This window comes from Ursus maritimus, unplaced genomic scaffold, assembly GCF_017311325.1.
Source record: "Ursus maritimus isolate PB19 unplaced genomic scaffold, ASM1731132v1 scaffold_6, whole genome shotgun sequence".
Lineage (NCBI taxonomy): Eukaryota > Metazoa > Chordata > Mammalia > Carnivora > Ursidae > Ursus > Ursus maritimus.
The window spans coordinates 32,998,102-33,142,280 of NW_024426774.1; the positions used below are offsets into that span (position 1 = coordinate 32,998,102).

A 144,179-nucleotide genomic window follows, 5' to 3' on the forward strand; every position below is an offset into this window, starting at 1 on the left:
GTATTAACATACAGATTCCTGGCCCATCCCAGAAACACTGAGTCAGAATTTTTATAGGTAAGCCTCACAAATCTGCATTTTGACAAGTTTCTCAGGAGTTCTTACATCCGATGCTAACTTATGTCTCCCAAATAACAGTACCACTTTGTTAGGATTGGGGACTGTTTATTCTCATCTCAATTCACTGATCACTATAAATATGCCTGATACTTTTAATATCTTTATTAACAGTCATGATGAGTTATTTTATTCCTGAAAAAGACAGTAACCAAATTTCTTCGAGGAGGTTCCTGTCACAATTTGTCACCACAAACAAAAATTCAACCCCATCAAGAAATCTCAGGAAAGGTAGCCCTTTTGAAAATCAACTTCCTTGATTTTTGAAAATCAACTTCTTTGATTTTCTTAGCAAGTCTTTCCTGACCATCCAACCTAGTAATGAAAATAACTGTAATTACAACCAATATTCACTGATCACTCACTCTATGCCATTCATTAAACCTAGAGTAATGATAATACAGATGGCCTCCAACTCACGATGCTTCAACTTAAAATTTTTCAACTTTATGATGGTGCGAGAGCTATATGCATCCAGTAGAAACCTCATGTCGGATTTTGAATTTTTATCTTTTCTTGGCCTAGTGATAGGCAGTACGGGTCTCAAGATGCTGAGCAACGGCAGCTAGCTGCAGCCACACAACCACAAAGTAAACAACTGATACACTTACAACCATCCTGGCTTTCACTGTCAGCACAGTAGTCAACAAATTACATAAGATATTCAACACTGTATTATACAATAGGCTTTGTGTTAGATGATCTTGCCCAACTGTAGGTGACTGTAAATGTTCTGAACACACTTAAGGTAAGGTAGGTTAAATGATGACATTCCGTAGATTAGATATATTAAACTTATGTGCGACCTGTGATATTTTCAGCTTATGATGGGTTTATCAGAACCTCATCCCATCATAAGTTGAGGAAGATCTGTAGTAGTCAAAACAAACAAACAAAATAGCATTCACTACATGCCCAGGATTGTTCAAAGTTCCTCACATGATTGCCTCATGTAATCCTTACAATATATGTACTTATGATCCCAAAGAAAGCAGGAAAAATTGTACCCTGTGTTACGTAAAGTGTTGGTACCTGCTTATATGCCTTGTCATACAAATATATGATACTAAAGCTAATGCTTTGATATTATTTTTAAAAACATGTGTAAGTGGGGGAGAATAGAAATGCCCTTTATTGACCGCTTGTGATATTCCACGCACCTTAACATGTTCTTCTTCATTAAAAATCACAACTATTTAAGAACAGGTTTCACTATCCCCATCTTAACAGGTTTATTGAGGTACTGATGTACAATTACCTGCACATATTTAAAGTGTGCAATGTAATAGGTTTTGATAGATGAACACACTTGTGAAACTGTCACTTCCAAAAGTTTCCTTGTGCCCTCCTTCCTAACCCTCTCCAGTTGCTTGTTTCCAGATAACCACTGGTCTGCTTTCTGATGCTATAGACTAGTGTGTATTTTCTAGAATTCTATACACGTAAAATCAGAGTGTGTACTCTTACACTCAGCATGATTATTTTAAAATTTATCCATGTGACTGCATTTATCAATATCTCATTCCTTTTTACTGCTGAGAAGTATTCCAATTATTGCCATTTTATAGCTAAAAAAACTGAAAATAAGCAACTTGTCTAAGATCATGGTAAAGGGCTCGATTCAAATGTAATGCCCAACACAAAAGCCCCAGGTTTTCCCCTTAAAAATTCTATCTCTACTTTTAACTGAGAAATAGCTGTATACATATATCTTTCAGAATGGAAGAGATATAGCCCCCAGAGTGAGCAGCACGTAGTAATCATGCAAAAAAAAACAGCTGGATAACTGGAGAGGATGTCATCTGCCCTCCCCTTACCTGTTCTTTTCAGTACCACCTCAACCCTTAGGCTTCCCATTATAAGTCACTCGCCCTAAGAAGAACCCCAAGATCCTGGGGCTGCCAAGGTACAAGCACATCACTGGGCACAGGGCCTAAGCTGTAGCTGGAATCTCATCTTACAGGCCAAAAGGGAAGGGAGTGTGTGGGGCAAATGATGGCAGGGGAGCAAATGTATAGTATGGTATGGAGGTATCCAAGGAATTATAAAGATCTCATTAAACTGGGTCACTTGTGTGACTTCCCCTGCTGGATTGACCAGGGACAGAAGAGGAGATAAGTAGAAAGCAAAAAGGAAAGGTGAACTACCCTTGCCAAACTCCCAGCTGCTCACTTGGTGATCTCAGACATTCACGACTCTTAGAGCATAAAAAGGTAATAAACAGCATTCCCTGACCCCAATCCTCCACATACTTTAGAGGAGGAATTTAAAACAATAATCACAATAACTAGTATTTATAGAGTGTATACTATGTGCCAGGCACATAAGAGAATCTTATTTCATTTCCATTTTACTAACAAGGAAACTAATTCTCAGAAAATATAAGTGACTTGCCCAAAGTCAAACAGCCAGAGAGTGATTAAATCATACCCAGAATTCCAATCTCTGAGTCTTAGTCCAGCACTCTTCCCATGCCTCACAAGGATTCCCAAGTGCCTGGCACCCAACCACCACTATACACTTCACCATCACCGGTCCCATCCCAGGCTCACCTTAGAATGTATGTTGACATAGATCCTTCACTTTCAAAATCCAGACACCTTATCTTACCCCCTCGGAATATATCATTCTGTGTGCCCTTCCCTCAAAATACTGTTAAACACTACAATCAATATAAAAGATACTGATAAACTAACGCAGCACCAAAATGTTAACGATTGTTATGTTCTTCTCAGGTACCCACTGGTACTTAAGAAGACAGTGCCTAAAAGAATGATGCAAACGGTAGGCAGCACTGTGATGTAAAGATTTTCCAAGCCTGGTCTTCACACAACTGAATGTGGTTGATTTACATACTTTAATTCCAGGCAAAGTAAACTACTATTCATCTTTTGGAGGGGCCAACTTGTTTGGGGGAAGAAGAATGGAAATAGTAATGTAACAGTTAAATGATAATAATAATAATAATAGGAGCCAAGATTAACCGAGTGTTATATATTGGGTATTTTTACCAGTAGTATCTCAGTTAATCCACAATTCCATGAAGTAAGTGCTAGGTTAGTCTTATTTACAGGTAAGGAAACAGAGAAAGAGTAAGGAATCTGGGAGTCAATGGCTGGTCTTTCAAACTCCAGAACATTCATTCCTAACCAGTTCACACAGCTCCACCAATTATCATTTATTATGCACCTACTGTGTGCCTGACACTGTGCAAACCTTAAGCGTACTAATTCATTGAAACTTCACAGCAACGCTTTGAGGTAGATATTATTATCCCCATTTTACAGATGAGGCTTCGCAGGAAAGAAAGGAAACTGAGATAAGGGAAAAGGTGGAACCTACCCCAGGCTGTCAAAAGGCTTCCGGTTCTGGGAGCCAAGCAAGCCAAGCGCGGAGCCCGCGTGGCAATAGCGCCAGGCGTTAGTTACCCCTGCACACCACCAGGAGGCGCCGTCCGCCCAGGGCTGGAGGAACGGCGGGAAGCCGGGCTCCCTCCCCACGCAGCGCGAGCAGCTCTCTAGCCCGCCCCATCCATAGCAGCCAATCAGAAACTTCGCTGACGGCGCCGCGCTCCCCACGGGAACTGCCGTGGAGGATGACTAGATAATTCTCTTAAGGGACATTTGTTTTTTTACAAAAAGATGTAACGTGACGCACACGTGACGAGAAGTCTCCACAGGAGTTTGTATCAGGAAGACAGAGATCCAGACATTTTTACCTGAAAAATGCTCTAGCTGAGGAGTCTCTGCCCGGCCCTCCTACGACGGAGAAGGCGGCAACCAATCCCGATAGTCCCCTTACGCGTTTGTGGCTTCCACCAATCATCGCTCTGCTTTCCTGGGCGGTCCCTTACCATCTCAGCCTATCAGGAGCGCAGTTTGCCGCTTGCCCGTCATGCGGGGTGGAGCCCGGCTCCTGGCTGCAGCAGCTGGGCAGCCTGGAGCCAGTACCGAACCCTCCCGCGCTCTGCGGGGGTGTGAGGGCTGTGGAGGTGCGGGGTCTCCAGAAAGCCCGCGCCTCAGATGGCGGTCGCCACCTCTCTTTGGCTAGCGCTGCGGTGTCGTGGGTCTCGGTTGTTACCCACAAGTTTAGGTTGCGTCTGCACCCATCCCAGGCCCTACACGGGCAGTTCCCCCTTGCCTTAATGGCGCGCACCTCCGCCTCTCAGGATTCCACAGAAAATGTCACATCACCCCTTGCAGGGATTGGTCCTCTCTGAGCACCTTCGGAACTTTGTAAATATTACACTACCCATTTACTTCATTGTTTTATTTATTACTCTGTTACACGCTGACCTGAGGGCAGAGACCACATCTTTGCTTCGGGCATGCAAACTTTACATTGCATTTAACTCCATGCAGCATTTTTCTCAGCTGTAAAGTGGGGATAATGGTTATCTCCTGCATAAAATGTGTGCATTAAATTAATACTTGCAAAGCACTCAGAAGACTGTCTTGCATACAGCAGGTGCTCTGAAAAGGTTAGCCACGGTTATTCCTGTGCCTGGCAAAAGCGTGTAATAAGCACTCAATAGTGTTTTGAATCAGTTTCACATAGTCATTGGACTTTAAATCTCCACATCCTCAGCCAGAAGGTGATGGCCAAAGGCTTTATACATAGGTAAGACTAGGAACGCGTCCAGGGAGCTTTAACATGTTACTACAATTAAGAACAGCACGCTGGTGTCAGAACCCGGGTTCAAGTTCTGACTGCAGCTTGCTAGCTGAATGACCATGGAAATTACCTTAAAAGTGCTTTAGTTCCAGATCTAAAAAAAGGAGGGGCGGTGTACCTGGGTGGCTCAGTTGGTTAAGCATGGGGCTCTTGATTTGTGCTCAGGTCATGATCTCAGAGTGGTGGGATTGAGTCAATCCCGCTCTGCTGTCAGCAGGGAGTCTGAGATTCTCCCTCCCTCTCCCACTGCCCCTCCCACTGCTAGTTCTCTCTCTCTCTCATTTAAATAAATAAATCTTTTCTTTAAAAAGTGCTTTAGTTCATCAACTATGAAATGGGGATGATATTAATAACACCTACTGAACAGGATTGTAGGGTATGCAAGTAATGCATGAGAAGTGCTTAGAACAGCGTCTGTCCTGTAATAAGCTCTCAATTTTTTCCTTCCTTTCTTATCCCAATTTCACTTTGGGAGCAAGGACAAGAATATAATGGCACGGTATAGTTTCATACCCTCTATCTTACACTTGTCTCCCACTTTAACTTTTACAAAGCATATTCATATACTATTTCATTCAAGACTCACAGCAACCCTGTGAGGCTCAGAGAAGTTACTGGTTTGCTGGAATCCTAAAACATCCTTTGGTACAGTTTCATACATGTGCATTTGGAACAAAGTTGGTTTTATTATATTTTTAAATTTATTCTGTAAGTTGCTTTCTTCACTTAACAATACATGTCAGAGACCTTTCTATGTCTGTATCCCCATTTCTTTTAAATTACTGCACAGTCCTTCATACCTGAATTTATTTAACCATTTCCCTATTGTCAAACATTCAAATGTTTAAAGCCAAATCCTGTTGAGTCTTCCTCACGGCTTTGATTGTTCAGACAGACGCTGAGCCATCTCCAGGCCCAAAGACACAAGTCACCAGGAAATGAAATCTTGATGGTCAAGAGTTTCCACTTGGCTCCAGATTTCTCCAAACTGCAAGTCCTAGTCTCCAGCAAGCTGTGGAGGGACCCTCCTCCCTCTGAGGAAAGTGCTGGGAGAATGCCCGCATGGGGCTGGAAAGGGCTGTGGATAACACTACCCTTCAGTGGCATTGGACTTAGGGAGCCTCTCTCAGACAGCTCCTCCCCAAAGCTAGGGGTATCTCAGCACTTCTGCCCTTGTGTCTACCCCCAACGAGGTCCCTCACACACTTTGCATCCTAAGAACTTATTTAACTGTAACCTCCTCCCTCCAAAAAGACACACTGTAGTATTGTCAAACACACCCCTATTTCATTAAAACACCCAAGAAACCCTAGCAAAGTTCCCAGCCCAGCTCCCTCAGGCTCAGATCGGAGACAGAGGGAGTGCAAGGAGATCATGGGCACCCCATCGTGACATAGGGATCCTCAGACATCCAATTCTAAAATGTAGCTCTGCAGTCAGGAAAGTTGCTTACCTCCCCTGAACCTCAGTTTCTTTATTCGTCAAATGAAAACAGAAGAAGGGGAATGAGGGTCAGGATCTATAAATGGATGAAGGGGGCACACGAACATTGTGTGCACAGCTCTCAGGGAACGAGGAGAGGTAGAGGGGAGCCAGGGAAAAGCCCTGCCTTCTCCTCCTTGGGATGGATGGAGCTGCTCCTGGAGCAAAGTGCGGCATGGGACATCCTCTCTCTGCTGGAAGAAGCCGAGAAACAAACAAGATTGTGTCTCCAGACATCATCTTGATGCTATTGTTCAAGGCTGTTACCACATCTCAGCCCTTACCAAGTGCTCTTTCCCCAACCCCTGAAGATCTTGTACATCCCCAGAATCAGTCTCACATAGGTTATTATCTGCTTACCCCACTATATAGGCCTCTTCCTTCATAACAGAACTCTGATTTTCAGCTGGGATCATTGGCTTTCGGAATGAGACTACATCTTCCAGACTTCTTTTTTGCTAGTTTTCTGGCCAAAGAGATGTAAGAAACCATTCTGGATGAGGCTTCCAGGGAGACACAGTGAAGGCAGTCCCAGCCCCTTTTTTCCTTCTCCCCTTTTCCCCTTCCTCAGTCCTGCTTTCTGGGAATGAGGTGACCCTCGCTGAGGATGGCAGTCACAAGCTAGGACAATGAGACAGAATTATAAAAAGAGCCTGAATCTTGATAACCATTGTCCATGAACTGCCTACCTGCAGACTTCTTTGCTTTGAGAAAATAAAACCCTTACATGTATAAGTCACTGCCATTTTAGGTTTCCTGTTGTATGTAGCCTGACCTCATCCTTAAATGACCAGTCTCTCTTCTCCAAGGTTTAGAAGTTGCTGGAAGGAAAACTGCTTAAATCCCAACTGTTTTCTTTTTCTTTTAAGAGCCAAGCAGAGGAATTAAAGTCTATTATTAGTTCATCTACCTTAACTTTAGAGAGATACATTTATAAGTTACTAGAACATTCTTCTGACTGGATCAGGTTGACTAACACAAAATTAACCTTGGACTCCTAAGACATTTGGGGACATAACATACAATCTCCTCTCTAACTAAATCACAGGTTGGCATGACCTTGACCTTCTGTTTTCATATAGAAAGAAAACATAGTATTTGATGGAGGAAGTCCTCAGCACACAGGCAAACTCCTGAATACTTTTGTTGGTGGTTGGGTTCACCTCAGGCTCCAAACTGACCTCTAAGTAACAGCTTCTTTGGAACAGAATCCAGCCACATTAGAGGTCTCTAAGATATTTACAGTTGACTTCTGGCTCAAACCTTCTAACCTTCCAACCCTCACTTCTTCTCAGGAGGGGATTCAGCTGACCCCTCTCTTAGCAAACCTGTTGCCATCCTGCCCTCCTCAGGACATTGTGAGAGGGAACACTTGTCCCAGAGCAATGGTTCTCAAACATGAAAGTGCCTCAGAATCCCCTGGAGATCTTGTAAAAATACAAATCACTGGACTCCAACCCCAGAGTTTCTGATTCAACAGATCTGGGGTGAAGTCTAAATGTTTGCAGCTTTAACAAATTCTCAAGTGATGCTAATGCGCCTGGTTCAGGGAACGCCTTTTGAGAACCACTGTCCTAGAGGGAGGTAAGTCCTTCAGGCTACTTCTTTCAGATCTCTGGGGGATTTCCTCCAGTGTGTTCCGAGGTAGCCGGACACCGGTGGTGGCCTCGGCATAGCTGCCCTGAGAACTGTCCTTTCAGGACCTCTGTCTGCTTCCCCATCCCCAGGGCTCCCATCAGGCCCCTCAGGGACAGCTCCTTCTCACGGGGCCACTAAGTAGGCACCTCCGTAGGCTTTTCCCTCCTAGGGGGTCTCCCTTATAGTGTTGGGGATTGGGTCTAGAGAGGAAGGGAGGGTGGAGTTAGAAACTTATTTTTTCTTTAATGTTAAATATGTTAAAACATGTTATGTGTTGTTCTTACAATAAAATAATAAAAATGTTAAGAAATACAGACTATTTTGGAAATGTTTGTGAATAACATCGATTGAGCAGTTACTATGTTCCAGGCACTGTAGTAAATGCTCATTTAATGACTGTCACCATATTTCAGCCTAAAATAGGTTTAGAGAGGCTAAATAGCCAGTGTGACACAGATAGTCAGTGACAGGGCAGGGATTCCATCCCGGGGCTACCCAGTCTCAAAGCTTGATCCTAGGCAAAGCTGTGGTTTGAAAATGCTGCTAATTGTCTAATGCCACTGGGGCATGCATTCTCAGAGAGGGTGGTATGGCCCCGAAGGGAGGAAAAATTAGTTCTTGGGGTAGGGAGACAAATAATCTTTACTCTTTTTGTGAATAAAACATAGACATACATACAGTACATAACAGATACACAATATATCTGTAGCATTAAATTTTACAGGGGGAGAGTAATTAGAAAAATATATCTAAGAAGTTCTCTTCATAGAGACATAATGAAAACAAGATTGAGAAACACTGGGCTAGGACATTTTGGCAAAGAGCCTGCTTGTTGAAAAAGTTAGTGCTGCCTTACACAACTTCCGAAGTTTTCTGTGAAGCAGAGGACAAACAAAACATTTGACATTTACTGTTCAAAGCTTTTAGTTGTTAAGCCATATGGTCCTCCCAAGAACTTCCTGATGAAGTCATTAAGGAAGATATTTAATATCCATCTCTAATAGATGAAGGAATTGAACTTTAGAGATAATAACCATCCACCTAGATTTAGTGCCAAACAAAACTATCCCTCAAGAATAAAGTGAAATAAAGAAACTAGTAAACAAAGCAAAGCAGAGCTTGTTATAAACAGACCCTCAGTGGGAAAACTCTAATATCCGATATGCAAGAGGGAATGAAGCAAGCAAGATTGTTAACATGCAAACAAATCTATACAAACATTGATGTATAAAATAATAGTCTATAGTAATGTATACAGCATATAGTAATAGTAATGTCTAATTTGGGGGCTTCCAGACATAAGACAGAACTGAAATGTTGGGCAACAACGGAATATAAGTAAGGAGAGATGTTAGAGTTAAAGCACACTCGCGTCTTTCGGTTAGTTTGGGAGAAGAATAAAGACTCTGACTTGAGCATTTAAGTTAAATATGCATGTTAAATTTCCAAGTTAACAAATAAAAGCATGTAGCTGTCCAATCAGAAGAATGAAAAGTGGAAGGAGCAAATCCCATGCTGTCTCACCACAAATGTTGTGAATCATTGAAAAAAAATTGGAGTGAGTCTTCAAATTTACTTAAAATCATCATCTTTGAAGGTAGTCTTTTTAAATGTTCCTTCAAATCAATTGCATGAGTAAAGTTTTTTCATGCTAAACACAAAGAAGTCTTTTTTCTTTATCTTTATGACTTAATAAGTGTCTAGAACAGTGTTTCCGAAAGTGTGGTCCGTACGATTTTGCCTTCCCAAGACACTAAGCCCTGACGGAAAGGACCCGCGATCCAGTGGTTTGAACGATGCCGCACCCCACACCCTCGCCTGGTGACTCACAAAGCCCTAAAGCCCTACGAAGACTTGCACGTAGTAAAGAAGCCTCCTTGCTTTGGTCAAACCCAGTCTTTTCCAAACATTTTCTCCCACTATGTGCAATACAGTAACACTCCATTGAACAAACTCCGGACAACACTAGATTCAGCCTTCTTATTTAAGTTCAAGGCTCAGATTGAAAACACACCAAAACACAAAATGTGGCCTCAATTCTTCTAAGGTTGACAAAACCATTTTAAAAGTTTGAAACTGTAACCTTAAATAAGTCAAAACATAGGAATATCAGCCACTTGCACAACCTCACAATTACACTCCTTGGTGCCCATGCATGACAAACACATGTCCCAACACATACAGGCTCACGGAGCTTCTCCCCTGTACACTCCTACTGCACAGACAGCACTCCCACACTCAGCCCGCCCCCAAAATGACCTCTGTTGGTTTTCTCACCTTATGTGCTCTCATTTCTTCATTGCTTACTCACCATCTTCTTCCCCTTCAGTTTGGTTTTGGAAGTCTGAAAAGGGATGAGACTAAAAAAGACTTCTGAGGAGATAGTCTCCTGGCTCCTTGGGGGAAACCCCGGGAATAAAAGTGCCCCAGGACAAGTCACTTCCTTTCTCAAGCTGGGTCTCAGTTTTCCCACTGGTCTAAAGAAGGGACAGTGACATAGTGTCTGAGCTCCTTCTAATCTGATCATGCAATGATCAGCATGGTATTACTACCTCCATGTTTTAACCCTTGGTGCATCAGCTTGATCTTTAGACCGAAAGGACAGTGCCGAACTTGCTGGACTTAAGGGCAGGTCAAGCTGCCTCTGTCTTCATCCCCCTGCAGCTCCTCCTCAGCCACTGCACTTGGCACGTCCTGATCCAGGCTCTCCTCCCACGGTCCATGGGAACACATTTCCCTCAGTGGCAGCTCCTACCAGTCTTCCGACTTGGATGGAATCTCCGTGCCTCCTGACCACCTTTTCTTAACTGTTTTGAACCTGATCCTAGTTTCCAGCTCAAAAGACCTAGTTTCCATCCATGCTGACATCCACATCTCTAAAGCTCACTTACAGTTCTATTGTCTTCTCCACTGAAGTCAAGATTGAAAGTTAATACATGTCTTAAATGCAGTGTGGGGGATATATGGAGGCAGTGGATAGAAAGAGAGAGAACATGAATGTTGGGATAGTGGGAATTGTCACCAGCTGATCTGTTCCAATATAAAGAAGGAATGTTGAGTATCTTCAAATTCTTATTTTCAAAGTCAGTCTGATCTTTCCAGGAATGTCACTCGAAGCCATAGGAAGAAGGTTCAGGGTCACAGGTTACATTAGCTCCCTCCTTCTTGGTTGTGCCAGTTGCACCTCCCACCCCCAAGAAGAGTTCCTTCCAGGTTCTATAGCACCAGCACCGTGCCCATAATCAGATTTGCCACCATCCATACCCAACCAGAAAATGCAACTTAGCCCCCGAGTCTGTGATGCAGGGCAAAGGGGCTGGAGTAATCATCTTCTCAGGATCCCACGGGAGAGGGGAGGAGGTTGGGTTGAGGAGGTCCTTTGGGTGATGAAGAAGCAGGGGGGCTCGGTAGCACTGCTCTGGTTCTGTTTGGAAGGGAGGCTTTACAGCATATGGATGCACAGTGTAAAATCATAAAAAGGAGAGGCTGGAAGACTGTGCTCCTATGCGTTTCAACCCCGGCCTCCCGACAGAATCCGTGTGAGGCTTCTGAATAATTCATACACGCTGAGCGCAGACCAATGAAATTTAAGCAGCAGATGTGAAGTCCAAGGATCTGTATTGCAAAACAAGCTCCCCGGGTGATTTGGATGCACAGCGGTGTTAAAAGGCACTGATTTAACCTGACATCAGGAGCCTCCTGATGCGATACAAGAAGGATGCAGTGTCACCGATGAAGAATTCTTGCCACAAATGTCTACCCCGAGTCATCATGAGCAAACAATCTGACAAATCCAGGTGCAGAAACTTCTGTAACACAACTGACCCAAACTCTTCAAAAAATCCAATACGAAAATAATTTTTAAAGGCAAGGAAGGTGCGGTATTTTAAATTGAAAGACACTAAAAAGACATAACAATACAATACAATATACCTTGATTAGCGTTCAAATTTAACACACACACACACACACACACACAAATATAGAAGGCATTTGGGGGACGATTGGAGAAGCTAGGAATTTTGACTATAGAATGTAGGTTAGATGTATTATAAAATTGTTAAATGTTTTTATTGTGATGAGACTGTTGTGGCTGTGTTGGAACTCCTTACTTCTACAAAATGCCTTCTAAATATTTGAGAGTAAAGTCTATGATTTCTGTAGCTTTCTTTCACATGGTTCAGCGTACAAAAAAATGTAGGAGCGGGATTTGAAGAGAGTGTGGCAGAATGGTAACAACTGGTAAAATCTAGTGAAGAATACATGGGTATTCATTCTATCACTCTTTCAAATTTTCCAGTTTTAACATTTTTTAAATAACACAAAAAAATGTTAATGTTGACATTGGTTATCTATAAGTGAGGAGATTAGAGTTGGTTTTGAGTTTCTTGACCCCACCTTCCCCCCTCAGCTTTTCCAAAATTTTGGCAATAAAACATAAGGCGCTTTCATAATTGGGACGAGGACTAGTAAATGTTCATCTGTGGGGTAAAAAAATAAATTGCACAGGGGCAGAAAGCCTGAATGTTCCCCCCACACACACTCGAGGCCTAGAAGGAGCTCAGTAGTGTGGGAGCTCCTGGCTTCCAAGACAGCAGCTACCAGACGTCCCTCCTTCCAGCAGAAGAATACTGGCGCCGTGAGATGTTTGGAGGGCAGCAGCTGGACCTTCAGCACTCATTCAGCTGCAGGTCGCCCAGCAGTGTGGACATAAGACTCCCAGCTGCCCGACAGGCCACAGGCTCTTCCATAGCAAGACTTCTCCTCACTGGGCGCAAGAGAAGCCTGTCTTCTCCTTGCCCCAAATGTGCTGTGGCTTCCAGCACAATTTCAGAGACCTGGGGCAGGGGATACGTTTTCCTTAGACGTCCCCTGGCCAAAACATCTCATCTTCTCCAGGAAAATGTGTTGCAATGTGGTGATAATCCCCACCAGGGGGCAGCAGACTCTCATGAAAAGATACTTCCCGGCCAGGAAAAAGAATTGACTGAACCCTCAAAGCCCCTTACTGGGGTCTGACATCCTGCAGAGGACTCGAGTGGATGAGGAAACAGGAGTTCAAGGTATAATCATTCTTTATATTCTGTTAGTGCTTCATGGATGTCAAACTTTCCCATATGTCACGTCATCGGAACTATCCAACAGTCCTCAGGCCACGGAGCATGACCACCTCTACATGACAGATGAGAAAACAGGGCTCGAAAAGGTTAAATTTAGGTGGCCTGTCCAAGATCAGAGGGCTGGGAATGTATCAGATCCGGGACGTGGGCGCAGGCGACCTAGCTCCACATTCAGTGCTCTCTCTATCTCTCGTGTCTACCTGTAGTCATCACAGCGGTGACTTCTCAATCATTCACCACACGTGCAAATTTCCTCCCTTAATCTTCACAACAACCTATGAGACATGCTGCCTCCCTGGGACAGGGAAAGGGAGATGGAGGAAATGAAGTAACTCGCCCAATTAATAAATAGTGAAGCTAGGATTGGAACTTCGGTTTGCCGGCCCACTCACAGCTACCGCTTCCCCACTGCCACTGACAGCAACCATTTGTAAGTTCAGTTCTATGCCAGTCACTGGTGATGCAAAGTCCTAGACCTCAAGCAGCAGCCGGTCTGGGAGAACCCAAGATGCAGGTGCCAAGGGAAACCCACCAAGGGGAGTCCTGCCGTCCCCATTGTACAGATTAGGCAGCAGGGCTTAGAGATGTTAATGAGCTTGCCCCAGGCTACAAGGGTAAGCGATGCATCAGGGATTTGGCTCCTGGCCATTTGCTCCACCTGCTGCTTTCTTATACCTCTCAGCACCAAATATTCTGGGCCAAAATATCAGCAATAAGAAATGTCCCAAAACATGTAGGAAATTCTGCTGCACTGGTCATCCCATCAGATCTCTGTGACTTGGCCTCCAGCCCAGATTCCTACCAGGCAAGGCCTTTCTCACCCACAGAGCCCCTACCCCCTGCCCATCACCATTTGGTTTTTCTCCTTCTGGAACTGTCCAGGAAAAATAAAGGCAGATCCTTTTGCATACTGAGGACCCTTGATGAATAGCTGCTGTGGGGGATCAAATGAGCTTCTCCACGAATCTCTCCTCTCTGCACCTCTACCACCAAGAGTAAGGGGCAGCACCTGGCATCAGATAGGGGGCCAAGGGCAAACAGGTGTTTTCCTATATATGCCTGGGAGTTCCGTTACCTAAGCAAAGCCCACTCTCTAGGTACCCCTTTTGTTCTCCCAGCAGATTCCAGTCATCAATCTGCTAGAAAGCTCCCCCATCCCCATGGCCGCCATTTCCTACTGAGCACACATGGGGATTCTCTACTTATGTCCTCTCAAGGTTCTCACTAGAATATGCCCCCTTCTGTACCACACCCTAAAGCAAGTCCGTATGCCTGCTACAAGAGCAGAGGTGTAGTGTTTAAAAAGGATACTGGATTTGGGAATCTGAGTTTAAAGATATGGATTTAAACTGAGTTTTAGCCCTCACTAATGGAGGACGAGGATGGACAAATCCTGTACTTTCTCCAGGCTGGGCATCGTCTTTCTGTCCTTGCCATGGGGTGATGGCTTTAGGGGTAGAGTGGCATTAAACATATTAACGCATCTTAGAAGGCACTTTGCCAACTCTGAGTTGCTGCACAAACATTAGCTCTGCTCACTGCTTATTAATATAGAAAAGAAAGAGAAGGATTTAAAATGTGGATAAAGGTATAAATATTCAGGAACTCACCAAGGATGCACTGCTGATAACAAATGAAATAATAATGCAGCTAAATTGAGTCTGCACCCTCACCTTCTTTATCTCATTCATTCTTTGGTTGAAATTCACCTATCTTTCCCTCTGTGTCCCTCCTCACCTTAAGTATTTGGAAACGATGCAATTTATACATAGTAACTCGTGGGTCAAAAATGAAGTTATAAGGAAAATTAGGAAATATCTTCAGTTGAATGAAAATGAAAAGCCAGCTTATCAGAATTTGCAGGTTGCAGCTAATGTAAACTGTAGAGGGAAAGTTAATACTTGTATGAGAAAATCATAAAGTCTCAAATCAATGATCTAAGCTTCCACCTTATGAAACTAGAAATTAAAGAGAAAGTTTAAATCCAAAGCAAGAAGGAAGTAGCAAAAATAATTCAGAATTCAATGAAACTGAAAATAGACAGATAAAAATCAATGAGCAAAAACTGATTCTTTGTAAAGATCAACAAAATCAATGAATGTCTAGCCAGACCAAGATAAAAAGACAGAAGACAGAAACGACCATCATTAAAGATGAAAAAGGAAACATCATTACAGATACTACATTAAAAGGATAATAAGGAAATACTATGAATAATTTTATGCCCATAAATTCAACAACTTAGATGAAACAGATCAATGCCTTGAAAAACACAAACAACCAAAGCTTTCTCAAAAAGAAATGGATAATCTGAAAAATCCTATTTCTAGTAAAGAAATTGAATTCATAGTTTAAAAGCTTCTATCAAAGAATTCTCTGGGATCAGATAGTTTTACTGGCTGATGCCACCAAACAGTTGGAAAAAATACTGCTAGTTCTACACAAGCTCTTTAAGAGAAAGCAAGAAAATGGAATAATTCCCAACTATCCCTGGTTTTAACAGTCGTAGAACAATGGGGCCCCTGGCTGGTTCAGTCAGAAGAGCATGCAACTCTAGATCTCAGGGTCGTGATTTCAAGTTCCATCTTGGGTGTAGAGATTACTTAAATAAATAAAAATAAATAAATAAATAAATAAATAAAGTCAAAAAAAATTTTTTAATGAAAGTTGTAGAAAAAGATAATTAATCAATGTGTTGTTTCTGTTTCCTTAATTTGTAATAACAGAAAATAACAAGTAGCAAAAATTGTAAGTTTTTTATGAAGAAGTATGATCAAAATAATAATATCCCTTCAGCATGTGTATGTGTTCCCAAGTTCTGGTGGTTTGGGGGAAAAAATAAAATTCCACATTTAAAAATCAGAAATAATTTCTTGAACATTGTAATCAAACTTTTCCTATCCATTCAATGACAGAGAAAGGTATATACGGCTTTAAAAAAAAAACAAACTAATCAGTTCATCATATAACTTTGTATTTTTATTAGTAAGTAATAGAAAATATTAAATAATAAGATAAAAATAAGCAGTAGGTATAATCAATGCATGATTTGATATGATTTGATAATACACATTTTAAGTATTTTATTGACTCCGAACAATTGAAAATAAATCACACAAGTTTTATCCATTTATTTGTTAAATGTATCTTGAATAACTTGGTAATACCAGAAAAGAAGAAAAGAGCTAGCATCACTAATTGCTTCCACTGGTTAAATGTGCGTTTTTTTCTAGCTAATGAGGCACCCTAGAATGAGTGTGAGAATAGCTGAAAGGAATTGCTTATGTTAAACATTCAAAAAGAGCCATTTTAGCATTCAGTATTTCTTTCATGCTCTCTTTGCTTCTTTCTTCTGGAATTTTCCTCCAAGAGGGATTCATTAGTGTGGGGTTGGAAGAAGCAAGATCGATGATTAAAGTAATTTTGCCTTCACTCCAGCTTCCTCATTGTACAATAAATTAGGATTCAAAACATCACAAAATGGGCCAAAATAACCCTTGCCTAACGCTGTGTTTTGCCTTTAAGAGAAATGTGTTTAAGATACAAAACCAGAAGGCAGGTTTATGGTTCTTTGATTAATCATTAAAGGAGGTCCCTGGAACTGATGTTTCAAAGAATCCCTTTATTTGGTGCCTGTGAGGGGACACCCTGGGGCAGCCCATCACAGGGAGATTTGAAAGGGCAAGGAGTCACTGCTTGCTTGTGCAAAGCACGGAAGGTGATTGTGGGAAAGGAGAGAGAGCTTGAGGTGGCTGGGAGCGTGGGTCAGTCACCTGCTTTTCAGCAGGGCAGTCAGGGAGACGGTGTATGGAAGTTAAGGATCTGACCTGGATTCCCTTCCCACGCCATCAGAGCTCTTGGAAAACTCTCCAAAAACCTCAGTTGGAAGATGCTCTAAGATACTGCTCAGAAAACACATCCAGGGCCTGTGAAAAGTGGTTCTAGAACAAAAAGGAATCAGCTGATCATCCTCTCAAAGCCTTCTCACATTCCTGTTTCCCCTACTGGTCTGTTCCCAAAGGCCTATTCCTGCTCTCAGTACACCTGGGACTCCCATCCAGCCCAACTCAAGAAGGTCGTAGGGATACCAACCTCTACAGCCCCCGGAAGCCCCCATGTCTTTCAAGACACAATTTAGACCCTCTTCTTCTATCCTTCCTTCCTGTATGGAAGTGTTCCCCTCCTGCACCCCATATATACTTTTGCCATAATGTTTATAATACTTTGATTTTGTTTACATATCTGTTCCCCTTATTCCTATATCCTTATTCCTTAAGCTTAGTTCCTAAAATATCATAGAAACACAATAAATGTCAGTCGAATGAATGAGCCCGAGGCTCACTTGCTGTTTCTTCGTTAATGACAGCCTCTTGTTCCAGCCCTGTCCAACCTGAGCATGACTCAGGCCTGACATAATGTAACCAAAATATGGCCATAGTATGATCTGGCTGCAAAGCTCAGTCACCTCTGTCGGGATGTCGTTTGCTAGCTAAGATACTGATAGCTGTTCTCAGCCCTGACTGCACATTACAATCACCTGGAGAGCTTTTTTTGAAAATGCGGATACTTAAGCCTCAACCAAGACCACTAAATCAGAAGCTCTTGACAGCAGAGCCTGGGCATAGGCATTTCTAATGCTACCCAGATTATTCTAATGGGCAACCAAGGTGGAGAACTGCTATGTTAGCAGGAAGGAGCACTGGGTTTACACTGCCTTCAGATGTAGAAGAATTCAGTTCAACCCCAAATTCATTTCCTAATCTTCTCTCCAGGTGTGGGCTCCCAAACCTTTTCCTCCAAGCCACGTGTACGTCCATCTGGAAGTCAGCCAGCATTTGAGCCCACCCAAGATACCATATGTCTAAATATTTAAAAGTCATAAATCAAGCTAAAAACGATTAAATATAGTATGTCCTTTCCTCCTTCCTTGACAAATACCACATTTATAACATCAAAATTGAAAAATGTGTGCAAAGCTATGGTTTCTGTATGACTAAAAGTTGGCAAAATATCACAGACGGCTGAAGTACGTGTCTGGTTGTGCTCCTTGATGAGCTGATCATGTTCAGGTGGGTCAGACAATAGAGCCACACCATAATTAATTACTGTAAATTTAATCCATAAAATCTAGATTTCTTGTCCTTCATTTCAACAAATCATTAATTGTGTAGCTATAATCAAAGTGTTTCATAATGATGCCAAATTTGGCAATTTCAAATTTAGGGAAACATTCTGCAAAGATAGTAACCATTAGAATTGTCAAGAAAATTCTTAAAGCAATACTTGGATTGGAAATGAACCACGAATGTTACATACCAAGCTCTAACAAGGTAATGAGGTCACATATGGCAAATTAGCTAGAAATACAAAATACTTTCATTTCATTACAGAACTTGCTATCACTTATACAGTGATTTTTAGCTTCTCTTAAAACAATATCTAGATCTGTGCACTTTTTCGAAGTTCGTCTAAATTTTTCTGGAGTGGTTATTATAAAGAAAACTGAAAACAGCAATATTTTGATTTATTCAAATTTCTCCCTGATCGAGATGATACGTTAGAATACAGTGGCCAGAAAACAGTCTTTAGAAACCAGTTGTCAGATCCTATGTATGCAAATCTTCTTCATCATCAATGCAGACATTTTTGTTTCATTATTTAAATTTCCTCGTATTTTACTGGAATTATACTTTAGTTGCATATTTATCACACAGCCTTTTTCTGCTTATGGTGAAAATGTGCTCTAAGTTTTTCAATACATTTTTAGAATCCCTTCAAAGTGAAATAACCAAGCTTAAAAGAGTTCAGGGATTTGGTCACTTTGTTTCTGTTTCTGTAAACCTTTGCTAACTTCATTTATAGCAAGCAATAAAGATCAAGATGTGCTCTTTATTTGAGGATCTTCTGGGTTTTTTCTTAGCTCTACTAATATTGCATAACTTGCCTCAATTAAATCTAATTGCCTTAACAGCATTTCATTGGAATTCCCATTCTATAGCTCAGTGATGGTAAAATCAGATTTGGTATGTTTTTCATCAAGACGGTCCACCTTCAGGCAACAGCAATATAATATATTGAAAACAATGTATATAATCTTTGGGTTATTCCACGGAATGGCACAGCTATCACCACAGCTGAAGCTATATGTGTCCTTGTTAAAATTCAAACTACTGATCACTGGATGCTTCTGTATTTTCAGCTAACCTTCCGAATTATATACCTTTTCCTTTAACATTATGTTAGGATCATTATCGCAGACTTATTACCCTCAACAATCTTTTAAATCAATGGCTAGAATTTAAAACTGTGCCTTTAGTTAAGGCAAAACCTTTATTTTTTACAACTGCTATAAAACCAATAAAATACTCAATTTCAAGTTTCTTGTTTTCATCTAATAGTTTAACAATGAGTATCATAAATGTGAGTCACGCAACGTGACTCTTGACTGCTGCTACAATCTAGTTGAACTGAGTACTATTTGCTTTTTATAAAAATTATGTATTTTTATCATTTTATTATTCATTAATTTATAATCTCTTTTTTACCCTCCACCCTCATAAATCATCACTTGGGTTCAAATCTGTCTCTCATGTTTGAACATTCTAGCAGCAAATTTTTAGATTATTTATATAAAACCAGACAACTTTCCACTGTTTTCTATAAAGACTATGTTATTTCATTTTGTTTGGCCAAATTTGGGGCATATAATACTTTTCTTTTTTCTTTTTTTTTTTTAAGATTTATTTATTTATTTGAGAGAGAGAGAGAGCCCATGAGCAGTGGAGAGAGGCAGAGGAAGGAGAGGGGAAGCAGACTTCCTGCTGAGTATGGAGCTGGATGCAGGGCTGGATCCCAGGACCCTGAGATCATGACCTGAGCTGAAACCAAGAGTTGGATGCTCAACCGACTGAAACAACCAGGCGTCCCATAATATTTTTCTTTTAAGAATATCAGCCAATATTCTGATTGTTGTTTACTTGTTTTTGTTGATTATTCTTGTTTGCTGCTTATTCACCTTTTTCCCCTTCCCTTAAACAATTGTGTGCTTTTTTGTGTGCATAAGTGGCCCCAAATACCTTCTTTAGCTCAAGATGACCTTCAAGATTGGTTGTAACTGGTACAGAATTAACCTAATACTGTCTTAGAACCTAGGATGTAAAAGCCAGTTTCTACAATTGCTTTCCCCAACTGAAAGGATTTGGGTGTAAAATGAAGTATTACATTTTCTGCCATGTTCATCCAAGATTTGCAATCATTCATTTGGTTGGGACATGAGTTTTAAGGAAACATTCTTCTGCTGTGAGAGGGGACATTTTCCAGAATCAGTCTCCCACATAGCAAAGGCCCTACAATTTCCAATTTCTGTATCATCATCCTTCTCCCATTGGGGAAATTTCTCGAATGTAATTTTCTTTGTGTCTCCTAGGCAGGCACAGCTTACATCTATAGCTTCTGAGTTGTGAATTTGATATGAATGATTCCCTTTTACATTCTCATTGCTTTAATCACTAATTAAATCTTCAGCAAGTAAATAATTTGTAAGGTCCTGTGTAAAAATATTGCATGGAATGTCCAACCAAAATCCACTCACTTTTATCATTTCTGCAGTTTTTAAAGATTTAAGCAGATCACTTCTTTGGTAATTCTTTTCAGCTTCTGACTTTCACCCTCCTGTTTTATGACAACATTGTCTATATTTATTCTCAGTGATAAAAAGATTAATATAAAGTGTAATTCCACACCCACAGTAAGCACTCCACAGCGATTCTTTTCATTATTTGCCTGACATTTGGTTATATATTTAGGGACAACATTGTTTTACATTAATAAAAGCATACCTCTTTCTTCAGGCTTAAGATATGATGTATATTGATAACAGGTAATTCCAAACCAAACAATTTATTGGGGGGGAGCATATTAAAGCATTTTAAATTTGCATAATAAAGTCAATCATTTATATCTAGCAAATGTATTGGGCCAACTTGTCTCAGAATTGTAGCAGCTGTAAACGTCAAGCAGCTGTTCATGCTGGACTCAAGGTTTAAAAAATACCATAAAAATAAAATGTTGCATTTGCATGTATAGGAACCTAAGCACCCTATTGTGATGTAAAATAAGAAATATACATTTGTTCTTTGTCCTAGTCCCAGAGATCTTAAAACCCTTGGAATTTCCTAAGTGATAAGTGCAATAAAAGTGTCTAGATATTCATATGACAAGCCCCTTTCAACCACACCAGAGTTTATACTAATGAGATGACTTTTAAAAACCACCTAAAGGAACCAGCCATGTGATTGGAGAGTTGGACTTTCAGTCCCACCCCCTGACTTCTGGGGATGGGGACAGGGAGGGGGGCTGGAGATGAGTCCAATTACCAATGGCTAATGATAATCAACTTTACCTGTGTAATGAAGCCACCATAAAAACCCAAAAGGACAGGATTGGGAGAGCTTCGGGTTGGTGAACACTTCGCACCCAGTGGCATTCTTGAAGAGGATGTGGAAGCTCTGTCCCCGTTCCCACATACTTTATCCTATGCATCTCTTCCATCTGCCTGTTCCTGAATTATATCCTTTTATAATAAGCCATACATCTAGTAAGCAAAATGCTTCTTTGAGTTATATGAGCCACTCCAGCAAATTAATCAAACCCAAAGAGTGGGTCATTAGAATCTATATCTATAGCCAATAGGTCAGACAGGTGACAACCTGTCACAACCTGCGACTGGTGTCGAAGTGGGGGACAGGGACAGTCTGTAGGACTGAGCCCTTAACTTGTGGGATCTGACCGTCTCCAGGTAGATAGTGTCAGGAGGGAGTTGAACTGTAGAAACACCCAACAGGCATTAGAGAATTGGCGGTGTGGGTAAAAAAAAAAAACCACACATTAGCGTTGGAAACAGAATTACACTGGGTAACATGGCACCATATTTCTGATGTGGCCCACCAGTGTCTGGATGCCCCCTATAGACTGACACTCAAGCTGGCCCAGATGCCAGCCCCTCACCCCGCCCTTGCACCTGGTTTGTCTTATGGCCCCTACCATCTGCAGCCACCATCCATAACCCTGTGGTGGGCATGGATCACGTCAGCACCCTTCAACAGTCCATGCCCTTCTGGGACCCATCACAAAACCGCTGTTTCTAGTGCCTCCCATCTGGGTGTGGTGTGGTGGGTTGTTGGTTTTTCCAGACCTACTCTGAAACCACTGAAAACATATGCTTCCAGCTCTGTCATATCAAAATACCTCAAACTCGCCTTCATGAAAAGGGAGCCTTGTTCCCTCAGCCATCCACGTGTCCCAGAGCTGAAATCTGCCTCCACAAGACACCAAATAGATCAGTCTCATCCATTCAGTGAAACAAAAACCGGTCAAACCAGTTGTTTGGCATCATGTGGACCAAGCACAAACACGCTAGAAAACAGATGGTGGGCAAAAGCAAGGGAGTCTGCGTGTTTGCATAAGCTGTGGGTCCTGGTCTATGCTTATCGTCTGTGGGAAGCCCAGGGCAGGTGAAAGTTCTGGGTAGTCTGACCATCAAAGTTATCATGGTTTTCAACCAAAGAAGACCTTCAGAATTGTGAGAATGCTCCTACAGTAAGAAAAGTTTCTCTCTTTGTGATCACCTAAGAAACAAGGGTCAATTCCTTCATTTTTGTCCAAGAGTTAGTCTATAAGGAGACTTTTGTTTGATATTTTATGACGAAAGGATACTAGATAAAAACATGCTTTCTGATATGCTAGTATGCAAACGCTGAACAGCCAGGAGCATTATCTTAGACAAAATTTTCCCCTACCTTCTAACTACTGAAAGGGAGTCCTAATTCCTGTGGTCGCTTTTTTAAAAAAGATTTACTTATTTATTTGAGAGAGAGAGAGAGGCGTGAGCAGGGGAAGGGGCAGGGGGAGAAGGAGAGAGAATCTCAAGCAGACTCCTCACTGAGTGTGGAGCCCCATGCAGGGCTCAATCCCACAACCCTGAGATCATGACCTGAGTCAAAATTGAGTCGGATGCTTAACTGACTGAACCACCCAGGCACCTTTAATTCCTATGGTCTCACTGTTCTTCAGTGGCGTTTGTCCTTTGTCCTTCTCTCTGCTTCCCTGACTTGGTACTAGACATCACTCCTCCAAAGGATAGATCTGGTTGAGAAATTTTCATGTTGTTTCCTTGAAAAGTAATTACATTTCCCCTTATTGTGCGTGTGTGCGTGCCTGTGTGTGTGTGTGTGTGTACAGATTTGAGTACAACTTGTCAATATTTCCTACTGCATACTGGGTTGTTTTTTTAATAGTGTTTTTTCATAGTTATTATATTCCAAGAGGAAATACTATCCCTGATCATAAATTTACCTTACACCCAATTTATTCCTCCCATTTTTGTATTACAGGGTTTTGAACAAGTGACTATTAATTTTCTTCTTTAAAAAAAATTGTATCTAGCTTCAGTATTGTCTTCCAAATTTCTATATTCTAAACCACATCCGAATGCCTACAATGCACATTGCATATGCTCCCTTTCTGGTTTGTGACTGCCCCTTTGATAAAGAAAACCTTACCAGAAATACGAAGTAATATGACCACAATGTTTAAATCTGCTGATTTGGAACTAGCATGAAATTGCTGTCTAAGCAGACTGTACGGATTGGGCCTCAATCTTCTCATATTTAAAGCAGTCAGGTTCATTATAATTTAGAGATAGTCTCTCGGGTCCTCTCTGGATCAAACTTCCATTTATTCTTAGTCACTCTCACCGGGCAAAGGCAGCAGGAATCTGCCTGCTAAGTGGGAAGACATGGAGACCGGAGAGGTCCTTGAACTAAGAGAAGGAATTACAAACGTAGCAGGAAGGAAGCTGTCCGGCCCAGGGCGATGACCGGCTGGGGGAAAGGAGGTGCCCCCCTCCATCGATCCGCTCCTCACAGCCACAAATACCACCACATGTGCACAAACCACACACACAGAGTACACCCTACCTCTGCACACCACACTCACCATGCACACGCAACCCACACACACTATCTACAGACAACACAAACGCCCCATAAGCGCTCGCACAAAGAGCCGCCTGTGAACCCCTCCTTCGTTTCCATTCTCAATTCTGCATTTGGAAATTGCTGAACGAATAAGAAAACAGAAATGGGCTTTGTGTGGGGGCGGGGGGGGTCCCTCGGGATCTCACAAGATGTCTTTTTAGGCCTGGGCTGGTTTTCTGCTGTGCGTGGGGAGGAAGGGCTGGGTGGCACCTGGGGATGGAGGCCTCACAGAGGAAGGTCCTGGAGAAGACAGAAACCGAGGAGGGGGAGTCCAGGTGGGGAGGGCAGCAGAGGGTGAGAGCTGGCGAGTACACCCAGGACCGCGGGCTCAGAAGGGTCTGCTGGGTTTTGCTCTAGACTGGGATGCCCTTCACCCAAACTCAGAGAGCCACCCTGAACCCAAAGAGATGGTGCTGCCTGGACCGGCCGGAGCTGCCCATGGCTGTGTGGGTGGGCAAGGGCAAGGGCGGAGGGAGCTAGCTCAGCCCCGGCCCTGCGGCCACAGCCACAAACATCCCACAAATGACCGTTTCAATGAGAGCTTTTTAACACTTGGGCTCTCAAACCTTCAGAAATTCTCCACCCTACAATTTCTAAAAGTAGATCTCATTTGGGTGTTTTATAGGTCGAGAAGTCCTGCCACCTACAGCAGAGACGTGCAGCTTTTCTTCTCTCCTCTTCCTTTTGAAACGATATCCAAACCCCAGTGGTTTCCTTGCCTGGGAGAATGCAGTGCCACACGCAACATCTGCAAGCAGTTAATTTTCCAAATGAGAGACGGTCACCACAGATGCAGACCTTTTCAAAATAAACACTAGAAAAAATATGACGCTGGCAAAAATGAGAGCCCAGAATCTGTGTGAGTGGGTGGGAGGTGGCTGGTGCCGGGACAGGACCCAGTTTGTGCAGATCAAAGTCAAATCCTCGCCTGCCTGGATGCGAAAACGCAAAAGAATTGGAGGTAGAGAACTGCAGGGCGGAGAGGGGCTTTGGGGAAGGGGGGAGTATTCCAGCCCTCCTACGTATTGGGAAATTAAAGCCTGGGGCAGGAAGTGAGTGCTTATCTGTGTTGAGACTGGAACCCAGGCCAAGAGCTTTTTGCTCCATGATAAGCCTTGTTTTTATTTGAATATTTCAGCTTTTTCTGTTTGGGGAAAATAAAAGGCCTCTAACTTTGAATGATTGCTTTTAACCCCTCCTCGGGGCCCATTTGGGATGCTGGGGGATTCTCATCCTGGCCTCTAAGAGTGGGTGCTTCCTTCCCACCACACACACACACACACACACACACACACACACACACACGCCTCGCTGTGCCCTGCAGCTAGACTGCCAAGCGGTGAGAAGCCAGCACCCCGCAAAGGCCAAGACGGGGCCTAAGAACTCCACGGTGGGCAGCTGCTTCCTATCCGCCTTATGGAAGGAAGCACCCAAGCTTGTGGATCTGGTGCTCAAGACAAAAAAGCCTGGTTGCTCTGACTAGCAACTAGTCAGGAGGAATCTGGGGCAGGACAGGCTGGAGACCCACCTGCACTCACATCCTACCAAAGCCACCCCTCCCTTCCCGCAACAGGAAGGAGGAGGCACAGAGGAGATCCGCAACACGGGGACTGGCACAGACGAGGCATTCAGGACATCGCTGTTGTTTAGGATTGGAGTTAAACGTAGGAAATTGAGAGGCCAATGGCACACTGAAGGAAATGTACTGCTCCAGCCCAGGTGACCTGCACCATGCTAACTTGTCGCGCTCTATCTGTGGTTAAAGCCTTATTGCTAGCTTATCCATCTTGTCCCTACAGGATGGTTTTTTGCAGCGAGGTTTCAAAAGACAAAAGTTGAGTTCGAAAGAAAAAGCATAGGGAATAGATAAAAAGAAAGGGATAGAAGAAAAGAATTGTAGACAGTGGGGGCCCTGGGAGAAGAGTTCTGGACCTGGGGGGAAAATGGGGAGCCGAGAAAGTGGGGACTGGGGAGGAGAGTCCAGACACAGTGGCCACAAGGAGGCACTGCTGTCCCGTCAAAGGCCCCGGGCAGGCAGCGACTCAAGGGGAGGTTTTTCAAAAATTCAAGTGGGCTTCGCTCCCTCTCAGACTTCACTCTAACCCCCCAGACTCTTCCTTAAGGTTTTGAGGTCTCCCCTCCCTCCCCTGGGAGTTGTCTCAGAGGACTCTGGAGGGACCCCTTCCTGTGAGCCTTCTAGAGTGAGCAACAATAGCCTGGCCAGGCCACCATGGGACTGATGGAGGCACTGGCGGGGTGGGGAGGGCGGGAGTGAAGAGACCTCCTGGATTTGCACCCCAGTTTTGTTCCCCGTATTTAAGGCCAGGCTCCCGTGTGGTAGGAGTAGGAAGGCGCCTCCGCCCACCCTTGCTGATGGGGTTAGCATGGGCGGAAGACCTGGCTGGCAGCGGAGGTCCATGCTCTGGAGCTCTGTTCTCCCAGCATATCCAGGAAGGAGGCGCTCACCCTGGATCTCCTTGTCAAACAGCAAATTCAGAAGGGACTGAAAAGGTCAGCCAGAGTGTCAGGAGTCCACCTGCGGGGAACCCCAGAGGAGAGGCTGAGGGACACCCTGGGCCTTGAGCCAAAGAGCACGGAATCAAGCCTGGGCATTGCATGTTCCTAGGGCCATTTGCAGCAACCCCTGCTCCCCTCTGTCTGAAGCCCAGCAGCTGTTGTCTAGCATCAGCCCTTACTCGCCTCTGGGCAGACACCCTGACAAATTCTATAGCCCCCTTGGCTTCTCCATTTTCAGTCCAGCTCCTCAAACACCAAAAGCTTCCATCACTACGACCTTCCTCATATTACCTTTTCCAAGATTCTGGCTTAGCAGATATTAGTTACAGTTCAGGCCCAATGGTGTCTCTCAAGACGATTTTAGGGAAACCTGTGTCTTCCAAAACCAAATCGCCTCTCAGGATGATTTTTCCACAAACGCAGACATTCTTTCAAAAGGCATTTATTGGTCTGCTCTTGCTTTTCCAGGGCATGAAAGAAGCAGGCTTAAGGAGCCAAGCGTGTTGGGACTCTGGGCTGCTTGTTCAGCCTTGGAGGACACTCTAGGGAGGGCACTAAGCCATGCAAGGCAAGCTCAGGGGTGATTCCTGTGGGTGAGGACTAAGGGCCTGAGGAAAGGAGACACCGGCAGAGTCCAGGCGCCAGTGGGATCCCCAGGCTGTCCATCCCCAACAGGACCCTGCCCAGCATGCTGCCGAGCCCTGTGGCGGCCCCAAGCCTCAAGGAAGAGGAAGTAGGGTCTGGATATTAGACAAGACTTCGGTCAGATTGTGGATTTGGGAATCTGCTGCTGACGCCACTGGGGGATGGGGATGCATAGGAAATTCTGAAAGTTGCAGGCTGCCCGGCTGCCTCGGACACACCCAGTCCTCATTCGGATTTGAGCAAAGGAGACCGAGAGCAGGAGGAAGGCCCCCAGGAGCCTGCAAATCGTGCCTAAGCGTCTGGATCCCACATCTGAAGAACGCTACTTACTATCAGCTTTGAGCGGTGGTAGCACCGTCGCCTCTGAGGTTTACCCAAGGCACGATTGTTACTGATTGAAACCATGAGACCGAATTCCAGCCCCCTCATCCCTCCAGTGGCAGGCTGAGGCTCCACATCCATTTCCTGCCTTGGTCAGAACTGGCTGCAGAATGGGACATGCCTGTCGGTGGCTCCTGCGGGAGAGGCTGAGGAGGATCAAGGCAGAGACAGAGGGGGAGGCCAAGGGGAATGAAGCACGGACCTGAGGAGCTGACGCCCCTCCCGCCCCACCCAGGCACACGGCAAGGGAGGGCTAGGAGCGCACTGGCATGAGCCCATCCTGTGGCTGAGAGGCTCTGTGGACTCGCCAGCCACCATTCCCCACAGGAAGAGGGGCTGTCCTTTCACAGCCATTGCCCTGACTCCTGAAGGTGGCTGGCTCCGAAGCTCACAGAAAATCAAAGATACACAGGGTATAATTAGAGGGATCCTAGCAAATGTCAGGTTTCACCACGGCCGTCATATTTTGTAATCAGGGCTCAGAGAGGTTAAGCAACCTCACAGAGCTGGATCGAGACAGCAATTCTTGACTCCCGACTTATTTTCTGACAGCAGAATCTTCCAGAAGGTCTCTAAAAGAGATCAAGAAATAAGTGGCTCTGGTCAAAATATTAAAATATCAGCTTCAAAATTATGATAGGTGAGTAGTCAATGAGTAGCCAATTTGCCATTTGCAAATCAACACACCACCTTACCATTTCATTTAGCGGGTCCTGAGGGCCAGGCCTCGTGCACAGTCCTTACGCATACCTTTCTGTTTCCTCCTCTGTCCCCTCCTCTGGGAGATAAAGCCACGTCCCTGCCGCAGAGGACTGCCATGAGGTCCGCATGGTAGGAGACACGTGCGGTAATGTACCAATCCTGAAACCACTTCTTCAGCTTACGACCAAGAACAAGGAAGTAGACGAGGCCCCCAAACAGCCAGTGTAGACACCATGAAGTCCAGGTTCCAAAGTTCATACCATGGGCTCACTGACAGTCCCCTCAGACTCATTCAGATCCTTTTCACTCTTACTTTTTAAATTGTTCTAATGAGCTTGCCTGCCAGGATTTTGTTTGTTTGGGATTGGTTTTGTCACTATTATCACTTTAATAAAAAAAAAAAATCCATGGGATCTTAGAAACAGCCAACAAATTAGAAGGAAGGTGCTGACCTGCTAGCAAGAAGCATACTGAGAATCGCAGAAGTATTTTTGATCTGGGAGACGGAGGGTAGCAAAAACGCACACATAGGAGGCCCCAAAGCATAATTCATTTGAGCGTAGGACTAAATCGCCACATAAATTTCAGAAGACTTGAAGGTATTACTGTCTGCCTGAATCATTAAAAAAAGAAGCTCTTCCACCCATCTTTTGATTCTAAGAATAATGGCCCAGCCTCACCAGTTCAAAGGATTTTTACTCCAAGAAGTCCATACATAGTGTCAACATCAAGAATGAGACCCCGTTTCTTGGGAACCAAGCCCCCGTGTTAGTATTTCCTCTTCAGCCGCACTCCCACACCCCCGACAGATGCACTCAGCATTTCCACCCTTGCAGCAGATAAGAATATGACTGTAAATCAGCACAAGGATTCTTCAGAGACGGTGCACAGAAACCGTGCATGCAGGATATTGGAGGAATGTCTAAAACACTTGAGAACAAACTGTTTCCAAGCTCCCATAAGCAGTTTGGAAGCTTCTATTTATCTACAAATAACTGACATGCTCCAGATAATCTTTCTTCCCTGTTTATGAAAAGAGGCTCTAAGAGCCCCTTTAGGCCACTGTTGAATGATTGAACGAATGGATGGATGAGTGGTAAATAAATAAACCTGGCCACATAGCTCAAGTTATTTGAAAATAGCAAATCCTCTTTTTTAAATATAGCCCAATGAAGACTTCCACTGGTTCACACATTTCTCCCAACAATTCTGCATCAGTTAAGACCTGACTGTATTCATATTTATACATTGTGGATCATTTTGCTGCTTATATTCTAGAATAACACCCAACATTCAGATGAAAAGTCAAGAATCCATCCATTTAGGTTTCTAAGCATCCAGATGGCCGGCATCAGTGGATGTAAGCATTGTGTATCCATTCATTCAACAAATATTTATTAAGTGTCTGCTCCATGCCTGGCTTTCTGCTAGGCCCTGAAAACCTCAAACTGAGCAAGATTGATCATTCAGTCAACTTCACAAAACCACATCATCTCAAAGCAGAAGGAAGCAGGAACCGTGCATATAAGTTGCTCCATGCCTAGCACTGTTTTGGGACCTTCATATGATACCACCTTTTGTTTCATGACAACCCTTGAAAGGAGGTATAACCATAAATAGGTGAAGAAACTGAAACTCAGAGAGGTCATGCAAGTTGTTCAAGCCACACAGCTACTAAGTGTCAGAGCAAGAATGGCAGCCCATTGTTCTGCACAACCCAATGAAGGGGTCTGTGGTGGGAGGCAGACAGCAGAGTGGACTGATTCTGCCTCCCTTTGTTGCATGCCTTCAGGAAAGTGACAAGCTCAGTTTTCTCATCTCTCTAATGGGACCACAATGCGTCTCTCAGAACTCAGCTGTGGGTATCAAAGGACATAATAGATGTGGGGTCTCCTGGCTTGGGATCTGACACACATAGGTACTCAGCAAATGTTTCTTACATGGGCCGATCTAGTCTCCAAACCCTCTGGCACACTCACCTCCCACCCTCTACACCAACATCCACCGAGAGCAAGCTCCCCAGTCACTTCCAGAAGCAGGCAGTTCACAACTTCCTGAAGCACTGTGTCCTGGAGTCAGAGGGCTCACTAACCTGCATCCCCATGTGCATGGACCACAGCAAGTGTGGAGAAGACAGCAGAAGACACAGGCCTCCCCCAGGAGAAGACAAGGTCTGTCTACAGGAAGCATTAGAGAAGGCTCAAGGTGTATCATCTTCAAGAGCAGGAATAGGAGGTGGTGGAGATGAGGCAGGCTCTCTCTTCCTTCCTAGTCTCCACCCTGTCCACCCCAAGGAGGAGCTGATCTGACCCCCAGGCCAACTTCCTGGATGAGGATGGCCAGGCCTTCCCCTTTATCCTGATGCTCCCAGAACTGACGCTTTGTTTTCTCCATTTCCATTCCCCTGCCTGCCCGGTCCCAGTCCCCTTTTGAGCAATTTTCTCATGTGAGTCCTAACCCAACCAGGTATTTCCTGGCCTTGTGAGAAACCAGTCTTACTCTAATGTTTTGAATCTGAAACACCATGAAAAAAAATAATAATAATAATTTCAAAAGACAATTTTGTAACCACGTTAAATCAGACTCAGAGAGAGCAACATCCCACACACTACACATCCCACCACTCTATTTATCCTGGAAGTGTAAGGTGTTAAAAGGTCAAGTTCTTGAATTTGGCCTTTCAGATTATATTCCAGTTCAACTGCTTATAATTCGTAAACTTGTGCAAGTTAGCTAACCTCTTCAAGGCTTGACTTTCTCATCTGTAAAATAGATCCCCCCATAAAGTGTTGTAGTAAAGAACAGAAGTCAGTAAACTATGGCCTATAGGCCAAATCTGGTTCACTGACTGTTTTTATGAAGGCCTATGAGCTAAGAATGGTTTTTACATTTTAAATGGTTGAAAAAAATCAAAAGAAGAATATTTTGTGATACATGAAAATTACATGAAATTCAAATTTCAGGGTCCATAAATAAAGTTTTATTGGAACATAGCCATGAACAGTTGTTTACATATTGCCTACGGTTGCTTTTCTGCTACAACGGCCAAGTTGAATAGTTGCAACAGAGACATGATAGCCCATCAGCATAAAATATTTACTATCTGGCTCTTCTAGAAAATGTCTGCCAATCCCTGGTAAAGAGAAAACAAAGAAATGCCTGGAAATGCCTGTAATAGTAAATACCAAAAAAATGTCAGCTATCGTTTTCTTGTATTACCGTCCAGCTCCCATTTGCCTTTGGAGATACATTCCCATGTGATTCCAAAGGTTTTCTGCATTATTTTTTAAACGCTGCATAATATACATTTCCCTGTAGAAGACATATGGTGGTATCTAGTTCTAACTGGCATTATCAACACAGAAGGCATCGTCCTGACCTCACAGAAAGACAATGGGAGAGAGGTCCCATCCTCCTAAATGTCATCCTCTGGACTTATCCTTATTGGAATACAAAGTGGAAGGGCTTAAAATAGAAGCAAATAATAGCAGTCTCCAGATTTCCTTGTATCAGAGAACATTGAACGGAGAAAGGAACTTAGAAATTCTCTGATCCAATTGCCCCTGCTTTATAAATAAGGAATCTGAGGCTGGACAAAGTTAAGGGACTTAGCCTAGAGCAATCAACTCTCTTTGGCCACCCCCACCCCCATCTTGGTGCCTTTCCTATGTTTTGCTGTTCTCTGCCCTTCTTCCTGTTGTATGTGCTTCCTTTCCCTTTGATTTTATATTCTACATCATATGATGTGACCTTGAGAAACAGTTTATGTGCAGGTCCTAGTTTATTAGATGTTAATAATCTTAAAAGCAAATCAAATCCATTTTTTTTAAAAATTTAATCGAGGTAGGTATAATTGCTATATAACATTATATTAGTTTCAGGTGTACAACATAATGATTTGATACTTGTATGTATTGTGAAATGAGCATCACAATAAGTCTAGTTAACAGCCATCATCATACACGGTTACACATTTGTTTTTTCTTGTGAGGAGAATTTTAATGATTAACTCTCTTATCAACTCTCAAACATGCAATACAGTGTTATTAACTAAAGTCACCATGTTGTACATTATATCCCCAGGACTTATTCATTTTATTACAGGAAGTTTGTATCTTTTGACCCTCTTCACCCATTTTACCCATCCCCTAGCCCCCCTCAAATCCATTATTTTAAAAGATTTTATTTTGACAGAGAGAGAACACAAGCAGGGGGAGAGGCAGGCAGAAGGAGAGGGAGAAGCAGCTCCCTCCAGAGCAGAACCCTGGGACCATGACCCAAGCCAAAGGCAGTCGCCCAAACAACTGAGCCACCCAGGCGCCCCAAATCCATTTTTAAAACAAAGGAACATCTACCCCGCCTAGGCTTGACATCCATTTCCGAGCAAATAGAGGCTCCTTAATGCCCCTAATCAAGATCTGTCTATGTTTAACCAACCTCCTCACAGGGTCCTGGCATCAGCTTCACTCCACCGGCCTTCCAGGGCTCCAGAACAGGTGAGAAAAATGAGAAGGCCCTTCCCCAGGGCGGGCGGCAGGATTTGGCCCTCACAGCCTGCCATTCACACAGCAGGACAGAAAAGGCATTCACTTTCCTCCTCCGTGTCATGATACCAACAGAAATTACCTTTAAATGAGGAAGAAAGTCATTATTTAATCAATAGGATTGCGTCAATTGAGGAAAATTTGTCTCCAGTGTAAACAAGTGGACCGTCTTTGCGCTCTATGAATACAAGGTTAAATTACTTGCAGATCCGGCGATGAGAGACATGTAGGAAGTGAACCTGAAGCCTGACACATTCAAGGTCTGGGAACCGAAAATAATAGGAATTGTTCTGATTTTTCCAGTGGAATTGAGCAAGAGATGGACCCGCCTCTTTGCAGAACCAAGGATTCCTCTGCCTTACCCTTTCTTTTGAGGAGGAGGGGGAGGAGGGGAAAGATAATGACAAAGAGAGATGAGAACAAAGGTTCAATGAAAGGTGGGCAGCCTACCCCTCCAGAGCTGGCCACTGTCACTGGCCCGGAGGGGGCTGGGGTTGGGGGGTGGCATTAAAAGGAGGTGTGATCATGTCTGTCCACTGCCTCCTGCTCACAGCCGTTCCTTCGCTCCACAAATTCCATTCAGCAGATCCTCTTGAGAATGAATCATTGTAATGGTGGCTAATGTGTATTGAGCATCTGTGCCAAGCATGCCGAGCCCTAGATGTGCCTCACACTCTTCAGTATTCTCAACAGCCTTAGAAGGTAGCTACCGTGATCACGCCCATTTCACAGATGAGGAAGAGGGCAGTAACAGCTGGAGAATGGTGGGGGGCAGTTCTGCTTGGTTCTGGAGCCTACCATACTAACTGCCCAGTCTCGGGGTGCCCATCCCTGTGCTGTCACGGGGGTCCATACAAACCGGACCTGCTTTCCGAAAGTCCCCACAGCCACAGAGGAAGGGAAACAGAGCATTTACTCTTGTTCGGGGAGGGGCTCAGCTTGTTCTCAGAGTCTCTGGTTGAGCAGCCTCCTGCCTGCTTCTCCTCCAGTCCTTCCCCCGTGCCTGTTGCCTCCTTTGACCACCTCAGAAGGAGCCTCTCAGTGGTCGAAGTGATTTCTGTCAAGGCTAAAGGCAGATGGTGAGGGCTAAGTTCCCTGCTCCCTGACAGAACTTCTTAGTGAGAATTTGACCTTCAGGTATCTCTCACTGACTCAGGAGGCTGTTCCAGCTGCAGAGTGAAAGTCACTGGCATGCTCCCTTCAGAACATGAGCCATAACCAAATAAACGTTAGCTCTGGGCTTTTCGAAAGCCAGATTCCATCACCTTTGTGGTGACATCTGGCTAATGGTTATTCCCTGCGTCTCCTCCTGTTCTCCTCCCCACCCCTCACTCAGCTCCAATTCTGAAGAGTCCCAATGTGTGGTTCACAACCGACCTTCCTTCCGTGACTGTATCCCTTAGGTGTCCATCAGGAAAACACAGTCACCCCATGCCTAGGCCCTGGGTCACCCTAACAGGGATCTGACGAGGCCTAGGCTAAGGGGCCTCTTGGCCTCCTCTGGTGAGACTGTGGCGTGCTGGCTCTCTTGTCAAGACAGCAAGAGGCTGGCTTGCTGAGAAGAAGAGTTTCACATTAAGAAAGAAAAAGAAAAAGAAAAAGAAAAGAAAAGAGAAATGAAACATATTTGACCCGGGAAGAAATAGAAGACCTCTCAAGTTGCCAAAGTGACGGATTAGACAGGGAGGCAGAGCAAATGTGAACTCCTGGGGAGGCGGTCAGAAGGAGCCCAGATGGACTAGACTAGGCTGAGGTGGTGGGAGGAATGGAGACAGGATGATTTATCCAGGTTGGGTCGGGAGACCAGTTGGAGCGCTCGGCAGAGCTAGACACAGTCCACCCTTTGTACCCCATTTATCTAACTCATCAATTTTATAGCCACATTACCTTCCTATGGGCAGGAAAGCAGATATTGGTGCCATCGCAGGCCTGGCTGTGGTTTGCACAGCATAATGACAGATGCCAAAAACAAAGGGGAGGGGAAAGGGCCCTTTGGAGACCACAAAAGAGCCTTTATAATTATGCCTCTTCCTCTCTCGGGAGCCTGCCTCTCGCTGTCGCTCTCGCTCTCCCTCCCTGCAGAGGTGCCAGGCTGGCTGCAGGGGTGCCGTCCTCCCGGATGCACGGGGCAGCTGCCTAGCACGCGTCTATTAATAGCCGTGCATGGACTTGAAGGCAGCTATGCCGGCCCGCCTCTCTTCTCCAGGCTAAATAGCGGCAATCCCTTTAACCTTTCTTCATGGGCCCGATTTTCCATCCCTTTAATCATCCCTGTCACTTTCTGCTGGATGGCCTCCACTCTCACCACATCCCTCCCCCAGGGTGGAGACTCGGAGCCAGCTGGAATAATGGGCGTCCCGCCTCAAGAGCTGCTCCTTCCCCTCCGCACGCACGCCCCCCTGCCCCAGGCTGAGTTACTGCCACTCAGGACACAACTGGAGAACTTCTCTCCCCATGGATGTCCCCCTTGACCAGAACATCACTAACATCCAAGAGTCTCCTCTGAGGGGTCCCCACAGTTCTCTTCCCCTCCGTTCCACTGCCCCGCCCCCACCCCATCTAGACAACAGCCTGTCCTGTGGACCCTGAGAGCAGTCCCCCAGCCAGCTTCCCTGCCTCCATCTGGCCCCCTCCCTGCCAAAACAGTTAAAAGCCCCCGTTAGAAATAATTATTTTAAATCAAACGTCATTTTTATCGTGTCCCTCCCCTATTCTAGAGCCCTCAGTAGCTAGCTCCCTGCTGCTTTTTGATACAGCAAATGCAAACATTTGCCAGACTCTGGGTCCAGAGTTCTCTCCCCACCCCCTTTCTGCGTATGTACAGATCCTCATTCAAAAAGCTTTTCCTAGTTAGTCTTCTCACTCTGGCTACACCTTTACCAGCCACCCACCCCCACAACATCTTGTTAGATACTGTTTTGGGTGTATTGATATATGTATCTATGGGCTAGGGCTCTTTGACAGAAAACAACAGAAACCACCTCTGACTGGTTTAAGGAACAGAAAAGGCTTGTTTGGGAATGAAGGCAGAGTCGACAGAATGAAAGACAGGGCTGAACCTAGGCCTAGGAAACGACAGAACAGGGGAGCTCTGAGGTCTTTCTAAAACACTGTCATCAGGTAATCAGCTCCAACTGTCTTCCATCCTTGTTTATCTTTGCTTAACATTCAGAGTTTCAGGACCTAGGATCTAGACAAGCTTTGTGACCAGGGTGGGGAGCCCCTGTGATTGGCCACCCCCCCAGAACCACACAGGGTGGGGAGAGTTGCCAGATTTCACAAATAAGAATATAAAATGCCCAGCTAGGTTTGCATTTCAGATAAACAATACATAATTGTCGTTATAAATGCAGTATTTCCTGAATTTGTCTTCCCATTCTTGCCCTCCGCCAGCCCCCCTCTGAGGCTCGCAGGTGGGTAGGCATCCTCTCAGACCTGGGCCTGCCACAATACCCGGCTGTACCTCGCCCCTCACACATTTCTTCAGTCCATCCTCAAGGTGGCTGTGGCTTTTACTTCTTTCCCCTCAGTCTTATAAACCAGCTTACACCACCTCCAAACTATATGTTAACTGACACAAATAAAAAGGCTAATGTACCCTTTGGCAACCATTATTATTTATTTCCTCTTTACCTTTATTGCGGAAAGAACAGCTTTCTTGGCCGTCTCTCTTTTGCCAAATACTTTGAAAACGGCCCTAATGATATTGAGCATTCCGTATAACTTTTTATAGCTTCACGCACATTTTCACGTTCATGATTTTGTTCAATGTCATAAATTATTGTAATTAGTGAGCTAAGTGGTCAGGTGGCCCCAGGAATACAGTCTCCCATTTCTCAGATGAGAAATGAAGGCTTTGAAAGGTAGATGATAAAAACGAGTGTGGGTTCCAAGCTGTTTGATCCAAGGCTTAGAACGACATGTTCTTTCCTCGACATTAGGGGTTAGCAAACTTTTTCTGTAAAGGAGCAGATGGTAAATATGTCAGGCTTTGTACACCATGCGATCTCTGTCACAACCACTCAGCTCTGCCACTGAAACACGAAAGCAGCCATAGTCGATACAGAAATGAATGGATGGATGTTCCAGTAAACTGTGTTTACAGAAAAGGTCACCAGCCATATTTAGCCCACAAGCTGCAGTTGGCTAACTAACGTCTCCTCTACACAACACAGTAAGCACTCTTTAATCTTTGAGTCTATCAAAGCTTGCCTCCAATTGCGATGCCATGACTTTGACCTGTTTTAGTATTAGATCACTCTCCTAATTTTCTCTCTCCTGACCTCTTTATTTTTTTTAAAGATTTTATTTATTTATTCGACAGAGATAGAGACAGCCAGCGAGAGAGGGAACACAAGCAGGGGGAGTGGGAGAGAGCCTGATGTGGGGCTCAATCCCATAACGCTAGGATCACGCCCTGAGCCGAAGGCAGATGCTTAACCGCTGTGCCACCCAGGCGCCCCTCTCTCCTGACCTCTTATGTGTCAGTATTGTTTAGATGATAACTGACTTGGCTCCCCACTAGCCCCTTGATCCCTCCTACACTGTGGCAAAGCTTTGGACCCTTGTGCTGTGAACATGCCCAGCTAAGCCCATCCTTCCTCCCCTGGATCCTTCTTTACCTGCATGTGAGATCAGTTCTGACAAGCCTTGTGAGGAGCCACCTTTCTGGGACAGAGCTTTCCCTGAGGCCCCCAGGATTAACCAGGATAAACCATCCTTCCAGCTTCCCCTCACTGTGGGTTTCATGTGCCTCCTCCTTTGGTCCTTTTCCAAGTTTGTCCCCAGGAAACTCATGTACTGGAATGGTAACTCCATGACAGGTCTTCCTACAGCCCTCTTCAGCCCTGGTCCACGGAAGACAGAGACTAATTAGTCCATCTTCTGCCTTCAGAGTGGGAAGACTGGCTTGAATGCTCCTCCCACAGAGAACAGGAACTCCCTAGAGCAAACCAGCTAGTTTGGTTTATACCCTTCACTGTTATGGATCTGGGACAGTGAGGGGTGGGGACAGTGTGTAAACAGCATTCTCCTGGGCTTAGACGACTGGGGTCGAAAATCCTCAGGTGTGGTGATTGCCCACCTGGAACCAGATTCTGCGTTGTAGGAGCCAGTGGGAAGTGACTGATACGTCACTAAAGAGTTTGAGGTTTTTAAGTGGGCTTCTGGGCGCATGTGTGAGCACACACCAGCCACAATGTCAAAAAAGATTCTAGAGATCATGTTACCCAAACCCCTCATTTACAAATAAGGAAACTAAAGCCCTGAGAAATCACCTTAGTTTATCATGATGCCAGGGGATAAGGACCCACATTGTCTTTGTAAACCATTATCCGTAAAGATGATGATGAACTTGATCAGTGAAACTGAAATTTATAACTATAAAGCTTTCCTTGAATATCAATATATTTTATTTTAAATAGGAAGCAGAGAATGTGCTCAGCCCATCATGGCCCAAAGCCGTGATCAGATCGACTTTATCAGAAATAATTCGGATTTGGCCTTCTCAAAGCTTCCATGTGTTCCAGAGGTAGAGTTCTCCTGGGAACATCAACAATCCCCTCCACCTTTCTTCATAAAGTCTTCAAAAGGGTCAAGAGAAGCAAAGGGTAGAGAGTACAAGAAACACTTGGGATCTGAATGCCCTGGCTCGACCATTTAGAAGCTGTGTGACCTTGAGCAAATAATTTATTTTTCTAAGCTTCGTTACTCATCTGTAAAAGTATAACAATAGTATTTATCTCAAAGAGATGATGTAATAATTAAATGAGATAATGTATACAGAGTGTCTGGCATAGGCTGACCTAATAGTTAACTATTCAATAAATATTCACTATTGTTGCAATGTTGACACCTCAGGCTTTTTGCCTAAAGCCCAACTCTGATTTTGAGTTGACCACTCTGCCTACCTTTCCGACTGTGAAACAGGCATAATAATTTAGTAGGAGAGATGGCTAATTAGAAGTTAGTTATGACCTGGGGACACAGATCTGGCTCCTCGCCCAGACCACAAACCAGCCCAAATGACCTCCAGGCCAAGAGACAAGGTGCCTTTCTGAGCTGAGTCCCCTCTGAAGGGGTGGCCTCCAAGCCAGAACTCAGGATCCCCGGAAGAAGAAGTAAGGCAGAGAAGTTCAGAGAAACAGGGAAACGTGGAAAGGGCTAATGCACAGTTTGTGGACAATCTTTCTGGCATGATTTTTGAGTCAAATTGTGTCACCTCATCCTTTGAAATCCCCACAGGATGAGGGCAAAGAAAACCAGGGAATTCCTACAACTCAAAGACGAAGGGTCAGGATAGATCCTGGGTAACAGTCATGCTTCAGGAATATCTCAATAGACCCAGACTGTAGTATTTGCAGCATCTCCAAAACCATTAAAAAAAAAAAAAAGAAAAAGAAAAAAAAGCAGACCGCCTAGAACTTCATTTTCCTGGTGATAGAAGAAATGCGCTAGACAAAACAATGCTTTCTCCTTTTCCCCGGGTTACTTGGCAGGAGCAGAAAACTCTTGACAAGAAGTTCCAGAAAGGCTTGATATTGGGTTTGAAAAGTACAAATTCCCACAACAATCAGTGACTAAAGTAGCAATATTTTAGCCTTTCACAGGAATCTGGTTATTATTACCATTAATGCCAAATATCTTGTTTCTATTCTTTTTGATTTAAGGTAATTTTCTTTGTAAAAGGCCTGCTTTGTTAAGCCCTACACAGTTACGTTGGCTTTGGGAGAAAGAGAAGTGGGCATGGTGGGAAAGTATCATGTTATACTGAAACTTTAGAGGGCCTGGTTGTGAAGACCCCCTTTGTTTTTGCTCTGAACCTGATGCAGTTCTCCAGTCTTCGTGTTCTAGCCCAGGGCACTAATTTCGGCATTGTCCGTTCTGATGATGGTATCTCTACTTGAACATGATCGTTTCCAAGGAAGGTCTCCAGAAGGCTGTACTTACCTGGTCAGGTCTGGCTATGACCTGGCCAAAGGAGACCCAGGTCAATGTTCACATCTAGAAAGTGACCCCATGACTCTGGGTCCACCTTGTAGACAATGAAGAAGAACAGATATCAAAAAGTGAAATATCTAGCTCAGTGGCAATTTTGCCCCCCAGGGAACATTCAAGAAAGTCTGGAGACATCTGTGATTATCATAACTTTGGGGGATGGGGGGGTCCTCCTGGTATCTAGGAGATGGAGGCCAGAGATGCTACTAAACATCCTACAAAACACAGGACAAGACCCACAACAAAGACTTATGCAGCCCCAAGTGTCAATAGGCTGACGTTGAGAAATGCTGAGACAAGAGACACAGAGAGCCCTGCATGGGCTGGGCCCCGCCTACCTCCCTCTCCATATTTTGCCCCATTCCCACTCATTCTCTGAACTCCAGGCAAACAACTTCCAGTCTTTCACTGCACTGTGTTCCCTCAGCATATTCTTTTTTTTTTTTTTAAGATTTTATTTATTTATTTGACAGAGAGAGAGACAGCCAGCGAGAGAGGGAACACAGGCAGGGAGAGTGGGAGAGGAAGAAGCAGGCTCCCAGCGGAGGAGCCTGTTGTGGGGCTCGATCCCAGGACTCTGGGATCACGCCCTGAGCCGAAGGCAGACGCTTAACGACTGAGCCACCCAGGCACCCCTCCCTCAGCATATTCTGATCCCTCTGCCTGCCAGGCTGTACCCTCTCATTCTATTCTAGTTCATGCCTTCTCACCCCCAGATCTCATTCAGTAGATACTTTCTTGGGAAGCCTTTTGAGCAAGACTAAGTCAAGTCCCCCATTACATGCTGTCTCCCCTTTATTCTTTCTTTTTCCAAGGGTTTTCAAAGTGTCTTTGTGGCTTTTTCGGAACTCCCCAAGCTCCTTGCCTCTTGGCTCTCAAATGTCTGGGCTACCAGCACTAACTGCAGCCAACTGGCTAGTGTTTGAGTCCCCACTCTGGCATGTTCTAATTGTAGGACCTTGGACAAGTCACCTACCACTTAAATCATGCTTACTTCCAACATGAAGCCAATAACTGTACCTAGCTTCTAGGAATGCTGTGAGGATTAAATGAAAGATTAGAACAGTGTCAGACCCATCATGAGTACCATATAGAAGTTTGCTGTAATTATTACTTTAAGAATTAAAAACTGCTTTTCTGAGACATTGCGCTCCATGATAAGAGAGAGATGCAGTATTTTTCTATCCCCAGCAGCATGACCCTCACAGTATCTTTTCTCTACCAGAGGAATCAGAGCTCAAATCATTTAAGGCAGGGGGGTCAAAGTCAATGCTTTGTGTTTACAGGTAAAGAAACTGAGACCCAGAGGGTTTAAGGGATTTGGAAAAAATCACACGGCAGGTTTCTTTCTACCTGATCAATCTCTCAGTATCTCTCCCTCTCCTTCTTTCGCTCCCTCCCTCCCCCCACCAACCATCCCTCCTCCCCAGACCGCTTGGAGGTGATAACTGGTATGATTCCTGATCCACACTAAATGAATATCCCATAGCAACTATCTCCATCTGACTACAGGTCCCTGCTCCCCAGCCTTTCTACAAAAGACCTGGGGGTTATAAAATCCAAGCTTATCAGAGCAAAGCACACCAAACAGAACACAGCAAGGTTTCTAATCAGAGATTTAAGGTGCTTACGCAACAGCCGAAAAAAGAAAATCTAGACCTGACCAAAAAAAAAAGTAGACCGAAGGCAAATAATAACCTAAATAAATTAAGAAAACACCAAGGAGGTCTCCTGAAGTTTTCTGCCATTACATCATTGATCCTGAGACTGGGCTGGGGAATGTCTCCCCAGGGCTTCAGAGCAGGGCCATATCTCATTTGTTTTAACTCCTTCAAATCCTATTTGACTCTTTGACACTCTCCCAGCCTCTCATGGCTGTTCTTTTTCTTCTTCCAGCCCCTAACTCTCTCTTTGCCAATACTGCAGTGTTTTTTAGCCCAAATTGTTACTGGGGCCTTCGACCTCACAGAGAGCAGTGTGGCATTCGGACTGTGGAGTGACAATGGCCTCTGACGTCTTGGTCTGGCCACACTTGGGGAACCCAGCTCTGTCAGGGGTCCTACTCTTTAGGAAGGACACCAACAAACTAGAACAGCGTGAGAGAAGAACAATTAGGATAAGACACTTCGTTGTGTGAGGGACAAGAGGGCAGAGAAGACCTAGGAAGGGGCACAAGAGTTTCAACAAACTGAAGGGCCTTTCAGAATGAGCTAATGTGAACTTCTAATGCCTCTAAAAACCCATACTGGTAAAATATAGCAAAAAAAAATTATAAATATAGTTAAGCTCATAAATATAAAGCAAAATCTCCAGGTACCAGGAAAGAAGGAAGGAAGAAAGGAAAGAAGGAAAGGAGGAAAGAAGGAAGGGAGGGAGGAAGGGAGGAAGGAAAAGGGAAGAAAAGAAAAGAAAAGAAAAAAGAAAAGAAAAGAAACTTGTAATCAGAGTGGCAAGCTTCAGCTGACACCTTGGTGGTCCAGGGAAATACCCAAATACAGGCTCTAATGGCTAAAGGCTGGAGTTTAAATGTACACAAAAGAGCAAAGATGGAGTTTGGAGGCCCTGCGATGGAGAATCCAGAAGAATGAAGTGGAGACCCCAGGAGCATAGTTGCTTCCCTTAAGCCTTACCCCCAGGCCCAGGGAAACCCCAGTGATGTGTGCCTCTTTCCACGGTTGCAGGTAGGGGGAAACAAAACTACCCCCGAGAAACAAATCCTCAAATCAGCACCAAACACAAATGTGTTCTCAAAATTTATGCTCCTTTCCTGGTAGATTAGTCCGGGTTCTCCAGAGAAACAAAAATAATAGGATGTGTATAGACAGAGAGAGATCAGTTTGTTTTAAGGAATTGGCTCAGTTAATTGTAAGGACGGGCAAGCCTGCAATTCGCAGGGCAGGCCAACAGGCTAGAGGCCCAGGGAAATGTTTATGTGGAAGCTTGAGCCAAAGGCAGTCTGGAAGCAGAATTTCTTCTTCCTCAGAGGACATTAGGTTTTTCCTCTTAAGGCCTTCAACTGATTGGGCGAGGCCCACTCCCATTATGGAGAGTAATTGGCTTTACTCAAAGTCTACTGATGTAAATGTTAATCTCATCTTAAACTCACAGCAACATCTAGACTGCTGTTTGAGGAAAAACTGGGTACCATGGCCTAACCAAGTTGACACATAAAATTTGTTTTGTCAATTGCAAACCAAAAAGTTAATAAAAGAATTGGTCCTGGATTGCCCCCTGGAGCGGAAAAATGGAAAACTCTGCAGAGAACCCTCACTATCCCAAAGGGAAAGAAACAGCCGAAGATGTCCTCACAACCAAAAATTACAAACCACCATAAGGAAGACTGGAAGATAAGTAAAGGGATTATCACCCCAAAAATTTAAAATAAAAGAACAATTGGAAAGAAACCATAACATGCTTAAAATGTTAAATAAAAGCATGACTAGAAACCATAGGGAATAATAAAATACTGTTTTTAAAAAGGAATTTGAAAAAAACTTCTAGAACTTCAAGAAATGAAAGATACAAAGGATAAACAGCAAATTAGACAAAACTGAAGAGAGGCTCAGTTAATCAAGAAATGGATCTTAGAAAATTATCCAAATCGCCTAATTAACATAATACAAGACCTTTCTCCATCCTCATTACTTACGAAATTCCAAGGGTTTTAGTAGCTCTGTGCCGGGGGATGAAAATCAAATATATATTTCTTATTATAAATCGCAATATCACAGCCACCAAATGCAATCCTAAATCCCACAGCATGTTAAAAGTTTAAGGATAACCACTAAAATAAGAGAATCTAAATATACATAACTTTTAAAACAGTAAAAGAATAAGAATACTCAGTCACTATAATTAAAGGCAGGAAAGAAGTGGTAAAAACAACAACAACAACAAAAAAAAAAAAACAAAAAAACCCAGGACAACAGGCCCAAAACGGAGATGCTTATGCTAAGTCCTACATCACCAAACCAAGACACAATTATAGCTTCAGCTCTCCCAGAAATGGAATCTTAAACTGGTCAGTGAGGAATCATCTGATCAGCACCAATTAAGTAATCTGCCTGATAGATCCCTGCCATCCCCTAAAGGAAAGTAACCTGGGAATAACCAACCCACTTTCTTGCCTGGTATAGCGTCCTTGTTCCCGCTCCCTTCTGACTGTGAGAGTCTTTCATTTTGTACAGCTCCTTGGAGCTCCTTTGTATCAGCCAGGCTGGATGCTGCCTGATTCGAACAGATTTTTGTTTAAATAAATTCTTAAAATTTGGGGGGCACCCGAGTAGCTCAGTTGATTAAGCATCTGACTTCAGCTCAGGTCATGATCTCAGGGTCCTGGGATCAAGCCCAAATGGAGCCCCATGTGGAGCCCTGGGTTGTGTTGAACCCCTCATTGGCCTCTGCGATCAGCGGGGAGTCTGCTTGTCCCTCTGCCCCTTTCCTCTGCTTGTGCTCTCTCTCTCTCTCTCAAATAAATAAAATCTTTTTTAAAAACTCTTAAAATTTTTAATATGTCTCAGTTTACCTTTTAACTTAATGAAACAAAGAAGCTAAGAGGTTAAAAAAAAACATTAATATATCAATATATAGAAGTAATAACTGGATTCCAATAATAAATATAAATGAAAAGGATTAAAACCACTGATGAAAATATCAAAATGATTAGATTAAATACGAAATTCAGTTTTTTGCTTTATGTGATAGACACAGATTTTTTAAAAAGATTTTATTTATTTATTTGAGAGAGAGAGAGAGAGCGCAGAGGCAGAGGGAGAAGCAGACTCCATGCTGAGCAGGGAGCCCGATGCAGAGCTCAATCCCAGGACCCTGGGATCATGACCTCAGCCAAGGCCAACGCTTAACTGACTGAGCCACCCAGGCGCCCCTTGACACACAGCCTTTTGCTTTTTCTGCATTACTTCTAGAACACAGAAATATTGAAAACAATGAGATTAGAAAGAGTCCACCAAGGAATCATTATCCAAAAGAACAAGTGATGAAGCAATATTAAAGTCAGAAAAATAAAGGAAATGTTTACAAAATAAGAAAAAGAATTCTCCAGGAAAATACAACAATTTTAAACTTGGTTATATCTGACAACATAGTGAAAGAAAAGAAAAGAAAAGAAAAGAAAAGAAAAGAAAAGAAAAGAAAAGAAAAGAAAAAAAGAAAGAAAGAAAAAAAGAAAGAAAGAAAGAAAGAAAGAAAGAAAGAAAGAAAGAAAGAAAGAAAGAGGAGGAGGGAGGGAGGGAGGGAGGGAGGAAGGAAGGAAGGAAGGAAGGAAGGAAGGAAGGAAGGAAGGAAAGAAGGAAGGAAGGAAGGAAGGAAGGAAGGAAGGAAGGAAGGAAAAGAAAAAAGAAAGAAGAGGGAGGGAAGGAGGGAGGGAGGAGAGAAAGAATTGCCACATCCACCACCAGAGTGAGAGATTTTCCCTGAAAGCAGGCTGAGGCAAACAAGTGGAAATTACAGAAAGGAAGGACATTGACTCAACCTACACAGGACCTTTTAGAGATGTCCAAAATTGAAATGGGTTGCCCTGGGAGGGAGAGCTCCAAAAACATGGAGGTTTTGCAGAATCTGTATGACGCTGAATGAGGCTATGGCTGGAATTTGCAAGCATCAGACACATCGCTCCATGAGGGTAGAGACTGTCTGTTTTGTTCCCTGCTGTATACCCAATGTCTAGAGCAGAGCTTGGCATAGAACTGGCATCTGTAGGGGTCTATTGAGTGAATGAATGAATGAATGAATGGTCCAGATAAGACAATGGATAAAATAACCTCTAGAGTGGCTTCCAGTCCTAAGACTCAGTGATTCTTACATACCCATTGCTCTGTTCTTTGCCCTCACTTCATTCTGAGGTCCAGCACACCCCAACCCAGGAAACTTGAGGCTGGCACTGAGAGGCAAGGGCAGGGTGAGGAATGGACAGAAGAGTAACACAGGAGCCCAGAGGGTAGAAGCCAGCTCTGCAAAGAGCTTCCAAGAATCTTCCTGCCACAGAAATTCCACTTGGCCACAGCAATTACCCTGGCCCTGGGCCTGGAGGAAGACGGCGGCTGGCCTGCCCAGGGCAGGGCCTTTCGTCAGCACATCTTGTCTGTGCTGCTTACAAGGGTAGAGAAGCAAGACTGGGAGTAGGTCACTGGGTCGGTGTGGTCCATGAAACAAGCTTCTCCCACCTACTATGTTCTGGGACACATAGAAGGAAGGGAATGAGGTCCCCAGATCTAGGGATTTCTTAGATCAAGGAGGGACAGGGTCCCTGTATTTGGGAACCCTCCAGTTTGATAAGACATAGCCCGGCCTTCATGGAACCTTATGGGCTGGATGTTTTGTGTCCCTCCAAATTTCGTGTGTTAAAATTCCAAGCGCTGGGGCACCTGGGTGGCTCAGATGGTTAAGCATCTGCCTTCGACTCAGGTCATTATTTCCAGGTCCTGGGATCGAGCCCCACAGCAGACTCCCGGCTCGGCGGGGAGTCTGTTTCTCCCTCTCCCTATGCCTCTCTCCTGCTCATGCTCTCTCTCTTTGCATCTCTCTGTCTCAAATGAATAAACGAAATCTTTAAAAAAAAAAAAAATTCCAAGCCCCAATGGGATGGTATTCAGAGGTGGGGCCTTTGTGGGAGATTAGATCACGAGGGTGGAAACTTCATGAATGAGTTAGTGGCCGTATAAAAGAGACTTCAGAGAGCTCTCTTGCCCCTTCCACAGAAGACAGCCATCTATGAGACCAGAAGTGGGCCCTCACCAGACACCAGATCTCCCAGTACCTTGATCTTGGGCTTCCAACTTCAAGACTATGAGAAGTACCTACCTGCTGTTCATGAGCCACCCTGCTCCTGGTACTTCGTTACAGCAGTCAGAACAGAGTAAGACAGAGCCCCTACAATGAATGCTATGGGAAGCCCCTCTCTGTAGGAAGAAAATCAGATCTAATGGAGGATACCTGGCCTCAGCCCTCATCAGAGTCTGCGGTAGCTCTTGCCCCTCCCCCCATTCCTGCAAGACCAGAAAGGGAGAGAAGTGGTGGGCCCAGGGAGGGGCCCATTTCTGTGATGAATGGAGACCGTGAGCTTGGTGCCAGCAGGTTCTCAGGGGACATTCCCACAGCCCTGCAGGCAGGGCCTCCTTCCCTCCTTCCTCCCAAACATGATTCTTAACCCACCAGAATAAATCCTGAGCCCTGGGCCTGTTTCTAACATAGAAATGTTGGCCCCTTTGTCACGTCCTGCTTTCCCTCTCTCTGTTTTTGTTCCTTTTCCCACCCTGTCTCCCCTTCCCCCACACCCATTTCCCAAACTTGCTCCTGAGAGACCAGACCCAACAGCCCACTGGTGATCTTGTTTTACATGAGACATTTCCAAAAAAGACCAAAAAATCCTTTCCAGGAAAATGCCATTTTTAAAATTCAGCTCCAGACACTGCGGCAACATTAGGAAAACAAAGGACTTGGCAGAAAGGTTTTCTGAATCGGGACTTTCTCTCCAAAATACCTTTTCCAAATTGCCTCCAGCGGGAACAACTCTGAGGGTCAGCTCTGGAGCACCCAGTTAATTTCAGATAGACTGTGGCTCCTGGTTTTGACCCCATCTCAGCCTTTCCTTACCTGGGATCACCCTGGGACCTTCTCCCAGCCTCAAGCAGGGAGCCCCTCCCAAGGGTCGCCAAAGGAAACAGCTCTCTCTGCTGGGTCAGGAAATGCTGCTGCCTCCTCCCTTCAGAGGACACTCCTCGGCCCCTCTCTTGCCCCCATCACCAAGCTGGGGGGCCAGGCTGCGGGTCTGAGAGACCAACTGTGCTTAGTAGGAGCTGTCTTCTCTCACCATCCAGTGAGGGAAGACAAGATCCACCCCCCATACCTGCTCCTGTTGCGTGAATCAAGTATAATCATGTTGATGTCCTATATAGATAATAGTAATGGCCATTATTTATTAAGCACTTACTATGTGTCTACCACTAACCTATTTTTTCTATTTATCTACTTCATTTAACCCTCATAACAACTATTATGTGCTGAATTAAATCCCCCTCCCCTCCAAAAGAAAATTCCTAGGTTGAAGTCCTGACCCCCCAGGGCATCAGAATGTGACTATATTTGGAGATAGGGTCTTTAAAGGAGAAATTAAGTTAAAATGAGGGCTTTAGGGTGGTCCTTAACCCAATATGACTGGTGTTCTTATAAGAAGAGTAAACGTAGACCCAGACAGGCACGCTCACAGGGGAAAGACCATGTGCCGACACAGCAAGGAGGCAGCCATCTACGGAAGAAAATGGCCTCAGAAGAAAACAAACCTACTAACACTCTCATCGTGGACTTCTAGCCTCCAGAACTGTGAGAAAATTAATCTCTGGGTTTTTAAAGCCACCCGCTCTGTGGTGTTTTGTTACGGCAGTCCTAGCAAACTAATGAAACAACCCATAAGATTAATATGGTTATTACCACCATCTTGCAGGGGGACAAAACAGTCTCAAGGTGCTGTGAAGCTTGCCCAGCAAGCACACAACAGAGCTAAACGTTGAGAGTCCACCATCTGATGCCAGAATACAAACTCTAAAGCACCGTGTCCAACTGCTTCCCTTGCACTATGTATGTGTGTGTTCTATTTGCTTCTTGCCGTGTAACAAGCCATCTCAGGACATGACGGCTTAAAACAGTGACACTTGTATTTGTTTCCTTCATCAGTAATTTGGGCAGGGCTTGGCGGGGACAGGTAATCCTGCTTTACTTGGGGTCACCTGGAGTGGCTCCAAGGCTAGACCAAATCACCTGACGTCTACCTCACTCACTTGTCTGGTGACTATACTGGCTAAGAGCTGGGACCTTAGCTGGGGCTGTTGGACCAAATGCTTCCCGTGGCTTCACCGGGTGCCCTGAGCTTCCTCTTAACATAGCAGCTGCTTCCAAGAATGAACATCCCAAGAGACAAAGCTGGACAGAGAGCTATATCACCTCTTCTAAGCCAGCCTTGGCAGACTCACAGTGCCACTTTCACCACATTCTCTTCCTTAGAAGCCAGTCACTAGGTCTTGCCCACGTTCAAGGAAAGAGGAATTCGGTGCTAGTTTCTGATGGGAGGCATGCCAAAGAATTTGCAGACATTTTTAAAACCACTATAGTGAGTGCGCCATGGACATCGTTGTCTATAGTTTATGTCAGATATTTATTTGCCAGGAGCACCGTTTACAAGAGCATTGAACTGAGAGTCCAAAGCCCTGAGCAAGAGCCATTCAGCTGTAAGGGACCCGGATTCCAAAACCCACGAATGAAAAGAAGAAGACATGCTTCCGGTTCCAGCCGGAAGTTATTTAACTCCACTGCAGTCTCTGGAACTTTAGGATGCTGTTCCTCTGACACTTCACTGGATTCTCAATTATGATAGCCTGAGTCTTGCCTTGTCGCTGTGCCTGAGTCACTGTCTTTGAAGCATAGCGAAATCCACACATTGAGCACTTCCTTGGTGCAGGGCAATACCACCGGTGCTTTATGTTTGTTACTTCATTTAGTTATCATATCAGCCCTATGAAGGAGGTAATGTTATCTATCTCCATTTTCCAGATGAAGAAACTGAATCTCAAGGGAGGTAAGTAACTTGCCTAAAAGTTAGTAAAGGGCAGAGCCAGAATGATAGGCTGTGCCTGGCCAGCCCCATCTCCTCCAGGGCCTGGTGTCCTAGCCATGCATCCCAACATCCAGGGCCTGCTCCCTGTTGCCAGGCTCCTACATCACTCAACTGCCTGTTAGGACATCTGACATTCTGGAGTGTCCTTCTCTCTGCTCCGCTCACCTTTTGGAGCCTTGCCATGCTTCCCATTGGACCTTGTCCCTGCCCCCATTATGAACCGCTCATGAGACCCCTACTGGGGATGGCTGCCACACTGTGTTCACCCTCCTAACCTATGACCCACCCCTTCACAACTGCCCCAGTCCATCTTGGTAATTGGATGGCACCCTGGCATGGCTAGACGTCAAGATCAAGCAGGACAGCATCGTGAATTTACAAAAAGCAGAGGCCCCAGAGTCAGACCAACCTAGATCCAAGTCCTGACTCCACCGTGTATTACTCATGTGTAAAAATAAGGAGGCCCACATTGCCTCATTGTGAAGATTCTCGATGAGTTAATACATGTACAAGGCTTGGCACAGTGCCTAGTACATAGTAAATGCTTAATAAATATTAGCTATCTTCACTGTTGTTATTATCAATAATATTTGTAAAAGATCCACTAGAGAGCCTAGCATATGGTAGGCATTCAAAAATGATAGCTGTTAATCTCATTGTTTAAGTCCTGGAAAAGCTACAGGAATTCAGAGAAGGGCCAGATAACAAGGTAGTGAAGACAGAAAACAGGCTGCCCGAGCAACTGTGCAGATCTGCAGATCTCTGACTAATCCTAGAGCTTGGGTATGACTGGCCTTGATTAAGTGGAAACGCCTCCTTATAGAACTGCCATCTTCATCTGCCTCAATTAGGAGATGACAAGAGCTTCCTGAGCTTGGAAGTGCCTGGGAAAAGGAATTTCAAGAAAGAAAGCCAGAAAGGCCCCGTCTTTGCTCCTGCCCAGCATTTCCTGTTGTGGCAATGGAAGCCACTGGCCATCAGTTCCTGCCCTGCTTATCCGCTTGTCCTATGGCCCTGTGGTTTCATGCGCTTCATCTGAGGCTGTAAGTTCCCAGAGACCTGGTGAACATGGTCAGAATATGGAATAGCTTCCTGGCCTCAAGCCCACCCCAGGTTGAGCCATTAACAAGAATAGCAAACAGGTGGACAGAAGGTAACTATCAGGTTTATAACAGATGGGCCATCAGACACACACACACACACACACACACACACACACACACACCTTTGAGCATTTGGGAGCTGCAGTATTGCTATTGTCCTCTCCCATCATATTTTTCCTGCTGCTACTTTCCCAGAATCCTTAGAGCCAGATTCACCAATGCTCACAGCTCCTGAGTCTGTCTGACCAAGCTGGAGCCAGGGGGTGGGGGGTGCTGGTAATCAACTTTGAGCAGACCTGATGGCTTAGAATAATGTCACCAGTTCAGTTATAAATGCTTGGCTGCTGTGTTCCTCCTGATTTTCCTTCAAGCCAGATGATCAATGAGGTGACAGCTACTTCCCCCAGACCACTCTCATTTCCCTCTTCCAATCAGACAAGGATCTGGTGCCCTCTGGAATGACCTCTAAGAGCTGACATTACTGCTCATGTTGCCTCTGAGTCTGAGCTCTTCCTTCCCTGCTCCAGGCTTGGCCCACTCTGGTACAGCCAGACTTCTTCTGCCTTGATTCATAGCCCCTAATTCTGCTAGAATCCAGTTCTCCTCTGTATTAGTCAGCTATTGCAGTGAAAATACTATGTAATAAACAACCCCCCAATTTTAGTGTCATAAAAAAGTTTCTTTTTTTCCACCCATAGTCTGTGGATTGGGTGGAGTGGCTCTGATCCAGTCTCTAGGTCAGGTACAGATCAGTTCCATATGTCATTCATTCTGGGACCAGCAGCTACCTGGGGCAGGCTCTTTTCATTATAGAGGGGGGAAGCATGAGAAAAGCCTAATGAAAATTTCCTATGATTCTTAAGGCCTCAACCCAGAACTAGCCATTGTCAAGTCCACCCCATTCCATCTCCCAAGCCAAGTCAACTGGGTAAGCCCCAAATCAAAGGGATGGGGATATATGTTCCACCTATTCCAGTAGGGTGTATGCAAAGTCATATGGCACATGGCATGGGTGTATAATTCTATTACAGCAAGGGGGTGAAGAACTGGGACTGGTAATCCAATCTCTAGCATCTCTTAAATATTTGTGTCACCTGCATCTCTTGCTGTGATTTACCCACCTGATTGTTCTTTCTGAATTCTTAGAGAAGCCTACGGGCCTACTTAGCTCCTCAGTCCCCACTATACCCTGGCTTCAGATGGTCTAGAACCAAGAGCTGGAAAGCTAGAAAGCTATGCGAACCAAGGCAGCTTCTCCCCTCTTTCACTCCCTCTTGCTATATGCTTTCTCTCTGTTCTCTCTGCACATGGGCTTCATTTTTCTCTCTGGACACCAGCTCTCTGCTGCTCCAATGACAGGGTGCATTAGGGCCTGTTTCATCCCCGGGGCTACAGAAGCTCCCACTTCTAGCACTGCTCCCAGCTGAACAGTATTCCAGAGTTCCACTTCCAAAGTCCCAGAGAAAGACCCCCAGTCAATCAAGGCTGAGATCACTTAGCACAAACATAGTTACCCACTCTTCTAGATGGAAGAAAAGAGTGGTGTGGGCTTCCAGACACACACACACACACACAAACACACACACACACAAAACCCCAAGACTCCAAACTGGAGTCCTCTGGTCTGACTCTGGTGAGACTATGTGTTTAGTTTGGCCACGGGGTTTTTAAATGTTTTGAATTACTTGACAAAATGTGGAAATTGAGAGTCCACATGTGAATTCAGATTTTTTTCCTAAAAAAGTGAAAGATCTTAACTGGAAGGGAATGTGAGGGTGCCATACAGGGCCTGATCGTGTTCCGTTTCTTGAGCTAGCTGCAGGTTATGCCACCATGTTTTATTTGTGAAAAGTTCATCAAGCTATACGCTTTAAATACATACACTTTTTAAAATATACATTACATCTTTTCTAAATTTAAAAACTTTAGAAGAATTGGCAACACGAGAGGCACATTCCAGCCAAGGATGAGTCCACTGGAACTGAGGGGTTTTCCATTTTGCCCCACTCCCTGACACTCCCTATTCTCTGCCTGTCACTGAGACTGAGGATCAGTAGTCATTTATCATCTTGAACTGTTTTCTCACAATAGAGTTAAGAAGAAAGTAACCTTATTTCTTTTACATCCGTAAGTCTATCAAAAGCAGGGAAACAAAAGAGGCCAGAGAAGGCTGTGTGTTTGCAGAAAAATGGAAAAGGGCTTTTTTTGTTTGCTTGTTTGTTTGTTTGCTGAAGTTAAAAATATTCTTCCAAGTTTGACAAGCAAATAAAGTGGGTTGGCATGGAAAGGATCCAACCAAAGAGACTGTGACTACTATACAGAAACTTAAGGATCTGAAAACAAAGGACTGAAGTTTCAACGTGTTTAATTTTTCAGTGCAAATAAAATAAATGATCCAACTGTGAAATGAAGTTATGGAGTAAAATATGTGAGAATACTGCTCAGGCACCGAAAACTTATGAATGGTGGGTTTGTGAAAGAGTATCTACTGAGGACAAAGAAAATTCATGCCTCGAACAAAAAAACAAGTATTTGCAAATGGAAGACTAAACAGAAATGCTGTTGCTCAGCAAGATGACGACATGGCTGAGAACTTACAGGACAGGTTGTGTGAAAAAGTTCAATCATTTGTGGCATTTCCTAGAGAGGCTTATAAGAGCCCAGTTAAAATAATACCACCCAGTCAGCTATATTTATTTATGGTTCCAAAGAGACTTCGGTGTGATTGGAGAACTTTTGGGCATGGTGTCCATCACAGGCACAACTTCAGGAAATGGCTTTGCTTTGTTTGTTAAGAAGTCTTGAAAAATTTAAAACAGACAGGTCAAAATTAGTAAGACTGGCTGTGAGACAGAGCTCCTGAAATGGTCAGCAGTAACACTGACCTTGTTATCAAACTTAAATCCAGAGTGGCAAAATTTGCACAGTGGAGTAGCTAAATAATTCATCAGGAATTGTGCTGATAAATAATAAGCAAAATAGAACATATCATGGGCTTAGTGAATTGGATTCACACCCATGGCTGAAAAGCATAGAATTCAATGCTTTGCTTGATGCATTAGACACATAATAGTCATAACATTAATCTGTTCTGATAAATTAAGAGTAGTTGGTGTATAAAGTTGGAGTCTTTTATTTGCAGATGGGAGGAACTGTTGTAAAACTATTAACTGTTCATATCATCCAACAAAAAATACTTATCCCAACTCACCAGCAAAGATCGAATTAAAGAAAACATCATAAGAGGGCACCTGGGTGGCTCAGTTGGTTAAGCGTCCAACTCTTGATTTTGGCTCATGATCTCAGGGTCATGAGATGGAGTCCCCCATCGAGCTCCCTGCTCAGTGCAGAGTCTGCTTGAGATTCTCTCTCTCCCTCTGCCTCTCCCCCTGCTCTCGCTCTCTCTCTCTCTAAAATAAATAAATAGAATCTTAAAAAAGAAAAAGAAAGTATAATAAGCCATCCAACCCATTTGGGTACTTCTCTGCAAGAATCTTCACAACTATGCAAATATGCTATCAAATTTGTTCATTCATAGTGAAATTATATCTTCAGGAAACTCATTTCGCAAAGAGCAATCTGGCCCACTTTCCTATGCTGAAATCAATTTTCAGAAATGAAAATGATCACTTAAATTGCCCTCCCAAAATTGGGGGAATTGAAGACAGGATTCCAAAAAAAAGTTCTAATTTCATGAAAATAAAATTTTTGTTATTCAACTCACCTTTCTTTTTTTTTAAAGTTTATTTATTTTTTAGTAATCTCTATAACCAATGTGGAGCTCGAACTCATGACCCCGAGATCAAGAATTGCATGCCCCACCAACCGAGCCAGCCAGACGCCCCTCAACTCACCTTTCTTAATTAATATTGTGGCAAATGGAATTTTTGAACCACAACTGAGTCCTCAAAACTAAATTCTGCAACATTAGGATGCCAAAATTCTACAAATATCTCAGGAGTAGTTACCCTAAATATAAAAACCATCATACAAAGATTCTATCCATGTTCAGCCATGAACAGCTGTTTTCCATTATGAAACTAAATAAAACTATTGCTCTCAGTTAAAGGATTCAAGGCTGAATTCTATACAGCACATCGCAACATGAAATGCAAGACCCGACATTGACATGTTAGGGCAAAAGAAAAAGTGTCACGTTTCTGGTTAAAAAGCAAAGAAGTAATGAGTTACGAAAGAAAAATAATAATAATTAAATATTTCTATTTTTTTAGAATGTTATGTTTTTCCGTTTTGAACTTAATATATAGTCTCTAATACCATACATGTTTGTATTATATTATGCGCTTATGCAACGGCCAAGTAAAAATGAAAGAAAGTTTGATTACATTCCTACCAGTTGATTTTTCTTACACCTAGCCCACTTTACTCATTTTTGTTGCATTTCTGAATTCTGTAGAAATCTAAGTTTGCAACCTCTAGTGTACACTATATATTATGTATTATTTTTTAAATACATGCTCACTTGCTCAATGGTGAAAATGTAGAAAATCCAAAATAGAAAAACAAGTCCACTTATCACCTAGAGAGTGCTTATTTAAAAAAAAGCAAAACCCATGCATTATACAAAATATGTATTTTTAATTACAAATGGAATCATACCACACATAAAGTTTTATCAATTTTCCGTATTTTAAGTGTTCTACTAGTAAGATTTTAATGGCTGAATATTATTCTTTATTATATTTGTGATATAATTATCTTAACATATTTGCTATTATTGTGTATTTAAGTTATTTCCCATTTAAAAAGCATTGGTCTTTTAATACCAATTCTAGTTCCATCTTTTTCTTAAACATAGCCATGTTTTTACTCATATGTCTTAAACCCAGTAGCTCAGTTTCCATTTGTAGTTTCCAATAAAGGCTAGAATTGGATCAAATTAGAATTTTGTAATCCTCTGAGGCAGCTAAAAGTATAGCTTAAACTGTGAACTCTTCTTGAGCTCGACAACCTCTGACATTTCCATTGACCCTGAGCTGCATTTTTCTGGACACCTAGTTGTTACTGTTGTTGTTGTTGTTATTATTATTATTATTATTATTATTATTATTATTATTTGCTCAGAGGGCAATAGTTTTGTGTGATGAGGGGTCTCTGCTTGGTTCATTTGCTTATAGAGACTCCCTTGAAGAGAGCCAGAGCTATCCCAGAAAGATAAAATCCAAGCTCTCCAAGTCAGGGATGCCTAAATATGGTGAGAGACAGCACCTCTCTGATGTTAGGACCAACAGCCAGCTGCCAGCCAGCCAGCGCAGATACCACTGCTATTTTTACTTTCTTAGGCTTGAGTCACCTGACTGCCCTTGCCTCCAACCCCACTCCCATCACTATTTGTATTCATTACAAATGTCCAAAAATCTCACACCTCTTAGTCCTAGAAGAGATACAGGATGCCTCCAATCTAATCGGAGAAGCAGTCCCGTCAATAAGGAAGCCCTGCTTAATTATGAAATCATCATCACATCCTTGAGAATCCCTAGTTTGACAAGGTGACTCCACTATCAGGAAGCCTCTGGATTGATGAAAGAAACCCAGTTTGCTGCCATGATCAAAAATTCCCCAGGGCACCTGGCTGGCTCAGTTCAGTGGGGCATAGACGGTTGATCTTGGTGTCATGAGTTCGAGACCCATCTTGGGTGTAGAGCTTACCTACAAAAAAAAAAAAAAGTTTCCCAGAAAATGTGCATTGAGTGAATAGTAAAATTAAGCAAGAACTTGGAAAGCTGAGATCACCTGCTTGGGCTGGAGCTCCAAGACTGCAGAGTAGAGACAAGCAAAGAGGAGTAACTTTTGCAGCTGGACAAAGGACATCATGAGCCGATCAGAGGAACAATCTATAGAGTAATTATCTTTAAAAGAAATGATAAAGATATAAATTGAACAGCCTAAGAGTAAGTTTTTAAGTAAAAGAAGAGTCAAGATTGTCTGGCAAAAGATCGCATGCATTCACTTTCTCTCCTCTGTGAGACCCCATGAAAACTAATTTTTTAAAGATATAAACGCTTAATAAGGAAAAAAAATGGGAGGAGTCCTTTAGCAGAGGAAGAATTTCAGCCCGTTTCTGGAAATCTTAATGCCAATAGAGAAGAATTAGCTGATGAAGCAAAGTAGGGGGCAGAGTAGGAGTCCTGGCCTCCTAGAGCCTTCCTGGCCATATCCTGGGAAAGGTCAAGACTTGGCAACATCAGACAAGGAGGGTGATAAAAGTGAAAAGTGAGAGATTAACTAAAATCTGTATACAGAATGGTGACTGACACTTGGCTGACAGAATGGCCTGCAACCAAGGCCACAGAGAGGAGAAGGGGAGGGGTGTGCGTGTGCGTGCGTGCGTGTGTGTGTGTGTGTGTGTGTGTGTAGGGTTGCAGGTGGAGAACAGAGGAGAGAACAGTTGAGGAGAGCTCTTCTCTAGGGAAATTTCACTGTCTAGGAGAACAGAAGTAGCAAGGGTTGTTGGTGATACGTCAGAGTAAAGAAAGCTTCGCCATCCTAGCATTTCAGAAATCCACAGCAGGGGCGCCTGTGTGGCGCAGTCGTTAAGCGTCTGCCTACGGCTCAGGGCATGATCCTTGCGTTCTGGGATAGAGCCCCACATCAGGCTCCTCCGCTAAGAGCCTGCTTCTTCCTCTCCCACTCCCCCTGCTTGTGTTCCCTCTCTCGCTGGCTGTCTCTCTCTGTCAAATAAATAAATAAAATCTTAAAAAAAAAAAACACACAAAAAACAGAAATCCACAGCATGATGACCAGCGCCCACTCCCAACCTCCATTCTCACTCGGACCAAAGCCTTCGAGTGTCCCCAGGCACACTGCTTAGTCCCTCATTCTCCTATATAAGTGACAACCAAGGATCCCCAGATACTGAGGAAAGCCCTCAACATGAAGGAAAATTATAGAGAGCTAGATCCTCATCCATCATAACCAGAAGTCAAAAGATAATGTCTGAAGTTGGTAAATCAAGGAGGAATGATATAAGCGTATTATTCAGAACTAAAAACAGAAGAAACAGATAAAAGTAGAGTTTTCTCAGTAGCAGGACAGGAGACAGGGGAGTGAAGTGGGAAGTCTAGGCATCTGTTGTTTTTTATCATAAGCCCTTTGATACTGTTTGGTTTGGGTTTTTTTAACTTTTAAAATATTTTTCAGAAAAGGTCACATTGTGAAGCTATTGCCATAAAAGGAATCATCAAAATAATTCATTGCTATGTAACTTAACTTTTTGCTCCTGAAGTTTTCGTTTTTGTTCACGAATTTATTTTAAGCAACCAGTGCAAATGGAGATTCTCCAACAGTTATCTGATACATGTCCATATCAGGCAGTAAGTACTTTATGTTCCAGGGAACCGTTATAGAGAAGGAACCAGATTATATTACCCCTAAGTAATTTAATGGAGGTTTTCTTTTTTGTTTGTCAATTAAATCAAGGAGAAAGAAGAAATTAAGACCTAAAGGATCAGGTGAGAATCCTCAACCACTCCCGATATTTCTTGAGCACATACTATGTGCCAGGCAATGTTCTAAATGATGGATATGGCATAGTGACTGGACAGACGAGGTACTGTCCTAGAACTAACATCCTAGTAGGAGATGGGAGACAAACTATGAATAAAGAAACAAATAAATAAGTGGAGGTATCATTAGATACTGGCAAGAACCACGTAGAGGATTCAAATGGTTTGATGACAGAAAGTGGTTCAGTAGCTACCTTAGTGTAGATGATCAGGATGACATGGTCCCTATTTGAGGGATGATATTTAAGCTGAAGTCTAACTAAAAAGCCTTGTAAAGACCGGGGGGTGGGAGAGAGGGGGGACAACATGCCGAGTAGAAAAGCTCTAAGTGGGAAAGGGATAAAGCTTTAACATGGCATATGTATACATTCTAAGAACAGAGAGAAGGCCATTCTGGCTGAACTTAGTAGCTAAGAGGGATGAGAAGAAAATAACAGGATGATGTAGGAAATGCAGGGACCAGATCACTGGGTTTGTAAGTCATAGTAAGGAATTTGGATGTTATTATGATCATAACAGTTCATAAGGAGAGCCTTAGGCAAAAGAGAGACTTGATCTGATCCAGGTTTTCAAACCACTTCCTACCCAATCTGTCCAGCCTACCTACAGAATAGTGAGGAAGAACACTTTGTTATTTTTAAGTCAGGACCCTTTGGGAGTGGTTTGTTACACAGCCAAAGCTAACTGATACAAGAATACAGAAAAATCAATTTACCTCTCACAAGGAAAGATTCTCAGATCACGTAATTCAGGCTCAGGGCTGTCTCCGTCTTATTGGTAACTTCTGAGAAGTATCCATCTTTTTCTGCCTAACACGTCATACAGCAATTGATTCTCCCTTTGGACCCTCACCTATCCTAGGGGAAGAAATATTAATGGCCCTGGTCAAGGTAAGAGCTGGCCCTGTCAGAGGTGTGTACAAAGGGATCTGAGCAGGCGACAATGGAACCCAAGTTAAGCATGTGGTGACAAAGTCAGAGTATCTGCATTGCAAATGCTGGGTGGGGCTGACAAGAGTGTAACTCGGAAGACACCAGGGAAGAAATCTCCCTGAGCAGCTCTACTCTGAACTCTGCCCTATCCGAGAACTCTTCACCCAGCCAAGGGATCCGCAACCCAGTGGAGAGTCCACAGGCTCGGTAAGAAAGAGTTTACAGCTTCCTTCCTCAAAAGTCTCCAAGATAAACAGAATAAACAGCAGTTGGTCTCAGCTGGTCGCACGTTGGCCTGCCTGGAGGAGGGGGATGCCAGAGATAGCTTCTTGAGGTTGCTTCCAGCCCTGCATTTCTAGGAAATAGACAATTATGAACAACATGGATTTTATTATCGTGACATCTCTAAGGTCTCTGCATAAAGCCTATATTTAAAAAATATAAACATGTAAGTGAAAAAAAATGTCAGGGGAATAAATATTTGTCTTAAAAGAGACCATCTGTTTCAAATTTTTATTTAAAAAAAAACGCAACATGTGTTTTATTTTAAATTTGTATGTGTGTTGTTATCCTTGGGTTAAGTATTAGGTAAATAGACAGAAGCATTGAGAATCCATTTTCCAGCAAATTTTGGTTAGAAATCCTTGTGCACGTGATGCAGGAGATAATTTGGGGGCTAATTGGAGCTTTGTGGGCAGCCAACCCCTTGCAGCCCTCTCCCCCACTCAGTCCCTGTGAGATGGGGATGAGGGTTTCTCTGGCACTGCCGTTTGTTTTGGACAAGATGACATTTTACACCTCAGCCGACACAACACATTGCAGGCTGCTCCCAGGACAGCCCGCTTTCCAACGTGGGTGCGGCCAGCATGGCAGAACCACAGAGCTTGCTTTTGCTTGGACCTCAGACGCAGCCTCAAATCTCAGTCAATTTGAGCGCAAATCCTTTTCAGTGGCTGTAAGGCTGGCTTAGTGTGAGAGTGGAGCATCAAGAAAAGATGACCATGAGCTGGTCTTGCGGGGCAAATGGGCGGAAACATGAGAGAGGTCATTTCAGAAAGGGGGTGCAGCATGAAAGCCTGAAGGAGTCTGGCAGACTTTGGGAAATGGCATCAGTTTGGGGGTGGCTGCAGGGTAGGGACTGCCTGGAGATGAAACTGGAGTGGTGGCTGGTGACAGTGAATGTTCACTTTTTATCTGTGCCTTGTCCCTTCCTGTTAGGAGCTGCCTCTGTCCCCATTCATTCTGGGTGATTCTGGGGGGGCTGCCGAGCTCTCCACCCAGAACATGCCATCTCCCCCCAAAACCCAGCTGTTGGTGGAAGAGTGCTTATGTGACCCAGTTAGGGCCAAACAGTCCTTTCAGGGGGATTCAGAGAGATCCACGATTCAGAACTCTCTCCTCCTAAGATGCTGGGCTGAAAGGAAGCAAAGGCATCGTTCTCGTTTCCATTGTGCAGAGACTTCCTGCTCCCGAATTAAGACCAGCATAGTGAAAAGCAAAGAGGAGAGAGAGAAAGGTGATTGATGTTATTTCAGCTCCTGGATTGTTTCCATTTTTACTAAAACTGGTCAGAGTTGGGTTTCTGTCTCCTGTGACTAAGAAATTATTGGCTAAAACAGTTGCAATCAGAGCAAAAATTAAACTCGCAACAAGAAGCAGACAACCCTACCTGACAGAGGCGAGAGTCCAGTGGTTCCCTATGGTAGAGGGAGCTAGCTGCCCACCAAAACACATGCTCCCACTCCATCATGTAGGGTTGTTACTGGGAACTGGATGCCCAGCGAAGGATTCCATTTCCCACCTCCTGCTCATGCCTTGCATCTAGACATTGGTATAAGAGGCCCTGGGGGATGATGGCACCTCAACATAGAAGAAGCGTGTATCCCGGACACATCCCACTGAGAACAGCCACCACAGAAAAGGGGCACCTGCTCTGGACAGCTAATGTCAGCAAGAAATAAATTTCTTCTGAGTTTGAGCCATTAAGTCATTTGGAATCTTGTTGTTACAGCAGTTGGGGTTCCCTTAATGAATACATCCCCTCCCACATTCTGGAAGGTGCTTGCAGGCCTCCGAGTCTGCACCTTATTGCTTTACTCTCTAGTGCCAGAATCACTCAGATCAGTGACTACTGCTGGTGAAACCTGTCGCTACAACGTCTATTAGTTTCATGCATTTGCAGAGCACCTACTATGTGCCAGGCCGCGTACTAGCAGTTCAGGGTAACAAAGGTGAATTAGATATGCCATGTTTCATTGACTCTAAGTCACCATTGATTGTGAGACATATCATTATTCGAGGTACCACTAAAAGAAATTATGTACCACAGAGAAAATATATTGCCAATTAAACTATGACATGTGATCAAAACTGCTCTAGTTTCAGAAATGTAATTGAGTGAAGGGGAAATGTGCATCTTAAAAGCAGTATTTTTCACCTTCACAAAGCAGAAGATCTTGTGGGGGAGGCAGATAAGCAAATAAATATATGCCACGTGATACAAATGCATTAGCAGGTATGTAGACAGTTCAGCTGGGACCCAGAGAAGTAGTTGACATAGCCACAGAAATGGGGAAATCTTCACAAAGATGACATTTGAGCTGCATCTTGAAAGAAGAAGAAGGGAAGGGAATGCCAGGAAAGATTCTCCCGTGGGCCAGCTGGTCTAGCAGGTCTTCTAGACACCTTCTCCAAGCCTTTAGAGAGGCTTTCATGATTCTGCAGAGACTACAATGGTTTTGCAGAATCTCAAAATACTATAGCAGTAAATTCCAACCTGACAGCTTTATTTTCTGGATAAATGGAGGCTAATCCTTGAGGTGCCAAGGCATAATTTTAACTAGCTATTTTTCAGTGGAAAGCCTTCCAAAATGTACCATAGTAAACCCTTGGCATCTGCAAGGGGTACCACAAGGGGTCTTGGTGAATCTCCAAATTCACAAATACAGCTAGGCTTGGACAGACTCCTGGCTGCTCGAGAATCACATTTATACGAAAAGCCACAGGTATCCTGCATGTAGCCTGGCACGGCACATCACCCTCGCTTTGCACTGACTCTACAGTTTTCCTCTTGCTTGATGAGCAATTATATGTAACCGGTACATTGACCATGCATGACTTATGATGTAATCAAAGCACAATTTTATTTTCGTTTCCCATTATCCCTTTAAACCTGATTCCATGTGGGTAGTCTTCCTCTACCACTGAAAAAAAACTCCTGTAGGTCCATGACTTTTTAGTTCAGCCTTGGGTGGTTGACACACAAAGTCACTTGAAATGACAAACACAGTCCTAATTCAATAATTCAAACATCCATTTTTATATAATAATTAAACTTAAGAACGTGCCTTCTTCCCTCCTCCTTGTTCCACATTGCTTTAGGCTGGCAGCTGTGTTGGGAAGGGAGGGAGTGGATGGTGTCTCTCTGCTTTGTGTATCTTTTACACACACACACACACACACACACACACACACACACACACACACAGTAGGGAAGGAGTCAGAGCACTGCGACAGCTCTCTCCAGAGAAATCTCCTTTCTGATCGATTCTCCCTCTTCACTGCCTCAACCATTTTATATTCTCAAGATGGACAAGATGGTGTCAACAGTTCCATTCTCTTTGTACATTCTGCAGGTGATGAGCTAACTATGTCATTGCACATCTATTGTTCCTTGATGTCTCCCTCTAATTTTATTTGTAACACCCTACAGGAGATACTATTGTTATGGACTAAATGTTTGTTTTCCCTCCAAAATTCATAGCTTGAAGCCCTAACCTCCAACATAACAGTCTTTGGAGATGAGGCCTTTGAGAGGTAATTGAGGTTCGATGAGGTATAGAAGGCCCTCTCTTCATGGGATTAGTAGCCTTACAAAAAGAAGAAGAAGATTTCTCTCTTCTCTCTCTCTCACTCTTGCTCTCTTCTCCTCTTCCTCTTCCTCATTTTCTTCCTCCTTTTTCTCCTCCTCTCTCACTCTTTCCCTCCCTCTCCCACCCTACTCTGCTATGAGAGGACACAGCAAGATGGTAGCTGTCTGTAAGCTCAGAAGAGAGTTCTCACCAGAACCCAACCCTGCTGGCCCCTGATCTCAGGTTCCAGCCTCCAGAACTGGGAGAAAATACATTCCTGTTGTTGAAGCCCCTAGTCTATGATATGTTGTTATGGCACCCCAAGCTGACTATTGCAATTACTAATCAGAGCACTCACTGAAATCGTCTTACAGACCACTTTCTCTAGTTTCTGTGCCAGGCACACAGTAGGAGCTCAAAAATATTTATAAATTGGGGCGCCTGGGTGGCGCAGTCGTTAAGCGTCTGCCTTCGGCTCAGGGCGTGATCCCAGCGTTCTGGGATCAAGCCCCACATCAGGTACCTCCGCTAGGAGCCTGCTTCTTCCTCTCACACTCCCCCTGCTTGTGTTCCCTCTCTCGCTGGCTGTCTCTCTATGTCAAATTAATAAATAAAATCTTTAAAAAAATATTTATAAATGAATGAGTAACAGTCTAGAAGAATGACAGAATCACTCGCGCCAGATGTCCAAGCCTACTGTGTCATGTCACATCCCATTCTGTGTGTGTGTGATTTTCTTGGTTTTTTAAATTCGCAAGTAATACAGGAACACTTTCTTGTGTGTGTGTGTGTACATGTGTTAAACAACATACAAGTAGGTAGAGGAGAAAGTAGACATTGCCCTTGACCAGTCTTCTCCCCAGCCCATCGCACTTCCCCACTAAGACAGCGCGCGCGCGCAGTTGGCATGCCTGTCTCTTACAGACCTGTCTTTGTATCTACCTGCCTGGAGACCCTTATGACATAGTATCGTGCCATGCACGTGGTGCTGCAACTTGCATTTTCTTGTGTGTCCAGCAGGGCTCTCTGTGCCAGCACATTCCTCATCCTTTTAAGTGGTGCATCATGTTGCATAGTAGAGACATCCCTATGGAAGGTTATTTCAGGTGTTTCTAAATCTTTCCTCATGCAATGTTGCAAAATCCATCCTCTGACCTGCCTCTTTGGGCGCGTGTGCAGATGCTTACGTGGGTTAGATGACTCATGCACTGAAAGTATGGATTGCCTCTGCCACATTGCTGTCCACCAGGGGCAGAGTTGACACCTGCGCCACCCAAAATTATCCCCACTCCCTCAAAACGGGGTATTTTAAGTCTTCCCAAGTTTTTATCAATCTGATGATTAGAAAAAACATCTCACTGTTAACTTTTTAATGCAAATTGCCTATTCTTATTCCGTGTCCATTTTTCTATGGGGTTGTTTGCCTTTTCATTGTTATTTTGTGGTTATTAACCATTTGTCTGTTACATGGGTTACAAACACTCTTTTCTAGGCTGTCATTTGTCCTTTAATTTTGTTCATGGTGTCTTTTTTTTTTTTTTTGACAAAATCTTTTATTTTTATGTAGTCAGTTATAACAAATGTCTCCTTTCTGGCTTTCTTTGCTATTTCCAAGATAAATAAAATATTCACTTGTATTTTCTTCAAATATTTTGAAGGTTTTTGTTGTTGTTTGAGATTTTATTTTGTTTAGCTCTTTATTCCATCCAGAATGGATTTTTATATATGACGGGAAAGGGGGGAGCTAATTTTTTCCTAAATATGGTCCCAATATCATTCATTGAATAATCTAGCCATTCTCCCCATATTGGCAATGCCACATTCCATTGCTCGCTATGTTACTACCCAGGGACGTGCATATGCGTGTATGACTGATACTCCACTCTAACTTTTCCCAAATATCTCCTTTCCTAAACGTCTTCAGTTCCTTCACTAGCATCAGGAGTGGGCTTTGGGGGAGGAGCTGTTTCTCATGTATACACATACATCGATGATTCTGTTCACTTCCTTGATGGAAAACAGAATACAAATGCTTGAGACCATTAGGAAGAGGCTCCTGCCCCAGACCAGGTTCGCCCTGTCAGCACACCAAATGGGTATTTCAGCAAATACCAAATTCTTACACATTAGGGAGCATGCAAGCTTCAGAAGCAGCTATCCTATCCCAGACCACGGCCACACTCCGTCCCCAGAGCAGATTAGGTTATGTGCCACTGTTGTTGACCTGGAGTGGACCCGGCCTAGATGCCTACTTAGGATCTGGATGGTTGATACCGATCTAGAACACCTCTGAAAGATGGGAATGACCATCCATGGCAGTGGGGTTCCATTTCTGGCTGTAAAAAGTGCACAGACGGGTCTTAGAGGGATGTGTTCTGGGATCATCTCTTTCTAGCTTGTTTCCTAGGGATCTCCTGGATATCCAAGATGCCAATCCCAAACTCCCCTGCTACCAAGCTGAGCAACAAAATATATTATTATAAGCATTCTTATAACTTAGATGATGTTTCATTGTCTCAAATTAGAGGTGACCTGAAAAGAAATTTGCCATGCTAGGCAATGATTTCCAGAAAGCCTTCAGATCAACTGTCCTAAAAACTAAACATGTTATCTCTGAGAAACATTCCACATTTTAACCGATTCATAAATAACAACCCAGTACAAGTTACTTCATTTCATTACCTTGGCACTCACATAGCGTTTGTCTTGGATAGGGTCCTGACAGTAGCGTTGCCCAAAGCCAGGCATGCCCTGGTGTTCTGCCAAGATTTTATTTGGCTGTGGCAAGAGTCTGGTTATACCAGTCTTCAACATTCTTAGCTATGGGCATTACTTCAGCATGTTCAAATGAGGTAGGCTTTGGGGGCCCAGTTTGTCCACCCATTTATGCCCTGGAATGGGCTCAAGGCAACTCCAGAACAGAGTCCTGGTCTTGCTGGTGGCCAGTGATAGGAGGGCTCCGTTTTCCCAAGGGATGCCAACCTCCCCCCCATACTCAACTGTCAGTGAGGACATGTGGCTAGGTACTCAGAGGACAGCAGAAAGAGCTGCCCGTTAGGTCCCGCTGGGAAGTACAGTGGGAATGCCCCGTCACTATTTTTTTAAAAGCCCTGCTGAGAAAAAACACTAACCAGAGAGGATTACTTGCAAGGATAAGCAGTGCATCCACGCTTCCGGATTTTCTAACACCACTCCCAGGATTCCTCCAGAGCAACCACAACACAGATACCTGGAGTCCATCACACTGGCCCCAGCAGGATTGCTTCTGCTGACCTGTTCTTGGTGTGATGCCATCAGCATATTTTTAATGTAATTACAAGACCTGGTCCCATGAAAAGGACCATTATATTTGGGGTAACAAGGCTGCTGAAGACATTGTTCATTACATCACACGGGTGTTTTCGTTATTAAGTATCCTCAGGGGTAATTCCGTCTGAATCTAATACTCAGAATAGTGTTTCTCCCAAGCAACTGGTTCACTCATATGTGGCATGATTTTCTAGAGGGTGCTGTGAGGGACATGAGGGCAAGAGGCGGTTCACTGGTGTTCCAGGAAAAGGGGGCTCCAGAGTTTAAAAAAAAAAAAAAAAGTACAAATCTCTAAGCCAAAACGAGTCTTTTTTCTTTACCACAGAACTTCTTTGAGTCCCTAATATGCTAATATGCATTATATAATGTTACAAAGCGTAACATTCCCTCGGTGACTGGAGATGATCGTAATAACAGGCCACAGTCTTCGGGTCGGGCTCTGACCACAGAAGCCAATATAGATGTTTATATGCCAAAATTACCTTCCCTTGCCCACTCTGAGACTTCTGACTCACACTGCCCAGTGCCCCTTGAGCCTGTTTGGCGGTTCTGAAGTGTGACACGATGACTCTTGGGTCTTCTCTCTTGCTCGTTCTCCCTTCACCCGTCCCCACACCTGACTCCATCCCAACACAGGCACCCACGCTCTGGAGAAACGTCTGGGTCTTCAGACATTCCACTGCTGACCCGTGGGGTGGCTGTTCCTCTGCATTCTCCCAGACTGGCTTGATTCCCATGTCACAGGCTGTCTGCTCCTGCCTCCAGTCTCTTCTGCTCCAGCTTATCAGGATCTCTCTGTTTCTTTCTTTTCTCTTGTGTCACCTGGTTATTTCTGGCAGATTTGGCAAGACTTTGAGGGGAAATGCTGACACTTTATAGACATCACTAGGTAGTTAAGATTCTGCTCTCCTGTGCAATAGACTCATCAGAGGGCATAGTTTCCTCTTGGAATACTTCTTCAAAAATCTGTGGTCATGGTTGCTGGAGCTCCAAGGCTGCCACTTTGCAAAGAGGTTGTTTGTTCCTCTCTCTGCAATCATCCACTACCCACCCCCTTTCTGATTCAAGACTAAGGGAATGCCTTAAGATTCTAGAAAACTACATTCTGATGATGGCAGACTATTCCTTATCAATTCCCCTCTCCCTTAGCAATAGAAGCATCAGTTTTTAGCTAGCATCTGGCCACCTAGAATAAATAATACATTTCCTAGCCACCTTTGCAACTAGAAGTGAACATGTGACTAAGTTCTAGCCAGTGAGATATAAGTAAAACTGACATTTGTAACTTTTAGGAAATCTTTAAACGCTTGCCTTTCTTAATCTATCTCTACTTTTTGGTGGTTGGAATGTGAATGTAATGGCTGGAGCTCTTGTAGCCATCTTAAACCTTAAGGTGACACACCAAGGAAAACAGAGCAGCAAAATGCAAGGAGCCTAGGTCCCTGATAATTGTGGAACCACCATACAGCCCTATACTCCCTAACTCTGGACCCTTTTATGTGAGTGACAAATAAATAGTCATCTAGTTTAAGCCTCAGTTATTTTGGGTTTTTCCCCATCTTACAGTCTTGCTTTGTCCTAATTAAAACACTGGGTAAGTGGAGTTTTACTGGAAATGGAAAGAGCCTGGGAGTCATACCCAAAGGTTGAAAGGACTCTCAAGAAGGAACTTTCCAGTTTTCAAAAACAAAGAGAGCATGTGAACAGTGAGAGGTAAAGCCACTTCGTCCATGAGGTAACTGACCAGAGTCGTGCTGGGGGCCTCTGTCACTTCAAGCACAGTTCCCAAATCAGCGCCATCAATATCTCCAGGAATTTATTAGAAATGCAGAATCTCAGGCCCACCCCAGACCTATTAAATCCGAATCTTCCTTTTTGAGAAGTTTTCCAGGTGATTCATCTGCACACAGAAACGTGCCTTAGGGGGCCTTTGATATCACATAGAGACAAAAACAAGGCCACAGTTCCTTTCCATCACAAGGAACTGAAATTGGATAGAAATTGCTTTAGAAAAGATGATCACCCCCTCCCACTGGAAAAACTCCTACTACTCAAGGTTATAGCAGAGAAACTGGCTGGCCACCCCAGGGTGTGCACAAGGGGAAAGAAAAAAGATTTAATGAATGAAATTGGAGCACTTAGTCTGTAAATGCTAGGATAAAACCTAAATTCTCAGACTTCTTACCAGGGATAGCCAACATCAACAAAAGAAAGTTAAACTGGTCTAGAAAAGAGAATTCTAGAATGCAGAAACTATATCAGAGGGATAGAAACCTCCTAGTCCTAGAGAATACACAGAATCTGCAGAAGATACTTCCTGCTGAGGATGAGTCAAAGTTACAAAGCACACGGCGAGATGCGAATGTTAAAAGTGAGAAAAATCAATCCAAAGGGATTCCTGAACAGACAGTATTATGAAAGGAATTTAAAATAAATTTGCCTAAACATTCTAAAGCTAGAAGAAGAATGTAATCTATACAACAAGCACAGAACAGTGTGAGAAAAGAAGAGCTGGTTGGAAAAAGAATTGAAATGAAGTTCTAAAAATGAAAAACATAATCATTCAAATTAAAAAAAAAACACAATTTCTAGGGACTGGTTAAATCATCCATTGACACAGCTGTGGAGAAAACCAGTGAGTTGAAACACAGATCTGAGAAAATCATCCAGAATATAACACAAACATAATAAGGACATTTTTAACATATGAAAAAGAAAAAATATATGGAAAATTGAGAAACATGGAGAATGTGTTTTAATATTCTGTATCTGGGGCACCTGGGTGGCTCAGTCAGTTAGGTGCCTGCCTTCGGCTGGGGTCATGATCCCAGGGTCCTGGGATCGGGCCCCACATCAGGCTCCATGCTTAGCGGGGAGCCTGTTTCTCCTTCTCCCTCTGCCTGCTGCTCTCCCTGCTTGTGCATTCTCTCTCCCTCTGTCAAATGAATAAATAAAATCTTTAAAAAAAATTTTTTTTTAAACCCCAACCATACTAGGCTTAGGAAAACTTTATTCTAGCTGGGTCCCTAGCCCAACACTTATTTTGGTGAGCTGGGCTGGACCAAGTATAAGCCCAGTATAGACAGGCTTAATGCCTAGATTAGTACAAAACAGTCCAATGGCCTTCCTGTGTCCTTCTTACATGGCTTCTCTTGCCATAGCTGCTACATATAAAACAGTGAAAGAAAATACACCAGTAAACATCCTTGGTTGTGTCCTGCCCTTGGGTGAAGAGGAAGGAAGAACAGTGTTTAAATTTATCTTTTAGCAAAGGTGGCATCACTTTTGGATTCGAGCAAGGGTTGATTGATTCCAAACCCATGTTCTTTCCACTGTACCACACAACTTCTTTTTTTAAAAAAACCAACACTATCCTACAGTAGTTATTCAAATAAATAAGTGAGGCCTGTAAGGTTAAGTGGCACAGACGTTTATAAAGCTAGGGAATCGCTCTGAGGGTCTCTGCCACCCGAGCCAGGAGCTCCCTGGTACTGCAGGAAGAGCAAGTATCCTAAGTCACATGATGATGGAGGGAACTCTACAGGATGTGACGGACAAGGATGACTTCATGATATGTCCTATTAAGGTCTCACTAGGGTGATGGGAAGAAGGAGACTGCTCATAGGCGTCTTCCAAATTCACTGTCCACATTTTCCTGACTGTGTCCTTCCTGGTAAAGGCATCCCTGCCCACGGGGTGGTGGCAACTTCTTTTCGCTCTTTACGGGGCTTGTTTCCTCCTGCTCCCGGACATGGCAGAGACACGGAATCAGGGTATTTTGACCCCACTACTTGCCTCCATTTGTCCCCCAAGGACATTTGAACTCACCCTCAGTAAAGATGCCTTTCAGGTTTTGTCCCTCTTCTCCCTCTGTCTCTCTACATTCTCTTTGTATCACAGACACCGGAGAAAATCTCCTACGGCAGGAACAGTGACTGATTGTTCCATATGAGAAAAAAGAAACTGATTAATGAACTCACTCTTCCTGTAATATGTACACAGAGCTGACTTGATCCAGGTAGGAATCATTTCAATAAAATGAAAATGGAATAAATTAGAAACGTGTTAACGGTGGCAGGTATAGAAAAATGATTACAGGATGAGAAAACTTGTCCTAGAGCAAAACTTGTCCTAGCGCTTAGCTCTATGGTACATTTTTCACGTGGAAGTGTCAGGTTCACCTCTGGGTCTCCTTAGACCACTTCTCTGTGAATCTGATTACATCTGTGAACCCACTCCCCAGGAAAAAAGCACAGACAACAATGCAATCACATTCTTCATTCAATGTCTGTAAATTCACCGGCCCCATGGATTCCAGTTCAGGAACCCCAGTCTAGGTTAAGGGCATGACAGGGACACCTGCCTGAAACCCTTTCCAGGCGAGGCGAGAGCAGAAAAGGGGGAGAGAGGAAGGATTTCCTGTAGCTAGAAGGGAGCCACACTAGAACACCCTTAAGATGGGGCCGGGCTGAAATATGGCCCCGCGTGCCTTTAAGCCTTTACCAAACGTTGAGAATTCAAAATTTATAAATTCTTCCAGGGGTTTCTTTTTGTACTTCTCTCCCTTCCTCTACCTTTTTTAAATTAAAGGCCCATTTTAATATAGTTCCCTAAAACCCAGTTCCCTAAAACAAAGAGAATTTTGCTTTGATTTAGTTCATAGCAAGAGCATTCCCGCTGGCTTTGAGCTGGGGAATGAGGTGAGACGAGAAGGATGAGGCTGGGGGCAGGGCGATACACCCTCCACCAAAGCACTCTACTCTCTGCCCTTCCTGAGCTCATGATCCCCTCATGCAGAGGAACGAGGAACGACTTTGACATCAGACAGACAAGGATTTCAATGTCTCTTTGTCACTGTGTCACTTGTGGCTTATATAGCTTGGGCCAGGCATTCTATCCAAGCCCCATCGTCAGTGCCTGGCACATTGCAGATCCCACATAAGCAAGGGCTCCTTGCGAGAACTTAGACTTTAGAGGTCTGTCTTAGCCCATCTGGGCCGCTGTAACAAAAGTACTGCAGGCTATGTGATTTAAAAACAAACATCGATTTCTCACAATTCTGAAGGCTAGAATTCCAATGCGAAGGCTTCAGTAGATTCAGTGTTGGTGAGAGCTCCCTTCCTCCTTCACAGATGGCTGTCTTCCTAATCACCTCTCAAGGGCCCCACCTCCTAGAACCATTATAGTGGGGACGCTTTTGGGGGGAGAGGGAGGCACAAAACATTCAGTCCATAGCAGAGTACCATGCGCAGGAAGGCCTCAGAGTCCCAGGGCAATAAGGAGGCAGAATGCCTACTGTGGGGTCCTCCATGATGTGCTCTGAGATTTGTTCAGGAGGTTAGAGCCAGAGTAGAAATCTTGACGTGCTCACAAAGACTCAGAAGGCAGCAGCACAGCCTAGAACCATTCTCTGAGGAGAGATTAGAGGCTGAAATGGAGGCTACACTCTTGTGGAAATTGATGAAAGGAAAAATTCTTAAATAACAGTGAAAGATGACCAAAGATATGGCATAGTGTTTGGGGAGGGTGTAGGGGCAGGCATGGACGCTGTGACTGGCATTTACCACAGAACAATTTCTGAGTCCCATCTCCACTGTCAGGAGTCAAACCAACTCCTGCCTGGGGGTACTAGCTGCCCCTTTCCCACCTGCCCAAGTCTTGACTGACCATCCAGGAGCAGTGTTGGCGGCGTCTACATACCCAGCAATGACAACAACTGCCACCCAAGGTGAAAAGAGACCAGCCCAGACTTTTCCCCAGATGAGATTACTTCGAGAAAGGAAATCTGCCAAGAGACGAGAGCTACCGAGAATGGGGAGGGGGCATGGCATATTGGGGCCATGTGGGAAAAGCTGATTTCTGGCACTGCCCACACCCCAAAATAGCAGAGAAATCAAATGTACCAGGAAGAGGCATCTTCCTTCATAGCTACCATGCCCAGGCATTTATTTGGAGAGAGCATATCTGTGTCCTCTGGAACCCTAAGGCACTGTACTAATCTGCACCGGTCTCCCTCTGAGGACCCACAGAAGACAAGGCTAGCCCCAGGCCCACCCTCCCTCCTTTGGGCACCCTTCTCTCCACACATCAAATCAGCCTGAGCGTCCAATCCAAAACAAAAGGAAAGAACACGCAAGCCAGGATTCCCAGAGCCTCTCCACACTGATTCCCAGCCACCCCCAGCCCTCTTCCCAGGCTGGCCCTCTCCTTGGCAGAGCTCAAGGCAGGCTTATTTCCCCCAAGGTTGTCACAGACCAATTTTCTAAACTGCATGAAAACAGAAAACAAACAGAAAACCAAATCCACCAAAGCTTGAGTCTCGAGAACAGCTTGGCAGGCAGGAGCAACGTGCTAACAATTTCATGCTGTTTTAAGAGTTTCTAACGAAGCAACATGCACCGACAACCAGATGTGCCCTGATACCAGAAGGGAACATGGGCTTTTAGAGACAGACAAAGATTCATAAAACAGGAAAACACTCATCAGGAAATGTAGCTTCCAAGCATGCTGGACCTGGGGTGGCTGGTGGGGAGGCTGTCTGCCCTGCAAACTCATTCACACAAGCATTCATCCAGTCCTGCCAAAGAATTGTGGTCAGCGCCTTCTTTGCGCCGGTGGCCATGCGGGGTCCCTGGGATCCCGAGTGAGTGCTCACAGCCTGTGCAGAAAAAAGGCAAGGAAACAATATAATTACAGCATAATATGCTATGCCTGAAATGGAGGACAAAAGCCTAGGAAAAGAGGTCCAATTCAGTCTGGGTGGGAATCGGGGCACTTCTTAGAGAAGATTTTGATTCAATGTATTTCAATATAATCTGTGGAGCCCTTATACACTGAGGATGCAGGAGAGGAAAAAAGTCAGATACAGTTTCTGTTTTCATGGTGCTTACCCTCCAATGGGGAAGGCAATGGTCCTCCAAAAAGTGAACAGAAGCACATTGACTGTGCTTGAGGCAGGTGACCTTAGAGTATTTATTTGGCACCCACTGCATACAGGGTGTCAGTGCCGACATAGCACGGATGCATACGGGCCACAAGCCACGCAGCCGTTGCAGGAAGCTGGCCTGGCCTCTTGTTTACGGGTCTGAGGCTTGTGAATGGAACCTTAGTTTCCCAGGAGAATGAGGTCATCCCTGAGTCTCTGTCACCAGGGCCCCACCAACTCTGAGAGGACCACAGAGCCTACCACCAGCCAGGGCCCTGGGCTCCGAGCTGCCCCACAGGACCAGCCCCTTGGAGTGTGGTGGGGGCTGACCCGGGGACAGACAGACGTCTGTCATGCGACTTTCAATATCTACCCCATTAGCTAATCTTACCACCTGCCTGCTTGCAGTACACAACAATTAATATTTTTGTTACTGAGGGGCACCTGGGTGGTCAGTCAGTTAAGGTTCTGCCTTCGGCTCAGGTCACTATCCCAGGGTCCTGGGATCCAGCCCCACGTTGGGCTCCTTGCACGGCGGGGAGTCTGCTTCTCCCCCTGCTTCCCACTTGTGCTCTCTCTCAAATAAACGAATGAAATTTTTTTTAAATATTTTTGTTACTGAAATTATTGTGGAATAACCGTTATATTGCATTTGGGGCTTAAACTTGCTCATCAGATAAATGTAAACATGTAAGTTATAACATGATTTTTGTAATATTCCATTTTGACATTTCTTCTTTGTAAAAAAAAAAAGAAGAAGAAAAGAAAAGAAAATCTTCCTTTTTCTCAAAAAGTTGCTGCTGGCGCTGGCTTCCCCTGGCCTGAGAGGTCACTCCAGGTCAGAAGTCCTGCGCCTCAGGCAGTCCTCACTCCCTGGCAAAGTCCATTAGCTCAGGCTTAACGCCACCCTAAAGCCAGTGGCCGTCTTTATTAGGGCTGTGTGTCACCTGGTAACTTGTTTATTGCAGCAGCTCTGGGGTGGGGAGGGGAGGGTGGGCGTGAAGGTCACAAGTAGGTGGGAATTGCACACCTCAGGCCGGAGCCTCCCCTTGGTCATTATTCTCCCAGAATGACCTCTGGGGGGGTAGGGGGTACCCAGCCCTCCTTGAGCTAACACATGACAAGCCAGCACAAAAGAACTGCAAACAGGCCCCTAATTAATGGGTTTGCTTAGAGCTGTTTCCCTGTTTAGGGACTTCATCCCAATAATTGCAGGCTCCATAATCATTAATCAGTCACTACTACTTTTCTGGGTGCCGATCACAAGCCCAGCTCTGTTCCAACAACCATGAGGAGAGAAGAGTAAAGAACAAAAACTCGGGCCTGTGCCAGCTGCTTCATTTGCGTGAGCTCTCAGAGCCTCACGAGGAGCCCAGAGAGGCGTATTTAGCCCTCTTTTCAGATGAGAAGACGGAGTCGCAAAGAAATCAACTGGCTCAAGGTTATCAGCTCGTAAGCAACAGAGTCGGGATCTGAACTTGGGTCTGGCTGACTCCAAAGCCTGGGCTCTGGGAGGAGGTAACAGATGAACTGTTCAGAACCAGACCAGGGCAGAAGAACTCATAGTTGGGTGGAGCCAGGCACGCTCTCTGGACCCTAAGAGCCCAAAGAAGGGGAGGGACACAGGGCCGGGGTCCTGGGAGAAGGCCTTCCAAAGGAGTGGCATCAGAGGCTGGGCCCAAAGGCTGTTTATAATAAGTTATGCTCAGACACTTTCTCCAACCACTAAGTCCAGGGTTGGAAAGGACTGTGGAATCTGTGCTTCAGTCGGGGCCAATAAATGATTAGTCAAATGTCCAAGGAGGCCATGTACACACACACACACACACACACACACACTCACACATGTACACACATGCAGAGCCGTCTCAGCACCTCCAAACAGTGCCCAGAACGGGCATGAGGAAAGAGGACTTCAGTGGGCAGCCAGATATTGGCATCAGGCACTGGTGGGGATTAGGACAAGGGCCAAGCCGAGAGGAGATGGGGAGCCAGTGAGTCCTGTGATCACCCTGGACCTGGAAGGTTGGCAGCTCCCGAATGTCTCAATTTAGATCTTGTCCCAGAACATGAGAAGTGCCAGCCAGGGGCAGAAGAAAGGGGCCAGGAGATGAGGAAGAGCAGGGGCTAACCAGGAGTTGGACCCTTTCTCTTTTATCAATCATCCCAGCCATGCCCCCACTTCTGAGCTCTCCCTACCTGACCCCTGAAACACACACTAGCCAGGTGTTCAGACCCCCTTGGCTCCATGGGAAGAAATGCACTCCACAATCCCACTCGCATTCACCCACAAGTCTTTCCTGGGCCCTGGCTCTTTGCACACTCAACCAGCCAGAAAGTCAGAGCCCTCCAGCCAAACCCGGGTCTGTCAAAGATGGACAAATGAGAGCCAGCTGGGATCTGACCAGCAAGGCCTGTACCAGCCCATTCCCTTGAACTTGCCATGTGTGCCAGCCCCAGAGGAATCCCATGGGACAAACCATTCTTCCCTACAGCTGAGATAAGAATGTGAGCCTGGCCCCAGTGGTCATCCAAGCCCATCTTCCATGGCTCCCAGGACCTGACACACTGTCCAACAGTCCACAACACCTAGGACTTTGCCAACAGGCTGTTTCTGAATTAGATCCAGAGTGAGCTGCGGGCCCACGGGAGCAGGCCAACTCTTTTTCCAGTGGCCAGGCCTCTCAGTCTCCAAGGAAAGTACACTCTGGTCCTAAAAAACAGGCCTGTAGCTAGTAGCCAGGCTCTGGCCAAGATTTGATAAGCCAAACCCCAAATAGTCAGCAAGAACCCAGGCCCAGCTCCACCTACCAGTCAGTACAGTTGATCTGGAAACCAACTTCTTGCTCAGATGCCCAGCCCTCAACAAAATCGGAACTAGGACCAATCCTATGTGAGGAGGGGCCCCCGCAAGTGTGAGTTGAGGAGACCTGTCCTATTATGAAGCAGCTCCGTCCTCCTTCCCTCCCTTCCCTTGGCTTCTCTCCCAATCTTCCACAGAACTTCTGGCTGTTCTGTCCTCAACTAAGTGGCCAGGGAAGAAAAAAAACCATTTATCATCTTAATTTGCCACTAGCTACTGAGGTTTCTCTGGAGAGCCTTCCCCGTGCCACATCTCGGGTGCCTATGGGAGAAGATGTGCTGGAAAGCCCAGCTCTCCACACTGGAGCCCATCAGAAAGGAGACAAAGAACAGCCCAGACTTCCCATGACTTGAATCCCAGAAGAAACACAAAGCCAAGTCTGTGACCTTCATTTATCCTGCGGTTATTTATTATTCTAGGAAGAAGGTGGCGTCAGGAGGGAGATGGAGAGGATTTCCAACAGTAGCTATTGTATGTGAGCAGTCCTACGGGGCATCCCAGCTCTCCAGCCTCAACAATGTCTGCGGAGTCTGACCGGCGGGTAAGCCTCACAAAGGGGCACCCAACCTTCTGGAGCACCCACAGAAAGTGAGCCACGGCCTCAGATCTTGGCCCAGCCTATTCTCCAGCCCGCGGAGCCCTCCTGGGCTTCTCTTGAGGCTAGCTGATCGAGACTCTCTGCTTCAGGCAAGAGACCAGCACCAGCTTAGGTCTGTAGTGGGACAGTCTAGAGGAATGAGCAGAGGACGCCCTTCCTGATCAGCCTGCATCTTGCTGAACGTCCCCAGCTACCTAACCAGTTCTGTCCTTCCATCCCTCCCTGCCTCTCCCCCCCATCTCTATCTCTCATCCTGCACATCTCTCGAATGTGTGTATCCCTTACCAGCAGCCGGCTCTCTCCCACTCTGTGTCCCCCTTTCCCCCCGGCGAGCCCCCACATGCTCCAAAGCCAGCAGGGGATGAGCTGCTCCACAGCTGAGTGGAACAGAAAACTGTACTTTTGACTCGGAATGTGTTTCCGTGGAGCAGCCTCTGCTGAAAGCCAGCCACGGTGGGCTCAGACGTGGAACAGCAGCTTCAGGGACGAGCTGTGGCTGGACTGGGAAACACGCTGCTGCATTCGCCCTGCATATGTCTGAGTTACCTGAGCTCCACACTGTCGCCTCCAGCCCAAAATGCCTTTCCACTCCCGTTCTCTTGGGCTTGGGTAGCCTCACTTGGGCAAGTGACTGGGAGAAGAGGGTAGCTCTGAGGACCTCCCAGGAACCACCTCGACACCAAAAACTGCAGAGAAGCAGTCCAGAGAAGTGAAGTCCAGGAATATTGTCCACAGAACCGGGTCTTCCCCACACATCCCTGCCAGAGCTAGCTTTGGGACGTTGAGCAAACCCTGAAGAGCCCAGGAGGGCAGACCTCCCAGGGACAGGGCTCAAACCCACACACATGGACCTCACCTCAAACAGCAAGAACCCTCCAGACCTAGAGGGCATTCATGAGGGCAGGTTTTCCAACACCGAGAATTTAGGGTTGTCGATCAAGTAGGATTGTCAGATGAAATACACAATACCCAATTAAAACTGATTTTCAGGTAAGCAACAAATCATTTCCTAAGAAAGCATAAGTATTTCTAAATAGTGCGTGGGACATACTTATGTTCAAAAATAATTAATTACTTCTCTGCAATTCAAGTTTAGCTGGGCGCCCTGTTTTTATTTGCTAACTCTGACATCCCTACTCAAGAAATACCTAACTCCACAGCCATGGTGGAAGTGGAGAGGGGGTACCACAGGGCAAAGGGGACAAGAAACCACAGTCGGCTCACCTCTTTCTTGTCCCCAAGGGTACTTCTTCACGCTTCAGCTGGGCCCCGGCCGTCCCGAGTTCTCCATCTTGACCTCTTTTGCCACCGTCCCACCTGATTCCTCAGCTGCTCCTAGCCCCTGTGGCCCAGATGTAGACCAATGCTTTTGCCCCTTCATTTGGCTGCACTGAAGTTGAATTTTTCAAAACAAACTTTATTAGAAAAGTAAAGGTAAAAAAGTAAAAGTAAAGCATACAAATATTTGAACTCAAAAAAAAAGTATAGTGGTTGTCATACGTAAGGAGATCAAATATCAAAGCCCTGAGATCAGATAAGTCTAGACATGGTCTGGTTGGTCTTTCCCTTCAACTGTTCTTGGATCCACTGACTTGCAGCAAGGTTTTCAACCTGGCTGCCCCTTCAGTGAAGCTGGCAGAACATTCTAGAACAGGGGCTCTCGTTGGCTGCATATTAGAATCACCTAGGAAGTTTTTTGCAGCCTCTCCCAGACCAATTAAATCAGAATTTCTGAAAATAGGGCTCAAGTATCTGGAGCTTTAAAAGCTCCCCAGGTGATTCTAATATGTAGCCAGGGTTGAGTACCCATGCACATCAGAAATCACCGGAGAACCAATAAAAAACTACTGATGCTTGCATCCCACCCTCAGAAATTCTGATTTAATTGGTACGAGGGGCGGCCTGGGCACTGGGGTTTTTAAAAGCTCCCTAGGTGACTTTAATGTGCAGCAAAGTTTGAGAACCACAGCTCCTCATACTTTAACAGACTTAAGATCTCCCAGGGACCTTGCTAAAATGCAGATGCTGACTCAGTAGGCCTGGGGTGGGACCTGAGATTCCGCACGTCTAACAGGTCCCAGGGGACACCACCGCTGCTGGTCCCCAGGCCGTACTTTGATTAGCAAAGTCCTAGATGGATGATCACCAAGCCTGGATGTACCCTGGAATCATCCGGGGCCCCCTGACAACTACCTCGGCCTGGGTCCCGTCCCCGAGATTCTGATGTAATTGCTATGAGCTGGGACCCGGACCCTGGGATTGTAAAAGCCTCGCAGGTGATTCTGATGTACAGCCAAGGTTGAGAACCTTGGATGTGGACCAACATCGCGACGTCATTTTACAAGTGGCCCTGTGACCCCCAGAGGGGAATACCATTCTCCACAAGCTGTTCTGACTCCCCTCTGTTCCCTGCCCTTGCTGGCAGAAGATCCTTTCTTCCCTTGCCTCAGAAGGCCATGCCCTCTAGTAAAAATTCCCTCTCTCCCACTTTGGCCTGAAGAAAGCCTCGCATTCCCAGCTCCGTGGCAAAAGAGAAAAGATGGACACAGGGCCTTGAAACCAATGACCGGCCAGAACCCACCCACCCGCCTTGCTCTGTCACCAATCCTTCCCTTAGCTTGGGGGGGTCTTCTATAACGAACGATGGCTCTGCCGGGAGAACCACGGCCACCAGCCGAAGAGCCCACTTCAGCCTTCCAGTAACAGGCAAAGAAGAGAAGCTCTGCTTTGACCGGACGCAATCAATCATAGGTGCTGAGCAGTTTTCATTACGTGGTAGTTCCCAAGCCAGGTTAACACACTGCCTCTTCCCCTGTCCTGCCTCATCCCTTTGAAGTGAAGCTGTGGTGACTTGTGGGACTGCAAGTGGCCACAACGTGGACTTGAGAAAATTATGACTCTCTTTTTGGTGTGACTTCCATGAAATTATTCATGAATCATTTCTGTTTTCCTAAGGGGCTGACCGTAAATATCACCTGTAATGCATCTTCATTAGGAGTCTTCGTCCTCTGACAGGGTCTCTGTCTTCTGCTGGGAGCTGGATGTTGCCGGGAGGAATGAGAGTCCGTGGCTTGGGGATCCGGCACTTGTGTAAAATATGAACTCTAGTGTGTAGAATTTGCAGGTCGCCGAAGTGTCACAGTCTACTGAAATGGGTCTGGAATCAATAAGATCCACATCAAACTCAATTGTGTTTAATTTTCATTGCTACCTAGAGGAAAGCCTAAACATGAAAGCCCGTCTGAAGTGTAGAAGCGATACTTAAAATGACCTGTAAATAGGGTAAAACATGGCAGCCCAGCCCATCACAACATTACCGTTCATTTTTCTTTCCATAGTGGAGGTGACGGCCGCCATAAGAAAATCAGAAGAGACACGAGCACGTTGCAGATCTGAAGGAGAACAAAGTGTTTTCAGTTACACACCAGCAGGACTTCCCTCTTTGCACACCCCGGGAGTCTCTTCCAAGTGGAAAATCACACTCTGTCCTTTAGCGGAGAGCAAAGGAGGAAGGCAAGTAAAACAAGGCCCTCCTGAAGTTGGCCAGCTCCCGGCCCCATGCTGCCCCAGCCAAGTTCCTTGGCCAGTGAGATAATGCAAGTGTCAGCTCTCCCAGTTGACATGGGTGGGGGGGCAGACACCCACACTGGGCACTTCCAGCTGACACTGACCTTTCAGTCATGGAGACATTCCCCAGACCGACACTAATCGGGGGCACATCTGGCGTTTGGACTGCGTCCAGATGGGGGTTGTGTTAGTCGAGTCAGCATGATAACCCGCTGTGGAGGCAGGGGAGGGGAGAGTGTAGCCCTGCTGAGAGCAATCAACATCGTTGGCTGTGTATGTAAGACATGGTCATGCTGCGGGGCCCAGTGAGTCATAGAATAGAGACCACCTCATCCCTGTCCGCCCACATTCCCAACCCCCACCAACAGGGGAGAAAACTGGAAAGACCCCAGAGCCAAAGCAACTTCCCCAGACTCCCACCACTGGTCAGGAGCAGTCTAAAACGCCAGGGTCCTGACTCCCACTATCATACACTTCCCATATTTCTACACTCTCTCAAAAGTGTAGTGCAGCACACATTATCTCAAGATAATATGCAGGCCAAGGTGATGAAAAGAATCCAGCTGTTATTCCTCTAACTTCCTGTGACTTGCAAATGTCTAGGACAATTTTTCAAGGCAGTGACAAATCCCCTTGGTCTCCATCCCCTGTGCCACCCCAATTCTTCCACTGTAGCTTCTTTTGGGGACTTAGAAGGACAGTCTGCCCTTCCCGACTGGCTCCTGGACTTTTACTAGAAAGGAACACAACACCCTATCTGTCATCCCCAGGACAAGGGACTGCAATGGTGAATAAGACCTCATGGTATTGAAGGTTCAATCCTACAGGTCAGGAATGACCAAAGATATTGGCCAGCTCTCAGCATCTGCCTTACAAAGCCTGACACCTGTTGTAGCCGTGAACAGTATTGCTAAAGAGGTAATTACTCAAACCAAAGCCAGGATAAAAGGGATTATGTCTCCACCCACCCACAGAGAAGGCCCTCTCCAGCTGTCAGAAGGAAGTTCTTTCCATGGCCTCTGGAGTACAGTCTCCACTCATGGGCACCACGTTTCAAGTCTACCCCAATGATCCTTTTCTATATAAACCTCCAGGCACAGGAGGAATCAGGAAATCAGGAATCTCTCACCCACCTGCCCAAATCACAAAGAGATTAACAGGACTTTCCAGTATAAAAACTGTAGAGATCTGTTTATTCTTCTCCCCTTATTTGTTATGAATGCCTAAAGACAGGGAAATAACTCCGGTGAAAAATAAGACTCGTATCAATGATCAGCTAGCTTCCCAAAGTAAATTTCAGCTCACCCAGTAACCAATCAGCTTGCAGAACTCCCAGCACTGTTCTCTTTCTTCTACAGCCAGCCTCCATACCACCATCCAGTCAGCTTTGTCCTCTTCTGGAATAATCAGAAAAGAAAATTTTCTTCACTCCAATTGAAGATATGTCATACCCCCCCCCCAACCTGAAGATCACCTCCCCACTCTCAGACCCCTCATTTCTATTGTCCTGAGAAATAGGCTTTATCCACGGGTCATTGAGACAGAAAAATGACCCTCCTCCCTCTTTATGGGACAGCTTCTAAGTTTCTCCCTCCTCAGGAGGATTTTGTAAGACTGTGCAAGCTCTCCACATCTCTGAGAAGGAGCTCACAGACACCGTCACTCTACCTAAGCCAGCAGGGGTCTCTGCCCGTGCCAGCCCTTTTCTCCTCGCCAAAGATTTGGTACAAAGCCATTTCATGTTCCATGCCAAACCAGTAATTCACAACACTCATCAAAATCTGCCTCCGTCAACTGACTCAGCATTCCTGCTTTGCAAGCACAGCCGAGCTCCCTAACACCCTGACATCCTAGACTTCGGCTTCACTATTTACATCGCATGAGAGCTTTGGGCTTAGAGAGCCCAGTTCCCTTTGGATAAAGTATGCAGATGATTCATCCTCTCATCCTGAGCCTTGATATCCATGCCAAAAAGCTTCTGAGATGGGGCTCAGAGAGGACAGAATGGGGGAGTCCTGTTACTATGGAAACCAGTGTGCCAGTTTCCAAAGGAGAAAGACTAGCTGTTCTTGCGGCACTGCTTTGCCAGGCTGTTCTGTAGAAACTGAGGAAGCTTCTGGCCTGGAGTGCCTGTGGCCAAAGCCTGGGATCACCGTGAAGCTTCAGGCCACACTGACACTTGTCTGTCCTTTCCATCCCACCTCCTCTCCCCCTGAGAGAGCCGACCCACCACAGACATCCTGTCTGGCCTCCTGGGCAGTTTCTTCAGCACAGCTCCCCAGCCAAGTGAAAAGTCCACTCTATGTCTGTAGACAAAAAGGGTTTTGACTCAATTCTGTGTTTCAGGGAGTGAGTTAAATTCCGTTAATGGGGGCGGGGGGAGGAGTGAGAGGGATGACAAATAACAACTTGTCTGAACTTTTTACATTTCTCCTCCGTGCCTCAGTAAGGTTCACAACAAAGTCATTAATGATAGGGAGGGAGACCTCCCAGCTGGACTGTCCCACAGCCCCTCAGACAAGCTGACAGGATGTGGAGACTGAGTCGCATGCTAGGAGGGGCAAGGAGTCGGGGTTGCAGGGAAAGGGTGTCAAGGTCCCAGAGAAAGGATATCCGGGAGGGAGACTGATGGAAGGGTCATGAGATGCCCAACATGCAAGGGAGGTGGACAGAAAGAGACAGTCTCCATCAGTATAACAAGCATGATAAACTCCAAAAATGGAGGCTTCAACTGTTGGAAGGTCCTAGGGGACAAGATAATAAAACTAAAAAAAAAAAAAAAAAAAAAAAAAAAAAAAAAAAAAAGACTTTAAGAGCTCACTATGCGGGGTACCTGGTTGGCTCAGTCAGTTAACTGTCTGCCTTTGGCTCAGTCATGATCCCAAGACCCTGGGATAGAGCCCCTCTTCAGGCTCCCTACTCAGCAGGGAGTCTGCTTCTCCCTCTCCCTCTGCACCCCCTGCCCCGCTTGTGCACTCTCTCTCTCTCTCTCAAATAAAAAAAAAAAAAAGAGAGAGATCACTATGCACCAGGCACCCTATGTTACATATAATATTACATTTATTACTTTGTATAATTTTCATATCAACCCTATGAGAATGAAACCATCACATGCCCATTTTACAGAGGTCAAAAATGAGACTTAGAGAAGCTAACTAAGGTTACAGAGCTAGTAAGTGAAGGGACTAAGATTCAAACCAAGGCCCAACTGGCCAGTGTGCGAACTCTTGACCACTACACTAGAGCAAGAGGTCCTAGAAATGACAACCATGTCTATTAACCAATTAGAGACTAGTGTATGAATGGTGCTAGAAGGACTTTTAAGACCCCAGAAGACAGTTGTTGGCTTCATTCTGACCATCCCCTCCACACAGCACCATTTTCAGGCAAGGTATATAATGACACTTGTCATAAGTGTTCATAATATTCTATGGCCAGAGAGCCCAGTGTATACCACTGCCTTGCCAGCACTCCTTCCAACAAAAATACAGCAGAACATGGTAGGCTGAGCTGAGGCTCCAGAACAGAAGCCCTTGATGTTCCATCTGTCAAGCAGAAAACCAATCCTTGATTTCTCCACCTTCTAGAGGTCTCCGGGGAGACTGTAGGCCCTTGAGACACTCAATACAAAGCCAGAGGGAATGAAGAGGCTCCACCCACCTCATTCTCGCTCTACCTTCTCATATTACGCCCTCCCCACATTACCCACTAGAACTAGGTTAAAGGCCTGAGGAGTCAGTCAAGGGACAGGACTGGGGCAGGGGTCAGATTCTCTCTTTCAGTTGATTGTTCTCTGATGACTCTTGGCCTGGCCTAGTCAAGTGGAATCCATCTCTCAGAGGGCCATGGGTGCGGAGAGGTACGCCTTAGAAGTGTATCTAGGTTGTTTAAAACCTTGGTACGAAAAGAAAGGCACGAGAAGCTAAACCAAAGAAGGAGACACAGTTGCACAAAATTAGGGGACCTAAAGAGCCCCCTAGGTACCAGAAGGACCAACATAGTAAGAATTTTAAGAGGTGATAAAGGTAACTTACTGTCAAAGGAGGCAGATACGGCTAAAGAAACAAGTGAAATTAATTCCTTTCTCAAGCCATCATAAAGGTGAATGGCTACCAGATGGTCAGACCAAAATACCTGTCCACAAGCTGCTAGAGAAAAAAAAATAAACGCAAGAAGAAATCAGATCCTCCATGGAGCAGGTGAGCCGGAAATTAAAATATCTGTACGCTGACCACAATGCAAGACCACACACGGTCACAAAGAGGCTGTGAGAGAGACAGTGTTCGTGTGAGCAAGCGTCTAGCCTCTGTCTGCCAGCTCATACCCAGAGAGAGAGTCACAAACCTCACAGTGCCAGAGGAAAAATCCTCCAAGAAAACCTAGCCATTCCAAGAGGGGTGAAGATGGGACAGCAGAGGCCGGGCCACTGAAGGCGAAGTAACACACCTCACAGACACAGTGACAGTGTCACTAGACCCAGTACCAACAACTTTTCCTGAGCACTTACTATGTACCAGGCACTGTGTCTCAGGCAGCTTCTGAAATGGCTCTTGCCGATTCCTGCCTCCTGTGTGATCCCTTCCCCTTCAGCGTAGCCTGGACCTGTGGGACCTGCTTCCAACGAACAGAATACAGCAAAAGTGATGGGACATCACTTATCCCAAAAAAATCTCCCTGAGTGGGTGCTTCAGACTCTACTCTGTCAGTGACTTCATCCCCGTCCTCTCCTTCAATCATCCTCTCTGTGTCCTTTGTGCTACATTCTTTCTAGAAGATAGACACACACACACACACACACACACACACCCCAAAGGCTCCAGAAGTTGGGGGGGGGGGAGCTCAGCCTCCTCCTGCCATTGTTCAGCTTCTTCCCAATCAATCTCCTGCCAACCACAAATTAGCATTACACAGGCATTTACAGTGCAGCCCCCAGGGACAGATAGAAGCCGCTAATCCTTAAGAAGGGGCACTGATACAATAGCAGGAGGCCGAAAGCCTCACCCCCATCCATGGGGTGCTCCTTTGCAGCCCTTCCAGCTCTTTTGTGAGCTGTCCAAGTCAACCACAGATGGCGAAGTTATGGGGGCCTCGAACAAACAGGAGACAGTTGGGAGTCTGGGGAGCACCGTGCTTCGCGAACGGCTGCGTGACACACATTCCTGAGACTCCATGCCCAGCAGAAGACTACCCCGGAATGGATTCCCTCGCAGAGCCCCCAGGTTGGACTTCGTGGATGCACTCTTCCATTTTCCATTTTTACTGCTTAATATTAATGAATGGCTCCAGGTGGCACCTGCCCTCTGGGCAACTTGCATTGAAAAAACCAAAGGACTTTGTTTTCTTTTCTTTTTCTTAAGAGATTGATTGGTCTTACGAAGTATGATTGAACTTCCTGATCCCAAAAGAAGGCAGCCTGGCTGGGTTCCCAGGATCATTTTTATCCCCAAGTGCTGCCTTTTGGGGAGCCCTCCCCCCTGCCCCCGAGGGCCCCATAGCAAATGCAGCCCCTTCCTCCAACAGTCCCAAAGGCTGGCTCTTGCAGCCCTGGGGTCTGACAGCTGGGTCTGGGTTTAAGGAGAGCTTGCAAGAAGGGAAGCCTCTTATCACAAAACATTTCCTGCCTATTCGCTTCTGACCCTGCATACCACAGCCTTCCCTGTCTGGTTGGGGCCACCAATGGTGGCCACAGCAACCTATTCACAAAAGAGCTGCAACGCAGCGTCCCCAGACCTGTCTCTAGTCCAGATTCTTCCCCATCCACACCTGTCTCCCTTCTCTGGAGAGCTCATAGGTTCTTACAGGCCACCCAAAACGGCTCAGGCACTGAAAAAAATGGAAGGAAGTCAGGTGGAACCAGAAAGAAAGAGGACAAAGGCAGATAAGAATTTTTAGTTCAAATAGAAAAGGTGACTCACAGCTGGAGTTCTTCCCACCTCCGCTAGGACTGCTGCCTGCCTCCCACAAGGAGAGAAACAGAGACAGAGGCAGACACCCGCGAGGCAGGGTTTGCGGGCCCATCTGTGCCGTCCTGGCCCCTATGCTGACTGCGCATGCGTGTGCGTGTGACGTTGACGCCGTCTTTACGATTGCGGGTTTATATGCTGAAGGATTCGGAGCTGAGGGCCAGTGCGGTCTAGGACTAGCCCAGCCCAGGTGTGCTCAGCAGGGCACTGAGTTCCTGGGTCCCTCTCCCCTCCCAACACCTGGGCCACCTTAGTCCCAGCCCTCCCTATGGCCTTCTCTGCCTCCTGCCCCCCAGCTTGCTGTGTGGTCTGAGCCCTCTGCCATGAGAAGAGGGTGGGAGGGAGGGATGGGCCAGCATGTTTACAGTCAAGCATAACAACCTTTATTTTAAATAAATAGAAGTTTTAGCCAGTTTTCACTTCCCTTTTCTCCCAAAATGTTTTCTCCTTTTCCTCTTCTCCCCCTCCTCCTCCTCCTCCTCCTCCTCCTCCTCCTCCTCCTCATGCCTGAGCCCTTATCTGTGGGGCCACCCAGGGAGGGGCTGTGGGAGTGGGGAGGTGCAGAGGCCAGGCCGACCCTGGTGCTCAGAGTCTTCTCAGGTCATGTGACACACCCCTCTCGAATGCCCACAGAGCCCCTGGGGTTCTTGTGAATTCAGGGATGTGTAGGCCTGAGGAATAGAGACTAAACAGGAAGCCTGGGACCCATCATCAGCATGTGTCCATCTGTTCTCCCTAGTCACAGGGTTGCCCACCCCATCCCCCACTCCACTATGAAATTGCCATCCATCTGTCTTCCACTGTGGCCTGTCATCTCTCCATCTCCCCCATTGGACCCCCATCCATCTGTGCTTCCCACAGGACAACCGTCTCTCAGTATCTCCTTTGGGTTGCCATAAATCTGCTTCCCCCATGAGATGGTCCATCTGTCCATCATCCTATTAGCCTGTCATTCCATCCGATACCCTTGATCATCCCTTTTTGTCCATCTGTCTCCCTTCATTGGATATATTTTTGCCCATCTGTCTCCCTGAATGGAGCTAGCAATGGTGGGTCTCTGAGATATGGGAACCATTGGGATTCTACCCTGATTTTTATTCCAGCAACAATAATAGTAGCAACCATTAATCAAGCGTCTGCTATGTGCCATATATTCCATGTGTATTATCTCCTTTAACCCTCCAACAGCCCTATGAGTATGTGTTTATTTCCCCCATTTTACCAGTAAGGAAGCGGAGGCTCAGAAGAGTTAAATGTCTTGCCCAAGATCACACAGATCCTGGTGCAGACACAGGGTCGAGAAACAGCTCTGCCCATACTGAGTGGGAACAAGGACACGTCCCTTTACTCCTCCACCCCCAGGATATAAGACTCCCCCCTCTCCTGGCCTCTCTGCACATTTAATTTACACTTTGCTGCTGGATGTTTTCAGACTGATGAAGTTTCCTCCCTGCCCTGGTTTTGCACAAAAAAGTGAAGGGAAAAAAGGCAGCCAGATGTGAGAGTGATTCGAAGGTCTTTGGGGGGGGGGGGGGGTGGAGAGTGATGTTAAATAAACATCCAATGATATTCTTTCTGCAAAATGATCCATTTTCATGGCACCCAGGAGTTCATCCAGGGGTCTCTGGGTCACTGGGGAAAAGCGTTTCGTGTGTTTTGGCTTCATATTCTTCCATTGGCCACAAAGAGCTAATTCTTCCAATTAATGAAATCAGCACTGCTGATGGAGATGTACTGACAAATTATTTTCAAGACAAATATATTCACACCGATGGTGGGGCTGATAGGCCTGAAGGATTTGGAGGATACAGAGGGAAGGTCCCCCACCAGCCAGAGACACTGAGGTCATTCATGATGTCCGGGATGTTGGCCACCACCTCAAGGGACACCTTTCTGCGCCCGGAGCCATGGAGGCTGGGCTGGATTGTCTGTGTGGAGGGGCTGCCTATCAATGGGCTTCTGTATGGCCCTGGCAGGTTCCCGGCACCCCTCCCCTCTTCCCCAGTGCTCCAGCCAAGTCCCCTCCAGGGCCCGGTCTGAAGGGCCTATTCAGCATTTCGGATTCCCTGATGGGAAGTGAAAAGGAGACAGACAGATGCTTCCGTGGAGCTGAGGAAAAGCTGGAGGCCTGGAGACAGGAAGGGCAGGCTGAAGCCACAAAGGAGGAGCTCAGTGAGAAGAAAGAAGGAGGCTAGAGGTCCTGTGGGATGAGAAAGAAAGAAGGAAAGGAAGGAGGGGAGGCTGGGGAGGGGAGCCAGAGGTGGGAGGACCAGCTAGGGAGGGGAGGAGGCCGGAAGGAGGCCCCCAGGCAGAGGGAGAGCTCCCTGTTGGGAGACTGAGCAGCGCCAGAAAGCAGTGTGGGATTTTTTAAAGCCACAGATTTAATTTCCTGATAATGTTTTTTTCAGGCTGATATTAGGAGCATTTCTCATTCCCTGAGCAGATCTGCCAATTGTGGAAAAGTGATCCAGGGCATGCTGGGGATGAGGCCCACCATTCCTTGCCCTCTACCTGGATGGGCCCACAGGCTGGCCCAAGACCCAACCAATACCTCATCACCTTTTTGAACCCATAGAGAATAGGACAGATTTTCCTTCGGGCCAGTCCTAGAGGAGGGCAGGGAACAGGGTCCATGCAGCCTCGGCAAATCATTTCTTCTACAATCAGAAGCCACGGTGAAATTCCCTCCATTAAACTAGCTAGGGTGGTTTCTGTTTTCCTGCCTAAACCCTAACTGAATCTCTGTTGTGCGTTTTGAGGGTTACAAGTTAGGGGCTAAAGGAACCAAGGCCCAGAGTATTCTGTAGTACCACCAAACATCTTTCTAAAGCCTTCTTTCCCTGCTTAGAATCCGTCTGTGCCATCATGGCTTTACCAAATAAATTCCACCCCCCTGAGCCAGGAAAGCAGGGCTCTCGAGGGCCCAGAGGCTCAGTGTGGTCCAAGACCAGCCGCCTTGGCAACCCTGGGGGCCAGCACCACAGGCTGCTACAGCAGGGGCTGCATTTAACCAGACCCGCAGGCTGCCCGTGTGCCCGTGACAGTACAAGAACCCCTGCCCCCTAACTACTTCCACCCACTCCAGCTCAACTGCTGTCACCTTGGAAAACCACTTCCCTAACAAACTAGAACTATAAAATCCTCCCAACATACCTTTCACTTTCCCAGTTCGGAGAGCTGGTTCATGCTATCTCTTTCATCTCAAAGATGCTTTCTTTTATGCCCACTTGTGGAAATCTGGCCCACATTTTAAGAGCCAATTCAAATGCTACCCCTCCAGGGAGCCCTTCCCACCATTCCTTGCCCTTGCCAGAGGTTAGAACTTCCCTGTAGCTGGTTTGGATCACCATGGGGTGCTTTTCACTTTCTGTCTTGCATTTTGGTTATTCAGATACTTCTCAAGGGGCAGTTCTGTGTAGTCGTTTACAGGACCTTTTAGGTTTAAATCCTTGTCCCACTGCTTCCTAACGTCAACACCCAGCAAGTCCATGATTTCCTTGGACCTCAGTTTCCTCCTCTGTAAAACAAGGGTAATAATTGTACTCAATCATAGGGGCATCTGGGTGGCTCAGATGGTTAAACATCAGAACTTCGGCTGAGGTCATGATCCTGGGGTCCTGGGATTGAGCCCCACGTGGGGCTCCCTGCTCCATGGGAGGCCTGCTTCTCCCTCTCCCACTCCCCTTGCTTGTGTCCCTCTCGCTGTGTCTCTCTCTCTGTCAAATAAATAAACGTTTTTAAAAATTACACTCAATCATAGAGGTATTATAAGGATTTTAAAAATATATTTATTGCTGTGCCAATGTGCATATAGTATGTGCTCAATAAATGATTGTCAACCAAATGTAATGATCCAAAGAAGGGTATTCTTAATCACACAGGAAACAAGAGATATTATCCATAAAACTCACAGCCTGTCCAACATGGTAGAGTCTTCCTAAAACTGACTGTTTTGTGTCCCTTTGCCTAGAACCATAATTTGTTCTTCAAAAGAATCAATAACTGTCATTGTTATTTTTCTAATAATCATAGTTTAAAAGTCCTGCTTCCTCAATTTGGTTTCCACATTGTCCCCTTATTGAGTTCTTTCTGTCCTGTTCCCTGCTTCCCTTCTGAAAGCTCAATATTTTCTTTATTTTTTTTTAAACATGTCAACTGGTCATAAGTATTTATTTTATTTTCAACTTCTTTGTATAAATTCATCAACTGTCTCATTAACATTCTTTTGACTCCCCCCAAAATGTTTCTTAAAACTCTTATTTTGTGTTTTTATCTCCAAGGGAATACTTTGGCTGGGTTTTCTACCCAGAATGACACAATTCTTTCCACAGCTATGCAGAAGGAGAATTTGAAAACCAATAGAGTCACATTGCCTTGATCCTATACTCAAAGAATTCCTCAGACACACAAGTCTCCAGCTGGACATATTTCTCAACACTGTGTCTACCGAAAATGTTCTTTCTGGTTAAATCCTAATGGAAAGTGAAATAAATACTATAAAAGCAGCTCACTCAAGATGGGGGTCATTCCAGAGTCCAGTGGCCTTGGATTACAGTGGTTCTTGATATATAATATCAGACTCAAGTATGGTATTTTTATTTCAATCAATAAGTATTTTCAATTTTCTTTCAAAGCCCTATATGGTGACCTGGTTTGGTTTAGATGCAATTCATATGTCATCCGTCTCCCATGGTGCATCCCATCTACAAATTTTATGTCTTGATCTTTCTTACATTACCCAGGGGCAAAATATTGATCAACGCAACCAAGTTCTTTCCACTCCAATAGAAAATGATTTTCCCTCCTCTTGCCACACTCTCCCTAACCATAAGAAAGGGCCAAGTAAAGACACTTGTTTGAGAGTTCAAGGAACTGGGGAGAAACGGGACCTCTGCAAGTTGGAATGTGATCTACATGGGAAATCTCTGAGAAGACACCTGCTCATTCAGAGGTCATTGTCTCCAAGCTCCTGAAGGTCAGCCCCGTGGGAGTGGCTTCTTGCTGGGAAAAGGGGCAAATAAGCATAGCGCTGGCAGGGACAGAGGGCTCTGTCTGTGGGAAAAAGACAATCAGTGAACTTTCAAGCCCAGGCAGTGGGGGTAAGGCTTACAATTGGAGCTAGATGTCTGGAAACTCAATATTGCCCAGAGTATCGATCACCTTGCAGACTCAGACCCTCTCCTGCTCAGAGGGCAGGGGTAGCCAGGCGGGTCTCTGACATGAAACTCTCTGTGCACCTTTTAATTAACTCTAAGAAATGCGCATCAGAGTCTCCCAGAAAGGGAGATTATTCTGCCTGGTAGAAGGACAGAGGAGTCATCAGATAGGAATCTGAGTATGACAAAAATATCAAGAGCTTCCCATCTCTGCCTCAGGCTGGGGAATTAGACAAAGCAGGTTCACTCCTTAAGTCATTAGGTTGGGACCACTGCTCCACAACAAACTCCTTTTTTCCAAAGGGAGTCTTAAGAACGTCACCCATCCTGCCTGCCTTTTAAGCACCAAACGGTCTTTGGTACTCAAGCAGTGAACCATGGAACCATCAGTTATTCATTCTACACAGGTTGCTAATTGCAGATACATGGCTGAGTTACAGAATTTTACTTAACATCTGGGTGTGAACTCTCTCCAAGCACTCTGAACTTGCCACTCGACTAAACTTCTCCAAGCCTTTATGCGGGTATTCTCCATCAATACTCAGCATGTGCCTACCGATATGCTCCACTACACTAGGCACTTGGGATACAAATAGCCAAGACACGGTCCCTATCTTCAAGGAGCTAACTTTCTAGTAGAGAAGACAGCGTGTGAGTTAATAATAGTAGCAACTACTATTTATTGAAACCTTCTGATATCTGTTTAAAAAGTATTGTTATTTAACTTTGGAGCGCCCGAATGGCTCAGTCATTAAGTGTCCGCCTTCGGCTTAGGTCATGATCCTGGGGTCCTGGGATTGGGTCCAGCTCAGCAAGGAGCGTGCTTCTCCCTCTGCCTGCTACTCCCCCTGCTTGTGCTCGCTGTCTGTCAAATAAATAACGATTTTTTTAAAAAATCTTTTTAAAAAATCGTTATTTATTTTTGACAAAAATTGAATATATTTAAGGTGTACAGTGTGAGGTTTTGACATATGTATACATTATGAAGTGATTATCACAAACTAGTTAATATACCCATCACCTCATGAGCAGGGGGAGGGGCAGAGACAAGCAGACTCCATGCTGAGCCCGGAGTCAAACTCAGGGTTCCATCTCATGACCCTGAGATCATGCCCTGAGCTGAAAGCAAGAGTCAGACGCTTAACCAAATGAGCCACCCAGGGGCCCCTAGTTACCACTTTCTGTATGTAGTGACAACACTTGAGATTTACTCTCTTAGCAAATTTCAAGTATATAATGCATTTTATTAACTACAGTCACCATGTCGTACATTAGGTTTCCAGAACTTACTCATCTTGTGATTGAAAATATGTACCCTTTGATCAATATCTCCTCTTTTCCCCCATCCCCCTCCTCCAGCCTCTGGTAACTACCATTCTACTCTGACTTTTTCCCCCCTTTTTTTAGATTCTACATATAAGTCAGATCATGTGATATTTGTCTTTCTGTGTCTGGCTTATTCCACTTAGCATAGTGTCCTCCAGGTTGATCCATGTTGTTGCAGATGGCAGGATTTTCCTTTTTTTTTTTTTAAGGCTGAATAATATTCTATCATATATACCACATTTTCTTTATCCATTCATCTGTCAGTGGACACTTAGGTTGTTTCCACCTCATGATATGATATGGTTTTGATAAACATAAGGCTAATAGTCAGCCTCCAAGATGGTCCCCAATGATACTCACCTCCCTGTGCTCCTGTGCTCATATAGTCCCCTTCCACATTGCTTCAGGCTGACATGTGGAACTAATAGAATTTGTGGGGGAAATGGTGTGTGACCTCTGAGGCTAGGCCATAAATGACATGGCAGCTTCTACCTTGCTCTCTCTTGGCTCAGTCACCTTTAGGAAATCCAGCCACCATGTAGTGAAGACACTCCAGAAGCCCTCTGGAGAGGTCCACATGGAGAAAAACCGAGGCCTCCCACCAATAACCAGTGAGGAACTGAAACCTGCCACCAGCTGTGTGAGTCCACCGTCTTGGAAGCAGAGCCTCCAGTTTCAGACAAACCTTCAGATTACCGAAACCTCATGAAAAACCACAAGCCAGAACCACTCAGCTAAGCCATTCTCCAATTTGTGACTCACAGAAACTGTGTGAAACAACATCTATTGTTGGTTTAAGCCACTCAATTTGGCATAATTTGTTACGCAGCAATAGACAGCCAGCCCAGTGCTTTGTGTTCGTGATCTACTGAGGCCATGAGGATGCCAGTCCTATTGAATACTTATTCTTGTCCCAACTTCACAGACGAGGAGACTAGGACTTACAGAGGTTAAAACAAGAAGCAAAGACAGAGCTGAAACCTAACTCCATCAGATTTCAAAGTCTGTGTTCTTAACTGTGCACAATGAAATGGTTTGTATGCAAATGCAAACATCTATACAGAGGTCACAGTGAGAGAGGTAGTGAATTCTACCTGGAAAGTCTGGAATTAGAGGGAAAGTGGTGGCAGCCAAGACTAGTTAGAAGATGTAAAACTTGCGGTGGAAATGAAGGGTGAGCGGATGTTCGCCAGGTGGCAGCAGGAGGAGGAATTCCAGAGGGAAGGGCATCGGTAGAGGCGGGAGGCTCAACCTGCCTGCTGTTTCTAGACCCAAGAGAATCAAGGTCTTAATGGCTAGTCTTCCAGGGGAAAATCTTGGTTCTAGCCCAAGATCTACTCTTGCAGCCCAGGACTCCCCAAATCACCAGAACTGCTGCCTTTCCCACAAACTGCTGCCCCAGTCACTGCTTTTGATTAACTCAAATTCCCTTTGGATCCCCATTTCTTCTCTGGGTCAGTTCTCTTGTACAGATTCAGCTCCCTAGCACGTCTGAAACACATACCAGTTCTTCCTGGCAAGCAACTCTTGCTCCTTACAAAATCGTACTTACGATGTTTACATTTGCATTCATAACATATCTCCTGTCTACTGCAAAATATCACATAAACCTGACTTCCTTCATTAGCAGGGTTACGAGAATGGCAAGTCAGGGAGATTCAGAGGACCAAGTATGTTGGATTTCAGAAAGGCACGTACCTTTTCTCACGGTAGGCTTCGGGATGCATTGGTGGATTATAAATTAGAGAAGAACCATAGGGGAAATAGTAGCTGGTTTAATAACCACACTCAAAGGTTACTGACTACCGGTGGATGTCAAGTTCTACAGGACAACCTGTATTGGTGTGATCAACAGTTCTGCCCTCAGCCCTCTCCTCTCCTTGCTTTCTAGAAAGTTAGTTTCTGAAATTTTTGAATGGCTGAAACGGGGTCAGTTAGTAAATAGGTAAGATGGCAGAAGTGAAAACTGTATGCCTCTCCAACGGCTAGCCTAGGTCAAATCCACCACAGTGACTTTTACTCCAGATGAAAGGTCCTTTACTTGAATCCCAAGAGCTGCACAAATACGCAATGCAGATTTCTGAGTGGTAACTGTAAAAGGGAAGGGTTTTAGCCAAATGGTGAATTAAATAGGAGCAAAGACAGCCTGCACTCATCTGGCTTTCTGTTGGTGGGGGGAAGGGGCAGTTTGACTCGGAAGGTTTACTGCTGAGACTCTACAGTCCCCACCACCCCAGGGCTGTATTTAGTAACTCACACTCTATTCCATTAAATGTGTTTGGGTTCCCAGCCCCCACCCACTGCACTCCCCCTGGACTGAACGAGGGAGCCCTTAGAAGGTAATAAGAATGCTGAGAGCTTGGGGTCTGGGAAGAGCTTGGAAAGCTCTCGGAGCCTCTCCCTGCGCGGCCCTATCCCTGCTGATAAGGATGAGAGCGAAGCTGGCTGACAAGTGATTGGAAACAGGAGTTCCCAAAGCCTTTAACCCCTCCCTAGCCTGCCCTAGTGTCTGGAGTCTCTAAATGCTGAGGCCCGTCTCCTTGTGGCTTCCTGCTCTCTGTATTAGGGCTCTCTAGCTCCCCCTCTCACCCCCAAGCCTTTCCATCTTCCTCTCCCTTTGTCCTGGTGGGTCACCCAATGCCATCTTTCTACCTGGAAAGTGACCAAATACGTAGCCCCTCCACCTTCAGCCCATCCTGACAAGTCAGCCAGGGAGGCTCCCTCTGGTCCAGACTCCACCCACCAGCCATCAGACTCAGCACACTGAGTCACCGTGCCTCTGCCAGTCCAGGGTTGCCTTTCAGCAGCAGGAGCCTACCAGATGAACGTCAGTCCTGTTTGGTGTTTGGGGGTTCCAGGAGCAGAAAGCCCAGGCCCAGACGCCTGATCCCAGACCCATTCTCTGCTGCCCTGGCTGGCTGTGGAGCTTTATGGGACCTTGGCGGGTCACCCCCAAACCAGACCTAACTTTACTGAGTTATCCCAAAGTCCCTCCACCTGCCTCGCTATTGCCTGTTGCATGGACAGGCCTCATACTGGGACAGATGACAAGAGATCTGTTCCTGGCAGTGGCCAGCAGGGCTGACGCTGAGAGGAAGCTGTCCCGCTTACCCTGGAGAGGGGCATTAAGGAGAAGCCAGGTTTACTGGCCACAGTAATTAAGTGTAAAAGAGCTTCCTTCAGTAGAATGGAATTCAGATAAACTGCCATTATCATGCAAAGCAGCTTTGCACCTAAAAGTCCTTACCCAAACAGGCAGTTTAATTAAATCCCTAATCTCCCCCTGGCCTGTTCTGACCCCTTCCCTACCCGCCTCCCCCACCCTCCCAATGACTTGGGAACATCAAGATTCCATCTAAAACACTTAACCTGTAAGGAGGCAAAACATACCCCAAAACAGTGGGTCTTAGTGTGGGCTCCCCTTTGAGGATCCAGTCCCTGTGTCTTAAGGTGTTAGTTCCCTGAGGCTCAGATTGTCCTGACTGGGGTGCTGGGTGCCGGTGGCCAGGGTGAGCATGATGGTGGGGATCCTGGCCAGGACGGCGGTCACAGTGACGTGATGGGAGTGGGCACGGCCTTGAATAGGAGGGTGTGTGCACCACACAGCTCCACCGGCCCCTACTCACCCCCAGGAGGCTGGTGCCCATTTAGGATCCGATCTCTGCAGTGAAAAGTCTGCAATGTCAGCACCCAGAGCACAGGCGTAGCAGCCCTATATTAGACTTGGATGTAGGGGCCCTGGTGTTAAGCCCAGAAGAGGCAGGAATGAACAAAACACCACGGGTGTCCCCATCTGTAAGGCTGCAAGGGCCTCCGCTGTGAACCACAGGGGGGATGCCAAGTCGGTCAGCAAGAACCAAATCCTTTGGGGGAAAGCCTAACGCAATAGCTTGGAGTTTAGGCTATAGGTCGGGAGAGGGATTAGGATAAAGGGAGAATGGAATGGGGCAGGAGGAAGGTAAGGGTAGGGAAAAGGGTTGGCCCAAGAGCACTGAAGCACCGATAGAGAACAACCCCATTGTACCCTCTAGCATCTGCAGAATGCTTTACAAGTTTGCGTCTCAGTGTGGGGAAAGAAGGAAAGGAAATCATGTATCAAACCCATGGCATATGTTATCTCATCAATTTCAACCTACAAAGTAAATCTTATTCTCCACCACCACCACCGGGGAAGACAAATGCCCGATGTGAAGGGACCGGCTGAGCCAGGATTCAAACGCTGGCTGCCATACTGAAAAGTCGATGCTCTTCTGCTAAACCACAGATCAGCCGCAGGGATTATCATGTTGGAGGGGGGATTAACCACCCAAGAATACTCATGCCTCCCCTCCCTCCTGAAGCAAGAATGTTTCCTTCCTGAAACAATCTGTTTCCTCTGAGCAAGAGCAGGAAGGCCTCAGCAGAGATGAGGGAATCAGCTCACAGCCCCAAGGACATAACACAAGGGAGCTAAGCTCGTCGGGGGGCTTCTTGGGGCTCGAACTCAAGAGGAAGAAGGACCCCAGAGGAGAGTTTTCTTTGCAGGAAAGGAGCATCAGAGGCTGTGGTGGGGGAAGGGGCATCTGTTAGTCATATAACAAACACCAGACCTTCCCATTTTATATCTCATTCCTTTGGTGGGGGTGAGCTGAGGAGCCATCTCTATCTGGGAAACAGTGAAACTCACATCACCCTGAACCCTGCACTTTTTCTGTTAATTGCATAGACGGCCTTGTGCCTGGAGAACGGATGGACCTTCTTTTGAGGAAGTTATATTTCCGGAAATAGGACTCTCTGGTTTCATGAAACATCCCTGTTTCTTGGGGGATTCCCTACTTCCTTGTATCGCGGGTTTTCTGTACAAAGAGCAGGAGCCCTTTAGGGAGGTTCCAAGAAATCTTATGAATAAAAGACTGAGGCTGGAGGTGGGGGAGTTGGGGCAGCACAACAGCCGGCTCCTGAGGGAGGACCCCAGCCCTTCAATCCTTTAGTCCTGAGCGGGGTCTGTCCAGCCAGCCCCATGTTGGCCACCGTACTATGGAAGCCAGGTGTTTCCAAAGGTCATCCACGTGGAAGAACAGGTGCTGCTGTTTTGACTTCAGCAAGACAGCCCAGGACTGAGGAAGCCTCCTTGGCTCCAGGGCTGATGGGGGTGGGTTAAGAAAGTGGGATTTGGGACAAGATCTGTTACAGAGTCCTTTGTCTCTCTTATAGCAAAGACAACAGAGAAGAATGTTAAAAGGGTGTCTTGGTCTCCAGAACCCCTCTGGAAGCAGATGGCTTGTCAACAGGTTCCAGGGCAGGCCCCAGAGGCCCAGGAGCCTTATTGGAATGCAATTACCCTAAGTGCTGGCTGTTAGGGTGAGGAGGCAGGAATGCAATTATGGAAGGAGTTTGTAGTGAGCTTTCATTGATTAACCTGTCCTGTCTGCTTCCATTCCCCACTGGGGTGACTTTGGGGCCCTGAGGGTTGCCCTGTGCCCCAGGGTTATGAGAAAGAAAAACAGTCGGATGCCAAAAGCAGGGTTCCAGAGCTTCCGTGGACCCCGGACATCGCCTGGGAAATATACTTGTGCAACATGCAAAATGTCCGTTTTCTAGGAAGAGTTTTTCCTCTCCTCACATGCTTTGAGGGCTCTACAGCCCTCAAAGGGTTAAGGACGAGGCCAGAGGAGTGAAAGACCAGCGGGGTTGTTGGAAAGGTCTTCAATTTTCAATTCCCAGGGGCTGTGATCCGTTTTCTAGGAAGAGTTTTTCCTCTCCTCACATGCTTTGAGGGCTCTACAGCCCTCAAAGGGTTAAGGACGAGGCCAGAGGAGTGAAAGACCAGCGGGGTTGTTGGAAAGGTCTTCAATTTTCAATTCCCAGGGGCTGTGATCCATCTGGGTGCAATTCTGGCTCCCTCACTTACCAGCAAGGTACTTAGCCTCTCTCTGTGCCTCAGTGTCATCTCTACAATGAGGGTAAAAATACCTGCATCCTGAGGTTGATGAGAGAACTAAATGACAAAAAGAATGCAAAGCTTTCAGCCAGACATCTAACCCTTAGTAAGCTTTCAATAAATGGGAGTCATTTTTATTATGACTATTAAAGTTCAGAAAGTAAAGCGGGGCATACACGTGTACACTTTTGAGTGGCTTTTTGACCCCAAACTCATAGCCTGGATTCCATGGAAATCCTTGGGCAAGACCCTCCTCCAAAAATGGAGTTCGCCCATGAGACCCAGGGTCTCCAGACACGACTTCCTTGAATAAGGCACTTCTGCCCTGGAGGGCGACAGGATCTGGCCACCCTGGGAGGCACACGCTTCTGGAAGTGGGGGCACATCACGGGTCTGGGTGGTGCCAGGGCAGTGGAAGGGTTTTCCGGGCCTGAGCCGAAGTTATCACTGGCCTGCCTCATGGAGAGAAGTTTCTGGAAATTTCAGTCAGTGAGATCTTTCTGCCTGTTGGGATAATACAATCACATACTCAGCTGAAATGGACTTCTCTACCCTAATAGGTCCTAGAATGAGACTAATTCAAGGTCCAGCATCTGAAGAATGTAGTCTGGTATGGGACTAGGAAAGAAAAAACAAATCTCCTCCCCACTGTGATAAGCATGTGTTTTTATTTGCTGTATTTTTGATGCTTTAACGTGGCCTTGCGGACACTGGATGGACCTCCCCTCCCAGGGTGAGCCAGCTCCTAGCGATAATAAAAAACTCACCTTCCAGCATACCCCTCATACACAAACCAACCAATCCAAGTCCATAACCTCAGCCATCGCCTTTATTGAGCTCTTAAACTCCACACCAACATCCTCCTGCCCTCACCTCCCAGGGCCAGGGATGAGGGAGGGTCCCTGTGCCCCAGACCTGCCAAAATTATTCAAAGTAGCCAGTCCTAAGTCTGCTTACCCTGCCTGCCTGTTCCTTCCTGTGGAAATCACAATAAAGGCTCTGGACCACATCTCCCCTCACTCCCTCTGCCTCCTGACCAACCCTGGCGCTTCCCTGTGTGCTCCCCGCCCTGCCCCACCATGGCATGCCCCCTTCTTTGGAATCTCTGCATATAGCACACTATCTTTTTCATGGCAAGCGTCTCCTCGCTTGGCCTCATCACACCTGAATAATAAAACCTGCACGTTAAAATACCTCCTCCCCCAACACCTTCCCCTCCTCTGAGGCCCTCAGAGTTCTCCTCCCTCAGAACCAACAGACCACCCACCCCAGCAGCCACACAGCCAGAGCCGTCTCCCGCCTGCGGGGTCAGAGGCAGTGGGGTCTCAACTCCAGTGGGCAAAGCCTAGAGTTGAGGGCCATGGGAGGATCTTTACTCCGTGGTTCCCAGGAGAGAAGACACCAAAAGAGCCGAGAGGTGGAGCTGGCCGTACACTTGTTTGTTCATCCATCATTCATTTATTCATTCAGCATTCGTCCCCCCCATCAATCATTCATCTGCTTACTTATTCATTCAGCGTGTTTGTACTTCTCCCTCGCTTTGGTTCCCGCAGATGTTGGTCCTCTCCCGCTTTGATCTGTCCCCTGTCCCCATGGCAGCTGCACAATAGAGCCCTTCCGATGTCCCTTGGTCAGTCACCTGGCAGAGAGGGTGGCTCCCTCTCAGAGGAACCTGGACACCAAAGGCAGCTGTCCCCTGCCTGAAAGTCCCCCTTTATGGCAGGTTCTGACCTTCTGATCCATGGGTCGGGGGGGCAGCCTGCAGAGGGGTCTCCCGGGCCCAGCGAAGTATTATGCCCCTCAAATGCCTCACAGCTGCCGGAAAACCACTCTTCCGGGAAGCAGGAGGTTTTGGCAGACTCGAAGCCTCCATACCTGGCTGTGAAGCCTGGGCTCAGCTCTTTGGGGGGGGGGGGGGGGCTGCAGAATATGGTATGGAGGAACCGGGGCTAGAGTGTTAGAGGCCTAAGCTGTTAGCCTCCTGACAAGTCTCCCAGCTTCTATCCAGCCCACTGCACCTCAGGCCAGAAAGTCTTCTGTCAGCCCAGCAGTCAGAGATCCTTCTACGTAAGTCCAACCAGAGGTGCTACTTCTGCTCGAATCCCTGCCATGACTTCCCATTCACTCAGAGCAGATGCCAAGGTCCTGGACGTTCTGGTCCCACTCACTCTCTTTTCAGGCCCCGTTCGCCTTGACCCTCCTCAGTTCCCCATCCATACTCCTACCTGCAATCCAAGGGTGTCCCCATGGATGCCTGGGTCCCAGCAGGAGCTCAGTGAAACCTTCCTTGGGTGAAGGAATGAAGGACAGAATGGACTCTCGGCAGCTCTGAGGGTGAAGCTTGAGCAGCCCCAGGCTACGGCGTCTGGGGCTTCCCGGGGTAGAACCGAGGGGGCGCAGAGTGGCCTCCGTAGACTATGCCTGCAGAGCCAGGGGCCAGCGAAATCCCCGGCTGCCAGCCTTCTCAGGGAGGGAAGGTAGGCAGCAGGGTTGGCGGGGATCGTGCTAACTCAAGATGCCAGCTCCGTGCCGCTCTGGGGTTGGCCGGCGCTCTGGATGTCATTAGCTGATTTGTTCTGCTGCAGAATGTACTTTTCATATTTAGGCAGAAAAAACAGCTTTCGGTCCTCGTGCCCTTTCTTCTGTGAGCTGTAGCACATGGCCTGCTTATTATGAATTAATCCTCTAAAGAGCATGTTCATTATTCTAATTTAATTGTGCTTCGTTTCAGAAAATAACTAAACCCAGCGCGGAATAAACTCCAACGCTGATCAGTTTTCAAGAAGTTAACCTAAGACAAAATACTGCTGGAGGGGCAGCAGCAATTTGGAATCATTAAAGGCAACCCATGTAAATAATAAAAACAAAACTAAAATGCAGAATTAAATTAAGGAATAGGAAATTAAATTTGTGAATCTGATCTGAAATTGAGGCCCTATACGCACAGGCTTACCCTGGTTTGGCTCTTTGCTCAGGAGTGCTGGGGCAGGAAGGTTCTGCAGAGGTTCCCATTCCAGGCAAGTGGCGGGCAGGAGGAAGCTTCCAGGAGGATGCCCAGGAAATGTGGCAGAGGGCTGCCTGGCAGCTACAGCCAAGCTGCTGGGAGCAGTCAGCCCCGGGCAGAACGGACCCATCTGCCCTGCTCACCCCTGTGTCCCTGACACTTTCCCACAGGTGCCCCAGCTCAGGACAGGGACTGATGACAGGCTTGCTCAGGACCTCTCTCCCAACACCGTGGGAGCCCCGTTCCAGAAGCCGAGGACCCAGATTCTGACATCAAGATGGGCAGGCCTCTAGCAGGCAAGACGAGGAAGGCTTCTTGGCTTTAAGGTGCTTCAGGTTCGGGGTACTGGGGACAGAGTTAGACCTCCTTCTGTAGTTTTCCAGGAGGTTTAGACCCTGTCCCTGGGGCATCTTCTCTCGGTACTACTCCCACCCTCTCTGGACTCCCAGCCTCTCTTTCCTCCCCATCCCCCCAGCCTGCACAAGTCTTTCTCCTACCTGGTACTGGGAGAACTCTTGCCTTCCCAACCTCAGTGTCCCCACATGTCATCACAGTAATAATATCTTCCTCTGCGGTCTGTGACGAGGAGTCAATGCAGTAAAGGACCTGGGGAAGGAGCAGGCGCTCGGCCACTGCTGCTGGTGCAGAATCTGCTTCATCAGCAGGTGCTCACGCATGCCCCACGCACAAACACGCGTGCGCCCCTGGGGCCATTCACGCTCCATTCTCATTGACGCCCGTAGGCTGTGTTTCTAGAGCACCACCATTAGTTGAAAAAGAAAACTCCAGTCAACCGACTGCTTGCCTGGATCACAAAGGCAAACATTCAAAGAGGTGGCCATATCCCAGCATCTGAGTGAAGTTTTTCATTTTTTTAAAAAAGATTTATTCATCTATTTGAGAGAGAGGGAGAGAGAGAAAACACGAGCGGAGGGAAGGGCAGAGGGAGAATCTCAAGCAGACTCCGGGCTGAGCACGGTGCCCCACATGGGGATTTCATGATCCTGAGATCACGACCTGAGCCGAAAGCCAAGGGTCAAACGCTTCACCAACTGCGCCACCCAGGCGCCCCTGAAGTTTTCCATTTTAATTTTCATTTTGGGTTCTACAGAGACAGAGTCACTACTTGAAACATTTTTTGGAAACAAAGAGGGAGTGTAAACAAGGAAAAACAAAGCAAAGCAATGGAGTCACTTTTTTCTAATTTCTCTTTTAATCCTGAAGTCCCAGTTAAGGAAATTATGCCTATAATTTAGGCCACGGTGTTGTTGATTGATCAGTTAATTAGTGATTGCACCTAAAAATATCAGTCATGGAAATAACAAGGACAAAAAGGACTGAGTTTTCTTGAATTCCCCGGCCACTTCCCCTGATCTCATACGATGAACTACCCCAGGGAGTTAGTGCTAGATTTCTTGTCCATCCCACGATTCATACCTATGGAGTGGAGCACCGTGATCTACAGCCAATCTCAGCTCTCCAGAATAAACTCTGAAGCCTCTACTAAAGACAAGTTATTCATGACACTAGTTGAAGACAGTAAAGCAGACTTCATTCAGAGAGGGCTACTACAATGGGATTCTGTAGTGAGATTGCACTCAGCTCTGAATACAACAAGGAAATACAGCCACGGAGCACAGTAGGGGATCAGTGGATGGAAAATGACTAAAAGGAAGCATCAGGGGTCGGGGGGATTCTGGCTAAACCAATCACACAGGATTCTTGCTGAAGGCAGGCCTGGGTGATCAGACATCAAAGATTTTATTTATCCATTCAACAGAGACAGAGACAGCCAGCGAGAGAGGGAACACAAGCAGGGGGAGTGGGAGAGGAAGAAGCAGGCTCACAGCGGAGGAGCCCGATATGGGGCTCGATCCCATAACGCCGGGACCACGCCCTGAGCCGAAGGCAGACGCCCAACCGCTGTGCCACCCAGGCGCCCCAAGAGTAGGGGATTCTGACCAAACTGACTTAGCAGGATTCTTGCTAAAACCTGAGTAGCATTTGGTCAAGGAGAGAATCCTTTGTCACCCTAGAGCAGCCACGTGGCATAGATTCAAGACTGGCTGAAGCTCCACCATTAGTGTCAATGAAAAGGCCAGGACTAGGGTCAGGAAGGTCACAGTGGTGGCCTGCACCTAGATCCAGGGGCAAATGCTGCAGAATGACTCCTCAGCCCTGAAGAGTTAAAGAAAAAGCCACCCAAACCCCTTAGGCACACAAGATGCATGATATAAGACAGCTTCCAAAGGGGCTTGTCCCACAGGACCCACCTGAGGGGATTAATTTCTAGGAAGTTAGAGTGAGCTTGGTCAGTTTTAAATGGTTTCCGCATTTTTGATCCTGGATGAAAACCTTTGTATCCAGAGGATGGACTCGTCTGCCCAAGAGAACGTCTGTCTGGGGACAGCTTCACCATTTGACCACGAGGGCTCAAGTCATGCCTACGCAGCAGAAGAGCTTCCAAAGTGGCAGCACCCTATAGTGTCAGCCTGGTTCCTTTCAACCAACCCACCCTTCCCTATAGAGTCCGTGTTGTTCAGGCTCACATGACCCACCTATGCATAAAATCACCCATCGACCCCTTTCTCCCCTGGGTAATGTTGATATTATTGATAATGCTAGCGATGATAGTTGACAGTCATGGAGAACTTGCTCTTTGGCAAACATTTGTTCTAAGAGCTTTGTAAGATTTCGTTCATTTAATACTCACGGCAGCCATGTGAGACATGTATTATTATCCCCATTCTATAGATGAGGAAATCGAGGTGCACAGAAATTGCGCAAATTTCCTGTTATAACAACAAAACATAGCAGCCCTGGGGTTTGAACCCAGACAGCGTGTCCAACTTTGGAGCCTCTTAACCACGATACTGCACTTCCTGTTGGTCATCGGCTCCCCCATCTGCAAATCTATCCAGTGACCCTAAATCCACATGGGAATGAAAGTTCACCGGGCTTTCAGTGACTGGCATCTGGAAAGCAGGCCCATGTGTTCAAGATGCCTTCACACCACCATTCTCCCCAGGTCCCAAGGGCTGGGTCTTCATGACCATCCTTGCCTTTCAGTGACTGCTATGGGCCGGGCTCTACGGGATGCGTGCTTTATAGATCAGACCATGCTTCATTCTGTTTCATGGTCAGCTTCTTACAGCCTGTGAGGGCAACACAGGCATGACATCCAAGAGAACGTTCCTGGAGGAAACAGCCTTGTCAGTATGCAGGCACTTGTTCAAATTCCAGACCCTGGTTTTTAAGACACACATCTGCAGTGGGCACATGTATTGCGATAGATGAAAACAGAAATGGTTTTCCGTTGTATCTGTGTTATTAGATTTGACCCACCATCGAAACAGCAAAGAAAGAGTGGAAAATTAAAGGTGATTTGATATTAGCCTCCTATTCATATTAGAAGAAGTTCCTCACAGAGGTGTCTTTATTCATTTGACATGCCTTTAATAACTAATTCTAGTTGTCTGGTTGCCAAGAAAGATTTCCTACGGGCAGACTTGAAAGTGACTCGGAACTCTTTGCATGCCCGGCTTCAAATGATCCCAGAACAGCAAACATTCAGCTTCCCTCCAGACTTCTGAAGTGTGGGAATAACATGAAAGAATGGACAAGAATCATTCTTCAGCCCGCGTGTGCTCGGAGCACAGCTGTCTGGCAGAGGTTGTGGCCAGGTCTACATGGGCCAGGCATGGTGAGATTTGGAAATAATCTCATGAATTCGGTCCATGGAGTCAGCCAAACCAAACGATTTATTTCAAGAAAATCAATCGACTTTGGGGCCGGCAGGATCCAGGTCAGGCAGGAAAACAGACTGAGGTTTCCTCTGTCTGTGCAGACCTGGAGTGGGCAGAGAAAGACCAGGGAAAGCTCTCATAGGGTCACAGCCAAAAAGCACACACTATGAATTTGCAGTAGTGATTATTTATTCATCCCCATGAGTCCGGCTAAGTGGATGGCGTACATGATCTCATCATCCTCACAGTGACCCCACCTAGGAGGTGATTGTTCCCATTTCGCGGATGTAAAAACTGAGCCTCTGAGATCTTCAATGATTTGTCCAGGACACACAGTTTGGGGGGCAGAGGTTGGCTAGTTGTTGCCCAAGCACTTCCCTTTTTCTCCTGGGCACACAGCTGGGTGCCATTTCCAGGCTCCCTTGCAGTTAGCGGCAACCCTACGACTCAACTCCGACCAACAGAAAGTAGGTGAAAGTAGCCTAAGTCCTTTCCAGTTCTGGCCCGCAAAACCTGCCTGTACACAGTTGTCTCTTCTCCTGCTCGGGGACTGGATGGGGAGGATGCTGGCCATCTCGAGGAGGGTAGAATCTGGATATGGAATAACCTAGGATCCTCAGTAACTATTTGAGCAGGGCCCTTCCACATCAGTGTTCCTGCAGGGGACGCTGATGTGAGCCAGAAATAATCTATTGGGTTAAACCACTGAAATTTGGCAACTGTTGGTCCCACCAGAAACCCTAAACTGACTAACACAGTTCATAAGCTGCTCTAAACTCGAAGACTCCAAAATCAGTGCTCTTCGCCCCTTTCTTGTCTGAAACTGCACTGAGTCTGATCAGCCTTCCCCAGGGGGACATTCAGACCCTCTAACTTTCTTCTTATCCTTCTTCAAGCCCTACCAAGCCTGAGGTGGTGATTTCTTAGCTTTCTGCTTTCCTATCTATGCAGACACATTCCTGGTTTTCAAGAATCTGATCAAAGCTACTTCTTCTATCTCTTGGTTAATCCCTCCCCACTTGGGGCTCTGGGTCTCCGATTGTCTCTGATTTCTCCTCTCCCACATGGACACATCTAATCAGTTACTAGTCTCTTCCACACTTGCCCTTTCCTCCCTCTCCTCAACCAGCGCTCTGTTCTGGCCCTCATCATATTTCACCTGGTGTGATCATAACACCCTCCACGCTTGTCTCTTCCCTCCTTCCCATCATCCCCGTGCCTCCAAGAGGATCTTCCTAAAACAGATCTGGTCCCAGCATCCCCTGCGTTAAATTCCCCCGCATGGAGTCTATCAATGTGAAAAATGCAAATGCCCTTTGAGCAAGCAATTCCACGTCTACGAAGTCACAATACATGCGCAAAGTGATTTGCACACGAGGATATTCTCTGCGTCATTGTTAGAAGTAGCAAAAGAAGTGCAAACACCAAATGTCCATCAGAAGGGTCTTTACACTAAATAGACTATGGACACAGTGTGCTTCACCGAAAAATCTTCAAGATCTATGGTTACGTATAATGAGCAAGGTACAAGTAAGTGTATACAACATGTGAATATCTGCGCTTAAAAAGGATTGGGAAGATATATTCACATAATTGTTTGCAAAGACATGGACTATTTCTGAAAGAATGCACAAGATACTGATATTCCCGGTTGCTTCTGGAAAGGAAATTGGGTGGCAATCAGGGGTGGGAGGGAGACTTTTCGCTGAATATACTTTTGTACTGTTTGAGGAGTTTATGCATCTATTACTTTAAAACATTAAAACAAAACCTGACTTTCTAGTGCCTGTTTGATAAAGTGAAATCTCTCAGTATGAAAAGAAAGGTTCTCCAGGTTCTGGCTCTAGCATGTTCTCCTGCTGGCCCCCTTGCCCTTGTGCACCCTCTCTGAACATTCCTGTACTCCCCCACCTCGGTGCCTTTGTTTAGGTCTCTCTCCTGGAAAGTCCCGTCCCGCTCAGCAGGAATTCGCCTCATCTGTTATCTCCTTGTTTTCTTTATAACTCTCTACTGTGGCCCTTTATCTCAGTTTGCTCTGTGTTAGAGGCAGGTGTTTTTCTTTCCTACAAGATGGTATGATGTCTTACACAAAGAAAGTGTTCAAAGTACGCCAGTTCTTTGAAACAGATTTATACCTCTATGTCTCAGCCACGGCTTGTGAGAAAGGCTGAGAAGGGGGCAAGGGATGGCTTGCCCTCCCCGCCCCCACGTAAGGAGCAGGATCTGGAATCTGCCCTGTCAGGCTGGGGGCTGGGGGCTGGGTGCGGTCAGCAATACATCTCAGCCTGGGACAGTCCATAGGAATGGACCTCCTTTCTCTGGTTCACTCTCAAGGTCACTGCCCTCCCCATCAATGCCCCAAAATCCACCCAATCTATGGTGTTGCTATGCTGAGGACTGAGCATTGGGTCTGTAGAATCAGGCCCAGTTGAGGGGGGGGAGAGAGAGAGAGAGAGAGAGAGAGAGAGAGAGAGAGACGTCCATTACCCTGGACCACAGTCTGGGCTTAAACTCAGTTGTCACAATTATTTGAAGCCTATTAAGTTTATTTATGTTCCAAAGCAGGTCCACTAGAGAAGGACCATCACAGTCGTAAATATCAGGGCTGCTGTTCTCCAGACACAGCTGGGGCCATAGGCCCCTCCCCTTCTCAGTTCCGCAGCCCCTGCCTATAGGCATAAGCCATGCACTGGGATTCAGGGCAATACCCACACCGTGACTGATTCTGTCCGTCCAGCCAGCACAACACATGCTTCTGCTACACACTTTGTGTGGCAGGAGTGTGTCTTCCAGTCCTGCTTAAATCAAACACACAAGGTTCAGGAGTCCAGGCTCTCTCCTCAAAGAACCCTAGGGACCTCAGGATGGGCATTGAGCCTTGGGCACATCTGGAGACCCTTCTAACCCAATCTACAGGTCTTTAAGAGAACAAAGGAGTGCTGGAGATAGCCTCTGGGTTCCCAGTTGTGTGAGGGTTTTCTCATTTCACCCATCAATGTGGTTTAGGAGACCATTCAGTCCTAAGGGCCAGTGTTTTCTGAAGCATATCCCACTGTACACTGGTCTTGTAAGATTCTCCTTGAAAAAGTAAAGGAGATTCTGTGGTCAAAAAAGTTTAAGAAACAAAATACTAAATCTTCCTCTGGGGAGAGTAACAATGTACATTTGCATATTAAAGGCCCTGAGAAGTCCTGCAGTGAAGAAGTTTGTTTAACCCAGTGTGCTCTAAACATATTTGACCAAAGAATCCTCTTTTGGTGATACCTATGAACACCTCTCGAAAGGAGTGTTGCATGGTGTACATTTTGGGAAAAGCTATCTTTAGAGACATGTGTGTCCGCGCCCAGTCCCTCCAGTGAGCGCTTCATAAGGTTTAGCATAGTCTGGGAGGAGGCAGGGAGGAACACTTCTCTAACTTTCCTCTCCCTGCCTTTGAGTTGTCAGTTCTGGCCCACACACCTGCCCTGTATGTATGCTCTCCCTCTCTCTGCTTGTTCTCTCCTTCTCTGTCCCAGCCCAGGATACTGGGGGAAGGAAGGCAAGTGCCAGTTTCAACTTCAGCCAACAGAACCTTTCCCCTACCTATCTGTAGTTTGGCCTTCCCTCTGGACCCACTGGCTGATTTCCTTTTCACTGCCCTTGTTTCTAAAGAGTAAAGTTGAAAAATTGCTATTTGTTCTTCTTTTCAAACTTTTCTTTGAGTTGACCTCTTCCAGGAAGCCCCACCTGATCAAGGAGAGCATGCTCTGTGGGTTTAGGGCAGTGGTTGTCCAAGTGCAGTCCCTGGATTAGGAGGACCTAGGAACTTGCTAGAATCACAAATTCTCAGACCCCAACCGACTTAGACACTCTGAGGGTAAGGCCCAGTAATCTGTTTCACCAAACCCTCCAGGTAACAGAGATGCAAGTCAGTAACCTAGGAGTCTTAGAAATCTCTTCTCTGAACAGATCTGTATTACCTCATTCATTTTCTGTACATGTTTTTCTTTATACCTCACCCAATTCCAAAAAGGAAACGATAGATGACAGCCAGTACTAAACTGCTCACGTACCAGCACAATTAAAACACATTTACAGAGAAACACCCTTCTCTCCAATAACTGCGCTCACTTCTTCCAGGGCTCAGAGGCCCTGCCTGACTGTTTCCAAAATGTCAGTCTCTTCCCTCTGCTCCTCCTACTCCCTTTCCTCCCCTACTTTATTTTTTTCTTAGCCCTTATTATCATGTAATACGTTATATAATTTATAGTGGGTTTTAAAAAAAATTGTCTCACTCTCTCTTAGAATATGAGCTCCCTAGGTGCAAGACTTTTCATCTATTTTGTTTCCTGCTTTATCCCCAGCACTAGAGTGGCTCCTGCCTTAATACGTATTTGTTCAATAAATTAACTTTTTAAGGAGGCGGGTGAGGGCCCTTGCCGTGATTCAACAGAGAGCGTCACCTGGAGCTTCCCGGCAGGCAAGGAGTTAAAAGATCTCTTTCCCTACTACCAGGAGATCTGACCCTGGGCAAAAGGACCAAATCAGCGAAGAGACCCTCCTTTTGCCCTGAGGGCTCTTTGGGTGGGTCACAGCCTGTCCTTCTGGCGCGTCCCTGGAGGCTTCCCGTCCTGGAAACCCAGAGCCGCTTCCACCCCGAGGAGTCAATCCTCAGTCCCAGGAAAGTTTCTCTTTTCTGTCTCCAGTGAGAAATGGGCAGACTCCTGCCCACAGATGTCTGTGCTGAACTCATCTCCTGGCAGGAGAAGCAAAAGGGCACGAATTACAGGAAAATGTCTGCTGTTTCGTCAGTTTTGTGGGTTAAATGTGGCGGGACATGGGGTGGGGGTGAAGAGCATGTGAGTTCTTTTTCCAACAGGCTGGAAGGGTAGCCCCCACCTCAGAAGAATGTATCCAGCGCTGATAAATTTATAAAGTATTTGACCTTTAATCAATCCTAATATTTCCAGTCCACAGAGCCCTGCTTAAACGCCTGCAGCCCTGCCCCGGGACCCCTATTCATCACAATTACTGCTCCGACTGTCGGAGGCGGTGCGGGAACCGCCACACGCTGACGTCCAATATTTTATCACTAATAAAGAGAAACATCCCAAGTATTTGCGCAGTTCTGATCCTTTCCAGCCCGAGCCCAGGAAAAGGGGGAGCGCGGTGATTTATGCTCCCTGCCCGGCATTGTTAATTGGCCTTCTCTGCTGGAGCCTTTGGGACCCCTGCTTCCCCAAGCTTCCCAGCCGGGGCCATGGACGCGCACCCGGAGCTGGCAGGGCCCGCGGCGCGCACAGTAGGCTCTCACCGGGCTTCTGGGAAGTGGTGTGAAGCGCTCTAAAGGGCAGGGTTTTTTTTTTTAATCACGATTTGGCGAGTGCTTGCCTTCACTGGTGGCTTTGAAAACAGAGCCGATGTTTACGAGGAATCTTGTTCCCCTTGTTGCCACGGCTGTGATCCGCCTCCAGCTCCAGGTCTTGCCTTGCTGCCTCCCTCCCATCATCCCCAGGCAGTGTCTGCTGTCCAGCCCCGGCCCTCCGCCTCCCGGCTCCAAAAGGGGGAAGCTCAGTTTCCAGCCACAGCGTTCAGACGGCCCACAGGCTGCGTCTGCATGGCACCCAAACATCTGGATGAAATGTAAATAAAACAAGCAGATGTTTCTCCATTACAGCAGGTGCCTTGGCAGAGCCCTCGGCCTTGAGCTACAAGGGAAGGGGTCTCTGGGGTCCGGGGTCCAGGGCCCAGCGCCGGGCTGGGGGGCTGCTCACCACTGCCCTTATCAAGGGCCTCACAGAGAGGAATGAGCAAAGAAAGCCAGACACCCCTAGAAAATGGGTGCTGGCAATGGATGATAGCATCTGTGTGGACAAATGAAAGGTTTGGGAACCAGGGGGCAGGAGGAGAGCTAGAGGGAGAGAGGTCCTAATGCACATCAGGGGAGAAAAGAGTCCATGCCAAATCCCTCTTTAATTTCATTGTGACAAAAGGTTTTCTGAGCCTCCACATTCCACATCACTGCCTTCCAGGAAAAGGGACTGTCCTGAAGAGACAAGGGTGGTCTTCTTCTTACCCCCAGGGGTGAAGTGCAGGGGAGGGGGCGCTCCAGGGACAGAGGTTGTCCTGGGGCTTAGAAATGGCACGGAACTCCCCTTTATCACCTCATCTTCTATCTAACAGGAGACCAAGGGCCAGTCACATTTGACTAATAAAGGGGGTTGAGATACTTGTGAAAGGAGCACCGAGGAAGGACAGGGGTTCAGAGGACCAGAGGCAAAAGGAGATTCACTGGTTACTACTTGTCTTCCCTTTACTCCTTCCATCCTCTGTACCCTGACGCCTTGTGTCACACTGACACACTCCCCCCAGTACTGTCCTCCATTCCCCTAACCTTGTGTGTGACACTGAACACATCCCCCTAGCCCACCTAGGCCCGTGCGTCACCCTGACACACTCCCCCCGTCCTGTGTGTGACACCCACACACTCCTCCAGTCTTCTCCTCTATTCCCCAGCCCTGTGTATGACTAAAACCACTCCCCCAGTCCTCTGCCCTCTCCTCCAGTCCTGGGTGTAACCCAGACCCACCCTCCTGTCCTTTCCCCCACTCCTTCCATCCCTGTGTGTAACACTAAACACACCCCTTCAGCCCTCTCCCCCAAGTCCTCCAGCTCTGTGTGTGACACTGAGCATACCACCGATCCTGCCCCCCACGCCCCCAGCCTCTGGATGTACCACTAAACACACTGCCTTGGTCCTGACCCCCACTCTCCCAGCCCTCTAGTGAAGCATCGCCGTGCCCTTCCTTGACACCCCCAGAGCCCTGGTGTGTCTAACTAAACGCATTCCCCAAGGCCATCTGCCTTGGAAGCAGCATTTTTACCCCACTATCTCCAGAGACACTTTCAGGACCCTACAGGGACCCTTCAGCCCCCAGCCCAGCACAAAAAAACATTGCTGCATGTGAACGTGTGAGCGTGTAGGAATGTGTGAGAGTGTATGAATGAATGTACGAGCGTATGTGTTGGAGGCTACAGCCATCAGAAGGTTCCCGCTCCCAGCTTCCCCCGTGCATCGATTGATTATTGCATTTCGCACCCAAAGCAAATATTTTCCTTTGACCTCTGAGAAGGTCCTATCTGTTGGAACTGAGCTACAACTGGACCTCAAGCTATTCCGGACCCAAGGGAAAGGGTCCGGTTCCCACCAGGAGTTGAACATTCAACAACTGGACTGTGGTTAGAACCAGGCCAGGCACACTTTGAGGGGAGGAGATCGTACTTTGATAGAGAAGTAACTTTTCAGTTTTGTTTTTCTTGCTTCTTTTTTTTTTTTTTTACACGAACCAGGAAGAGCCAAGCAATGCCCCAAGGCTCTGGGTTTTCCAAACGAAGACTCTCACCCCTGATAACTACAGCAACCCCTGTAAGAAGTGGAGGGCTTCCTTTCTCACTTTGGGGCAGGGAGTAAGAATCAGACACAAAGAAAGCTGGAGTACACGGGTGATCCAATCCCCCTTCCCCCAAGTAGCCTCGCGTTTTAGCATCATGGGTTAGAAGTTTATAGGAATTCTGGATCCATGGTTTCCTATGGTCGCTTTTACAGATCTTGTTAATTTATTACCCGTGGTTACACTTTTAATGGAAATCATGAAGAAATGGCAAAGGAAACATGAGCTAATTTTTTTCCAGTGACACATTTCACTGCTATTTAAATAGCCGTTTTGCCAAACCAAACACAGCGCTTACAGCCAGCAGTGACACATGAAGGAGATCACTGTGGCCGATCCTGCCTGCGGCATCTAGAACAGGCGAGACTTTCTCTCAGCTTCCCCAAGGGCCGGAGGCCAACGAGGGTGGATTGGTGTGTGTTGGTGGGGGGGGGAGCTGGAGCCTGGGGCACAGCTGGAGCCCCAGAGCCCGGGTGACTTGCAGCTCCCACCCTCTCCAAGGCAAGGCTACTTCACTCCTGCCTCCTCCCCGCCCCCTGCTGAGGGCCCCCCACCCCCACCCCCACCCCGGGGGCAACCCATTTCCCGGGGCAGCCTGGGAGGCCCCCCAGAGCAGGCCGATAGCAGGCCATGGGCAAGGACTGCCTGGCTCTCCCTGCCGGATGGTAGGCTCAGGCCTCTAGCTGGGAACACTATTGGGTTGTGTAAAACCAGAGATCGACTTTGGGGGAAGCCTGGCCAGCTTTGTTCCAGTTCTGTGGCGGCGGTGGCCGTTATGTGACCACACTTGCACAGGGCGCCTTTGTTGGGCAAACCCAGAGCCTCAGACTTCTCCTCAGAAACGTTAGCCTCTGACGTTCTCTTGCTCCCTGGCTCTGGGGCTGTGATGTCACCAAGCACTTATTAACTTCTCAGGAAGCCAGTTGAGAGCCGTGGCACTTGGCAAGCAAGGAGCCGGGGCCTGGGATGTTGGTGAAGGGGGAACAGGCCCACAGAGACGCTGGCAAGAGCTGCTGCGGGGAAGCAGTGGAGGGAGAAAGCTTCTTCATAACGGCTCGGTCAGAACCCCGCCTGGATTCAACAACGCAGTGGAATTGAGAGAAGAGAGGCTCTTCGGGGGCCCCCTCCGGCTCTTGGACACCTTGGATCGGTTGTCAAGCTCAGGGGCCCTGTAAGAGCCCCCTGGCACCGACATTCCCACGGTGAGCTCCTCTGACGAACATCAGGGTGGGTGATTCCAGAAGGGGGCACAAAATGGGGAGAGAACATCCTGGAGGGAGGAGACCTAGCGAGCAGAAGCTAGGGATTAGGCCCCACCCAGGCCCCCCGCTGGATCTTGAAGAGCCTGGCTGTGTTTCCATTCCCCTCAGCGGGATGCTCTCTGGCCCCCAGAGCCCCCTGTGAGTGTCAAGGTGGGCAGAGCAGAGGGGCTCTGACAGAATTCGGGCAGCAGGCCTGCTGGCATACTGGGAGAAACCACTCTCCCTCCTCCGCTTTCCAGAGAGAAAACCCACTTTAGTGAGGCTCCGGAGAGAAGTTAACTGTCGTCTTCCCTTTGCCAAAAAGTATATTAAATTCACTGACCGCATTTTTCCAAACCCAAGTGCAGAGGACATTAGAGGCAATGCACACTGGCTGGGCTCTGGTGCACTGGGCACCCCACACATTTCATTTTGCATTATTAATATTTAAACCAAAGCAGCTGTTCTCCGCATACAGAGCCCAGAGCCTGCCCAAGGCTCCCACGGAGACTTCTCCCTGGGGCCGGATGCACCAGCTAAGAAGGCCTTTGTTGCCCCTCAGGCCTTGGGCCACCTGGGGCAAATTTCCCCAAGCGGCTGTTCATTGATCTGGGATGACTTTTCCGGACGTTTCTGGGCAAGACGGCTTGGTGGTTTGCGGGCAAGAGCAAATTCTATTGATCTGGCTTAGCCTAGATTCAGTGGGGCCCACCCAGACCAGATTTTTTGAGAGTGGTTAGAAATGTCCCTTTGAAACACCAGCCTCCTCTTCTGAGCCCTCTCTGTCGGGGTTAGGTACCCGAGGCTTTCGGGTGCTCCCCTAACTTTTTCTCCTTCAACACTACAACGCTCATACAAGCTTCTGCACCTTGGAGCCTGGGGTCCTCCTGCTGGGCATTTGCCTGTTAAAGCCTCATCCCTAAGCCTGCGTGGGGAGACTCTTGCCTGAGTCTGTGGGCCTGCTTGGCCAACACTACCCTACAACGGGATACACAGAGCCCCTTCCCAGCCTGCCTTCACTCCTCTACCCTCAGGACCCTGTGCTCCAGCCACCTGGGGCTGCTCTGTTTCCTTGACACACTAAATACTCTCCTTCCATAGACCATCTGCTACTTCTACTTGCCTTTGACATCCCAGACCAAAAGTCACCTCCTCTCTGCTACCACCCTCCACCCCCACCCCAGGATGAACTAATTCCTTACTCCTCTCTCCTCCCGTAAGGCTTTATGTCCCCCTGTATTTTGGCATATATCTCATTATATTGTAAACTTTTCTCAACTATTTGTTGAGCACTTTCTACGTACATGATGCTTTAAGTAGAAATATATACTGTATAATTTTCAAAATAAGCCTATGAGATGGGTTCTCTAATCATCCCCATTTCACAGATGGCATAACTGAGGCTTGGAGATGGTCAGTAGCCTGCCCAAAGTTACATAACTAGGAAGTATCTGTTTCCCCCCAGAGACTGCAAGCTCCTCAATAAGGGGGCCATGTCTTATGCATCCAGGTGCTACCTAACACACCATCCCTTTATAGGTATTCAATCCATGCTTGTTGAAATGCAAATAAAATTAAGTAAAGTCAACAGTGGGGCACCTGGCTGGCTCAGTCCGTAGAGCATGTGACTCTTGATCTTGGGAGTTGTGAGTCCAAGCTCCATGTTGGGTGCAGAGATTACTTAAAAATAATTTTTTTTTAATTTTTAAATATTAAAGCCAGCAGAAGGATTTTTCCCAGGAAAGGATCTGCTGAGATATCCTAGTGTCCCCATTTTCTTTAGGGGACTGCCCATCTCTAGCTCCTAGGGAAAGAGAAGTAACAACTTGGCAGTAACCGAGACCCTGATTCCAACTCCAGTTCCTCCTGAACTTGAACTAGCCGTGAGTCTGTTTCCGCATTTGCAAATTGGTGAAAATAATAATGCCAACCTAATTCAGTCCTTACAGCAACTAATTCGGTCCTGCCTGAGCTAGATTGGAGAGGGGAGGAGATTGTCAGGATTATAGGAAGGGCTATGTGGAGACCTCTAACCTGCCTGTTGCCACATTACAGACATACACACTGACATCTCCTTCACACACGGAAGTGCTTAGACAGCAGTGAGGCGGCCAATGTGCTCTGTTTATATAGGGCTCCGTAAGCCACTGCCAAATGCATCTCTTCATCTAACCCTCACAACGGTTGTAAGCCAAACTTTACTATTACGGTCCTATATGCAGACATCTAGCGCTGTATAACAAACCACCCCAAAACTGAGCGAGAGACTTAAAGCAATAGCATTACTTTTGTTCACAAATTTGCAAGATGGGCAGGGCTCGGAGAATCTGGCCTTTGATGCTAGCTGTCAGTGGAGACCTTAGCTGGGACTCTAGCCAGAGCAGACATATGCCCCTTCTGTGTGGCCTGAGCTTCCTCACAGCATGGTGGCCAAGTTCCAGTGTGAGAGAGACAAAGAGAGAGAGAGCACATGTGCCAGCAAGTAGAAGCCATAGGCCTTTTATGACCTAGCCTAGGAAGTCACACAGTGTCATTTCTGACATATCCCATTTGTTGAGGCAGTCACAGAGATCTGTCTAGATTCAAGAGGAAGGGATAGGGACTCTTTTATGGACATGGTCAGGTTNNNGAAGAGCGTGTGGCAATGGAAATACTGCCATGGCCTTTTTTGGAAAATTCACAGAGCCCCAGGTTACAGAGGAGAACACTGAAATGAGAAGGCCACATGGCCCATGCAAGAGCACAGAACCCTTGAGTAGCAGAACCAGAACTTGAACCCACCTTCTGACTTCAAACTGTGGGCTTTTCCCACTGAACAGTGTGCCTTCCAACCCCATCTAGTGGGGCTTCAGAAAGGCCTAGCCCATTCCCACATAACAAGAGCCAGGCTGCACCCCCCCCCCCAGCCCAGATTCTTCCAGTAGTCTGTTTATCCCACTGGATCTGAGGGGAAAAGCTCTGCAGTGGGTCAGACCCCACCCTGCTGCTTCACTGCCAGGCCCAGCTGAGCCGGGGGACCCAGGCCAGCGAGGGACCAGAACTGGGGAGTCCTGATGCTCAGGGGTGACAATGGGAGGAATGACAGGGGGCAGTCTGGGATGTGTGATTCCAGATGACAGCAGGAACTAAGAAGACTGTGGGTAATTTTTGGAGAATGTGAGTATGATGTCAGCCTCGATGAAAGAGAGAGGAAAGTGGGGGGTGAAAGGAGTCCTGAGGGGTGGGGGGGGGGGGATTGGCCAGGAAAGGCAACGGTAGTCAAGTTGTAATGGGAGAAACAGTTTATTAGTCTAGAAAAGTTTAACTTGAAGCTCCCAGCCTACCTCCACGCCTCTGCCCAGCATGGGCAAATAGCGCAGACGTGATTATAACCCATGCTGGTTGAATCCAGAAGAAGAGGTGGGAATGCATTGATTTCTTTACAGATTATTAAACAACTGAGCATAAGCCAGCTCTTTGCCCAGGGCCGGGGGGCATCATGAATCAGCAGCAGCCCTCAGAAATCCCTGCCTGGGTCAGGAGCAGGTGGGAGGAGCCTGCAGAGGTCAGGGTTGGGGCAGTCCGCCCCTCAAGAGTCTCTGGGGAATTTGGCTGATGCCTCTGGGAGTGCTTTGATGGACTTCTTAAGGCTTCATCCCCAGAACTGGGTGCTCCCCTGCCCCCCTTCCCAGAGGCGACCTCTGAAGCTCGCATTGAGTCCTGGCCTTCGTGCACTGAGCCAGGAAGCATCCAGCACACACCAGAGCAGGGCAGCATTGTCGTGAGGGCAATGCGTCCTCCATCCATAGCCGGATACAGCTAGCCTCATCCCCTACCACAAGCTGTGCGACCTTGGGCAAGTCCCTCAACCTCAGAAGACTCGATGGAAGGGGAGAAATAATATCTACTCCAAAGAGCTGTTGGGAGCCTTAAATAAGATTGCATAGGTTCCTACCCCAGGCCTGGACCTACAGGATTCAATCCGTGGGCACTCCGTCCCTAGCCCTTTTTCTCGTCCATTCTTTCCCAAAAAGAAACCCGAAACCTTGATTCACCCTAAACCTCGTCTCGCTCAGATAAGTAGAGCCAAAGAGAGGCAAAGCTGATAAAGTGTTGGAAAGGGTGGGGGGAGGGGTGGACGGAGATTCAGAGGTTCCAATAGGCACTCTCTGCCTTTAGGAGTCCCTCGTAGAGGAGACTTCGCAGGACACTGGGAGCTAGAGCTGAGGTGCCAGCCCCCACTACAGGGAGAGTGCCTCTTGTCATCTCATGCAGTTCGCGCCTGAGGTCCAGACAGTTCCAAAGCCTGTTCCTCAAACCCCCCCCACGCCATCAGACCCCAGCAAGGGGCCAGCAAGAACAAACAGAAGCACAGCCACCAGGAGAAGGGCCGCTTCAATGCTGTCATGGGGACGTGACATGGCGACATCATCCTGGGCTTCGCTCTGCCTCTATTTCCTCACCCAGAAAAAGAGTAAGACTCACGGCGTCCTATTGGCCTTCTCCATTTCCTCCTCTGGCTCCTTCGTGACCCCTTCCCTTCCTTACCCTCAGACAAAACATGCTTAGCGAAAGGGAGGACCGAGGCTGGAGGCTGTTCTCTAAAGTCCTTTCTGTGGCTCCACCTTCTGAGGCCCCCGAATTCCACTTTTCTGAGCCAGCACTGGGGTTAGGTAGGGGGACCACAGCCCTTGACTTCCCTGGAGGACTCTAATGCCATTCACACCCTTGTCTCTCATGGGCTTCTGTCCCTCTGGGATTCTTGGAAGGTCTTACGCCACCTCTCAAAGCTCCTGGGTTAAAAATACTTTCTCTAGAACCTTAGGAATGAGACTGAAAAATAAACAGCCTCCAACCTTGTCTTGTGGCTTTATTTTGACACCACTAACAGCCCGAAACAATCCTCTCCTTCCCTTTCTCCTCTCCTGGCAGCTCCAGCGTCCTCCACCTCAGTCCTGCCTAGGCCAGATTAGGGATGGGAGGAGGTTATGGTTCATGGAGGAGTCATACCTTGAGCTTTATGGGGTTTGCAGCGGCCAGGTGCAGAGCTGGAGCCCTCCTTTTTTTGAAAACAGCCAGGGAAATGAAATGCAGGCTCCAGAGAGCACCCAGTTCTGCCAAGGGGCAAATCCAAAGGGGGAGTGGGGGTGGGAAAACAACGGGTTCGTGAAGATAAAGAGGTGTTTTTGTATGGCCACAGGAGGTAGACTTTGGGTGGGGAGAAATAAAGGAGTTATGGGGAGGTCGGTCATGTCATAACCAACAAGTGACACGGGATAGGAAGTTTCCGTGGGTTGACAGAAGGTTACCCATCACGAAAATAGTTTTCAGGCAGGTACGGAACTGGGTTGAAGTTAAGAACCCATGGCCATCTTTCAGGGTTCACTGCTCATGATCCCCAGAAGACTCTGGCCATGATATCCCTCAGGAATATCTCCCCTAACCTCAGACCTTCCCGGGAGGAGCCTCGGGGCATCTGGAGCCTAACATTCCCCCGGCTCTTCCAGCCCCAACATTTATCTTAGGGTTATTTTCACTCCCAAGAACAAAGAAGCTTTCTATTCAGCAAGTGGCGAGAACCCACACCTCTGACAAGCCATAGATCACCCTCGGGGAGAGCAGGAGGGACTGGTGGCCAGCACGTGGGGCTGCTTCTCCCTCCTACCCAGACCCTCAGAGGGGGCGTCTGGCTCGTGGCTTGCTGTAGGGTCCTGGGCAGAAGGCAGAAATTGTGCAGGACGAACTGGTTCTGTGAACCAGAGGCCAAGCCAAGTGGGAAGAGGGGGAAGGGGAGGGCATGACTGACTCTCAGGAAGGAGCTCTGAGCAATCCCTGCTTGGGCCAAAATGCTCTGGGCTCAGTCTCCTCACGTGAGAGATACAATGCCCACCCAAATCACCTGGGGAGCTCTAAAAAAAGAAAAGTAATACATGCCAGTGGTATATAAAGGCCAATAGCACAGAAAAGGAATATATTGGATTCAACACCCCCAGGGGTTGCCATTGTGGCTGAATTTTTTTTTTTTTAATATTGAAAGGGGGTTTTAATTTTAATTTTTGTAGCTGAATTTCTTGTTTCCTTCAGTAAATATATGAGAATACACTAGCACGTATAGGTATAGACACGCACACATACACACACACACACAAATATATACATATGCTTATAAACTACCCATTTTCGTACATTCCGTAAGAAATTAAACACAGTACTCTACAAAGTCCTTTTCACATTTAACCATATAACTTACAAGTCACTCCACATTTGTACATATGGAACTATCTCCTTTTTACTGACTCATTAGTATTCCATTGTGTGGTTCTTGATGGATATTTAGGTAATTTCCCATCTTTTCCTATTACGAATAACACTGCAGCAAATATCCATGTAACATATCTCTTTGTGCACATTTCTGAGTACAAATGGGGTGTATTCCTAGAGGCAGATCCAAGGGCATGCATATTATTTTATTTTAATAGATATTGCTAAATTGCTCTTTATAAAAGCTGTCGTTATTTACACAGATCCTGACAAGGTACGAGAGTGCCTCACATCTTAAGTCAACACAGTATGTTATACAACTTTTAGATTTACATTAATGTGATAGATGGAAGAAATAACATTTCATCGTGGTTATAACTTGCATTTCACTCAATACAAATAAGGTTGACAAACTTTTAATGTGTTTAAAAGCCACCTGCACTTAAGGGAGCTTTAAAATATACACATCCCTGTTCCCACACTCAACAATTCTGATTCGGTGAACCCCAAAACTGTATTTTTTAAAGTGATTGGGATAAATGATGATTTCTTAAACATAAAAAACACTACCCATGAAAGAGAAGATGGATACATTTGCTTTAAATGTCCTTTCATTAAAACAGAATGATACGGCCAGGCAACAGACTGGGAGAAGACATTTGCAATATATGTATTCTACAGAGCAGACAGACCACAATATGTAAAGAAGTCCTACAAATCAACAAGAAAAATTAGAAATCAACAGCCTCATTTTTTTAGGGTAAAAGACATAGACACTTCACGAATGAAGATAAATGAATGACCAAGAGACACACGAAAAGATGTTTCCTCATAACTCATCAGGAAAAGGTAAATTAAAACCACAATGAGATATCATCATCCGTGAGACACTGGTAAATATTTAACAACCAACTTTCCAGGGATTAAAGCATTTCTTTGGTGTAAATATTCCCACCAGGCCGATTGTAAGCTGCCCAGGTGACATCACTGATTGCATAATTAGGAAGAGATGGATACAGTTGACTCTCTCGAGCCATGCAGGCTGGCTCCAGCACATCACTGAGGCCACAGCGCACCTGCCACAAAGGCTAAAATGAAAAAGACTGACCATCCCAAGTGCTGCAGGAACGCAAAGCAGGAAGAACTCTAGCTGCTGGCTAGTGAGAGTGGGAGTTGGTACGATCACCCTGGAAAACTGCCAATAGCTCCTAAAGCCAAACCATATTTTGACCCTGTAAGTATGTATACCCCACAAAAATGCATACCCCACAGAAATGAGGGTGTATGTGGTGGCGAAGCTTAGGTGTCAACTTGATCAGGCCACGGGGTGCCCAGACATTTGGTGGAATATTTTTCTGGGTGTGTCTGTGAGGGTGTTTCTGGATAAGATTAACTTTTGAGTCAGTAGGCTGAGTAAAGCAGATTGCCCTCCCTAACGTGGGTGAGCCTCATCTAATCAGTCAAAGACCTGAATAGAATAAAAAGGCTGAGTAAGAGGGAACCCCTCCTGCCTGATTGCAGTGTTCTTGAAAGCTACCAGGTATTTCTGATGATCAGCCTAGTGTGGGAAACATTGGACTTAGAATCTGAAATTTCTCTTAAAGCCAGTGCTCTGTGAATTCGAGAAGAAACAGGTAGAATGGCGCCAGGGCAAAGGCAAGAAGAAGGAAGCTGGGGTGCCTGGCTGGCTCAGTCGGTAGAGTATGTGGCTCTCGATCTCAGAGTCACGAGTTCAAGCCCCACAACGGGTATACAGCTTACTTTAAAAAGAAAAAGAAAAACAGAAGGAGAAAGCAGAGTGTGGAGGCAAGGGTGGAAAATGGAAAGAATGGGAGCTAGCTGTTTTTAGAAGATGGCGGCGGCAGCGTGGGGACACGAGAGCAGAGGCATCAAGTAGCTTGTTGGCAGCAAGAGGAAAGACACAGAAGTGCAGACAGAAATGTCCTTGGTTGGGAGCAACCTGAACACGTATATGGGCCAGGGGAGAAGACAAGATGGGGGACACAAAAAAGACAAAGCCTGGAGGATGAAGCAAGACACTCAAAGTGAAGGGCTTGAAGTCGGGGTGAGCCAGGTTTCATGACATGGGCTTAGATTGGTATAACTTGAGAATCAGGGACTCTTGAAGAAAAAGAAGTTAAATTCATGAATACAAAATTAGACACAAAAATGTATGCTTACGTAAGTGTTAGAATAAGAAAGTCATTCACAAGAAAATTTTAAAAAATGTTTATGCTGATAAATACCACAATCACAAAACCCAGAAAAATACCATATGTTTATTAATTAACCGCTGGATACATCCCTACAATACTTTTAGGAAAAGAGTGCTTCTTTTGTGTGTACGTTTTTGTTAATTCCTCTTACATCAAAGGCTTTGTGGTATTATCTTCTATAGAGAGTACAGAAAAGTAATTCAGTCGTTCCTCCAGCATAGCTAATCAAAATTTGTTTTTTTATTATTGATGGTTTAGGAAAGATGTTTCAGCTTCACAAGTTGATACTGGTAACGTCACATAAATCTTTAGGATTGTTGTCATATTTGGGAAAACCACTATCAAGACCCTTCCATATATGCGCTATTTCAGGGCGTGTCAAGTCTTCTTGTATAGTGACTCATCTTGAGTGTCCTTTGAATTGATAATGTGAATGCGCCAGTTTGCTGATGTTCTTACTACAGAGGTTTATCATGAGTGTTGTATTAGCCCACTGATGTCAGTATTAAACAAGAAATTTAAATATTGTTTATATGATTCAGTGATAAGAATCACAAACATATGACTTTACAGACAAGCATTCTAGCTATTTGTAGCCTTGCTGCAAATGTGTGCTCTATAAACACAGGAATTCTGATTAAATCATATTTCTCATAAAAAAAAAAGAAAAGAAAAATGTACGGTACATTTACAATTGAGCATATTCCTGGCAGGAGAGAATTTTCCCCGTGACTTGGCATTGATGATGAGAACCAAATTCTCACAGCTTTACCTTTCTGATGAGTGAAAAAAAAAAACCTTCCTAGCCTAGCTTATGGTTCTGTAGCAAGTTCCCTGGTAAGGCCCCAAAAGATACCTCTGCGTGCTAACCCTCTGAACCTGTGAATTTGACCTTATTTGAAGAAAAGGTCTTTGCAGGTTGATTAGATTAAATATCTTGAGATCATCCTGGATTATCCTGGTGCACCCTAAATCCAATGACGAGCGTCCTCGTAAGCGACAGAAGAGGAGAAGACACGGACGGACGCCGAGGGGAAGGCCATGTGAAGACAGAGGCAGAGAGCGGAGTGATGCAGACACATGCCAGGGAACACCAGGAGCTGAAAAAGACAAAGAAGGCAAAGAAGAATTCTTCCCTAGAGGCTTTGGAGGGAGTGCTAGACGTCTGGCCCCCAGAGCCATGAGAGAACACATTTCTTTTGTTCTAAACCATCCAGCTTGTGGTCATTTGTCACAGCGGCCCTCGAAAACTAATACAGGTTCCACATATTGCAAACGTCGTTGCTCCGCTACCACGCAAACACTTCTTGTGGGGTTGCCATAAGACACGCTCACAGCCTCCAGCCATGCACCTCAGGGTGCCTGTAAGTTAGCTCAGTGAACTGCAGAGAAGCCTCTGGAAGCCCTCCGCACCGCAGAGGGCTGGCAATACTTTAACTACACATGAGTGACTGGAAGCCTCTTAAATACATCTCACTAAACCCAGACTAAACACATCCTGAACTCAGCTTCCCCTTAGCTGGGTCAACAAGCCCTCTTACCCCCTCCAAGGCCGCTCAACACAAGCAGAAATGTGAAGGCAAGGAAATCAGAGTAGAAGGAAGTAGACATCTTAGCAATCCTGGTTAAAATACTTGACAATTGTCACTTTACCAAAACATGTCACCCTGTGGAGACACGAGTAGGGTTCCCACCCCTGGGTCCTTGGAAGGAGTTGTACAAATAGGGGGCTCTGAGCTCAAGCATCTGAGCTTCCTGGTAATCGCCTCTGGGTCAGCAAGAAGAACCACATCTTTCCCTGGGATCTAAAAATGCACCGCCAACCAGAATGTTTTTCAGCAGACTCAGTTTCTGGAAGGAGTTGACATAGTTGGAGAGTTCTAGGAAGGCAAGAGCATGGAAAGTGTGGAGACAAGGAAGAAAAACAATCCCTAGAAGAGCATGAAGGTCCTCTTTAATTACACCAAGAACAGGAAGGAAGGTGTGTGGACCCACTCTTGAGGATATTCTTAGGGCAGAGGAGTGATGTCGATGGCCATGGAAGAAACAGGAGTATGTCAAATCCAAAGTTACTTTTATATTCTAGGCAAGATTTTCAAATAAGAAAGCAGAAATAGTTTTAAGTTGGTTTAGAAGCTGAAGTTATGTGAAGAGGTTCTGAAAGTCTGAGTCTTCTCTTAACATGCCTGTCAGCTCACCTGTATCATCCAGAGACTCACAAGTGCCTGTGGATGAAATCGTCCCGTAACTTCCAAGCGTCACGAAGGCTGGGAGAGTTGGTGGATTTCTATAGCTGAGCGGATATAACAGGAGTTTTTAAAATAGAAAAGGTCAATCCTGGTAATGTAGACTATCCATCTCAGGCAAGACTCTGGCACGGATTTTGAGCACACTCGTGTGTGTGTGTGTGTGTGTGTAAATTTCCAGGGCAAGATCCACAATATCATCAGGTTCCAAGAGCAGCTTGTGACCCCTAAAATGGTTAAAAACTACTGACAAAAGATTTCCTTGGGGAAAAAAAAGTGTTTAGCCCTTGGACTCTTCCAGTCCCATCCTTTCACAGGTGGTGAAATGAGGACATGGGGAAAGGACTCGCTTGAGGTTTGTTCCTTCCTAAAGTTCTCACTGCCCCACCCCCACCCTTTACATTATTTTTTCCAAAATGCTTCTGTCTCCATCAGAAGGTATCAAGAGATGCCCAGAGCTTGGCTACAGTGGCAGGGTGTGAATTATGAGCTCTTTGTGTCCCTTCCTGAGAAGGGACTGACAGTTCCTGAGCATAACACTCAAACCAAAAAGAATCCCTTTGGATTTGGAAATCCCCAGACACTCCTTGGGAAAGGAGGAACAGGGCTTGAGTGTAGTGGAAAAATCACGGGAGACGGACTGGAGATGGGATGTCTTTTAAAGAGATTTGGAGTTCTTGGAAAGGAAGGCCAGGATCTCTGGGAGTGGGTTCATTAAGTCTGCTCTGTCCTGCCAGGTCGATTTCACTCTTCTTCATAGACCTTCCACCCTTGCTAGATTAGGAGAATGAAGTGGAGATGGTTTGTCTACAGTTCTTCAAGCTCTTCGTGAAATTGCTTATCATAGGCAGGAAGAAATGATATGGATTGTTTGACGATATGAACACATTGCAGGGTTCACGCCTGTGTCCTTCTGTACAAACTTTTTATTTTTTTATTTTTTTTAAAGATTGCTTGAATGATTGATTGATTGATTGATTGAAGTAACCCCTACTCCCAATGTGGGGCTTAAACTCACAACCCCGAGGTCAAGAGTCACATGCTCCATGGAGAAGCCTGGGTGCTGAGTCAGTTGAGCGTCCAACTCTTGATTTCGGTTCAGGTCATGGTCTTGAGGCCATGAGATCCACCCCTGTGTTGGGCTCCGTGCTCAGAGGGGAGTCTGCTTGAGATTCTTCCCCCTCCCTCTTTCCCCCACATTCGTGCGCTCTCTCGTGTGCTCTCTATCTCAAATAAATAAATAAGTCTTTAAAAAAAGAGAGAGAGAGAGTCACATGCTCCACTGACTGAGTCAGCCAGGTGCCCTCTTCAAAGTTTTTATTAGTGATGTGCATGAGAATATTGCTGGCATGCTTACAAAATTTCCAAGCAATATCAAGCCGGAATCATTGGCCTTTCAATTAACAAACTTTTATCTAAAGCTTCTAAATGAAGAAACCAAGGGGATGAAAGACACTTTTCCTTGCAAAAGCTCAGGGGCCAGAATCAAAGTAGACAAGTGCACAGTTACAACGCACTGTGGCTCCGCCACCATGGAGAGGGAGGCCTTGCCGGTGGGGGCGGGGTAGCGCGGTTACAGGAGCCCAGAGAATGGGCCCCAAGCCAGAATGGGATTGCCACAGGGAGATGATGGCTAAGGAGTCTTGAGAACAAGGTAGCAGTTAGCTAAGCAAACCTGGGGCGGGGGAGGGGGGGGCTGCGGAATGACCCACCGGAAGGAAGACACATACAGAGGCTCAAGCACAGGTGAGCACTGGTCTGTTCAGGAAGCTGCATGAGGTTCTGGATAGCAGGACCACCAAGAATGAAGGGAAACGTCTGGCAACAAGGCCTCAGAGTTAGGGGACGGATCCTGAAGGAACTGGTTAATGTTACTTAAGAATGTGGATTTCTTTGTAGAATGAGGAATCGTTTAAACTTTGAAACAGGGCCTCAAGGAACTCCCGTGTAGCAGGGGACACGGACAAGAAGTTCTTTCGGTGCAGGATGGTGAGTAGTGCGCTAGGATCAGCCACATGGGCCCCAAGGCTCTGAGCAATCTCTGGCCTTTAGGACTTTCAACTAGCTCCTGCTCCAGCCAGAATGCTCTCCTATCCCCTCCCCTATCCCTATAGCCCAACTAAATCCCTTACGTCTCAGCTCAAATATTACTTCCTTAGAGAAACCTGCCTTGAGTCCTCATTGTTTCTCATAGCACTTTGCTTTGATAGCACTGTTGACAATTCATCATCTTTTAAAGTATATATTTATTTGTACTATTGTGTAATGCCACCCCTTCCATTAGACTGTGAGCCCCTGCAGGCAGGACTGAATATGTTCTGCTCATGATTGTGTTCCTTGTGACCGTATCAAAAAAAAACTTGTATCATGCTTCTGTAAAAGAAAGAAAGGGAAAGAAAATGAAAAGAAAAGAAAAGAAAAGAAAAGAAAAGAAAAGAAAAGAAAAGAAAAGAATGGCATTCTGATTACCTACCACTGTATAACAAACCATCTGAATATTTAGTAATTTAAAACAGCAACCATTTTATTTAATCCCCCAATTTTATGGGTTGGTAATTTGGGAAAGGATCGGCTAGGTGAAACATCTCTCCCATGGTATTCATGGAGGTCATTCAATGGCATCAGCCAGCAAGCAGATGGTCTGGTTTGGAAGGTGCAAGATGGTTTTGCCCACATTTCTGATGCCTTGATGCCTGGGAGGCTGGACTCAGCTGGGACTATTGATCTAGTGGCTTCACCAGCATGTCGTTCTAAGAGTGACTGGACTTCCTACATGGTGGCTTAGAGAGAGCGTTCCAAGAGACCAAAATGGGAGCTTAAGGTAATTTATAACCTACCTTGAAAATTCCAGACACTGACTCCCAACGCATGCTATTGGACAAACAAGTCACTAGAGCCAGCCCATTTCTCAATGGGAAGAATGCCAAAGAATTTGCAGCATCTCTAAACCAACACAATGGGGAGAGGGTCAGGGAAATGATGCTTATAGCTTCACAAAAGGATGAAGATGGATGGAATTCAGCTGGAGAGGAGTTGAGGGTGCTCTATAAAATGGCCCAAGTCTTAATAAAATCAGTATAACTCATCAGCCTGAAGGCCTGGTCTTTCCTGCTCCTCACTCTTTCAACAAACATTGATTTTTGCGTCCACTCTCTTCTAGTCCCTGTGCAAGGTCCTGGGGAGATGGCACGAATAAGACACCGTTCCTGTACCCGTAAATAAACGCATACATAGTGCAACATAGTGTCACAGGGGTTGCACCTTGGAAGATGAGGGGACTCCTTAGGTACATGGAGAGAAGGGCAGGGAAGGGGCATTCCAGGCAGATGAGCCTGAGCAAAGCTACAGAGGCATGTTGAGTTAGTGTTTAGGGTCGTATCAGCACGGCTACAATATGGGATATGGTGGCCTTGGCAAGAGCCAAAAAAAAAAAAAAGGGGGACCACTTTCAGACCCATGATGATGTCTGCCGATGGTTAGGCAGTGTGCATGGGGGCATGTGGGTTCTTTATCTGTGTTTGCCTGGTGTCCTTTCACAGAAATAGCCCAGAAAGCCACTGGAATGCTGCCTGCCTCTCACCCTGTAGGGACAGAGAAATGGAATCAATTCATTGCCATTTCCACATATTTCTTCAACGTGATTCAAATGGGAGAAAACTGATCAGATGGACACCAGATACAAGATCAAGTAGGATATGATTCTGGCTGCAGGTGCCCACGGAACCCAGCGACTGACTCTGTGCCTCAGGTACGGAGCCTGAGTTCTAAGGTCCTATCTCAACTGCCTGGAAGCAAGAGGACAGACAGGAGCCAGAAGAGAAAAACCCCAACGTTGGGTCTTACCAGGCTTCCCATGGAGCTCATATGTGACATTTCAAAGCCAAACACTCCTAGAGGGGGAGCAAAAAAAAAAAAAAAGGCCTTATCTTATTCAGCCCAAAATTTCATAGCAGGACCAAAGGTTTGGTCCCAACAAGCATACAAATTCAAGTGTGGCACAATCCTCAGGCAGACGGCCCCACCAATGAGCTTCCAAGAGCTCAGCAAAGTGGCTGACCTACCACTAATCCCAATACCAACAGCAAGCCACATGCTAACCCAAACCCTACCCAACCCTTACCCTCTTTGCTAACACCACAACTGAATTCCAGCCCAACACTCATCTAACCCCATGCTGGCACTAAATAAAATAACTAAAACCACTCAAACATTAGCCCTACCTCTAATCAATCCTGCACTGCCCTCAGTTCTAACTTGCACTCCAATTCCAACCTCATCCCAAGTCAGGAAAGACTGAGAAGAATGGTCTCAGGGGAGAAAATCACCACTGCCCCACAATCTAGTGGCCTTGACCGACAGCTGTCTACAATTTTTAACTTGAAATGTGCCTTGAACAATTGTCTTTTGGGTTTAAAATCTATAGGAGAGTATTGCCATTATTAAAGGATTTAATATGCAGAAATCTATTTGGAAAGAACCAGACTTTGGAAGTCCATAGCTGAGAAGTAGAGGCATTTTAGTTCTTTCCTCTGCAAACAGCAGACTGGGATGAAAGTTCTTCTACCCCAAACCCTGGGCTGCCAGGAGTCATCAGGAAATGGGATTATCTTCAATTTATAAATGTTGAATAATTGCCAGCTTCTAGAGAGAGAGAAGATAAATTCTAGAGTCCAAAGGAGAAGCTAGATTTTTAAAGAAACACCAGCATGTTTCATTCTGACTTAACGTCCAGCCTCCTCCCCACCCTTGGAAGCCTGGTTAGGGGTGCCCGGCCTCGGGCCCGGAGACTCCAGGGCTGAATGTGAGGCAGGGAAAGTGGGGTTTCAGAGCATGAGGCCCGAGGTAAGTCCCAGAGCTGTGCTCTGTCGGAGAAGGCAGAGGTCAGTCTGGAAATGCGACTCCAAAGTGAGCTGTCAATCAGGGAAACCAGACAAACAACCGAAGCTGCGACACAAAGCCCAAGGGCGGGATGGCCAGGACAAGAAGCTGCAGGTTGGGGCAGGCCAATCGGGTGTGCGGGGAGCAGTCTGAAGAAATTCCAGGATCCCAATGCCAGCACCCCAAGCGGCTCAGACACCCTAACAGCACAAGTGTGCGTGGAAAAGCCAGATTCCTCTTTCAATAACGTGTCTTTTGATTTAAAAAAAAATTGGAGAATATTTAACAAATATGAAAAGTTTCTAGAAACAAATTAAAATGAACTACAACCCGTTAACTTGAGTTATGGTCATTTAAGAGGGCAGGATGTTACTGGCGCTTCATTATTTCAAGAATTTGTCCTCTTACCCTCTAGGTTTAGTGACTGACATCTAGAAGAAAACATGTCCTGCTCCCTGTCTTTGTCCCAGAGGACAAAACCTCCCGACAAGAAAGCAAGGCTCAGCTGAGGCTAACGGAGCAGATGCTGTTTCCCACCTGGAAGGAGGTGGCCGGCCGCTCAGAAACTGTGTGCTGGTGTCTCCCATGTGGTGGCGCTGTGCTGGCCCCTTTGTCTGGGCGCTTCTACCTTTTGCAACGGGGCCATCGGCTTCCTCAATGTATCACTGACACACACGCATGATATGCACTCACACACTCCCACACCGCAGCACACACACAAACACATTCACAGACACCCACAATCACTCACGCGGATGTACTTACACACTCACGTCACACCAACTTACACTTACACACTCAAAGACTACACGTTCACACACTCTCTCACACGCACCGTCACTGATACACACACACACACACACACACACACACACACACACACGAGGCGGCTACTTGCTCCTTCTTTCATACTCCCTTGTCCCCTGCAGAAAAGTCAGCAGGGGGCATTTACCACATAAAATGTGATTAATTCTATAATGTCTCTCCCCCCACCTCTGCCTCAGCCTGGAAACTTCCGAAGTTGACACCTGTAAGCCCATCTTCCCACACAGTACCTGGTACATGGTAGGTGCTCGACAAGGTTCACCGCATGAGCTTTGAATGCTGTGACTAAAGACTTTGGTCCACGGAGCAAGGTGTCCTCTGTCAGGCTGGAGTCACAAGTGGGAAAAAAAAATCTAAGGGAGCGCCTCAGAAAAATGCCAGTTCCTACGGCAAGGTTCTCCCAGCTCAGCCTCGCCTCTGCCCCTCCTGGGGTAGACACAGACAGACGGCACCCTGTGAGCCTTCCCTGCTCGTCCCACATGTGCCCTTGTGAGAAGAGCAGAGGGGACTTTGGCAGTTCAAGTGTGTGCCCACAGATGACATCGCCTATGCCAAGGATGGTTTGGGGATTTGGTGACCCCCAGCTTCAAGGAGCCAGGAACTGGGTTCCTCAGCCTCCAAAAAGTGAACCAATGCCAGGAGACTGAGATGTACTCACCAGTTTCACACAGGACATTGGATTCACCTGAGTGGTTGATACACTCAGAAAAGAAGAGAGCCTGGACAGGACAGGGTGACATGAGACAAGGTGGGCTCTGGAGCATTTGCTCCAGCATTTGGCAGGGCAGACAGCAAAGGTACCCCAGAAGGGGCAGACCAAGCCCCACACAGTCACCTCACCCTTTCTCCTGCTCAGTCAGCTCCAGACCACACCCAGGACCAGACTGCACACCAGCCTAAGAGCACCGTCTCCCTTCCCTTTCCCCTGTTCCTTTCCACACCATACACTGGTGGTAGGACAGTCTGTTCTACACGCACACACACACACACACACACACACGGCCTGCAGAACTAAGGCAGGTCCAGGGCATGTAGTACCCTTGGCCTGGCGGTGGGGCATCAGGGCTTCGAACTGGGGAGAAGGTGGCATGAGATATGGCTGGGGCCGCTGGCTCTCTGTGGTCAGAGCTGCAGCTCCGAGCTTGCGCTCGGCACAGGAGCCTCGGATTCGGAGAGGAAGAGAGGACTTGGGGGGCAGGGGGGCGGCGAGGAGGGCATCTCTGGTCAGATTTGGCCATCATCACACATCCCTGCTGCTGTGCTACATTGTGTGATTCGCCCACCCCTTCCGGGTTCCCCACTGTCCAAGCACAGCCCTGGAAAGCAGGCTCCTAAAGCCCATGCAGGGGCTCATGGATGGGGCAAAGCAGGACCTGCCCTCCTCCCCACCCACAAATACTGACTCTCCCTTCTTCCTTCTGCAGGGCCAGCACCAGGCCAGACCTCTGCTCCTGGGTGCTGCTTCCTGCGCCACCGCTGCAATCCTGTGCTCCACCTTGGGACCCATTAGCATTTTTAAGGTTCTTACTCCCATACACATCCTGTCCTGGGATTGTCTCTTCCTCCAGGCATTAGCACCTTCCACTGGCCTTTTATCAGCCCAGCCCCACCTGCCTGGGGTCAGCCTTCAATCCACAAGTGTCTGGGGCAGAGCCAGGAAGCCTGGTCACACTCCCTTCACAAGTCCGTCCCTTTCTGTCCGAGGCATGTCCTGAAGTCCCGGACCCCCTCCCGCCTCCTCTCCCTCCCCTGCAAGAGGTGTTCCCATAATCAGTAGGCATCAGTGGGCTCTAATCAACCCCCTGTTTTGACTATTTTAGCAGCAATAAAAGGGCCATAAAGAGAAAGTCAGTGGGCCCTCTAGGAGCATGGATCTCCTTTGCTGTGATATAATGAAAAACACCAAGTGCTTCCTCAGAGCCTGAGTGACAGCCCTGGCCGCCTAGCTATTGGAGGAAGCCTAATTATGCTATAAATTAAAGGGCTTTTTTTTTTTTACCCAACATTATGACCTTTAATAAGATTGTTTTTACAACCGGCTGTCAATAAATCATGCAGGAGCACCGGTAAGAAGCATTCTCTGAGAACTTCTGCGAATTTCATTAGCTGCAGTTTATTTGGTTTTGGCGAGCTATGATGTTTTTTAAATCTCAAATTAAAGGCTCTGAACCATAAAAGCTAATTCAGAAAAGTTCCTGTTTCAGCCTCTGAAAACAAGCTTCCCTAATTGCAGAAATTAGCTGAGATGTGGCCAGGCCAGGAGGTCATTAGCTGGGAAGCAATGACAAGTGGCTGGGACCTCACCAGGCCCGGCAGGCACGAGCCCCCTAGAACTGAAGGTGCCAGTCCCCGGGGCCAGCTGGCCCTACCATGGCCAGCCCCGGGAGGTCCTCGTCCTGAGGCCTGCTGACCTCAAGAGGGACAGGCCCACTCACCCACTGGGGCTGGAACCACCCCAGCCGCCACAGCCAGTGTCCTTAGGCCAACAGATTGGGAATCCACAAAGTTGTTTAACCCGCTGCTCAGAACTTCTCCCCACCCAGCTTTCTTGACTTCAGTTCCTGTGTTCCTCAGAATACTAACACTGGCTGTACCCATGTAATCATCTTCCTGAAAGATACATGAAGAACAGGATAGAAAAGTGGCAAATTCAGGGGCGCCTAGGTGGCTCAGTAGGTTGAGCTTCCAACTCTTGGTTTCGGCTGAGGTCCTGATCTCATGGGTCGTGAGAGCCTGGAGTTGGGCTCTGCGCTCAGCGGGAGTCTGCTTGGAAATTCTCTCCCTCTGCACCTTCCCCCACTCACGTGCTCTCTCCCTCTCTCTCTCACATAAATAAATAAATCTTTTTTTAAAAAGTGGCAAATTCAGAGGCGTTGTAATGACAAAGGACTACACAGAGTCAGCAGAGACCTGGCCAAGAAAAGCAGAGAAGATGACATGAGGCCGGCCATCCACCTCTTAAGAAAGCAGGCGAGCCTGCTATATGCCACACGCGGCCGGCTCATGAGTGCAGACTGATATCGGGAGGCCTGAGTTTAAATTCCAGCCCTGCTGTGAATGATGGGGCCTTGGGAGAGGGGAGTGGACAATGAAGATTGTGAAGCCAGACAGACCGTGTTCAAATACTGGCTTCAGTACTTGCCAGCCAAGTGACCTTAAGCAAATAGCTTCATCTTTCTGGGTCTCAGTTTCCTCATCTGTAAAACGGGGATATTCCAAATAGTCTTCCCGGAGGTTTGCTGTGAGCGAGAGGAAGTAGAGGCAGAGCTGGTGTCTACCAGCTCTCAATAAACACCAGCTGGTGACAATGGTAGTTAGGAGGAACAATGGTATTTCCCTCTCTGGGTCTCAGCTTCATGTTCTAAAGGATTTCTAAGGCCACTTCCATCACTGAGTGGACGTGATTCAAAGAGACATAAACTCTCCTGCTCAAACCCTTCAAAGACCCCCCATTCCCCACAGAGTGAAGTTGAAACTCCTTGGAAAGAGCCTGCATGCTTGGGTCTCTGCTCCCCTCCCAGGTCCCTCTCCTGCCATTTGCTGTCCCAGCCGCTCGCTGGAATTTGCATGTACAATAGCCTCTGTTTCTGGGTGCAGACGCGCAGTCCCCTCTCTGCCGGGCGTCCCCCCTGGAGCCTCTTCACCTGGCTAAGTCCTTCTTCCAAATACCATCTCCCAGGAAGCTCTCTAGCCCCTCATCCCCACCCTTCCACTCCCACAGGATGTGCTGTAACACCTGCTACTTCCGCTATCAGAGACCTCATCACCCCACACTGATGGTTTTGTCCAACCCCCGCCCCACCAGAGTAGGCACCAGAGACTGTGTTTGTTTGTGTCGCCAAATCCCCAAACCACCCTTGGCATAGGATATGCCCTTAAAATACTGGTCAAAGGAATGTTCATGAAATATCATTCCAAGACAGAATACCTAGGGGAAAAAACGATATGCAGTATCGTATACAAAATAAAGTATTTTGTAAACAGATATTTGATTTGTAACTAGGAGCTGGGTTTCTTTATGTTAATGAAGTGATTATACTGAAGATTGTCACAAAATAAAACTTTAATACCTCTTTCTGCGGTCTTACTACCTGATTCTCATCTCCCGTTTCTCCTAGAATGAGGAGGCGAGAGGGGAGTAAAGATGGGACCTAACAGGATGAGGCTGGGTCAGAAAGGATTGCCTTTGAGAGCCAGGAGAAACGGGGGCTAGGCCCCAGAGGGTTCCATTTTCCACGCCCCCAACTCCTTTCCTCCACACTCCCCCACCTGCCCAATTTCCACAACCCAGGATTCTTTTCTCCTAGGGTAGAAACATCAGTGGTTCTAAAATTTCCGAATGAAAACCATCCGTGAAGTCGTGCGTGGGAAATGAAATGCCAGCACAAGGGCGTCAGTGACTGTGAAGAAATCATGGCGTCTACACTCACCTGGGCTTCCTTTGGTCTGCCTCATTAATCAGCTCCCCAGGTCATCGGGGTGTCTCGCCTCAGGCTCACAGGTCTGGTTTTTGTATAATACACATTTCCCCCAGTTTTTATTTCATCTGCTTTTTTCAAGCAGCCTTTCCATTATTTCTGAACATTTGAGTTAAAAAAATGTAAATTACAGACGCCTGTGGATTGACGTAATGTGAAAAGAAGGCGGCTGTTTCCCCTCCCTCCAAACAGGGACCGTGGTTTTTAAAACTAATAAACCCCCTAAACCTCATGAAGCCCACTTCAACCTTTTTAAATGGCTATTTTCAGAAAGGAAAAGGAAAAAGAAGAAGCCAGGAAACATGTTTGGGGCAACGTCTTGGCAGGAGGGAGAATGACCCCAGCCAGTGCAGCTGGAGTCTATCCCTTCTCTCGGGTCCACGGCGGCAGCCCATGAAGAGCTTGGGAGGGGAGGGCCCCCCACTCGGGGATGAGCCTCAGAAGTCCTCACAGAGAGGAGAGTCCAGACGGACAGATGCAGGAGACAGGAATTTCGTGGTACAGAGAGGCTCTGGAGAAGGTGGGAGCAGAGGGATCAAGAGGGACATAGGAGCGGTCAGTTTGGACACCCACGCTGGGGTGGTGAGTGGGAGGGCACTGGTGGGAGCAGAGGGTGAGGAAGCTAGCCAGGAAGCGAAGCCCACAGTGTCTGCCTTCTCTAGAAACAGAAATTCAATGTGGAGGAGACCACGGAGTTGGGGATTATGGTCAGAGCAGAGATCTGAAGTAACTCTACGGAGACAACAAAAGCCACATGTCAAGACTGATCCAGCCTCTGATGCGGGCAAGACTCTCCTGTCTTTGACACGCACAGAGGAGGGTCCCACTCCATAACCACTAGAGTTAGAGTCAAGGGTCACTTTTCCTACCCCAGGGACGCTGGCTGCTTACTCAGGCATTGGGTTCCGTTCTGCCTGCACCTCTGAACCAACTGCCTGGCAGAGAAACACACAGAAGGCGTCCAGCAACATTTATAGAATGAATGGATGAGCTAATACATGAGGGGACCAGTGAACAAATGAAATGAACGTCTTCTCAGCCACTATAATCCTTCTGGGAAGAAGTAAAGGTGCCTCCTTTCCAGGAGCACCAAAATTATGCCCCAGAACAAGCCTACGATGTACCGTTGCACGGGCACCAGGGATCCAGCTACAAAATCGTCCTTCCTAAGTGGCTTGTCATTCAGAAAGCCAAAGCTTCTAGCAACAGTTGAGAAGTTTCTCTTTTGCTTTTTCTCTCTCTTCTCAGTTCAACAGGTTGGAATTTCAAAATCAGAGCAGGCGGAAGGAACAGCAAAGTTGATCTGGAAGTGTCCCGGGGAGAGGCTGGTGTGAGACACTCTTGCATTTTCCACATGGGCTGATGATCCTTGCTATTTAAAAGCCTTGAATGGCGGACAGCTCACCCGCCTCCTGAGGGATGGTGCCAGTTCTTCCATTTTCTGAGGCAGAAACATGTCTTTGGAGTTTCTGGATTTGCCCCCCAGACTCAAGAAGATGCCCAGCAAATCAGCCAGTACTTCACTTCTATTCGGTTGGGTTTGCAAAGAATTTCTCCAGGGCTTCCACCTCCCAATCCATTGGGTAGACTTTAAACGGTATCCTGCACATCAAAGGGTGCTGCTAAGGTCCTCCAGGGGAAATGCTTCTGCACGCAGGGTCCCTGGGACTCATGCCTCCTTCCAGACAGTTGCAATGGAATGAAGACGGAGATCACCCGAGCAGAAAGAGACCGCCCCATGTCAGCCTCAGCTGAAGTCAAGGGGATGTGAATGGGTTGCCAGTTAAAAGGCAGATGTAAGTGCCTCCTATGATTTGAACTGGATGGGGGAAGCACATGCCTCCACCACTGTTGTTCTACTCACCGGCTTATAATCTAGGGACGAGAGTCTACACTCTCAAAGAGCTCAAAATCTCGAACTCAGACTCTTCAAGCTTAAAGTAAAATCACTTTAAAAAAATATATAACTGCTTATCAACTTTACTCACCTCCTATTTAGATGTGAAAACTGCTCCAGAGGGAAGTTTCATGAGCAAAGTCCAGAATTCACTGTGTATTTCCCACAAACAAGGCTCACTGGTTTTTTCTGTGAGAAATAAAACCCAGAGGACCCACCCAGCAGGCCTTTGCGGGGGGGGGGGGGGTCTAAGCCAGATTAAAAAATCCATTTCAGGACTTTTTTATTGCTGGGGTGGGTTGGAGAACTGTCAGTGGGCAGAAAAATAGGACATCTGGAATGTGGCTCTGTCCCCTCGTTGGCTGGTATAACCCAACGTGTGTGTCAGATCTTTCTTTGATTTTTGAGTTTTTTTAATGGCCAAGATTTATCTGGCTTCTGTTCATTTTTTTAAGTCCAGGGCGAATATGATTGTTAAATTCTATATGTTTACATTTGTGTAAATTAAAAGCCTTATTTCACTACCGGGAAGATCTCTTCCTTGTCTTAAAGGTAAAAATGGCAAAACTAAGCACTATGATCCAAGACACTGATTACCCTTCTCACCCAGAAGATACTAAAAGAGAAAGATCTTGTGATTTTCTTCACTAAAGCTATATCCCCTTTGTGCCTCTATAAAATCTGGTTCTGGAAAAGTTGGCGCCAAGATGCTCAAACCAAAAGTAGACTTTCGGATTAATTTAGTCAGTCATGTTCTGACCGTGGCAACAAGAGGCTCTTATAGGCCTTTTTTGCAGCAAGCAAATTGGTTTGTAAAGTTGATATAGCCGTTTTAACTCCTAAAGGGATTTGAGAGGAAAGTGAGTAGACCCTTCCGGAGACAGTGGTCTGTTGCTTTTTCGTCGGAGGCTGCTATCAGTTTTGATCATAAGGGACTGTCTTTTTCATGGAAGTCCACACTTGGCATTTGCTCTTAAGTTTAAAGCAAGAGCAACGTAATAAATGTTTAGTAACAACCCCCCACATACTTAGATTTATTGGCTAGTTAAATCTTTAATGGTTAAACTTAAAAACCTTTTATTTCAATGGCCTGGGGATTTGCACAGCTGGAAGGTTGCATTTTAATATATTCAAATTGGAATAGAAAAGCCCAAGTGACCAGGACATTGACTGTGTTTCTTGGATACTCCCAAGCTGGTAGTCAGCAGGCCTTGCTGTGGGTCCTCCTTCCTCACCACAAGCCACCCTAAAGGGGGAAGAAGAGAGGGGAGGAGGCATATTGTAGGGACCAGTTTGGGGAGCTCCCCTCCTACTTTCACTCACCTGCTCTTATTCTCCACCCAAGTAGTTGAGAAATCACAGAGCACCTATTCTCTGGTTCTGCCACCCAAGTGACCCATTTTGGCTGGGTCACAGCCTTCCAGTTTTGCCCCTTCTGGAAACGCTATAGTTTGGTGGCCTGGATGGGAAAAGTGGCATGCAACAGCAGTGGCGAAGGGGCTGGGGTAACTGAGTTGATGGGGGTGATCACGTGATGATGGGAGATGGCGGAGAATAGACTATCAAGGCATAAGGACAGTATAGAATCTAAGAGGTAAAAGTGATGGTAGTGACAAGGGGTGACCTGGTGACATTTAACCAATGGAGCTGATTTCAAATTGCTTTACAGGAATTATGTCATGGATTCTTCAATTCGGTACTATTTTACTCCCCTTTTATAGATAAGGAAACTGAGGTATATAGACATAGTTCAAAATAGGGGTACCTGGCTGGCTCAGTCGGTAGAGCATGCAACTCTTGATCTCAGGGTTGTGAGTGAGAGTTCCGCGTTGGATGGAGAGATTATTTAAAAATAAATAAAATCTTAAAAAAAAAAAAAAAGAGGTTGCCCAAGGTCATGTTGCTAGAAAGAGATGGAGCCAGGATTCAACCCCAGGCAATCTCACTAGAGAGCCTAGAGCCCTAATGGAGCCCTCCAAAGGAGAAGGTTGGGGATACCCAAGGTCTTGAAAACAAAGAGCACTAGTTTAAAACTGAGTGTTAGAGTCACTGGTAAAGCAGAACCAGGTAGGATTGTCTCCACTGCTTTCAAGAAACACGAAAATGAAGAAACTCTCATACTCACGCACAACTCACAAATGCACACCGCCACTCCACCCAGCAGCTCCTCACGTCCCTTAACACACAGAAACACGTTCTGACAGAGATATGTTATCGTTCATCTACCCCTTCCCAGGCCCTTGCTGCAGAAACACACAGACATCATGGTGCCGATGTTTTCACACAGAGGCACCCACATTCAGACTTACGTCTTCTGGCCACCACGTCCTCACACACATTTGTGCATGCCAAAGGATATCCAGATGCTGTTATTCCTGGATGATTCCCTTGGGACTCAGCAATGCCATTGTGTCTCAAATGTTGTCTGTCCTGCTGACAGTGATCCACCTGGCCCATGGTGGATCCTGAGGGACGAAGGATAAAGCATGGGGATCAGACCGCCAGGAATATAAGATGATCCAAAGGCCCCTAGGACAAAGTAGGAACATACAGAATCATCCACCCACCATTTCCAATCCCATCCTAAAAGCCTTGAGCCGTCACACAGAGCGTCAACCCAGGCTTTGCTAGTGACCTTTGCCAGGCTGAGATTAAAGGTCGAACCTGGGTCTTTAGTCACCAAGAGTTGTCTCAGCATCCAGGATGAAGGCTGCAGGCAGGAGCTGGATCACTCTTAAGTATACTTGATTGCTGGGTCCCAAAGAGAGAAGACTCCTGATGGAAAATGCCAGGCTCCCAGTGAATTTTCTAGCTCTGAAATGCTAATATTTCTCATATGGAGGCTCACAGACATTCACAGGGTTTTCAATTTCAAGGCCATTTTGGTTTTTTATGGGGTTTGATGTTCTCTGCACAAACATAGGTTTCATAATTGACAGAGTGCCAGGCTGCCCGCTTTGGCACTTAGACGCCTGCGGTGCAGGACAGTGAAGCCACTCAGCTCATACGGCCCACAAAGCCACGACAGTCTACTGCCTGGCACCGAGACCGTGCCAATTGCAGGAAGTTGGGAAATAAAAGAAACGTTTCAAATAAAAAGATGTCAATTTAACAGCCAGGGACCTGGAAACAGATGTTCCTCACGTAGCTCGAGAGCCGCCCACCCGCCCGCCCATCCGTCCTCCGGGTTTTCAAAGTCACTTCTTGTCAGGTGCCCTGGTTAAGAGGGAGAATTAATGAGCTGTGCTCCATTTTACGGCTGCCGTCTGATGTGGGAGCCGTGTGCGGAGCACTCCACGGACAGGCCAGCCCGGCCCCCAGCCCTTCCTCCAGCAGCTCAGCCTGGATCAAAGCGGAGAGCAGCTCAGTTTTTATAGCAAAATGATTAAAACCACGTGGGGCTTGTTTCCTCACACGTGACCTCCCGTCAAAGTGCAGAGGGGGGAGCAGAGGAGAGGTGAACCCAGGGGTCTCCAGGCGCAGGGAAGGGTAGGACCCAAGAGGCAGACACCACAGAGAGTGAGCACAGCCGTGTGCAAGCATGTGCACACACTCACAGTGCCTTTTCCCTGCAAGTTGAAACCTGGCTCTGGAATGAGGAGCCAGAGGACCTAATTAGCCCAGTTAGCATCATAGATAGATAGATAGATAGATAGATAGATAGATAGATAGATAGATAGATATTCCTAGTTATTCAATTATTCCTAATCCTTGCAGAAAGTATAACGGGATGGTACTGACAAAGTCAGTCTCAAATGTCCCTGCTGCATCTGGACAAAGAATTTCTCATCCATCTGTAGTCGTTGGCAATTCCAGGGCACCTGAACATCAGAGCTCCCCCATGGTGGGTAATCTCACTTCTTATAGCCCAGTTGATTCCCTGCCCTGGTATTCAGGCGCAATCTTCTCCTCTTAAAGCGACCAAGGACTGGATTTAGTGACTTGCTTCTCACCAGCAGAATGAAGCAGAGGGAATGAGCTGTCACTTCCAAGATCATGCTATTAAAAGACTGTGGCTTCCTTCTCGGGCACACTCTCTCGCCCTGACGGAAGCCAGCTGTCCTGTTGTGAGCTGAGCTAGGAGGCAACACATGGCAAACCCCTGAGAGACACCTCTTGCCAGCAGCCAGAGAGGAAGTGAACCTTGCCAGCAGCCACGAGAGTGCGGTTAGAGGCAGACCCCCTACCATGCCATGGCTTGAGAAAATTTTAGCCCCAGTCACCTTGGCTGTAGCCACCCGAGAGACCCTCAGCTGTGCCTGGATCCTTGGCCCACACAAACTCGGAGGTAATAAATGCCTCTTGTTTTAAACAGCTAAGTTTTGGGGTCATTTGTTAGGCAGCCATGGATAACTGATACATTTATCTCGGCTCCTCCTCCGCTCCTACAAATCACAGCTCCCTCCATCTTTTCTTCTCCCTGAGATATTCCTGCGTGACCAGGTATAATTCACAGCAGGCTTTACATGGGGCTTCTACCATCAGCCCCACAGCTGCCTTTAGCTCTCTGAGGGCATCCCAGGACCTCCCACCCCTGCCCTGGGGCCTCCTTGCTGTGCCTAGAACACACCAGATATGCACCCAACCTCAGGGCCTCTGCACTTCCCCAGGGCGCTCTCCCTCCTCCTCCAAGTCTTTGTTCAAACATCACCTTCTCAGCTAGGCTTTTCTCGACTAATCTGCTTAAAAAGGAAATCCCTTCCACCACACGCCCCCCCACCCCCTTTCCTGATTAATTTTTCCCATAGAATATAAGAATATATGCCATAGTCTTTATCATCATTTGGCACACTACATATCTTATTAATTTTATTTCTTGTTTGACCCCACCTCCCTAGACCAAAGGACAGGGATTTTTGAATTTTTGTCTCTTTTGTTCACTGCTTCATTCCCAGGGTCTAGAACCCTGCCTGGTCCATTATAAGCATTCAGTAAGAATTCTACTGAATAAATGAGTAAATGGGGACATAGTTCTCCCATTTTTCTAAACACCTATGAGTAAATGGGGACATTCACTAAACACCTATGCTTATATCCCAAATACGTATTGTCATTAACTTTCATCACAACTCCATAAGGTTGACGTTATTGTTTTTCATTTTACAGAATTTAAAACCTGAGACAAGTAAAAAATAATAATAATAAATAAATAAAACCTGAGACTAGAGGATGCTGCATTATTCAAGGTCCCATAGTAAATACGTGGAAGTGCCGGGATTTGAGCCTCGTACATTCGTTTCTCTATACTTTCTCCATTGCATTGGGTAACTATTTACAGTTAACCAAGTGCTTTCCAGAGCAATGATCTCATCTAATCTTTACAATAACCCCACGAAAAAGGAATAAAAATTATCTCCATTTTGACAGGGATGGAAATCAAAGCTCAGAGAGGTTAAGGCTTTTGCCCTGGTTGACACAGCTGACACAGCAGCAGAGCCAGAACTTTTTTGGTTCATTAAAAAGACATTGACTGAGCAGCTCCTATCATGAATAATAGGACAGGGTCCCCTCTCAAGTCCCCTGGTTCTCCACTCTCCCCAGTCCAATGGGGCTCTGTGCTGGCCGCTGCAGTATGGAGAGTACTCACGCAGGGTGCATGTGGTTATTTGTAAATGTTAACTTCTGTTGGTCAGACTTGGCCTGAAGGAGGCCGATCTGAAGGGAGACTAACAAGTGAGCCCTGAGATCTTTGGGAAGGGAACCAGAAGAGATTACAGAGAAGGGGACTTTTAAAGATGGAGCTGGAAGATGCAGCAAGTCGAAGAAGGTCGAGGTTTCAGAACTTTTTAAAATCCCATCCCCCTATCGGCAGCCACGTTAATGTGTTCGGTGTATATGTACCTTTTGATCTGCGCCTTTGCGAAGTGCTTTGTTTTCTTTCGTGCGTAAGACTTTTGAACTTGACGCCAATGGTATTGTGTTGTATATCTCCCTCTGCTTTTTACTTTTCCACTCAGCACCACTTCAAAGATCCATGCGTGTACATGAGTGTGCATCTAATCCATTGCTTATAGCTGTGATGTAATAGTCCGTGGTATGTAGCTACCACATCTTACCACCCACCCCACCATGGCGGTGCTGTCCTGCATACCCCGCCACGCCCCTCCTGGGCCCGTGCGAGTGGACCGCTGACACCGAGGGCACAAATGCCTTCATTCAGTAGTGCCTGCTTGCTGTCCTGATACACTCCTACCAGCAGAGCGTGCACGCTCTTGTACCTCATCCCCCTCCCAGCCTTGGTGTCATCCAACCTTCCAATTTCGGCCACTCCAATAGCTATAAGGTGGATATCTCATTCTTTCTTTAATTTGCATTTCTCTGATTATTAATGAGTTCGAGCAACTCTTCATTTGCTTGTTGGCCTTTTAGGTTCTCTTGAGTGAGCTAATCGGATTTAAATGGAAGAGGGAAGATTAGTCCACAAAACTGACCTGGATTCCTGGAAAGGGGGAAGGGTTGCAAGGTCTCCAGGCAAAGGAATCGCAGGTGCTCAGGCAACATTTCCAAATGGAAAAGGCTTCCAGGTGAACATTACAGGCCTCAACTATGGGGTTTTCCTTGAAAATCATCTTTTTTATTTCCCCCGAAACACAAGACAGAACATAGAAAACAGGATGACTCAGAAGGGGAGAATGGAGTCAGCCAGGAAGGTAGAAGCTGAATTCAATCAGTCAAAGCATATGTCCTGGAAACTTAAATTGGATTCTATTAAAAGAAAGAATTTCTGTTCTTCAAAAGACACAATTAAGACCCAAAGACCTGAGGCGCCTGGGTGGCTCAGTCGGTTAAGCGTCTGCCTTCAGCTCAGGTCATGATCCCAGGGTCCTGGGATGGAGCCCCACTTTGGGTTCCCTGCTCAGCAGGGAGCCTGCTTCTTCCCCTGCTTGTGCTCCCTCTCTCTCTGTCAAGAAAATAAATAAGATCTTAAAAAAAAAAAAAAGACCCAAAGACCCATCAACAATTGAATGGATAAGTAACTGTGGTATATTCCCATAATGAAATAATATCCAGCGACAAAAATGAAAAAACTGGGGCACCTAGGTGGCACAGTTGGTTAAGCATCTGACTCTTGACTTCGGCTCAGGTCATGATCTCAGGGTTGTGAGATAGAGCCCCGCATCCCCACAGCCATCGGCTTGGCGCTCAGCATGGAGTCTGCTTGAGATTCTCTCTCTCCCTCTGCCTTTGCCCCTCCCCCCTCGCTTGCCAGCACATGCACGTGCGCGCGTGCTCTCTCTCTCAAAATAAATAAAATCTTTAAAAAATGAACACCTACTACTTTATATAACAATATAGTATATTTTGCAAACATGACGTTCAGCTGGGAAGTAGCCAGATACAAAGGAATACGTTATATTTATTCGTGTACGTTTGTAAAAGGTACAAAAACAGGTGGAATTAATCTATGGTGAAGTCAGGATAGTGATTATCCTTGTGACTTGCCTGGGGCCAAATTGCTAGG

General features: G+C 46.4%; 1 long non-coding RNA gene across 3 annotated transcripts; it reads right to left on the reverse strand.

Moving 5' to 3' along the window:
• Nucleotides 1-27,019: 27,019 nt before the first annotated feature.
• On the reverse strand, nt 27,020-86,363 carry LOC103671548. Of its 3 annotated transcripts, XR_570950.2 has the most exons (8): nt 86,067-86,363; nt 82,382-82,457; nt 81,457-81,548; nt 79,902-79,976; nt 79,560-79,741; nt 77,809-77,974; nt 32,750-32,938; nt 27,020-28,182 (listed from the first exon to the last, which is right to left on the reverse strand). It is a non-coding gene; the product is annotated as an uncharacterized LOC103671548 (long non-coding RNA). The 3 variants fall into 3 exon arrangements; XR_005832820.1 differs by lacking the exon at nt 82,382-82,457; XR_570952.2 differs by lacking the exon at nt 32,750-32,938.
• Nucleotides 86,364-144,179: the final 57,816 nt, after the last annotated feature.